General features: G+C 39.3%; 1 protein-coding gene and 1 pseudogene across 9 annotated transcripts; both read left to right on the forward strand.

The window, feature by feature from the left end:
- Nucleotides 1-26,141: 26,141 nt before the first annotated feature.
- Nucleotides 26,142-101,372, forward strand: fam131bb (family with sequence similarity 131 member Bb). 9 transcript variants are annotated; one of them, XM_067449126.1, is made up of 11 exons: nucleotides 26,190-26,280; nucleotides 67,088-67,125; nucleotides 67,745-67,825; nucleotides 71,780-71,815; nucleotides 72,242-72,347; nucleotides 75,996-76,220; nucleotides 82,354-82,494; nucleotides 87,654-87,964; nucleotides 91,824-92,081; nucleotides 98,076-98,147; nucleotides 100,178-101,372. In XM_067449126.1, exons 5-11 carry the CDS (start codon nucleotides 72,248-72,250, stop codon nucleotides 100,406-100,408), a joined length of 1,338 nt encoding a protein of 445 aa, XP_067305227.1. In that variant the 5' UTR covers nucleotides 26,190-26,280; nucleotides 67,088-67,125; nucleotides 67,745-67,825; nucleotides 71,780-71,815; nucleotides 72,242-72,247; the 3' UTR covers nucleotides 100,409-101,372. The 9 variants fall into 9 exon arrangements, with proteins under 9 accessions (XP_067305219.1, XP_067305221.1, XP_067305220.1 ...); XM_067449118.1 differs by lacking the exon at nucleotides 67,745-67,825 and having other exon boundaries at nucleotides 26,142-26,280; XM_067449120.1 differs by lacking the exon at nucleotides 67,745-67,825 and having other exon boundaries at nucleotides 26,142-26,280; nucleotides 72,242-72,338.
- On the forward strand, nucleotides 29,242-29,358 carry LOC137083991 (5S ribosomal RNA; annotated as a pseudogene).
- Nucleotides 101,373-103,671: the final 2,299 nt, after the last annotated feature.

Below are 103,671 nucleotides of genomic sequence, written 5' to 3' on the forward strand. Positions count from 1 at the left end.
CTGTTTAGATTATTATTTTTTTGTTTGTTTCAAATCTTGTTTCTTTCGGAATTAGACTCTGCCTCTCTGTCTGTCGTCCCCCTCCCCCCTCACTCTCCCTCTCTGAGTTTCACTCTGTTTGGGTTGTTTGTGTGTGTGTGTGTGTGTGTGTGTGTGTGTGTGTGTGTGTGTGTGTGTGTGTGTATCACCTTGTCTCTTGATTGTCATAATTTAAACCTTCATATCACAAATAACTATCACTTTAGTGTGTAAAATAAGTTTAAAAAAAACAAAAATATACTATATCTTTAATTAAATACTGGCCTTTTGAACTTACAACATTTTGAGCTGCAAAATATACATTTGCACATAATTGAAAGTGACCCATTATATCCTAATAAATTAAAAAAAAAAAATCTATATTTAAATTTCATAATAGGTGTGGCTTGTGGTCATAGGGGTACCAGCTGCTGTGATACATGTGGCATATTAGAGCAATTTTCAAATATTCTCCTGTTTAAATGCATATTGCCTGTCGTGCACATTCTCAGCGGTATAAAAACATGCTGCATGTTTTAGAGAGGTCGACTTTGACCAGTAAATATGGCATATTCAAATGACTTTGATATCGTTATTTTAAATTTAATTACATTTAAAAGTGGCTGTTTATAATACACTTCCATAAAATGTATGCAGGCATATTCCTCTTACCTGACACTGATATTAAAATAATTTTTGCGGTTTCTGTGATTTGGCTTTATTTTTTATTTTTTTATTTTAAAAAAATATTGAATGCCACACATATTGAAATAAAAACAAGCATGCTTTTTGCTGCATACAATTGGTGAACAATCACAAGCTACGGTAGGTCAAAAACACATAAAGAGAAGTGTAAGGATAATACAACATCAGCATTTGGACAGTATTCTGCACTCATTTTGAAATTGACATTTGACATCATCTGACATAAAATTAATGAATAAAATGTAATTGATCTCAGAGATGTGACTTGTGGTTCCTGGTCATAGCAGCACCAGTTGCTGCAGTTAATGAGGTGAATTCAAATGACTTTGACATAGTCCCTTTATTTATTTTTTCCCATATTAAATGCCTATTGCCTGCTGTGCACAGTTAAGCTGATGCCACCGGGGTGGCGGTGCCCCCGGCTTGGGCCCGTCATCGCTGCTCGCAGCTTTAATTATTATTATTATCTTTTCGCCTTTTGGGCATTTTTGGGGCCTTTCCCATGCTCGAAAACTCTTGAAACTTTGCACACGCATCGGAATGCGCGGCCAACAGGGTCGGGCAGAGGCCTTTGCCCCGGGCGTGGCAGGGGGGCTCAACAGCGCCCCCTTGAAAAACTGGGTCTATATATTAAACACACTTGCACGTACATGTATGAAACTCGGTACACTTATAGATCTCATCGGGCCAAACAACTTCCGCACTCATAGTCATAAGCTTCGCCCAACAGGAAGTGAGCTATTATGGGTTGTTCGGAAAACGCATGCTCTGGAATTTGCGATACTCCTCCTAGACGATTCACCCGATCAGCACCAAACTCGGTCAGCATGAAGTCAAGACACTGAGGATGCCAAATTGCGAGCAACTTTTTGATACCTCGAACGGTTTGGCCGTGGCGAAGAGACAAATTTATGGCGAGAAAAGGGAAACAGGAAGTGTGTTATAACTTTTGCATACATTAATTCATTTTGATGAAACTTCAGCTGTGTGTTCGTTGTAAGAGGCCGATCACATGGATATGACTTTTGTGAGTCAAAGTTATAGCGCCACCAACTGGCAGTAGGAAGTGTGTCACTTTTGTCCAAAGTGGGGGGGTTAGTTTTATCTACATTCACCAAACTCGGTATATATATTGTACATTTTGAGCCGGACAACTTTCTAATTTACAGTCATTAGCTCTGACCAACAGGAAGTCAGATAATTTGGTTGGAAGATAACAAGAAGTGGCAAAGCGAGCTCTGAGTTTTTACCTTCTCCTCAAAAGCGATTCATTCAATCTCCTCCAAACTCGGACAACATGAAGTAAATATACAGAAGATGCTAAAATGCGAACGGTTATTGGATATCTCAAACGGTGTTCCCGTAGCAAAAGCCTAAAAAACACAAAATAAGAACACAAGTGCCTGGTTCATAAATAAGGCTATACTCCCACCTGCTGGTTATTCTATATAGCACACTGTTTATTTTTTTTTTTTTTTTTTTTTTTTTTTCAACACTTATGCTCTCCCTTAAATGTCCAATAGAGGGCAATATTGTATAAGTTTTCAAGCAAAAAACCTTACCTCTGTGTGTGTGTGTGAATGGTTTTCTAGCCTGGTGGGGACTTAAACCTGAATGCACACAGACTCATGGGGACTTCCCAATGGGTACAAAAGCTAATAAATCAGACAGAATGAGTTCTTTTGAAGAAAGTTTTGTGTGATGGGTAGGTTTTGGGGCAGGGGCAGTGTAGGATGACAGAATATGGTTTGTACAGCATAAAAACCATTACGTCTATGAGTCCCCAGAAAGATAGTGAACCAGACCTGACTGTGTGTGTATGTGTGTGTGCTTGTGGGTGGGTGTGTGTGTTGTGGATGGGGGATGGTGGATGGGCTTAACTGATAAGAGTTGCCTGCAGCATACTTCAGCATTACTACTGTGTGTGTGTGTGCGTGTGTGTGTGTGTTCTTTTTGCTAGCCTGGTGGGGACTTCAACCTGAATGCACACAGACTCATGGGGACACGTGTCACTGATTTCTACAGTGTGTGTGTGTGTGTGTGTGTGTGTGTGTGTGTCAGCCACTCTTCTGTCTAAAAAGATTACCTCTCAATGCTGTGCTTTGGCCTGCATTAAAGGATAAAACATTTTGTTCTGGGTTTGAATAAAAAAATCAATGTTTAAAACCAGTTTATTTGTAGGGCATTGACAATATTGTTTTATATAATTAGTTAAATAATTGTGTTAATACAAATAATTATTAATAAAAAAACATAAATATAAAAAAACATTACTAACAAAAGAAAAAAACACATTTAATTGTCTTAAAAAAAAAGTAGATTAATGCCTTTTGTTTAAATATAAATATAGAATAACTAAATATAGAATAACCAGAAGGTGGAAGTGTAGCCTTATTCAGTAACCAGGTTGGATATGTCCTAGGGAACACTGTTTTGAAGATAAAACTATTGTTGTTATTGCCCCTTCCCCCTCCCTCTCTCAGGATCACTCTGTGTGTGTGTGTGTGTGTGTGTGTGTGTGGAGGGGGTCTCTCTCACTCTCTGTGTGTGTGTGTGTGTGTGTGTGTGTGTGTGTGTGTGTGTGTGTGTGTGTGTGTGTGTGTGTGTGTGGAGGGGGTCTCTCTCACTCTGTGTGTGTCGCCTTGTCTCTTGTTTTTTCATAATTTAACCCTTTCATATCATAATTGCTATCAGCAATATCTATCACTTTATTGTGAAAAATAAGTTTAAAAAAATGTATTATATATATATATATAAATACTGGTCTTCTGAACTTACAATATTTTGAGCTGCAAAAAATACATTTGCACATAATTGAAAGTGATATCCTAATACTTTTAATTGTTTTCTTTAACATTGGCTTTAAAGAAGGTCATGTGCTGTGTTTGCAAAGATCATGTATGACACCTCTTTAAACTAATTATTTATTGATATAATTCAAATGGATTAAAAAATTAAATTTCACATGATCTTATAAAAGTGGCTGTTTATTATAAACTTCCATAAATTATATGCACGCATATTACTCTTACCTGACACTGATATTAAAATCATTGTTACGGTCTCTGTGATTTGGCTTAATTTATTTTTAAGAGAAGTGTAAGGATAATACAACTTCAGCATTTGGACAGTATTCTGCACTCATTTTGAAATTGACATTTGACATCATCTGACATAAAATTAAAGGGGGGGTGAAACACTCAGTTTCAGTCAGTGTCATGTCAATCTTGAGTACCTATAGAGTAGCATTGCATCCTGCATATCTCCGAAAAGTCTTTATTTTTTTTATAATTATATAAGAAAGATGCGCTGTTCCGAGTCTTTCCGAAAAAAGCCGAGCGGGTGGGGGCGTGTCGTGTGAGCGGAGCTAAATAATGACGTGTGCAGCAGCGCGCTGCAGTGAGGAAAGTGATTCGCTCTGTGAGGAAAGTGATTCGCTCTGTGAGGAAAGTGATTCGCTCAGTGAGGAAAGTGATTCGCCCGCCGCGTGAGGAAAGTGATTCGCTCTGTGAGGAAAGTGATTCGCTCAGTGAGGAAAGTGATTCGCCCGCCGCGTGAGGAAAGTGAGTCGCTCAGTGAGGAAAGTGATTCGCTCAGTGAGGAAAGTGATTCGCCCGCCGCGTGAGGAAAGTGATTCGCCCGCCGCGTGAGGAAAGTGAGTCGCTCTGTGAGGAAAGTGATTCGCTCAGTGAGGAAAGTGATTCGCCTGCCGCGTGAGGAAAGTGAGTCGCTCTGTGAGGAAAGTGATTCGCCCGTCGCGTGAGGAAAGTGCTAATACAGATCGACCGCCGGCCTATCAGTGGGTAAGTCAGTAGCTACTGGTTATATCACCTGTCCAGCATCCTACAAGCCAGCGCTTTGATGGGCGTAGCCTGTTGCTTTCGCTCTCTCCCTCTCTCTCTCTCCCTCGCTCTCTCTCACGCGCTTCCGGTAGAATTGTCCGTAAGGCCCATACAAGGAAATTCCGCCCCCGTTAACGTCAAAGGGGACGCATGATCTCAAAAAACTTGCCGAAACTTATGACTAACCGGAAGTAGTATTTTTGACAAAGAAATACTCCCATCAAACGTCCACCTTAACTTTTGAAACTTTGTCTATGTTTAGTATGGGATTCCAAGTCTTTAACAGTGTAAAAAGATCAGTATGCATGAAACAGCATTTCACCCCCCCTTTTAATGAATAAAATGTAATTGATCTCAGAGATGTGAGTGTTGTGGTTCCTGGTCATAGCAGCACCAGTTGCTGCAGTTAATGAGGTGAATTCAAATGACTTAGACAAAGTCCCATTATTTATTTTTCCCATATTAAATGCCTATTGGCCTGCTGCGCACAGTTAAGCTGATGCCACCGGGGTGGCGGTGCCACCGGCTTGGGCCCGTCATCGCTGCTCGCAGCTTTAATTATTATTATTATTATTATTATCTTTTCGCCTTTTGGGCATTTTTGGGGCATTTAACGTGCTCGAAAACTCTTGAAACTTTGCACACGCATCGGAATGCGCGGCCAACAGGGTCTGGCAGATGCCTTTGACCCGGGCGTGGCAGGGGGGCTCAACAGCGCCCCCTTGAAAAACTGGGTCTATATATTAAACACACTTGCACGTACATGTATGAAACTCGGTACACTTATAGATCTCATCGGGCCAAACAACTTCCGCACTCATAGTCATAAGCTTCGCCCAACAGGAAGTGAGCTATTATGGGTTGTTCGGAAAAAGCATGCTGTGGAATTTGCGATACTCCTCCTAGACGATTCACCCGATAAGCACCAAACTCGGTCATCATGAAGTCAAGACACTGAGGATGCTAAATTGCGAGCAACTTTTTGATATCTCAAACGGTTTGGCCGTGGCGAAGAGACAAATTTATGGCGAGAATAGGGAAACAGGAAGTGTGTTATAACTTTTGCATACATTCATTCATTTTGATGAAACTTCAGCTGTGTGTTCGTTGTAAGAAGCCGATCACATGGATATGACTTTTGTGAGTCAAAGTTATAGCGCCACCAACTGGCAGCAGGTAGTGTGTCACTTTTGTCCAAAATGGGGGGGTTAGTTTTATCTGCAGTCACCAAACTCGGTATATATATTGTACATTTCGAGCCGGACAACTTTCTAATTTACAGTCATTAGCTCTGACCAACAGGAAGTCAGATAATTTGGTTGGAAGATAACAAAAAGTTGAAAACGAGCTCTGAGTTTTTACCTTCTCCTCAAAAGGGGATTCATTCAATCTCCTTCAAACTCGGGCGACATGAAGTAAATATACAGAAGATGCTAAAATGCGAACGGTTATTGGATATCTCAAACGGTGTTCCCGTAGCAAAAGCTTAAAAAATACAAAAGAGAGACACAAGTAACTGGTTCATAAATAAGGCTATACTCCCACCTGCTGGTTATTCTATACATCACACAGTTTTTTTTTGTTTTTTTTTCAACACTTATGCTCTCCCTTAAATGACCAGTAGAGGGCAATATTGTATAAGTTTTCAAGCAAAAAACCTTGCCTCTGTGTGTGTGTGTGAATGGTTTTCTAACCTGGTGGGGACTTAAACCTGAATGCACACAGACTCATGGGGACTTCCCAATGGGTACAAAAGCTTATAAATCAGACAGAATGAGTTCTTTTGAAAATGTAAAAATGCAGAAAGTTTTGTGTGATGGGTTGGTTTAGGGGTAGGAGCTGTGTAGGAGGACAGAATATGGTTTGTACTGCATAAAAACCATTATGTCTATGGTGAGTCCCCAAAAAGATAGTGAACCAGACATGAGTGTGTGTGTATGTGTGTGTGTGTGTGTGAGGGGCAGGGGTGGGGGGGTGAAGGGGGGTGTTGTGGATGGGGGGATGGGCTGAGCTGATTTGAGTTGCCTGCAGCATACTTTAGCATTACTACTGTTTGTGTGTGTGTGTGTGTGTGTGTGTGTGTGTGTGTGTGCGTGCGTGCGTGCGTGTGCGTGCGTGTGCGTGCGTGTGCGTGTGTGTGCGTGTGTGTGTGTGTGTTGTTCTAGCCTGGTGGGGACTTCAACCTGAATGCACACAGACTCATGGGGACACATTTCACTGTAGGGGCCTAAATTGAGGTCCCAATGGGTACAAAAGCTTATAAATCATACAGAATGAGTTCTTTTGAAAATGTAAAAATGCAGAAAGTTTTGTGAAATGGGTAGGTTTAGGGGTAGGGGCAGGAGGACATAATATATGGTTTGTACAGCATAAAAAACATTAAGTCTATGAGTCCCCAGAAAGATAGTGAACCAGACATGAGTGTGTGTGTGTGTGTGTGTGTGTGTGTGTGTGTGTGTGTGTGTGTGTGTGTGTGTGTGTGTGTGTGTGTGTGTGTGTGTGTGTGTGTGTGTGTGTGTGTGTGAGTGCGCTAAAAAGATTACCTCTCAATGCTGTGCTTTGGCCTGCATTAAAGGATAAAACATATTCTGGGTTCGAATAAAAAAATAAATGTATAAAACCAGTTTATTTGTAGGGCATTGACAATATTGTTTTATATAATTAGTTAAATAATTGTGTTAATACAAATAATTATTAATAAAACATATAAATATTTAAAAAAAAATACTAACAAAGGAAAAAACACATTTAATTGTCTTTTTCAACAAAAAGTAATTGGTGTGTGTAACTTAAAAATGAGAAGATTAATGTTTAAGGACAAAAATGATAACCAATGAGCTACCGGTATATAGAATAACCAGAAGTTGGAAGTGTAGCCTTATTTAGTAACCAGGTTGGATATGTCCTAGGGAACACTGTTTTGAAGATAAAATTATTGTTGTTATTGCAAAACAGTGTTTTCAGACAGTGAAATAAAAACAATGTTCTCTCACTGTTTAGATTTTGTGTCTGTCATTCCCCCTCCCCCCTCACTCTCCCTCTCTTAGGATCACTGTGTGTGTGTGTGTGTGTGTGTGTGTGTGTGTGTGTGTGGAGGGGGTCTCTCTCACTCTGTGTGTGTGTCACCTTTTCTCTTGTGTTTTCATAATTTAACCCTTTCATATCATAGGCTATCACAAATATCTATCACTTTACTGTGAAAAATAAGTAAAAAACAAAAACATATATTATATCTTTAATTAAATACTGGTCTTCTGAACTTACAAAATTTTGAGCTGCAAAAAATACATTTGCACATAATTGAAAGTGATGTCCCAATACTTTTAATTGTTTTCTATAACACGGGCTTTAAAGAAGGTCATGTGCTGTGTTTGCAAAGATCACGTATGACACCTCTTTAAACTAATTATTTATTGATAGAATTCAAATGGATAAAAAAAAAATTTCACATGATCTTATAAAAGTGCCTGTTTATAATAAACTTCCATAAATTATATGCATGCATATTACTCTTCCCTGACACTGCTATTAAAATCATTGTTGCGGTCTCTGTGATTTGGCTTAATTTATTTTTAAGAGAAGTGTAAGGATAATACAACTTCAGCATTTGGACAGTATTCTGCACTCATTTTGAAATTGACATTTGACATCATCTGACATAAAATTAATGAATAAAATGTAATTGATCTCAGAGATGTGAGTGTTGTGGTTCCTGGTCATAGCAGCACCAGTTGCTGCAGTTAATGAGGTGAATTCAAATGACTTTGACATAGTCCCTTTTTTTATTTTTTCCCATATTAAACGCCTATTGGCCTGCTGTGCACATTTAAGCTGATGCCACCGGGGTGGCGGTGCCACCGGCTTGGGCCCGTCATCGCTGCTCGCAGCTTTAATTATTATATATTATTATTTTTTTTACCGACTATTTGGGCATTTTTGGGGCCTTTCCCATGCTCGAAAACTCTTGAAACTTTGCACACGCATCAGAATGCGCGGCCATCAGGGCCGGGCTGAGGCTGGGACCCGGGCGTGGCAGGGGGGCTCGACAGCGCCCCCTAAAGTGGGGTCTGAAAACGGGCTCTATAAATCAAACACACTTGCACGTACATATATGAAACTCGGTACACATATAGAGCTCATCGGGCTGAACAACTTTCGTGCTCTAAGTTATGCGTCAGCCCAACAGGAAGTGAGCTATTATGGGTTGTTCGGAAAACGCATGCTCTGGAATTTGCGATACTCCTCCTAGACGATTCACCCGATCAGCACCAAACTCGGTCAGCATGAAGTCAAGACACTGAGGATGCTAAATTGCGAGCAACTTTTTGATATCTCAAACGGTTTGGCCGTGGCAAAGAGATGAATTTATGGCGAGAAAAGGGAAACAGGAAGTGTGTTATAACTTCTGCATACATTAATTCATTTTGATGAAACTTCAGCTGTGTGTTCGTTGTAAGAGGCCGATCACATGGATATGACTTTTGTGAGACAAAGTTATAGCGCCACCAACTGGCAGCAGGAAGTGTGGCTTTTGTCCAAAGTGGGGGGGTTAGTTTTATGTACATTCATCAAACTCGGTATATATATTGTACACTTCGAGCCGGACAACTTTCTAATTTAAAGTCATTAGCTCTGACCAACAGGAAGTCAGATAATTTGGTTGGAAGATAACAAGAAGTGGAAAGCGAGCTCTGAGTTTTTACCCTCTCCTCAAAAGCGATTCATTCAATCTCCTCCAAACTCGGACAACATAAAGTAAATATACAGAAGATGCTAAAATGCGAACGATTATTGGATATCTCAAACGGTGCTCCCATAGCAAAAGCTTAAAAAACACAAAATAAGCACACAAGTGCCTGGTTCATAAATAAGGCTATACTCCCACCTGCTGGTTATTCTTTATATCACACTGGCTGTTTTTTTGTTTGTTTTTTCAACACTTATGCTCTCACTTAAATGACCAGTAGAGGGCAATATTGTATAAGTTTTCAAGGAAAAAAACTTGCCTCTGTGTGTGTGTGTGAATGTTTTTCTAGCCTGCTGGGGACTTAAACCTGAATGCACACAGACTCATGGGGACTCAATGGGTACAAAAGCTTATAAATCATACAGAATGAGTTCTTTTGAAAAGGTGAAAATGCAGAAAGTTGTGTGATGGGTAGGTTTAGGGCAGAGGCAGTTTAGGAGGACAGAATATGGTTTGTACAGCATAAAAACCATAATGTCTATGGTGAGTCCCCAAACAGATAGTGAACCAGACATGTGTGTGTGTGTGTGTGTGTGTGTGTGTGTGTGTGTGTGCGGGGGGGGGGGGGGGGGGATGGGCTGAACTGATAAGAGTTGCCTGCAGCACAGCATACTTTAGCATTACTAGTGTGTGTGTGTGTGTGTGTTCTTTTTTCTAGCCTGGTGGGGACTTCAACCTGAATGCACACAGACTCATGGGGACATGTGTCACTGATTTCTACAGTGTGTGTGTGTGTGTGTGTGTGTGTGTGTGTGTGTGTGTGTGTGTGTGTGTGTGTGTGTGTGTGTGTGTGTGTGTGTGTGTGTGTGTGTGTGTGTGTGTTCTTTTTTCTAGCCTGGTGGGGACTTCAACCTGAATGCACACAGACTCATGGGGACACGTGTCACTGATTTCTACAGTGTGTGTGTGTGTGTGTGTGTGTGTGTGTGTGTGTGTGTGTGTGTGTGTGTGTGAGAGCCACTCTTCTGTCTAAAAAGATTACCTCTCAATGCTGTGCTTTGGCCTGCATTAAAGGATTATTAAACATTTTATTCTGGGTTTGAATAAAAAAAATAATGTATAAAACCAGTTTATTTGTAGGGCATTGACAATATTGTTTTATATAATTAGTTAAATAATTGTGTTAATACAAATAATTATTAATAAAAATATATAAATATAAAAAAACATTACTAACAAAAGAAAAAACACATTTAATTGTCTTTAAAAAGAAAAGGAAAAAAAAGTAGTGTGTGTAACTTAAAAAAATGAGAAGATTAATGCCTTTTGTTTAAGGACAAAAATGAGAACCAATGAGCTACCGGCATATAGAATAACCAGAAGGTGGAAGTGTAGCCTTATTTAGTAACCAGGTTGGATATGTCCTAGGGAACACTGTTTTGAAGATTAAACTATTGCTGTTATTGCAAAACAGTGTTTTCAGACAGTGAAATAAAAACAATGTTCTCTCACTGTTTAGATTTTGTGTCTGTCATTCCCCTCCCCCCTCACTCTCCCTCTCTCAGGATCACTCTGTGTGTGTGTGTGTGTGTGTGTGTGTGTGTGTGTGTGTGTGTGTGTGTGTGTGTGTGTGTGTGTGTGTGTGTGTGTGTGTGTGTGTGTGTGTGTGTGTGTGTGTGTGTGTGTGTGGAGGGGGTCTCTCTCACTCTGTGTATGTCGCCTTGTTTCTTGTTTTTCATGATTTAACCATTTCATATCATAGGCTATCAGCAATATCTATCACTTTATTGTGAAAAATAAGTTTAAAAAATGTATCATATATATGATATATGTATCATATATCATAAAAATGTATCATATATATATATATATATATATATATATATATATATATATATATATATATATATATATATATATATATATATATATAACACTGGTCTTCTGAACTTACAATATTTTGAGCTGCAAAAAATACATTTGCACATAATTGAAAGTGATATCCTAATACTTTTAATTGTTTTCTATAACATGGGCTTTAAAGAAGGTCATGTGCTGTGTTTGCAAAGATCACGTATGACACCTCTTTAAACTAATTATTTATTGATAGAATTCAAATGGATTAAAAAAAATTAATTTCACATTAATTTATAAAAGTGGCTGTTTATAATAAACTTCCATAAATTATATGCACGCATATTACTCTTACCTGACACTGATATTATAATCATTGTTACGGTCTCTGTGATTTGGCTTAATTTATTTTTAAGAGAAGTGTAAGGATAATACAACTTCAGCATTTGGACAGTATTCTGCACTCAGTTTGAAATTGACATTTGACATCATCTGACATAAAATTAATGAATAAAATGTAATTGATCTCAGAGATGTGAGTGTTGTGGTTAATGGTCATAGCAGCACCAGTTGCTGCAGTTAATGAGGTGAATTCAAATGACTTTGACATAGTCCCTTTATTTATTTTTTCCCATATTAAATGCCTATTGGCCTGCTGTGCACAGTTAAGCTGATGCCACCGGGGTGGCGGTGCCCCCGGCTTGGGCCCGTCATCGCTGCTCGCAGCTTTAATTTCAAATTGGTTTCTTGAACATGATAATGAGTTCACTGTACTAAAATGTCCCCCACAGTCACCAGATCTCAACCCAATAGAGCATTTTTGGGATGTGGTGGAACGGGAGCTTCGTGCCCTGGTTGTGCATCCCACAAATCTCCATCAACTGCAAGATGCTATCCTATCAAATATGGGCCAACATTTCTAAAGAATGCTTTCAGCACCTTGTCAATGCCACGTTGAACTAAGGCAGTTCTGAAGGCGAAAAGGGGTCAAACACAGTATTAGTATGGTGTTCCTAATAATCCTGTTGCTAGAACTATGTTCAACTAGTTAAATTACATGAAAAGTAATTTGAAGTCAATTGGAGTCATAATTGTCATCAGATGATAATAATAACATAAATTGAGAGACATACCCATTACCAGTGGGTTCAAAGTGTTTTATAGCACGATGCAATGTTGCTAAGGTGCCCTATAAGTGGTGTATTATATTGTGTTGGATATGACTTGGGCTTAAATTGAGAGATACCCAAGTCATATCTACCACAATATAATATACCACTTATAGGGCACCTTAGCAACATTGCATCGTGCTATAAAACACTTTGAGCCCACTGGTAAATGGAATTTTACCAAGTGCAACACATTCCTGGATAAAAATCTTTGTTGATCCTGGAACAACATTGCAATTAACCAATCAGATTTGACGGACAAGTTTACAGTTTATGTCAATTTTAGGCTTAAAACCATGCGTAGGTGCTTCTACATCAGTGTTATTCACATGTCATTTATCTCTGATGTGAAGGATAGGTTATGGGTAGGGTCAGGGGTACATTTTTTTTCTGGGATCAACAAAATATGTTGGTCCAGGAACATTCTGGTAAAATCATGCTGACCTAACAACCACCTACATTGCCCTACCATTGTGGCAACACTCAGAAAACATTAAAACAAAAGACAGGTTGAGGGATAGATAGTTTCAGCCTGCTGCCATAATAAAACCATTATGCTGGTAAAATGCTGGTTTCTCCATTGACAACCAATCAAAAGTATATGTGTATACCTATTTTGCATGTTTGTTTGTTTTTTAAATGTTGAATGCAAATTGCAAAATGGAAATATTACTTTACAATATAATTGATGTTTTAGAGCTTGAGTATGTTCTTCTTGTGTTTCCACCAGCCAACCAGCATCAGAATGTCATGTTCTTTCAGTTCCAGTGTCAATAGTCACATGGCATTTAAGATTCCGCTGACGGATAACAGATCCGGATAGCTCTGTATGGTAGAATAGACATCCTTGTGTTGAGCTATTCCTGACCGATTTAAATCATAATTAAACATGGCTGTGTTACCATTACTCTCCACCAGATGCCAGCACAGAGTCTCTGCTTAAAGTTCAGGGGTTTTTTTTTTTACTAGGAGAAACAGAAAAGAAAGATGTAAAGTGGTTTTGCCATAGGGGTGGTTGATGTTCAGTTAAAACAGATACACCACAGAAAACGTTTGATGGGCAACAACGTTTTGAGTATGGACAGTTGACACGTCTTATACATGAAGTAGTTCGGACAGATACATGGAAGAGATGATGATGAACAGATAGACAGGAGACTAGACAAGATGGAAGTGAATGTAGGTTAACTTGAGAGAGGAAACATCTAAATTATAGAGGAGAAATGGGAGCTCCTTGAGCCTTCCAAGTGACAGAGACATCAATTTAAAAGAGGTTTCAAAAAGACTACCTTTGAATAAGTCATCACAATTAGGTCAAATAATGAGTCGAAATTCATCTGTACGGTGCATGTACCAGTTGGGGTCCTGAATCCTGCTCAATCTTGTTTCAAACTCAAGATCTTACCTTTTGATTGCTTTGCATACACGTGCATTTAAATGTTTGCATGTGCATGTGTTTGATAGTCATATACATCATGCTAATTGCAGCTGTCTATGGCCACATTTACACATATCCGGGTATTTAGATAAACAAATAGAAAAAAATATCCCCCCACTCCCCCCGTTTTCAAAAATAACATTGTGCACACAACATTGCGTTTTCCAAAAAGTTGTCGTTTACATCAACCCGCATAAATACGCCGTCGAGCTCCATTCTAACTATGCCAGACCTATGGGCGGTAGTGTAGGGAGAAGGTTAAAGCCATGCAAGCCAATCATAATCCTCAAAATCGACAGCAACGAATAGCACGAGTGACTTCCTGTTCCTTTAATAACAGCAGACATTACGCAAGGTTTGTTTGTGTGGACAGACAGCGAAGTGGAGTTAAAAGCGTTTGCACAAAAGTAAAAATGAGTACCACCATAACACCATCCATGATCAAACAAACTCTAAACATAGGGCGCTCACATGACGGAAGCATTTTCTGGCGCATAATGTGACGTTTGAGAACCTAAAACCCCATTTCTCCCAGTTCACACGGCAGGCGTTTTCAGAAATCTCCACTTGGCCAGATTTTTTTGAAATAATCGTTTTCCGAGATAAAAAGGGCGTTTTCGTGTAAATGACAGGGAAATATCTGCATTTTCTCATAGTGTAAACAGGGCCTAAATCTAGCACACACCTTGTGCTACAGAAGGGCGTGTAATCCACAGCTGTGTGCTTGTGTGTAAGGATCAATAAGGCCACTGCTAAATATATAAATCAGTGGCATAATTGTCTATGTATCAAACTTGCTCAATTTCAAAATAAGTAGAATTGAATGAGCACTGTCAGAGAGAGCCTTCAACAAAATAACAAATGCGTATTGATACAGCAACCCCTTTCCAATTGCCTTTGTGTGTGCACATGTGCATGAGAAAGAAAATTGAGGTTATAGGGTTCAAAGTCCTACATTATTACCGGCAAAGGTGTGTGTACATGTGAGAAGGATGACAGGTTGTCCTAATTATCTCAGTCTCATTATCCAACCACATTTGTGTTTAGACCCGAGTGCAGCAGAGTTCACAGAAAGATCTTTCACAGGGCAGCAACACTCCGTGCTGAGGTAATGACCACCCCGTTGTGTATTCCACATCCTGGCCTAATTAAGGGACATTCAGTTTGTTATACAATTGCTTGTCATATTCAAGAGCTCGGAATACTCAACCATGCGGTTTGTTTTCGATCTTAGAATGTCCTGAACTGAACACACACAGTGAACGCTGCATGTTAGAGTATTATCCTGGCTCTATTTTTCAGTTGTGACTGAATAAATGGGATTATTAAAGTTGTCATGAAATTAAAATTGTTTTGTAAATGCATGTTATAGATCCTATTGTGAATGATTCATGCATGTTTGCATCTTCATTTGTTTAGCTCAATAACTCTACATTCCCATGAAACAAAAGGTCTCTCTTTGGTAACGTATGCCAGACTTAATTTAGTACACAATAAACCCGCCCCTATATCAACTGCAAGTTCGCATTAAGATCATCTTGAATGACCATTTAGATTTGGATTGCGTGTCAAACTGCTGAAATCACGTGACATTGGCAATGGCGATCCAAATCATGAATCAATCCGCTGATTCATAACCGTTTGAATCTTTATTTGAGGTTATACAATGCTGAATAAAGTCGTAGTTTTGGCTATTTTTAGACCAAAATGTATTTTCAATGCTTCAAGAGATTCTAATTAACTAACTAATGTCACAGATGGATTACTTTGATGATGTTTTATTCCCTTTCTGGACATGGACAGTATAGTGTGCATACACTCGCTCTCTGAGGTTTACGGGTGTGAAATGACATTAGGGTGAGTCATTAATGACGTAAATTTCATTTTTGGGTGAACTAACCCTTTAAGGCAGTTCTGAAGGCGAAAAGGGGTCAAACACTATTAGTATGGTGTTCTTAATAATTCTTTAGGGGAGTGTATAAAAGCTGCAGTCCATAAGTTTTGCCTCTGTGTCACCATCTCTGTTTGAAACCTGCAATTGCAGTTATCATCTGTGCGAGTTAAGCATCAGCTCAGCTCCTCAGCACGGATTAATCTAATGTTTTGGTGAGTATGTGTGGCTTGCTGTCATTCACCGCACCGGTCTGGAGACTGTACTTCAGACTCACAGATTCTACGTCTTGGAGTATAACCTAAATAAGATTTTTCACCCAGGAAAACTGCCACTTTTGGGAACAAAACATTACTTTAAATTGTGGTTAAATCTACCGATCGTTCATCAAATAACATCAAATCTTGCAAATTCGTTATACTTTGTTCTTCTCACATTGTTAATGTTAACAGCATTAGCATTGAATGACTGCCTGTTTTTAGTTTTTATTAGCATTACATTCCTGTACAGTCTAATATTTATCTTTTACGGGCTAATCTCCTGTTGTCACTGATGATTATCATTTGGAGCTTTTTGATTACAATCCGTCTTCAAAATAATAAGTTTACTTCCAGATACTGTGAGCCGCTGAAGATGCTCCTACTACTAACCCACCGAACACTTTCTTTATGTATTCAGACATGACGCAAAGACATGGTTGAATTTCCCGTAGAAATCCACCATACCACTCTAATTATAACACATTATTACAAGCTTATGTTGTAAACGGAGCTAAGGTAAGGTGATAGTTTTGAATACTGGCTTGTTGTGTACCTGTTCAAAAATTGATTTTGGATCATTTTTAACCAAAAAAGCTTTACGGGAATATACACTTACATGCACACTCCATTCAAATTCAAGACCTGACATAAATAAAGGTAAGTGAGGACTATGTTACAAACCAACTTGAGCAAAAGTGGTGGTTGACTGTTTTTTGTGTGTGCCATTTTTGGGATGAGAAGATGGAATCAAACTTGGGTTGCACATACACAAGCACTTCCATTTCCATTTCCATTGGCAGGTGCTTTTATCCAAAGTGACTTGAGACAGCATACAGTAAGTGATTCATCCAAAAGAGGAAGTAACATGAGATGTGCTGTTATACAAATTCCTAGATAAGTCAGAGACTAGAGTAGAGATGAAAGTGAGACATTAAAATGAAAGAGGCTCTTTAAGGGTTTAAAGCAAGACAAAGAGAGGTGTAACATGCACTCTTGTTGGCTCATTGAAGACCAATTGCCCTTCTATGCTCTGCATCACTTGAGCCCCTTTCACACTGCGATTCCGGCAAATACACGGATAATGTGACCCGGCATTTGTTCCCGGGCCGCTAGATTTTGTCCATTCACACTGCCAGCGAAATGCCGTAATATGTGCGCTTTCACACACAACGCTTAACGTCCCGGGTCGAGTTGACACATGACATCCTGATGTGACGTATAATGGCGAGCGATCTCAGGTTCAGCGCGGATAGTAAGGAGCTCCGTGGTCTCGACTTGTGTCCAGTTTGCGCACATAATTTCTGCTTGTTTAATTTTAGTTTCTTTTGTATACGAACACTCTCTGCGTTTAAAACACTGACTAGCTCTTCTGGCACTGCAGGTTTGTATTATTGAAAAAACTAGCTCTAGGAGTCGCACGATAACTACGTACACGTTGCGGGATTAGTTTCGGCTTTTGTTCACACAGCGCTCGTCCCGGGTCGAATCCCGCAATATTACTAGGTCCCCGACCCGGGTTGAATTCGGTAATCAATCTCGGGACGTGGTTGCTTTCACACAGAAGGCGACCCGGCAATGTTCCAGGAATATTGCGGGTCCGACGTGCAGTGTGAAAGGGGCTTTGCTGAGGTTTGATTGTGCATGAAGGAAGGCTAAACGCGGTATCCTGTTTTCTTTTATCGGAGTAAGGTCATGAATGGCATAAGCATACACCGGTTGGAGCAGGTAGTTTTTTGCTTTTTACCTTGATTTCACATGGCATTTAAACGCATTTACTTTCTGTCAACTTATTAAAGTGTGCATGTGATAGGTGACAAAAACGAGCAGGTTTAAATGCATCCAGACTGAGTGAGCTAGCGTTTTGCATGAAATAAGGACATATATCACAAACACAGACTCTTTTAAGATGTGTTTTCATCTCATGCAGCAGAAGTAGAAGAGGTTCAGTCAAAACTGCATGCAGCATGAGGTATAATATAAGCCGTAAATCTCCCGCTGACACAGTGCATGCTTTATTTAACATCACAACTGACATAACATTTGGAGTACTCTGAGTCAGATACAGACATTATTATTTTTCACTACAAGGAAATAACCTGGTTTATTAATAAAGTCATGTAAACGTGGTTTACTTGCGTTGTCAGTTTAATAGGGAAAACTTGTTATTTCAATAAGCTGATATTTGTGAGTTATCAGCTTACTGGTGTGCATGTAAATGCACTCATTGACTAATTGAATGGATTGGTTTGCTACTTTGCTTGTGCTCATCCTTCAAATGGGCCCGAAGTTAGACTCACAACAAGGAAGATATGAATAAAACAGTTTTATTAACCGCAGTAATGTATGCAGACTGAATGGTGAGTATATCTGAAGAGTGTCAGGGTTCTGTCACTTCGGTCTAGCTTTCTCTTGGTTTGGTGACAGAGTCCTGACACTCCTGTATTTTGTCCTGTCTTGTGTGAGCACGCAGCTTTGAGCATGCTCGAGCTGCGTGCTCTTCTGTCCCTGTCATTTTCTGTGTGGGGCGTGGTGTTCGGGTCCCAGCACTTCTGTCTAGTTGGATTTCGGTTTTGTGTTGGGATTCGGACATTCATGCTCCTTGTGTTTTGTCTTCTGTGTTGTTGTGTGTGTGCGCTGTCCTGTCCTGTCTGTTTTGTGTTGTGTAGCATGCAGCTGGTGTTTTACTTGCTGCATGCTTGTTGTCATGTTTCGTGTGAACATGCAGTTTATGAGTTTTCATTAACTGCATGTTCATGTCATGTTTGGTGTGAGCACATGTTCATGGGTTTCTTTGTCCCATGTGCTCTCATGTCAATTGTCTAACCCCACCCACCTTGTTTCCTGATTATTGGTTCATTTGCCCCACCTGTCTTCTCCCATTACCCTCGTTTGTTTGCTCCCCATTTAATCTCCTTGTGTTTGCAGTCCTGGGCTGGATCGTTGTCAAACCTTCCTCGTCAAACCTTCCTCATGTTTCCCTGCTCCTGAAGTCAAGTCGAGTCAAGTCAAGTCAAGTCAAGCCAAGCCAAGCCAAGCCAAGCCAAGCCAAGAAAAGTCAAGTCTTGTTTTTCCCCCTCGGGGTTGTTTTTGTTTGTCTTGTTTTGTTTGATTTTTATAATAAAGAGCCCATTCTTCCTGCAATTGAGTCCTCGCTCCTTTTCCACTCTACAAACCTTGACAGAACGATCCAGCCAAAAAGAGGACTCAGCAGAGGATGGGCATCTTCCTTTTCCCATCTCCATTCAAAGGGGCCTCGGTGAAGGATCAGATGGTCCAGGTCATCAGGCATGTCTCTCTTCGCCAGGAAGGTCGCAACATCAAGGACTTTGCCTTTGACTTTCTGGCTGTAGTGCATGGCCTGGACTACAGTGATGATGCTGATTTAAAAGAGGTTTTTAACACCTGCCTCACAGAGCCCCTCAGCCCTTGGGAGATGGGAAGGTTGGGGCACCTGCCGTTTTGGAAATTCATCTGCCATTTACACCAGCGTGTGAAGTCCAATCGCAGCAGTTTCCGTGGAAGCCCCAGCCCTCCGATGACCCGCAGACAGAGGAGGAGGAAGAAGGTGTCAGCCTCATCAGACACCTCTACTGCGGTAGATGCTGCAGCTCTCGGAGAGTTGGCCGTGAATGCTGCAGCTGTCCCAGAGGCAGCTGAAGACGCTTCAGCTCCCCCAGAGGCAACCGAAGATGCTGCAGCTCCCCTAGAGGAGGTAAGCACCACACCGCCGCTTCGTTCTCGTAAAAGGAGGAGGAAGAAGGCTTCCTTCGTCCTAAATGGCCTGGAGGCCATCCCAGAGCCTGCTACCGGCCCAGAGGTGCCAGCCCCGCCGCCCAGGCTCCTTGCCCTGCCCGCGCCGCCCAGGCTCCTTGCCCTGCCCGCGCCGCCCAGGCTCCTTGCCCTGCCCGCGCCGCCCAGGCTCCTTGCCCTGCCCTCTGCCTGCCCGGAGGCCGTCCCAGAGCCCTCTGCCTGCCCGGAGGCCGTCCCAGAGCCCTCTGCCTGCCCGGAGGCCGTCCCAGAGCCCTCTGCCTGCCCGGAGGCCGTCCCAGAGCCCTCTGCCTGCCCGGAGGCCGTCCCAGAGCCCTCTGCCTGCCCGGAGGCCGTCCCAGAGCCCTCTGCCTGCCCGGAGGCCGTCCCAGAGCCCTCTGCCTGCCCGGAGGCCGTCCCAGAGCCCTCTGCCTGCCCGGAGGCCGTCCCAGAGCCCTCTGCCTGCCCGGAGGCCGTCCCAGAGCCCTCTGCCTGCCCGGAGGCCGTCCCAGAGCCCTCTGCCTGCCCGGAGGCCGTCCCAGAGCCCTCTGCCTGCCCGGAGGCCGTCCCAGAGCCCTCTGCCTGCCCGGAGGCCGTCCCAGAGCCCTCTGCCTGCCCGGAGGCCGTCCCAGAGCCCTCTGCCTGCCCGGAGGCCGCCCCAGAGCCCGCTCTCACCCTGATTCCAGTCTTGTCTGACCTGCTTGTCCTGCCGACCCCACTCAAGTCCCATGCTCTGCCGGTCCCGCTCAGGCCTCCTGTCCAGCCAGCCTCAGTCAAGCGTCCAGACCCACCTGATCCTCCCTGGCCCTCAGCAAGGGCTCCCGATCCACCAGAACCTGCCTGGTCCATCCCTCCCTGGCCCTCTGCCAGGACTCCAGATCCACTGGAGCCTGCCTGGACTGTCCCTCCAGCACCACCCTGGTCGTCTGACGGTGTCCCTGATTGGCCAGTTTCACCCTGGTGTGTCCCTCTGGCTCTGCCCTGGCCTTCTGCTGGGACTCCAGACCTGCCTGAGCCTCCCTGGCTCAACCCTCCCGTCCCTCCCTGGTCCCTTCTAGAGATGTTCAGGGCTGTCCTGCTGGCTCTGACTTGGCTCCCCTCCCTCCCTCCCCTCTTTGTCTCTGTGTTTTGATTTTCCTGTCTTGTGTTGTCTGTGTCGGTCTTATGTTCCTGTCTTGTTTTGGTGTCCCTCTTTGGGGACGCCAGGTGGCGTCCCTTTAGATGGGGGGTAGTGTCAGGGTTCTGTCACTTCGGTCTAGCTTTCTCTTGGTTTGGTGACAGAGTCCTGACACTCCTGTATTTTGTCCTGTCTTGTGTGAGCACGCAGCTTTGAGCATGCTCGAGCTGCGTGCTCTTCTGTCCCTGTCATTTTCTGTGTGGGGCGTGGTGTTCGGGTCCCAGCACTTCTGTCTAGTTGGATTTCGGTTTTGTGTTGGGATTCGGACATTCATGCTCCTTGTGTTTTGTCTTCTGTGTTGTTGTGTGTGTGCGCTGTCCTGTCCTGTCTGTTTTGTGTTGTGTAGCATGCAGCTGGTGTTTTACTTGCTGCATGCTTGTTGTCATGTTTCGTGTGAACATGCAGTTTATGAGTTTTCATTAACTGCATGTTCATGTCATGTTTGGTGTGAGCACATGTTCATGGGTTTCTTTGTCCCATGTGCTCTCATGTCAATTGTCTAACCCCACCCACCTTGTTTCCTGATTATTGGTTCATTTGCCCCACCTGTCTTCTCCCATTACCCTCGTTTGTTTGCTCCCCATTTAATCTCCTTGTGTTTGCAGTCCTGGGCTGGATCGTTGTCAAACCTTCCTCGTCAAACCTTCCTCATGTTTCCCTGCTCCTGAAGTCAAGTCGAGTCAAGTCAAGTCAAGTCAAGTCAAGCCAAGCCAAGCCAAGCCAAGCCAAGCCAAGCCAAGAAAAGTCAAGTCTTGTTTTTCCCCCTCGGGGTTGTTTTTGTTTGTCTTGTTTTGTTTGATTTTTATAATAAAGAGCCCATTCTTCCTGCAATTGAGTCCTCGCTCCTTTTCCACTCTACAAACCCTGACAAAGAGATGTGAGTAGAAGAATAATGAATAGGAATTCTCTGACAGTCTTCATCGTTGAAGATGGGTGAGGAGGTCGTGGATGCTGGAGAAGCTGGAAGCTGGAGCACACACCTCGGTGAAGGGACTCTGAATGGAGGGAGACTTGGAGATAAATACAAACTGCAGACACGGAGGACCAGGATGAGAGACAACGGAGACAAGTAACATTCGCTGGGATCAGGTAAGTAACACAAGGTAAGTGAGTCCTTCCTTAAACAAGACCAGACAAAGTGACAGGCTGCGTCTGAAAACCTAGGCAGCTGACTCGTTGCCTCGCTGCCTTATCAGACAATGACTTGTAAGGCAGTGTTTTGTGCACGACGGCACCTCACGAAACTAATTTCGGACAGACTTCTAAGGCAGTGTAACAGTTCAAGGATCAACAGCAAAATAGAGCGAGCTTTGGTGAGAACTAAACACATATTTAATTACTACATTAGAAATGATACTCGCTAGAAATGATATCTGAAGTGGAAAATATTGGTGCAAAACATACATTTACACAAACTGACTAACAAACGCAACTTCCGGACACCATCTTATTTTCCCAGCTCAACTGTCACTGAATGGAAAGCACAGGATTTTGGGATATCAAAGGAAGCGAAAGATACATGTAAGCTGCCTTCAACAATCCATCAGATGAAGGTATCTCAGGAGACAGGAAGTGAAGCAAACATCAGATTCGGACGCAGCTTGATGCCTTCCTGTCTTCAAATGTGTCCTCCAAAGGCAGCATTTTTCAGGTTTCGGACGCAGCATATGTGAGGTGTGTGCTTATATGCTGCCTGCAGTGATGAGGAGATGAGGTGCAGATGATAACAAAGTTCATACAGTTGAGAATCAAGGAGGGTGCTGGAAAGTGTAGTGCAGACATGATGGATCTGTAACAGTACTCCCCCCTCCTGGTAGATGCGTACTCGAGGAGTCTTTTGAGGAAAGTGAGCGGGTTGTGTAGGCAGGTTATGAAGCCTCCACGATGGCTCTGGAAGCAGCTGAGGGGACCATGGCAGCTCAGGGAGTTCAGGAAGCCATAGAGACATCTAGGCCACGGCTACACAGGGGTGGGGGTGGTGGGGTGAAAAAGTCGACGCTCTACATTGACTTTGTATTGTGTGAAGCGGTTGCATTGTCCTTTCTGACTTATAACAAAAAAAACAGAACAATGTCTAAAAGCTGATATGACAAGGTTTACAGCAAACAAGCTAAAAAAACACAGAACTAAGTTCTTATAAGCTGTAGACCCCCCCCCCCACACACACACACACACAAAAACGAGCGTGGGACAGGAGGCAGAGTCTTCTCTGGACTCGGGACGGAAGTAGACGGGCAACCAGTCTTGAGCTACAGCGTGATATAGCTGAGGCCACATCAAGATTACACAAAGTGTGGGTCTCCTGCTCTCTGCCCTGAGCTCCTTCCTTTTCTGTGCTCTGACAAAGAACAGACATTAATCATAGCGCACTGAGAGATTGTGTGTGTTAAGGTGTTGACATATTGTATGTTGCTACTGTAAGAGGGGCACTAGGAAATTTGTAAAGAACACTAGCAGAAAACAAAATGGGGGGGAGGGGGGGCATAAGAGGGTTTGTGTGTATGTGAAAGAGAGAGAGTGAGAGAGATTTGAAATCCATTTCTCCTGCTGTATCTCTATCTCCATGATTCTTTAATAGTGATACATGGTATTACACATTCTAAGCATATAAATACAGAGCTATTTTTTTAAAACACAACCTAATGCTTGCAGAAACCCTTATACATTATCATTAAGCCATTATTCCTAATGTGGACTGCTGGATGGATCCCACAGTGCAGGTCATTTTTTGCTATCCTTGTAGGTTGATCTATCCTTCAAGGTCAGTGTGCACTCTGTGGTGAAGGTTGTAAATCGTAGTGTGAACATTTCCCTTTTTATGAGTGTCTGCACTACAAAGAAAAACACGTTTGTGGTTCTGTCTTGGTAGTGACTTCCCATTGACTTGGTTATCTATTTACACTTTTTCCCCCATGATCATTTTCTAGTTATTAATCATAGTTAAAATTACTGTTAATGTGTTAATGGCATTATGAACCATAAATTAACAATACTTTTACAGCATTTATTATTCTTTAATTCATACATTTCATGCTGCATAAATTAGTACATACTGTGAACAAAAACAAATTAACAATAAAAACAATATTTATTTGTATTTATTAATTGCATTTATCATTATCTAGGCCTAGTTAATATTGTTTTGTAATATTAATTACCATTTACCTAGAATGAAAATGCTGTAAAAATGTGTTTATTGTTAGTTTAATACTAATGTTAGCAATTTGAAGCTATACTGTAAAATATTACCTAGATTTTCATTGAGAAACTTTATAGCCACTTTATATTAAGTGGCCTTAACTACTATGCACTAATATATTTATTAATTATTTGATAGATGCACTTATTATGTACATACATGTTTTTACATTGTACTTAAACATAACCATACCACCATGTCCCTAAATTTACCAGTATCCCACCTCAATATCCGAAAAAGTGTTTTGGAATACAATATGAACATAATACGTACATTGTACTTATTTATTTTTATGTAAGTACATAGTAGTTAAGGCCACATAATATGATATATGTATTATTTTAGATTTTAAAATATGTTTATAAATTTGTTTTCTTATTCTCAAGGTGGCATTTGGTCCTCACAATAGAGAGAGAGAGAGAGAGAGAGAGAGAGAGAGAGAGAGAGAGAGAGAGAGAGAGAGAGAGAGAGAGAGAGAGAGAGAGAGAGAGAGAGAGAGATCCTGCTTTCACAGTCTAGCAATTTACATACATTATTATCTACAGATCAAAATTCTAATTAATTCGATCAGGACAAATTCATTGTCTCATATGATAGGGCATGCCACTTTACAAAGCCATACTGAATCACATTAGAACACAAACACACACAAACACACACACACACACACTCGCACACACACACACACACACACACACACACACACACACACACACACACACACACACACACACACACACACACACACACACACACACACACACACACACACACAGATCTGAGAGATGATAATCTATAAATAGCCCGGGCACAGTAGCCTACAACTCTCCAGGATTGGGTAGATTACAGCTGGACTGCTGCGTCTAGCCATCTTTTTGTGTACATACAGAATTAACCATCCCCCTCCCTTCATCTCTCTCTCTCTCTCTCTCTCTCTCTCTCTCTCTCTCTCTCTCTCTCTCTCTCTCTGCCTAAATTTCATTTTGTGTACCTCTTCCCACCCGCACCTCTCATTCTCTCCTCTCATTGCCCCTTTCTTTTACTCTCTTCCACTTTCAATCTTATTGTTTCACTTTAAATACTTAATCATCTCATCGTTAAACAGTTCTGTTTGAAAACCTCAATCCCTCCATCTCTCCCTGGCTGAACTCAAGGAGAAACGGATTGACCCTCCCTCTTTTATACTCAGTCTGCATCACTGAGCTTATGACAAATACATAGAGAAACAGCCCAGTGCATGTATTATACATGCGAAAGAGAGAAAAGCAAAGATAAAGACATCACCTCATGGTAATTAAACGAATGGTCAGGATGGAAAGAAGGGCAGGAAAAAGCAGAGAGAAACAGATAGAGTGGGCAGAAATGATCTCCAGATAACAAAGCCACTCCTCCTGTGTGTGTTTTTACCACCAAGACAGAGGGAGGGACCAGGGTGAACACATTGACAGGAGCTTTCGAGTTTTGAGAGCCTAACAGGAATATCCCGTGGCGAGATCTCATGATTTTCCAGTATTGCGGTAATGAATGTTTGTGTGAGTTTGGTTCAGTGGTCAGGGCAGAGAAAGAGAAAGAGAGAGAGACATCTGTACTGCATTGTGAGAGCTCTAGTGGTACGGGCCGAGAGAATCCCAGCCACGCAGGCAATAACAGTGCAACCTGTGCGACACACACACGTTTGTTTTTGTGAAATGTGGGGACTGCCCCTAAACCTACCCATCACAGGAAACATTCTGCATTTTTACTTTCTTAAAAAAATCATCCTGTATGATTTGCTAAGCATTTTAAAAAGTGTAGAGATTTTGGCAATGTCCTCATATTTCACACTCTTATTGTAATACCTCCTAGCCTATGTCATACTCATGTTATTATACACACTTGTGTCCTGATATTACACACACAGTGATCTTTGTCTCTTCAATGATGCTTTGTAGGATTAATTGTAAAACACTAGCCTTTTCTAAGTGGACAAAATACATCTAAATAATTATATTTTATATATTAAATAATCTTTCCCCAAACCTAATTCATTGCTTAAAATGAGTATGATAACAACTGTGTTATAATGTTAATTTCCGACACCTTGAGAGAGAGAGAGAGAGAGAGAGAGAGAGAGAGAGAGAGAGAGAGAGAGAGAGAGAGAGGGAGGGAGCAGCATGAGTGGAGAGAATCAGCAGCCAGAAAAGAGAAAGGAGAGAGAGGAGGAGAGAATGTATGGTGAAAGGCTTGCGCTTCCTTACTTGTATCCAGGGCCTTTGTGAATAAACCATGGGATGTATCGGCTCCCGAACCCTCAGTAAGACCCTCTTCTTTTCTTCTACTTTCTGTCAGGGTGCACGTGAACGTGTGTATTAAGTGTGAGGGGTAATTATCGTGCCGGGAAGGGGGTTGCTGGTGTGTGGCTGGCGATTTTCGCTGCACGTTTGAGATGTGTGAAACGAATTTGGCTGGTGGAGGGAAACGTTGAACATCCGAGCTGTCACATTGTGCGTTCGCTGGCGTGGTCGGGCTTGTGTGTGTGTGTGTGTGAGGAAGAGAGAGGATTCCAACCCACGTCTCATGATTTATGCTACTGCAAGGTCTCTATGAGTGGGAGGCAGAGATGATGGAGCGATGAAACGCAGTGATAGGGCTTGTTTACGGCGATTACAATACAGAGAGTGAACATTTCTATTGTTGGAGATGCTCTCATGGTATCGTGTTGCACATTGAAATCAGAAGGAAAGTGAGATGGAGAGACAGGAAACATGCTGAATTTCATTGCAGTGAGAGGGAGATGGAGAGCGGGATGGAGGGAGGGGTGATACATGCAGGAGAACTGAGAGAAATGTGTGAGGGAGAAGAGGAAATCAGGTTGGGACCATCCTGAATCTACACACTTGAGAAAATCGGAAGTAGCTGGATCGGTGGGGTCGTTTACAATGAAATTAAAATGCTGTCATCATTTATTAACCCTTTTGTCGTTCCATAACATAAAAAAAGGTATTTTGAGAAATATCTTAAATAGTCTATATAGAAGTTGTTCACTCAAGTGTAACCAAAACTGGCTTAAAAATATATTATTTTATGTTCTGCAGAAGAAAGCAAGTCAAAAAGGTTTTGAATAACATGAATGTGAGTAAATTATGTCAAAATAATCATTTTTGGGTGAATTACCACTTTAAATACACTTTAAAATCAAGTATCTGATTTAGAATTACTTTAAAAATGCATTAGGGCATTCCTGAGGAGAATGGTTGGTAAATGGAGGCTTGACATTAATAGAATCATTTATTTTTCACTTAGTATTTCATACAGACTGCAATATTTATATGCTTTTAAACCAGATCACATCATTGATTTGGTGCCTTTCCTTAAAAGGTTTGTGGCATCAGATTCTATTGGTCTGATAGACAATATTTCAACAGCAACTATTCTTGCTGTTCTAGAAACATTATCTAATATATGCTTATGCTTATTTATCTAATATATGCTTATGTATGGCTTTTACTAATACTTTTACCTGGTCAGATTTATTGATAAAAGACAGTAAGCAATATAGACAGCTAAATTCTTCCTAATTTGTCCAAAGCTAACATTCGAGAAGATTAGACAAAACATAAAATATATATAAATAAATATATATTAATTATAACTTTTTAAAAATGTATTATTATTTATTATATATTTTATTGTAATAATTACTTTCCCGGTTCCTTTTAATGTGGGTACAGGCAAGAAGATATCTCATAACTATGTTGTTTATTAATAAATTGAGTATGAATATTATTGTATAACATTTACTTTATAATATTTTAGAATAGTGTGTAATAATATTATTGGTTATTAAGGATAATAATTAATGATATCCATATAAGAGGACAACTGCAACATATTTCTTATTAAGTGTTGATAAAGGAGTACCTTATTGATGGAGCTGTGGTTGGGAAACACTGCATTAGATGCTTTTTGACACCGTTTAAGTTTTAGATGCATTGTATCATGGGAAGTGGTGCAGAACAAACTGACTTTGTCCCAGAACAGTCACGCAAACGTTCAACATCAGCACTACAGTACATTAAACCTCAGATGCAGAAACTGTGTCAAACTTCTCTTGCTGGGCCACCTGCCTCACATCCACACGAGAGAAGGAAAGAGAGCGAGAGAGAGGCACGGGGGGGGGGGGGGGGGGGGGGATGGAAAAGAGAGGAGGGAGGGTTTGATAAATAGTGTTTGTAACACAGCGCAGCACTAAAATGGAGGTCAACACGCTGTGCGGGAACGGTACACATTCTGTTTTGAGGTACATAATCAAGAGCCGGAATCAATTCAGTCAAATTATTCATGGCATACTGTGAACCTAATTTTTTTAAGTAAGTGGTTCTGTACTTTTACATAAAAGTCCTTCTATATGCACAAGCAAATAGAGGCTTCTCCATTCAACTTCACTAAAAAAAGTCTGTGATCATCATACAAATATTACACACACACAGTCATGCCACAATGCCTTAGCAGTGGTTTTCAATCCTGGTCCTGGGGACCCACCACTCTCCACATTTTGTATGTCTCCCTTATTTAACACACCTGATTCAGATCATCAGCTCATTAGTAAAGAGCTTCATCAACCGAACTAAGAGAAACACAAAATGTGTTTTGTCTGGTGGGTCCCCAGGACCTGCAGAATTGAAAACCACTGCCTTAGTGAGAATTCAAATAAACTTAAATAGTTAGGAGAAAAACAGATGTGCATCAATATATTGGATCCATGGGTCTTAAAGGGTTACTTCAGCGATTAGCATATGGCTTTCTATCAGCCAGACTGAAAATGCGGCAGACTGAACACGCGCTGAGAACTACTGCCGTGAGCATGGGCGCGTTTACCTCAGCTCTCATCAACGAGAGCTCATTCAGCTCATCAGGATGCGTGTAATCTGACTCCTGCTGCGTTTGTGCTGACACTTCCTCAGCGGCTAAATCACAATATATTGAACACACACGTTTAGTTTTTTATTGTAGTATCTGTTCTCTAACTGAACTGATTTTATGAAGATGAACGCGGTGGTGGGAAAGTAAAAGTGATTCAGTAGCGGTGGCTTTCGGAGTGGCCTCACAGGGCAGCGAAGCATTCTGGGAATTGTAGTCTTTCGTCTTTTCTTAGTCTAAGAAAGCACCGAATTCAAAAATAATTTCACATTCCTACTACATTAATGACCCAGTTTAAATACAGATTAATCTTCCCAGCACTGAAGTACCCTTTTAAATGACAGCAGCTTATATAGCCAGCAGCCATATCGCCCTGCAGCCCAAGACTGGTTTCCCACTGAAGCTAAGCAGGGCTGAGCCTGGTCAGTACCTGGATGGGAGACCAAATGGGAAAACCAGGTAGCTGCTGGTAGAGGTGTTAGTGAGGCCAGCAGGGGGTGCTCACCCTGTGGTCTGTGTGGGTCCTAACACCCCAGTATAGTGATGGGGACACTATACTGTCAAAGAGCACCGTCCTTCAGATGAGACGTTAAACCGAGGTCCGGACTCTCTGTGGTCGTTAAAAATCCCAGGATGTCCTTTCGATAAAGAGTAGGGGTGTAACCCCGGCATCCTGGCCAAATTTGCCCATTGGCCTCTGTCCATCATGGCCTCCTAACAATCCCCATATCCTGATTGGCTTAATCACTCTGTCTCCTCTCCACCAATCAGCTGGTGTGCGGTGAGCGTTCTGGCGCAAAATGGCTGCCGTCGCATCATCCAGGTGGATGCTGCACATTGGTGGTGGTTGAGGAGATTCCCCCCTTCTATATGTAAAGCGCTTTGGGTGTCTAGAAAAGTGCTATATAAATGTAATGAATTATTATTATTATTATTATTATTATTATATACCTGCTGTTGAAAGAGAAATTGATAACAAAGAGAAATTCACTTGGTTTTGACTGAAAAACTATTGCAGCTTTTTAAAAAAAGATCAATGTATTGTAATTCATACAGTGAAGTGTTTTATTTTTCTTTATAAAACGTTTAATTGATTCTGATTGGTCAATAGCTGTGTTTTAAAGAGGTTATACGGGACTTCACTGTCAGTCGGTGGCAGAGGGGGGGGGGGGGGGGGGTCGGGGAGTCTTTCCAACGTGTTTTCGCTTCGGTGAGTAATGTAGCCAATCACAGAGATGTTTGTTGATTTCTTGAACGCAATGGCCAATCTTGAAGTTAGAAACCACTCACCGCTCGAGTTTTTGTCCAGCTGAGTTCTGCATATGCGCAAATCCTCTCTAACTAAATATAGACATTATGTAAATAAGAGATTAATTAAGTCGTCAGCTTCACTGATTAATATAACGGAACTTTGTGAGATCGCGATCATTAAATGAGTGACAGCTTTTAGTGATTATAAAGGGAGCGCTTTTTGATCCTGTCACGTCACCAAACTAAGAATCAAGACCAACCAAAGTGACAGGATTACAATAAATAGTAAACATCCTTGAGTGGTAAAAACTAATGTGTTTATTATTATTCTTTTTTGGAAACTATGAATGTTAGTTTTTGTACAGGATTGGATCTTCATACAGAGGCATTGAGTACAATTTTAAGATACCTACATGAATGTTTACACAGGTACTTTAGTAATAATGTAAGTAAAATCTGAACAGAGTCAAAAGAGTGGCTCTTCATACACTATTTCTGGGTAGAGTAAAGCAGACAGTATAGTATGAGACAATCATCATCAGTATCAGTGTCTGCAGTGTAGGATTCTGGGTGTTTACCACTTTCTCTGCCCAGCTCTGTAGCCCAATATCGATTTGTAAAGTGAAGCCATGTGATATGAAGCCAGTGGACGCCATAAAAGACTGGACACACTCTCATCCTGGATCCTGCTGAGATCAATGTAGTAAATGATTCAAAACAAACAAAGCACATACAGCTTAGTACTGCTATACTGCAAATAAAGCTTTATAATTTTTTTGCAATAAGCGATTTGTTGCAGAAATGTGTGGGCTTATGAGATGCATTTTTTTTTTGCACCCATTATCACAGTCTCACCACAAATACTTAAAAGCAGCATTTACTATTCATCATAGTATCAATAAATTAGATTTGTGTGCATTTATAAGATACGTGATCACCAAAAAAATGCTGTCCTGGGTACATATTGATTTCATAATTTAATGGTGCAGCATTTCAAACATGCAATTTATCCTTTTAACAGAGAGCAATAACTTTGAATTACTTTGAAAGCTTGTTGTTTGAAAGCTGCTTGTTGGTCTTTTTTCATTATCTTTGGCTCTAGTTTATTATTATGCCTAAAATCACTTGACAGTATGTCTGTCACGGTTACATTAGTTTCTGAATGTTTTAGTTTGGCTTTCCCCATTTCTGTTTGCCTGAGTTCTTCCTTGTTTTCCTTGTCTGTTTCTGATTATGTTATGCACAACAAAAATTCAAATGTACTTGCCAGCAGTCCACCTGCTCTTTTCCCAAGTTCACCACTAGATGGCAGCGCGCTAGCCAAACTGACCCGAAACAACCGGCAAATGTGACAACAACATAGACGAACAAAATGGATAAAGCAGTTGAATCTCACTCAAGATGCCCAAAACGAATTAATAAAGAGAGGAGTAGAAGTGAAATTTGTAATTACTTTGCTTATAAAACTGATGAAGAACCATCAAAGCTAACGTTAGCCAAGAAACATCTGTCACTATTCTGACTTTAAAGCCCATTTTTCAAGTTGAAGATCACTGTGAATGAACGTGTAGATAAATAGTATAGGAACTCGACGTGCGTGAAGAAATTAATCATAAATGTGCATTAAAACAGTTTTTTAAAAGAAATTGTGAGTAAAATTACTTCCGTTGTGAAAAACGCTTTGATCGGAAGTGACGCAACGGCCGGTAAACATCGTCTCTTTGTAATGGAGTCAGACAGCGAAGAGGTTGCAGTTGGGATAAATGTCAACTCTTACGATGGGCTATTGCCGTATATTTACGAGCCGCCTAGGCGAGAGAGGGGTCAGGGAGAGTTAAGGGGAAGGATAAATGGACAGAGGAGAGAGATAGAGTTGTGGTGTGAGGAGAATCGGTTGAGAATTGGGCAGGTGTCACACAGCGTTTCCGGCAAATACACGGATAATGCTACGTACACGTTGCGGCATTAGTTTCGGCTTTTGTTCACACAGCGCTCGTCCCGGTAATCAATCCCGGGACGTGGTTGCTTTCACACAGAAGGCGACCCGGCAATGTTCCGGGAATATTGCGGGTCCGACGCTTGGTGAGTGGCCACAGGGTATAGGTAATTGTGGCTTACGTTGTTGTCTCCATGTTTATCACATTGCAGTATCTTTAATAAATCATATTTAGCAATATTGTTGTCGACTTTGTTGTTTTTCAAGCATCCATGTAGATTGTCACCATCTATGCCAGCAATATGTGTCTTAAAATAATTAATTTAGATCCCAGATTTTAAATGAATGTTGTAGGATGTAGGCTATAGCTTACATCTGTGACGGTCAGATAGGGGGGATAGACATTCTGTGCATTTCTACACAACATAGTTTATCGTGAAATTTTGTAGAAATTGCTAGCTGATGTTTAATCAGTAACTGCTTTTAGACCTAGGTGTCCGCATGTTCTCCTTCTGCAGTTGGTTATTATTGCATTTAGGCCGTAAGTTATATCTGAACAACATAACCGGACAGCTGGAATTCCGAGCTTAGTCGGCTGTTATACTACTACACCTCTTAGTATTTCCGACGGACATAAGTTACTGCAAATGAGCTCACAATGTACTGTGGAGTACGTGTATGAAAGCAGTTAGTCTTTCGGCTAGGACGGGAATATGCTGTTCATGTAAATACAGTCATTGTAACAAGGATCTTTTATTGATTCACCATTGCGACAACAGAATTCACCATTGTGACAACTCAAACCTACTATAACTATAATTACGATAACGACAATCTCTATTTTCTGTTTCCATCTCTCAAGACTATAAACCCACAATGAGAGCCAGGGCTGCAGCGCCTATGTTTGCCTGTCGTTACATCATATGACGCGTTCTCTGGGAAAAGGCGGGTTTTTGGAGCGTAGCTTAGAACAGGCACTTTTTTTCTTAATTTCTGCGCGTGGGTGTTGTAAAACATATGTATTCTTATGTATGTCTTTTTAAATTGACATTTTCATACAATATTCTGTATAAAATTAGTTATAAAATTAAATTGAAAGATGGCCTTTAAGACTTCTTAAGAGATCGACAGGTCAGTGGATCATTCAAACCATCTCATTTAGACATTTATTTTCTTTTTACACTGATCAACGCACATACATAGCCTAACATAAGATCGAATATCACAAAATCTCCAGCTTTAATTTCAACTAATGACATTTAGATCTCAAAATATTTGCATGCGTACTATTGCACTATTTACATTCACTTTAGACACAACCGACTGTGTTTATGTGAATACTCACTAAAGACGGACATTTTTACATAATTCTGTGTATTTGACTGTTTAAGGAAACTTAATTTGTAATGTGCGAGCTCTAAGTTACAGGTGTGTGTGTCGTTGGTATTCAAGCTCCTATCCTATGTAAGTTATTACGAAATGCTATAAAATCACTTGCATGTTCAAATGATTTCCGTTCTCCATCCCGAGACGAACGTGAAGATGTTGAATCGGACCGCGCAGATTGCTTAAGTGTAGGTGCGCTGTCTTTTGAAACCAGAAGCAATTTGCTAATTTTGAGAGATTTTTGCTGCAATTATTTCTCACAAGAAAGTTTTCCAATTTCTTATTTGATGTGATTAGCTTTGCTGATTAATTTGCTAATAAACATTTCCCACTTTATAAACTCAAAACTTGCATAATTGTACTCATTCGCGTGCAATACACCCGCGCTAATATCAGACCGTGTGGTATCGATTTAATATCGGTACTTTGGTATTAGATAGTACCGTACCGAAGCCAAAATTGTGGTATCGAGCCATCCCTACGATAGAGTGTCCAAAGTTCTGAAGTAGAGCAAGTAAATGAGAAACATCATACAGAAGCAATTTTACTTCTGTAATGTGGAGTGAAATTAGGTATTTAGCCAGGTTTTATTCGTGATGAATTGATTCAGAATCTGCTCAGAGTTGGAATGTGGGTTTGAAAAAGCAGTGATTTGGCTAATGGTTCAGTCAAAAATACAAATTCTGTCATCCTTTACATACCCTCAGGTCATTACAAACCTGGAATATTCTTTTAATAAATAAAAAAAGATACTTTGAACAAACATGATTGGAACCCAGTGACTTTTATTATATGGACAAACATTTTTAAAAAGTATTTTGTGTGTGACAGAAGAAAGTCATAAAAGTTTAGAACAACATGAGGGTGAGTAAATGTATTTTTGGTGGGTGAACTATCATTTTAACACAGGAAAGGGAAAGTTATTTCAGAGGAAGATGCATCAATGAATCACACAATAATATTTGAAAGGAAAAAAAAAGAAATAGTGATTTTTTTTTGTTTCATGTTATCCATGTCAAACATGTATGAAACATGGAAACAATACATGAACAAAAATACCTTTATACATTTCCAGTTTAAACAACAGAAGCCTGCACAGAACTAATACGCTTGAACCACATTATACCTGAGATTTGAATGTATGGATGAGCAGGGCTGAATGAGTGAGGGCTGTTGTGCATCTGGCATGTACGCTCAGCAGTTTCTGAACTAGAGCAGCATGCTGTGGGCTTTGGCACGAGTCCGCAGCGAGAGCTTCATAATGATCCCCTTGCTGCTGTGTCTCCAGCTGCCTGACTCAGCAAATAATAAAGCAAATAACACACGCACACATTCAGAATCCAGACTGGGAATACGCTTTGTATTAAAATGTTCACTATAGTAAATAAGTGAATGAGTGTGCCTTGGGCATGGAGCTTAAGTTACTGGTCATGTAGTAATGTCATACTCAACATGCAAAGTGTGGTTTATTCCAAGGACTAAACTCTCTGCAAGAGTTTTATTGTTCTTTAGGGAAGGTTATGACTCCTAACTGGGTTTGAATGTATGTGGGTAGAGCAGATTTTCATATCAACCTTATGAAGTCAGCCAGTAGATAGAAAAGTCAGAGTGGTCAAATCTTTTATAATATAAATAATTAATAATATTAATTAATAATTCATTAATATATATATATATGTGTGTGTGTGTATATATATATATATATATATATATATATATATATATATATATATATATATATATATATAAATTATTTATATTATAAAATATTTGCTTTTATAATGTACATATGGCTCATAGTGTGATATGGAGCTCATTCTCAGGTAGGAAAAAACTGCTCAATTTTATCCAGAGGACCAAACTGAGCAAAAATATGCAGTTTGGTGCAATTGATGATATGTATATGTCCACAAAATAAGACAAAATCGATGAGAACTTTATAAGAGCTAGCTAATTTTTTTACTGTATGTTTTCCAATAATATGTCTTAGTAAGATGATATTTAAATGCTTAGTGAAAGCTCTGTAGTTTTTATTGTGGGGGCAAAACTTATAATGCAATGCAATACAATGGTAGATGTACAAATAAATTATCCTCAAAATCCTGATGTATTATATTTGACACTCATATTTTAAAAGGAATAAATATTTTAAAAAATGTATGCTTAGTTGCTTTATTCCAGTAAGTTTTCATCTTGAAATACTATTAACAATATAAAAGTTAATCTTATGTCAAACTTTAGGTGGACATTTTTACAATTATACTAAAAGGCCTTTTACTTGAAAAAAAAAAACAGAAGGCATGTAAAGTAATAGATTGTTTCAGCAAAGTTTGGAACATATTGATTTATTGAATCTAGAGACCTTAGAATTTTTTGTTCCAAATATGATAAAGTAGGCTGTATAGGGTTAATTAGTTTTTGGAAGCTTTCTAAGCCATTCATTATTAATTAAATATATTTTACGTGTTTTTGATATTGCTGACTTCTTCACTTTATGGTAGCATATACCTTAGAGGCATTCAGTTGTGAGTGCACTTCAAGAAATTAAATCATTTTTGTCACGTCCAAATGAAGCCATGAAAAGTTAACATGAGACGCCCTTCACAGCCCAATTAGTTTATGCCAAATATGCCATGTGGATTTTCAACTAGAAAAAAACAACATTGGGCAGAACTTTATCCATTAAGAATTGATGGGATAATTGATGGGACTATGAAAAGTTAACAATGCATGAACAGAGCCAGGTGGCTGGAGGAGAAGGGGTGGAAAATAAGAGGGATCTTAAGGTAATCTGAACTTGTTGTTATATTTGTAATCCCTCCTTTTCAAACCACCCGCTCCAAGCGGGACTCAAACCCGGGTCTGCCAGCATTAGTCCGACGCTCTAACAAGGAGGCTAAAGGCTGCAACCTCTAGTTTCAGTCTCTAGAGCATCTCTTGAGTTCAGAAGAGTGAAGTTTGCTTGCACAGCAACTACTAGCTGGCCTCTGTTCCACCCACCCTCCTAAACCTCACTCCCATCCGGGTCACGGCACCAATGTAAAACCGCCTGCTCCAAGCGGAACTCGAACCCAGGTCTGCCGGCATGAGAGATGTTCTAACAAGGAGGCTAAATGTATATTTGAATAAATCAATGATTCTAAAGGTTTTATTTGTCATCTCATTCACAGTGCTGATTGCCTGCACAACGCTGAAACAAATACGAACCCTTAACCCTGACTTACACCATAACCTTGACCTTAGTAGAGTTGGTTGCATATCCTGATAAATAGTTTAATAATTTTTCACATTTATGATCCATCCATAATTTTCCTGAACTCAATCCATGAAGTCTGACCTTTCCTTGACAGATGACTGCTTGATTTAGTTGACCTATAAAATCGGCTTGTGGGGGGTAACGTTATACGCTTAACTGGGGAAGCAATAAGACTTGTGAAGCTGTGGTTTACAATGAATTTGGAACATTGTTAGACACGACTTGGAGTGGAGCTGTTAAAAATTCAACATAAATCACGGCTTCATGAGGCGTACTGCTTTTAGAAAATGGTTATTCCACATACCTGGCAAGATATTAAAAAAAAAAAAAAATTGTAATGCTATTAAAAAAATGTCCCCCTGCCAAGCAATGTAGTTCTTCAGAAGCGGAATGGTTGCCAAGAAACACACAGAAGCAGTGGCGCAGAAATCCTGATGTAATGTAGTCACAGGTGTGTGTTTATAGAGTAACTTACAATGTCTTTGAATGCGGCTCAACCAATCATAATCAAAGTCATTGAAGGATATAAATCTATCAGTTATAAATCGATTAGAACTAGGGATGCACCGATACGATTTTTTGGGGCCGAGACCGTTTTTAACGAACAATTATTGGCCGGTATCAATACCGATATTTGTCACGTGCCCTCTTATTTGAAAATTTGTCATTAAAATAGAGTGTTTTGATCATGTTTTAAAATCAGCAAAGTAAAAAAAAAAAAAAAAAAACATTACACATGAACTTATAGCCTATTTTATTGCTGCATTAGCAAATCATTTAAAAGACTGGATCCACTATTAGTATATATCATGATTTGATTTAATGTACTGACCAACGTTTTATTTATTCATCAAAACCAATTTCGTGCCATTCCGCATTATGCAGTAAATTCTGTTTTTATGACTGGATTCTGTCTGCGTGTCCGCATCGCGGAAATTAATCCTTATGAAAGTTTAGTCCAAGAGTAGTGAGCGATTTTTGTTGTTGTTGTTGTTGTTGATCTTTTGTAGTTTGATAAACATTAAAACACAGACAGTAGCACAGCAGGAATATTACAGTATGACCTTGGATTATGCAGCAGACATTATACATCTCAGTGCCTTCAGGCAGTTCATTACTAAACCATCGATTTGTTATATCGGCCTTTTTCAAGCTATAGCCGATATGCAGATGGTTGTAAATTGATCAAAAATGGCCGATAAATATCATCGGCCGATATCGTATCCCTAATTAAAACTAAAATGACATACATCTGAATTGTTTGGAGGCACAATAGATGTTATTAAAGTCATCGTCTCCCAAAAGAAAGAACCAATTCTGAAGTTTGTGTTGGAGTTCGGGTTTGTGTTTTAGGCATGTTGAGCATGTTGTTTTCTGCACTTTCAAAGAATAAGGACTGAGGCTCGAATTGATACAGCAAAAAATGTTCGTATCAGTGCTGAGGAAACCTCTGGAGCTGAAATTCAGATATGTTAATAGGGGGGCCACCTGACCAATCAGAGAAGAATATGACAGAAAAGAGGGGTTTGGAGAGACCAATATTAACCAAGCTGTATATTATAAAATCAGTGTTTTTTGATCTTGAATGCATTTAAACCTATTGTAGGAGACCTCAAACCAAATTTTGAACCTTTAAAATAGCATAATAGGGACACTTTAAGACTAATTGTTTTAAATAGTTACTTAAATCATAATATAAAAGAAAAATGTTTGTTATGCTTGTTTGAACTAACTTGAGCAATCATTTTACATTAAGAAAAATACTAGGCAGGAGTGAGTGGACTTTAACACATCTCTCGCCTGCATTTGGTCTGAATGTATGGCATCTGGATATTATGTTATGGGACACCCACTTAATGATAGCCTATATTATATAACTAAGAGCACTATCTCTCATAGACACACAAAACTAGCTTTGAATAACAATGGCCTTACAAAGGAAGCTTAACTTAAACCGTGATCCTCAGTGCTGCTGATTGAAGCAATACATGAGTTCCTCAAAAATAATTCATCATTGAGAGCTGCAGTCCTCTTCTGCAGTCGCACATGCATCGAGCAAATGACTGCAATATGTTTAAAGAAATAGATTAATCGCTGTGCTGGTATGCTGCAGAAATAGAGCCTGCCGCAGACAGACGGACGGACATTAATTACACTGGGTCACACCCCTCAGATGGGGAAGCCGATAATCATCATCATCAGCAGCATCCAGTGAATGAGCACAGCATACAGTGGTTTGGCATCTTCTCTCCCAAACACGCGTTTTAATGTTGAAATGAGCTGACAGTCACCGAATCATCCCATGTTGAAGGAATTCCCCTCAGTCTTCCTTCCGTTAAGGGACATTCATAGACAGGCAGAGGCTGATAGCGTCTTTCTTTGCGGCGGTTGTCATAATAACTACAGCTGCAGGAGACACGATGTGGCTGATGCGGGTCCTTCGTTCCGCACGGCCGGGCTTCTCTCTCTCTCTCTCTCTCTCTCTCTCTCTCTCTCTCTCTCTCTCTCTCTCTCTCTCTCTCTCTCTCTCTCTCTCTCTCTCTCTTTCTCTCGTCCCTTCATCTCCTCTTCAGCTTTGTGTTGTTACTAGCAGAGCTGCTCCATGGTTTGGCCGCAGGGGAGGTATCAGAGAAAAGAGAAGCGCTGGGGAAAACGAGTCGGCTCATCGTACAGGATCATGTTCTCGCATGTTATTGCTCCATATGCAGCAACTTTCATTGACAGATTTAAATAATCCCAAATTGTATCTTAGGCTGCACCAAAAGCAAAGAAATAGAGGGAAAAGAATGTGTTCTGGATGTCAGTTAATGCATATGTGGGAGTTTGTTGCAGTAATGATGTGGGGAATGTTTTAGATTGGATATCATTAGCAATGGGAAACCTCAAGCAATGGTGTTGTTAATACTGGGAATCCCAGTGGGAGGTTTGTAAAATGAGAATATAGAAAGCATATTACTAGTTTAATTGATTTGTTTAAGGTCTGGCTATGGTTGTTATGGAAGAAAAGGATCCTGTAAAGCGGTCATGAGAGTGCATTCACTTCCTTTCTAATGCAGAAGAGCGGAAAATGCAAGTGCATGTGAAGCTACATCGTTTGCTGTGTGTACGAAAGTTATGGGTGAACTTTGAGAAGTATTGTAAAGCCTACTGTTGCGGAAAAGTCGAGCATATTTAACATTTAGAATTATTTCAAGTCGTCAAAATTATTTGTATGGCACAGGTGTGGTTGATATGATCAAAATCTTATTTCAAGATAAGAATATAACAATATGACAAATACATTAGAACAAAACAAATGATTTTTCTGGAGTTAGTTTTATTTAACCTGTAGTTTAGTGAAAAATAGGCTATAAGAAATAAAACTGAATAGCCCTCACTCCTATGAATAAAATATAGAATAATTATTATTAAAGATACAAAATATGTTGATTCAAAAGCAGTGAGTGTTTTATTCTTTTGTTGTTTGATTAGTGCTGCATTCCCGCCATGTTGTCATTATTGTAATTACAAGATAACAGCCCGTGATGATCTCTGAGCTGTTCGCATTCTTAGACTCAGAATTATGCCTTTCTGTAGCAACATTATCAAAGCCAAAATGAATCTGCAGTGGCCACTTGGTACGGAGATCCAAGAAAATGTCAAGTTTACATGTTCTTATTAGTTCTATTAGATTTAAATGTTTTTTACAAGTCCGAACCTGTAAGGACAGAGACGGAGGGAATCTTATGCAAGTAAAAGTTTATTAAAATAAATAGCGAGAAAGAGAGAGAAAGAGTCAAAATCCACAATGGGTCTCAGGAACTGTGATGTTGATGCTCAATCCAGATGGATCTCAGGAACACAGATGATGCTCAATCCAGAACGGATCTCAGATGTTGATGCTCAGTAAGAACAAATCTCAGGAACTCAGATGTAGATGCTCAGTCAGAACAAATCTCAGGAACTCAGATGTTCCTGCTCAGTCAGAACGAATCTCAGGAACTCAGATGTTCATGCTCAGTCAGAACAAATCTCAGGAACTCAGATGTTGATACATAATCCAGAACAGGTCTCAGGAATTCAGATGTTGATGAACAGTCCAGAACGGTGAGGAGCACCGTAAATCGCCCAAACGGATCTTGTCTAAAAACGAGACACACCGAAGAGCAGAGGAAAAACATCAATAGTTCACAGATGAGTACAGTACCAAGTTCAAGGTGTAGTCAGCCCCAGTCTAAAAACGAGACTCGTTGACAGTAGAAGAATCCGACTAGTCCACAAGGAAATAATCCACAAGAAAGCGTTGCACAGTGTACTCACAAAAATACCGGGAGAGGGAGCAGAAGCCAAAGGAATTAACAAATTCCCACCGAGTCCTGGAGGAAAAACACAGTGGAAAACAAGAAAACCCGATCAAAGACCAACAATAGTCACACACAGCATGGCAGCAAACACCCAGGAGAAACACAACGAACGCGCACAGAACACAGCACACCTGGACCTTAAATAGAGGGAAACACACAACAGCTGTGGAAAACAATCAGGGATAACGAGAAGGGAGGAGACAGAGTGCACACAGGAACACAAAAGGTAAACACACAAAAAGAACAACCAATCACACTGGGATCCTGACAGTACCCCCCTCCCCACGGCCGGCACTGGACGGGCCAGGGAGGGACTCACCCTGTCGTCGACGGAGATCCTCGATCAAACCGGGGTCCAGAATGTCCCGAGCCGGTACCCAACACCTCTCCTCCGGACCGTACCCCTCCCAGTCCACAAGATACTGAAAACCTCTACCCCTGCGGCGAACATCTAGTAATCTCCTGACTGAGTAGGCAGGAGAACCATCCACTAGTTGGGGGGCGGGGGGTTTGGGGGTAGAGACAGGGGGATTAATGGAGGCAAAAATCACTGGTTTAACCCTGGATACATGAAAAACAGGGTGAACCCGACCAAGAGAAAGAGGTAACTTAAGCTTAACTGCCACTGGGCTGACGACCTTGACAATACTGAATGGCCCAAGGAATCTCGGAGCCAGCTTACGAGATGACTCGCGAAGAGGCAGATCCCTGGAAGAAAGCCAAACCTTTTGTCCACAGATATAACGAGGAGGAGGTCGCCGGTGACGGTCAGCCGCAGCCTTGGTTCGTCTGGAGCTTTGTAATAATAGGGTTCTAGCTCTTTTCCAAGTGCGTTTGCACCTTCGGACAAAAGCTAAAGCAGACGGAACCGCTGCATCGGGTTCTTGTGAGGGAAATAAGGGAGGTTGAAAACCGGTAGCGGCTTCAAACGGAGACAGATTGGTCGAGGAAACGGGAAGAGAATTATGGGAGTACTCGACCCAGGGGAGCTGTTGGCACCAGGAGTTCGGATAGCGAGACGACAGACAGCGGAGCGTACGACCGAGATCCTGATTAGCCCGTTCACATTGACCGTTGGTCTGCGGATGATAACCAGAAGACAAGCTGGCGGTGGCGCCGATCTGTCTACAAAACTCCTGCCAGAAACGGGAGATGAACTGAGGACCCCTATCTGAAACCACGTCAGTAGGAAGACCATGTAACCTAAAAACGTGGTTAATCAGAACCTGAGCCATCTCTTTGGCAGAAGGGAGTTTGGGCAGGGGAATGAAATGGACCGCTTTAGAAAAGCGATCCACCACCGTCAGTATAACAGTGTTACCATCAGACGCCGGTAAGCCAGTGACAAAATCAAGAGCTATATGTGACCAGGGGCGGGAGGGCACGGGCAAAGGTTTAAGCAGACCAACGGGTGGTTGATGAGAGGCCTTATTACAAGCACAAACCTGACAGGCTAATACAAACTGTCTGACGTCAGGACCCATAGCGGGCCACCAAAAACGTTGACGGACGGCTGCCAACGTTCTCCGAACACCAGGATGGCCGACAAACTTAGATTCATGACACCACCGGATGACATCAGAACGCAATGCCTCAGGAACCCACAGACGACCCACCGGGCACCCCTCTGGGACCTCCACCCCTCGTCCGGCCTCCCTCACCCGCTGCTCGATGCCCCAGGTGACCGCCCCGACCACCGTCCCTTCCGGGAGAACGGTCTCGGGCCGATCGGGTTCCGAGCCACCGAACAGACGGGAGAGAGCATCTGGCTTAACGTTCTTAGAACCCGGCCGGTACGAAAGGGTGAAGTTAAAACGGTCAAAGAAGAGCGCCCAGCGAGCCTGCCTGGATGTTAACCTCCTAGCCGAACGGATGTACTCTAAGTTTTTGTGATCCGTCCAGACCAGGAAGGGCTCCGAGGCTCCCTCCAACCAGTGACGCCACTCACCCAAAGCAAGTCTAACCGCCAGCAACTCCCGGTTACCTATGTCGTAATTACGTTCTGCTGGGTTTAACCGGTGAGAAAAAAAGGCGCACGGATGCACTTTCCCGTCAATGGGTGACCGCTGGGACAAAACAGCGCCTACCCCGACATCAGAAGCATCTACCTCAACTATAAACTGGTAAGCCGGATCAGGAATAGAAAGAACAGGTGCAGAGATGAAACGGGACTTTAATTCATCAAAGGCTTTCTGAGCTTCGTTATTCCAAAGGAAACCTACTTTAGTGGAGGTAAGAGCAGTAAGAGGTTTAGCGATTTGTCCAAAATTTCTGATAAAACGCCGATAAAAATTGGCGAATCCCAGAAAACGCTGTAACTCCTTACGTGTGTCGGGTACTGGCCAATCAGCGACCGCTCTGATCTTAGCGGAATCGGGGCAAATCTTCCCAGCGGCTATAACAAAACCCAAGAACGTAACCGACTGTTTGTGGAATTCGCACTTCTCCGCCTTGACAAATAACTGATTCTCTAATAGCCGTTGTAAGACTAGGCGAACATGCTGGGTGTGTATCTGCATAGAAGGGGAGAAGATGAGAATGTCATCTAGATACACAAAGACAAATTTGTTGATCATGTCTCCCAACACTTCATTAACCATAGTCTGGAAGACAGCGGGTGCGTTCGCAAGACCGAACGGTAGAACGGAATATTCCCAGTGCCCCGAAGGTGTATTAAATGCTGTCTTCCACTCATCGCCCTCCCTTATGCGAACCAAGTGATAAGCGTTGCGCAGATCTAACTTGGTGAAGACACAAGCTCCCTGTAATAATTCAAAGGCAGTCGACATTAAAGGTAAGGGGTATTTATTTTTAACAGTAATGTCGTTTAAACCTCTATAATCAATACACGGGCGGAGGGAGCCGTCTTTCTTCTTGACAAAGAAAAAACCTGCCCCAGCAGGGGAGGTGGAGCGGCGAATGAGACCGGCGGCAAGGGCTTCGTTAATGTATTTGTCCATGGCCTCTCTTTCTGGACCCGAAAGGGAAAAAACGCGACCCTTCGGCGGAAAAGTACCTGGGAGGAGATCGATGGCACAATCATACGACCGGTGAGGAGGCAGGGACGTAGCTCGAGCCTTACTGAACACCCGATCCAGATCAGAATACTCCGCCGGGACCCCCGAGAGATCGGCCGCAGGAATCTGTAAAACAGAACAAACGGGATCAGAAGGAGCAGGACCAAGACAAAACACATGACAAGACGGTGACCAAGACAATACGAGACTATTCTGCCAATCAACGTGAGGATTATGTTTAATCAACCAGTCATGCCCTAAAATGATGGGTGACTGGGAAGAATGTAACAAGAAAAATTTAAAATCCTCACGATGATTGCCAGAAACAAAAAGACTTACAGAGGGTGTGCAATGAGTGATCTCTGCCATGTGTTGCCCTTTTAAAGTTAAAGCAGACAGATAGTCAGTTAGGGTTACCGCAGGAATTCCCCAAGACTCAGCAAGAGAAGCGTCCATAAAACTCGCCTCAGCACCGGAGTCCAACAAGGCCTGAGAGTGGAATACAGAGTCATTATAGCTGATAGAGACCATCAACATGGTACGAGACCCAGGAGAAGAGCCAAGATGAGAAACGCCCACCGATACTCCCGGGATCACCGGCGGGCGGAACCTTTTGCTGGGCAGGTGAGAGCCTTATGCCCCAGCTTACCACAGTACAGACAGAGACCATTGGTGAAACGATGCTGTTTCTCCTCTGCGGTCAGTCGGAGCCGACCCAGTTGCATAGGGTCCACCGAGGAGGAAGATGGAGAAATATTGTCGCTCACCCTCAGTGACGGATCGGAGAAAGGATGGTGAAACGAGCGGCGAACCCTCCGCTGTCTGTGGCGAGCCTCGACTCTGAGAGCCAAATCGATAACTCCTTCTAGAGATGTGGGAAGATCATGTGACGCAATCTCATCTTGAATGCTTTCATTGAGACCCCTTAAGAACTGTGCTTTCTGGGCTGTATCGTTCCACTCACTGGATACGGCGAGGGTCCTGAACTCAATCGCATAATCAGTAACAGTAGACTTATCTTGAGTGAGACGGGTCAATGCGGCAGCAGCTAGGTCTCCTTGAACACTGCGATCAAAAAGCTTGGTCATCTTGGAGCGCAAGGTCTCAAATGTAACACAACAAGGGTCCTTGGCTCCCCAGACTGCCATTCCCCAGTCTCGCGCTCTGCCTGTTAGCAGTGTAAGGACATAAGCAACCTTTGACACCTCAGACGCGAACCTCCGAGGCTGGAGTGCAAAGACTAGTGAGCATTGGTCAAGAAAAGCCTTACAAGACTTAATATCCCCGTCGTAGGTGGGTGGATTAATCACTTGGGGTTCTGGTCCAGAGCTGCTCAGAATCTCAGCTGGTGGTATATGAGCTTCTCTTTCTCCGACTGCCTGTGCCACCTGTTCCAACCTGTTGTGGATCTCAGTGAGACGGCCTGAAAGTAACTGAAAGTCATGTGAAGCTGAGTTGAGTAGGGAAGAGTGCTGGTCTAATCTCGCCCCCTGCTGGGCCAAGGCCGCTTGGAAAGAGTCTCCACTCGCCTGACTTGCAGACTCCATTTCTGGCGCGTTCGTCCTGTAAGGACAGAGACGGAGGGAATCTTATGCAAGTAAAAGTTTATTAAAATAAATAGCGAGAAAGAGAGAGAAAGAGTCAAAATCCACAATGGGTCTCAGGAACTGTGATGTTGATGCTCAATCCAGATGGATCTCAGGAACACAGATGATGATGCTCAATCCAGAACGGATCTCAGATGTTGATGCTCAGTAAGAACAAATCTCAGGAACTCAGATGTAGATGCTCAGTCAGAACAAATCTCAGGAACTCAGATGTTCCTGCTCAGTCAGAACGAATCTCAGGAACTCAGATGTTCATGCTCAGTCAGAACAAATCTCAGGAACTCAGATGTTGATACATAATCCAGAACAGGTCTCAGGAATTCAGATGTTGATGAACAGTCCAGAACGGTGAGGAGCACCGTAAATCGCCCAAACGGATCTTGTCTAAAAACGAGACACACCGAAGAGCAGAGGAAAAACATCAATAGTTCACAGATGAGTACAGTACCAAGTTCAAGGTGTAGTCAGCCCCAGTCTAAAAACGAGACTCGTTGACAGTAGAAGAATCCGACTAGTCCACAAGGAAATAATCCACAAGAAAGCGTTGCACAGTGTACTCACAAAAATACCGGGAGAGGGAGCAGAAGCCAAAGGAATTAACAAATTCCCACCGAGTCCTGGAGGAAAAACACAGTGGAAAACAAGAAAACCCGATCAAAGACCAACAATAGTCACACACAGCATGGCAGCAAACACCCAGGAGAAACACAACGAACGCGCACAGAACACAGCACACCTGGACCTTAAATAGAGGGAAACACACAACAGCTGTGGAAAACAATCAGGGATAACGAGAAGGGAGGAGACAGAGTGCACACAGGAACACAAAAGGTAAACACACAAAAAGAACAACCAATCACACTGGGATCCTGACAGAACCCTGTAATTACAGTGATTCTAGCATGGCATGAAGGCATTAACATTAATGCCCCAGACAGTGTTTAGGCCGCTTTCATATGATCTGATCAACAGATCCAATAAACTAATACACATCCGATTTTCACATCTGACTCTTTACGCGAATACTTCACACTATGGGAAATGACATAATTGGTTGTCAGCATTGAGTTCTTTTGTGCTTAATAACTCTTTTTGACATCATGCATGTCCTGCTATTTATTTATTCATGCATGTTTCTTTATCTCTCTAACATGTCAATAACCTTAAAGGGGGGGGGGGGGGGTGAAACACTCAGTTTCAGTCAATCTCATGTCAATCTTGAGTACCTATAGAGTAGTATTGCATCCTTCATATCTCCGAAAAGTCTTTAGTTTTATTATATTTAAAAAAGAAATATAGGCTGTACCGAGTCTTTCCGGAAAAAAACGAGCGCCTGGAGGCGTATCGTGTGGGCGGAGCTAAAGAATGACAAGCGTGCGCAAAGCGGTGACGTCCTCAAGCGTGGAGAAACCCATGGCTATCGATCTCAGCTAATAGATATATGATCCAGAATCACATTCTGAGGCTGAAATAAATTGAACAGGAGAAACAGCAACAGCAGGACGTCCGTCTCTGTGGTATGTACTGTATTTAGTGGCCTGTCAACATTTGTGTCTGTTTACTCGCAGTTTATGAGGACATGATTCGGTTTATGGACTATTGTATGCGACTAAACCTTAGCAGTAGCAAGCAAAACGGTTTTGCACGTCAGACTAGTGTAATGTTATACATAGAACAACAATGGAGTAACCTTTAGCGCATTTGAATGACGAAGCACGCGATCGTGTCGTTTACTGATGTTTACTCACACAACGATAGCCAACAGCATAGACATTTGAAGCAGTTTTACTCACCGGCTAGGGATGCGCGATATACCGGTACTGGAAAAATACCGGTATATTTTTTATTTAAAACGGTACGATATCATGATTTGGCACATTTCGGTATATGCTGCTGTTCCGAAGTTCACCGCTAGATGGCAGCGCGCTACCCAAACTGACCCGAAACAACCGGCAACTGTGACAACAACATAGACGGACAAAATGGATAAAGCAGTTGAATCTCACTCAAGATGCCCAAAACGAATTAATAAAGAGAGGAGTAGAAGTGACATTTGTAATGACTTTGCTTATAAAACTGATGAAGAACCATCAGACCTAGCCAAGAAGCATCTGTCACTATCCTGACTTTAAGACTTCTGAAGAGATCGACAGGTCAGTGGATCATTCAAACCATCTCATTTAGACATTTATTTTCTTTTTACACTGATCAACACACACACAAGTAAGTACTCTCAGAAGTGCTGTTACGCTTTACATTATAGTTCTCCTTTTTAATCTGCTTAGAAAAGCACCCGTTTTTATTTAATGCCCCCATACTCGATCGTTCAACTATTCGTGTAACTGTATTTAAATAGGGAAAACGTGGAGGTGTTTGGTAGCTTCTAACTTGATCTCTGTTTGGTACCTTAGAGCTTAGAGCTCCGTACCAAGTGGCCACTGCAGATTCATTTTGTCTTTGATAATGTTGTTATTAAGAAAGGCATAATTCCGAGTCTAAGAATGTGAACAGCTCAGAGATTATCAAGGGCTGTTATCTTGTATTTTGAACTGGGCTTAGTGGGCTAAGCTAAATGCTATCAGAATGCCACCGCACGTCAAAGCGATTAAGTGCACGCACTGAGACGAGAGAGGTATGTATCAACTCAAAGGAATAACATAGTTTAATATGAAAATCGGTGAAGTATCCCTTTAAAAGCTTGTCAAAGTCTTGTAAAATGACCTTGTAAACATGACCTCAGAGGTTGCATAAAGTCAGCCAATCAGATTAGAGCTTGCCAGATCAAGAAACTGCTTTCCAGTTTTGGGTGCAATTTAGCAGACAGCTTACTTTTCACCAGGTTAATGATACACTATGCAAAAAAAGATCCCATAGTCTTATATTGAACATTGAATCGACCTAGCAACCACTCAGAACTCATCAACAAACACTGACCACACACAAAAAATCCCTTCAGAAAACCTTAGGAAGCACCACTCAGGGTTCATTTCCATAAAGGTTCATTTAATAAGATGGAATTTGATTTGAACCGTTTTAGCCATACATATAAAACAGAGTAGAGGCATGTTTCTCTAAAGTACTGTTTATGTGATTGTATAATTTGTACCTTTGTTATCCTATTTCAGGATTCTCCATCCAGTGCAGACATTCGGTAAAGCAGCTTACTAAAATACACATTGTGCCAGGAAACCTGAAAATTGCTCAGTAAGCTGCAAGTTCCAACTCTGTTTGGCATGATTAAAAAATCTAACACGGAAGCTTAGAGAGATTTACAAAACCTCAACCTGAACGCAGCGAAAACAAAAAAAGAACGTTTCTTGCAACCAATGGATGTGATCACAGAGGCAATGTAAATCCACAACAAATGTATGGCATATGGCTGATATTATTGTGAGTTATTCAAATCTCAGTTTGCAAAGCTCGCATACAAAAGCATGAATGCTGAGTGACACTATGAGGTGTGCAGTCACTTTTGTTTAGTCTTTATCCGGATAGCTGAGCTTTAGGGCCATTAACGTGTGTGAGAAAGATGCGTATAAAGTGTTAATTCTGGCTAAATGAATCCCAAATGTGTGTGTGTGTGTGTCAGTGCTTGTATTGTTATCCAGGGCGCACACTGCCTTGGGCAACTTAAGATTTACATCAAGGGAATATGTTTTATCTGAAAGAAGTGATTAATTCAATGGACAGGTGAAAGGTCAAAGGTCAAAAGTCAAGGACGAACCAGAAAATCCCAATCGCCATGTAACAAGGAAGAGATTAATAGAGATTAAGTGCTGATAGGAGAAGAAAGAGGGCTACTGTATAGACAGCCCTGCAGTCAACAGGCTCATAATGAATATGCTTACATATCTGTGGTTTTGGTAAATGATAAATAGTCATCTTTTTTTTTTTTTTTTTTTTTTTTTTTTTTTTTTTATTGACATACAGACATACAAACCACAATAGTGCAGTAATTGACAATCGAGTAATTACATAGTTCTAGAAGTGAAATAAAAGTGTGTTAATGTATAAGGTGTGTGGGTGAGTGTAGGTGTGGGTGTGTATTCAAAAGCAAAATTACACATTTATTATTTATTATATTATCACTACCACTTATCATCATCATACCATCATCATCATCATTGTAATAATCAGTGTCCCTTTTTTTATTTTATTTTTTATTTTCCTATGTAATATTTATCATTGTCACCACTTTCAATGGGTCAATAAGTTTCACATAGTATAATAATAATATAAGATAATCCTCCCCCCACATCTTTTCAGTCCCTATACTTTTTATTTTATTTTTTATTTTATTTTTATGTTGTGTGTAGTGTCTAAGGTGCATTAAAAGAAGGGGGACATTGTGCGAGTGTCTCAACTTAGGACAGAGATGCTGTCCTAGAGAAACCATTTCTCGCCTGTCCTACCTGCCTTAGTGTTTATGAGGTTTTCCAATTTAAATATACATACAAACACACATTTCTCTTCTACATTGTGGTGCATTAAAAACACATGAAAAGATTAGGGGGAAAATTAGAAATAATCAATCGATTTTACTATAGTAGTAGTGGTGACAATGAAAACCAGGTTTGAAATTCCAAAACAGCAATAATAATAGTTGATGATAATGATGATGATGATGATGATGATGATGATGACGACAATGATGAAAGCAAAGACAACAATGGAAACAGCAACAATAATAAAAATAATAATAATAAATAATAGCAATCATAACAATAACAATAATGAAACAATGAAACAATATTGACAATAATTGGAATTATGCAGTAATGCCTGTGGATTGATTAAGAGATGGGAGGAGACGGAGTTACGGAGAGAGAGAGGATTCAGAGTTGTAAGAGGTCAGAAAGTGTTGGATGGCAGAGGTCGCTTTCAGGTGAGGGATTATAGGGGAGAGATGTGTATTCCATTGTAATAAAGTCGGTGAGAAGATTTTTCCAGTGGTTAATGTGTATTTTGTTACGAGTTTTCCAGTTCATGAGGATAGTTTTCTTGGCAATGGTTAGGGCTATGAGGAGAGTTTTAAAGTTTATAGTTTTATCTGTAATTATTGTGAGGTCCCCAAGCAAGCAAAGAGAGGGCGATAGTGGGATGTGGCAGCCCACTATAGTGGATAGTGACTGTGTGACCTCTTCCCAGAAGTGTTTGATTGGAGTGCAGTGCCAGGTTGCATGGATGTATGTATCTGTAGATTTCTGACTGCAATGTGTGCAAATTTCTGATGTGAAACCCATTTTAGCTAATCTATTGGCCGTGTAGTGTGTTCTGTGAAGTGTTTTGTATTGTATCAATTGAAGATTAGCATTTTTGGACATGAAATAGATGTTTTTACAGATTTGGGTCCAGAAGTTGGCATCAGGAGCTATTGAGAGATCGTTTTCCCATTTTATTGTTGGTAAGTATATGGTCTGAAATTGATTTGAAATGATTTTGTATATTTTGGAGAGAAGTTTCTTTGGAGATGAAATGTTAACCAAGTCTGATATTGCTGGTGGAAGTTCTAAATTTGTGGCTCGGATGTTTATTTTTGCCAGAACAGAAGATTTGAGTTGCAGGTATTTTAAAAATTCATTGCTCCTGATGCCAAACTCCTGGGCCAAATGCGGAAATGTTGTTAATGTGTTGGATTTGAAAATATGGTTAATATGAGTGATACCCTTTTCAGCCCATGTGTGAAAGTTCAGTATTTTTTTATTGCTAATGAAGTCACGGTTGTTCCACAATGGGGTGCGGATAGATGGAGCTAGTACAGAATTTGTGATTTGGTGAAATTTCCACCAGGCTGTCAGAGTGGAGGCTATAGTTACAGCCTTAAAACATGTGTGTTGTTTGATTGTTTTTGTGAGGAATGGTATGTCAGCTATATTTAATTCTTTGCAGAGTGATTGTTCTATATCTAGCCATATAATATCGGATTGGGTGGGGTGGGTCCATTTGTATATGTATTGCAGTTGGTTAGCTATCGAGTAATAATAAAAATTTGGTGCTTCTAGTCCTCCTTGAGCCTTGTTTTTTTGTAGTGTGGTGAGTTTTATCCTTGGTGTTTTATTTTTCCAGTAAAAGCGAGTGATAATGGAGTCTAATGATTTAAACCAGGTGAGTGTGGGGTGGCTTGGAATCATTGAGAATAGATAGTTGATTTTTGGTAAAATTGTCATCTTAATTGCTGCTATTCTGCCAATTATGGAGATTGGAAGGTTGAGCCATCGAAGCAAGTCATCTTCTATTTTTTTTAGTAGTGGTGTGAAGTTAAGTGTTACCAACTCTGACAGTCTGGAGGAAATCTTGATGCCTAAGTAAGTGATGTGATCATGACATATAGGTATGGGTGATTGGTGGGGTGCCACATCCCATTTGGTTTTATGTAAAGGGAGGATGGATGATTTGTTCCAATTTATTGCGTAATCTGAGATTTTTGAAAAAGACTGGATTGTTTTAATTATTTCTTGTGAAGACACTAGAGGTTCTTGTATAAATAGTAGAATATCATCTGCATAAAGTGAGATTTTATGTGTTTGTTGTGGTGTTTCAATGCCTTTGATTGATGGGTTTTGGCGGATGGCTGCTGCTAGAGGTTCAATAAAAATGGTGAATAGAGATGGAGAGAGTGGACATCCTTGCCTCGTCCCCCTGTGCAGTGCAAAGCTTTGTGATGTTAGTCCATTTGTTGTGACTGTGGCAGACGGTGATGTGTATAAAATCTTGATCCAGTTAATAAATGACTCTCCAAAGCCAAATTTATGTAGTGTGGTGAATAAAAATTTCCAGTTGACCCTATCAAAAGCTTTTTCTGCATCTAAGGTGGCAATGAGAGTATCTTTCTGTTGTACTGATGAGTAATGCATTAAATTGTATAATCTGCGAGTATTGTTGGATGCGTGTCTACCCTTTATAAAGCCGGTCTGATCAGGATGGATGATATGTGGTATTATTTTTTCAATTCTATAGGATAATGCTTTGCTGATAATTTTTATGTCAACATTTATAAGTGATATAGGACGGTAGTTAGATGTGAGGGTGTGGTCTTTGTTAGGTTTAGGGATGAGTGATATAAGCGCTGTGTTCATGTGGGATGGGAATTTAGCATTTTGTTTTATTTCTGTTATTGTTCTACTGAATAGTGGGAATAAGGTTGACCAAAAATGAATGTAGAACTCAGCAGGGAAGCCATCCGGTCCTGGTGCTTTATTATTTTGCATGTGATTGAGCGCAGAGTGGAGTTCTTTTTCAGTGATTGGTAATTCGAGAGAGTTCATTTGTTCCGGGTTGAGTTTTGGTAGAAGGGTGTTATCAAGGAATTGGTTTATGTCTTCTTGGTTTGGGTCCAGATCCGATGAGTATAATTGTGTGTAGTATTCTTCAAATATTTTGTTTATCTCAACTGGTGAGTTGGTTAGCTTCCCTGCTGAGTTTCTAATAGAGGTTATAGCTGTTTTTTCTTTATTTCTTTTGATTTGACTGGCTAGATATTTACCGGATTTGTTGCCATGGTGAAAAGTCTCATGACGAAGTCTGTGAATAAGAAACTGGTTTCTTTTGTTTATTATTTCATTAAGCAAATATTTATTTTCTCTTAATTCTTTATGGATGGTTTCTGATGGGTTGTTTGCATGTAAAATTTCTAATTTTTTAATTTTTTCTTCTAGTTGGACTTCTTTTTCTTTTTCCTTCTTTTTTTTATGGACTGAATATGATATAATTTTCCCCCGTAATACTACTTTCCATGTTTCCCAGAGAAGTGATGCTGATGACTTTGGAGAGTCATTTATTTCAAGGAAGGATGTCCACTCTTTCTTGAAGTAGCTGTCAAATTTTGGATCTTTCAAGAGTGATGTATTAAAACGCCATCTGGTGGGGTGCTTCTGTATTGCAGGTGGGTTCCATGTGAGAGTTACCGGAGCATGGTCACTGATACTGATGGGATGAATTTTAGTTTCTACAATATTTGGTATGATTGAATTACTGATTAGAAATAGATCAATGCGGGAGTAAGTTTGGTGGACATTGGAATAAAAAGTATATTCTCTGGCGAGTGGGTGTTGTAGCCTCCAACCATCGCCAAGACCAAAATCACTCATGAACTGTTTTATTGTTTTGGAGGATTGCCAGGATTTTCCTGTATGTTTTGACCTGTCCAATGGTGGATTGATTACAGTGTTATAGTCTCCCCCTATAATTATTGGGCAGCTGGAAAGGTTTGAAAGAGAGGAAAAGAAATTTGAAAAGAAGGAGGGGTCATCAGAATTTGGTCCATAAATGTTGCCAATTGTGATTGGATTATTGTCGATTGAAATGTTAATAATGATAAAACGGCCTTCAGGATCTGAAATGGTTGTATGGTGGTTAAATTGTATTTTTTTGTTAATTAAGATGCATACTCCTCTTTGTTTTGAGTTATAGTAGGAGGAAAAACAGTGGTTAAAGTATGTAGTTTTTAAGCAGTTTTGTGTTGATTGTGAGAAGTGAGTTTCCTGTAATAAACATATATCAGCTTGCATATTTTTTAGGTAATTTAGGACTTTGTTTTTTTTTGCTTGTGAGGCAACTCCACGAATATTCCAAGTTAAAAAATTTAATTGCATGGCCCTATAGTGTGTACCTCATAATTATGCTGTGTGAGTATAAGTCTGTGTGTGTCTGTGTGTGTGTGTGTGTGTGTGTGTGTGTGTGTGTGTGTGTGTGGATCTACAATACCAAATGATATACAGAACAGAACAAACATAAAAACCTGTAACCGACAACGAAACATATAAACAGTGAGCAAGAAGACTAATTTGGTGCATTTAATGTGTGTGTGCGTGGTGCAGGTAGTTTAATGTGAGAATATACATTGATAAGGAGAGGGGGAGAGGGAGGGAGGGGGAGAGGGAGAGAGAAAGAAAGAAAGAAAGAAAGAAAGAAAGAAAGAAAGAAAGAAAGAAAGAAAGAAAGAAATGTGAGGATGATACAGTTAGAATGAGAGAGGAGCATGGGTGGGTCTATTGTCTATACATCTTTTACAGTTTCTAGAATTAGTAAAGCCATGGAGTAGTGTCCTTGTCTCTGAATAGTTGTCCATCAATATATAGTTTGTCTACTGTAATGATTGCTTTTTTACCTTGACTGATCATTGTCTTGCGGATGGGGAAGAGTAGCTTACGTCTGCGGATGATCTCTTGTGGAAATTGGTCGTTGAGTCCGTAATGAGTCCCTTTTAGCTGCCGGCCTTGTCGCTGAACCAGTACTTTCTGTTTGAAATGTTCAAATTTGACGATGATGGGCCGGGGTCGGGAGTTGTGGAGTTTCTGTCCTAAACGATGTACGCGGTGGAATGTGATGTGCTCGACAGTCCCTGGTGTAAGTTTGAGCTGGTTAACCATGAAGTCCTTAACAGATTTTTCGGGGTCTTCGGTGGATGATTCGGGAATGCCGGAGAAGATTAGATTGTCTCTCATACTGCGTGACTGTAGATCCAGGATGGTTTCTTGCATAGCTTTGTTTTCGGCGGTGACGGAGGTGAGTTGAGTGGTTACAGTCGAAAGTTTAGCGGTGAGTGAGTCCACGGAGCTTTTAAATGATTTGTTTTCTTCTGTAAGTGAATCGACTTGTTGTTGACTGTATTCCAGGCTATGGCGAAGATTTTGGAATTCCTTGTGAAGAACTTCGATTAGTGAGAGTCTGGAATCCAGGTTTGATAAGCGCTCGTTGATTGATAAAAGTATTTCGGAACAGCAGTTTGTTTTGGTAGGAGTGGATGTTGGTGAAGATGAATCGGTTAAACTGGGAGAGTCCGAACTGCGCGGTTTTTTGGCTTTGCGTGATGGGCTCATTGTACATAGTCTATTGAAGCATTTGTCAATGTAGTCCTCCAGGTGGTCCAGGTCTGAGTCGTAATCCAGGTTTTAATCGGGTGATGTCGTAGCGGGGAAGAAGAAGAAGAGAGAGAGAGGAAAAAAAAAAAAAAAAAAAAAAAAAAAAAAAAAAAAAAAACTAACAGAAAGAAAACAGTCGAGAAAAAAGCCGAGAAAAGTTTGTAGTGTTTCTAGCAGCGCGCTGCCATGTTAGATCACGCACCCCTCACAACACGCCCATCACCAAGTCACATGATCATCACGTCCTCCTCCCGACTATGATAAATAGTCATCAGGACTGCATGTACTATGGGAGTTTAGTTATTTGACATCCAGGTTACAAAACAATGGGGCACAAACTGATAGAATCGTCAGCCTGGATCAGTGAAGGTTAGCTGAGTTCCTCCAAGGTCATTAAGGGCATCAGCCACATTCACAGCTTGCACTGAATTGCCTGCTGTATTCTAGGATATTGAGTGAATGGAGGACATTAGATGCTGCAGTACCCTATTATCAGTGACATTTAATAATAATTGCCAGTCATTATCAAATCAGTCATACAGTCAGTAGGAGTTGTTTAGTGTTTACCTCCAAATAGCATCTGAGTTAGATAAATGAATGGCATATCATCAGGTTTAAAGTATATTAAAAAACAAAACTAAACAAAACAAAAAATCAATTTCATTGTTAATTTATTCAATTGTTCTGTATGCTTGAGTCTCTCTGTTTGATCCAGTTCACAAATTTTATCTCCATTTTGATGGAAGTCTATTCTGCCTTAGAGTTTAAAAAAGGAATGGTGACAATATTTCTCACATATCTTCCAGTGTGCATGCTCTCTCACAATGCAGCTTTAAAGTTTACAAATGCAACTCTGTTTTCTAATTGTATCTTTGTTTTTTACAATGTGACTATCTCACAATTTTGACTTGTGATGTCACACACTTGCAAACTAATCTCTCACAATCTACTTTTATTTTTTATTTTAAACTATCTCACCATGATAGTTTTTTCCTCTGAGGCAGAAACATTAATTCATATCATATATAGTGTTGTCAAAAGTGTTTTAAAAATGTGACGATACCAGAATTTCCGTATTCTTAAACACCTCTGATTGGCTGTTGTGTTCACGCACTCAACATATATGTCTGTGATTGGCTACAATGATCAACGCTTCAAAAAGACGTCTCAAAACCTAATAAAAACTCACTGAGATGATGACAGAAGAGACAGAATTCATTTATATTGCTATTTTTCTGGCAGGAGGATTTTATTTAGCAAAATATCTCACCATTCACTAATGCATCCAAGTTGCACTCACCATTATGTTGTCTAAAAAGCAACTGCCCTCATGTTACCTGCTACTATTTTCATCTTTGCAGGAATGTGAAATGAAGAGTGCATAGTAGCATATCTTTAGCAACAGTGTGAAAGTGAATAGCACATAATACAAACATGCATATATATCAAATCATTATGTGTCAAATGACTAAGCATGCATCATCGTTGACAAATACCTCTGTTTTTTACAGTCCACACTAGAGCAGGAAAAACTGCATTTGTAATTTTATTTCCAACTGGGAAAGCGTTTTGAAAAAGTTCTGTTTTTACAGCACAAAAACTACATTTTCAAACTAAAATGTATTAGTGTGGACTAGGCCTTAGATGTGTGCTCCACGTTACTTTGCAGTCAAATTTCATTCCAGTCACAAAATACATGTAATATCTTGCCTAGGTCTCCTAAGCCACAACCAGATTTTAAAGGGGTGGTAAAACACATTCTTTCAAAGGCTTGATTGTGTTTGTGGGGTGCAATGTAACATGTTTTCATGCTTCGTTTTTAAAAAATTGCATTGTTTTTCATATTTTTACCTTTATTCTACACTGCTCTGTCCCTTCTTTTAAAAACTGTCTGATGGTTTCCGGGTTCTATGAAGCCAGTCCCTCAAAAATATGTGGGCTCAGATTGGTTAGCTGGCCCAGCTGTGTTCTGATTCGCTAACCACCTAGTGCACGTGTTTGTTGATCGGTAAGTTATCACGAGCTGTGGGCGGGGAGCCACCATCACATGTTTTCAACACTGACAGGGAGTCAGAGCCTGCTGGATTTACAACACAAGATCATCCACTTCACCTGATATATGTTATGTGACATTACATGAGGGAACAGGGTCGAAAATGGTTGTGTTAGTTGATCAAGGGGTTTTTACGGGCTGTGGGTGTCTGCGCCTCCATTATATTACAACACTGACGGAGCCTGCTGGATTTACAACAGAAGAACATCCACTTCTCCTGATATTGGGTTGAATTCAAGGTGAATGGGACGCTTTCTGGTATTGAGATGACTTAGGAAAAGTGTCCCAATCACCCTGAATTTACCTTATGTGACATTACGTGAGGGAACAGGCTATATCACTCACGCGCCATATCAATGTGCTAAAGCAGAAGCTTTACATTTTTTAATTTGGCAGTTGATCACTGAACATTTTAATCATATATGTGATCGTACGCTGCAGGGACCAGCACAGAATGTGATCGGACATGTCAAAGGGTTAACAAACTGGCTTGCAGAGGCAAACAGCGTTGTCATTTGTTTAACATTTGTTCAACGTACAATTAACAATACGAACTATTATAGGAATACACATCGACGAAAAATAAATTATACTTACGGGTTATGGACCGTAAACAGCTTCTGTTTTTAGAGTTGGAACTGCTCCATTTTTCAGGACAAGCAGTTGTGTGAATCCTGTATTGAACTCGCAACGATTGTGAGCTTTCCTCCGTAAAATGTGCAGCACAGAGAGCGAGGTTTAAATTTTAACCACTGATCCAAAACTCCCCCATCCCTAGGAAGGCTGAACCAATGGACCTGCAAACCGGATGAAAATAAAAGCGCTTCGTCAGCATTGGACGACCGATGGCACTCCAGCCTACTGTTCCACAGCAATAAAAAAAGGCCTTGTCCCCCTTATTTAATATTCTCAGAGGAGGGGTTTATGTAAATATTGGTGCTGCTGATGTAAGCAACCCTGGAGGAAAAAGCTGAGAAACTGTTCGGCCCAATGAAATTGTCAGGGTAGGCTTTAGACAATGACGGACAGATTTAAACAGTAACGTAATCATGCACGTCATCAAAGGCGATTGGATTGTTCAAATCCTAAACAGAGAGCTTGTTTGGATATGCATTCACCTTCACCATTTATCTCTGAAATGATGATCATGATGCTAAGTAACTGTATCCTTAAATTCGTTTTTTTACAACACCGGCTAAGATTGTTTATTCCAGGTTCTCCGGGAAAAAATGGCTTTTGGGGGGTAAAATGTGTGTTATTTTAACAAGGTTGCCTCCTAAAATTCACATTCCAGGGTCAATATATCACATTATTGTAGTTGCTTCAACCCGCGTTTATGGGAAAACAACCTGCAGAAAAAAACACAGATTTGGCAACACGGTGGAGTTGAGTTCTGTTGACATTTGACAACTAACGTTATGCGTCGCTTTGTTGCTCTGATTGGTTGTAGTTCTATCCAGTTGAGGTCTTTCCTGGTTCGGTTTAAAAACGCCCCACAATTACAGCCCAATGGAGCAGTTTCAGACTCATATTCTGACTAGAATTGAGTATGACCATGTCAGGCATTACACACTAGCTAAAGTTAGAAAAGTGAAATTGTGTTTTACCACCCCTTTAAGACCTCCAAAATCTCTGTGTAAACTGCATATCCTCATTAGTAATACATATATGCTTAATAGCCACACATATGCCTTTTAAAAGATATATATCGTAATAATGTCTGGCTCCTGATCTTGATAAAGACAGTGAGTACACTCTAAAAACTTATACTATGATTTACTCAATTTTTTTGGTGAAACATTTTTACACTAAAAAAATTTTAAAGCAGTGAAATCAATTATAGACACCATATGATCTGAGTAAATGTAAGTAAAAAAATTAAGTAGATCTGAGTAACGGCATTTGTTACATTAACAAATTCAATTGAGTAGAAAAAATTGGGTAAAAAGCATTTAAAAACCAATATTTATGACTAATATGAACTGTTTTTATTTATGAGTATTACTAACTTGTATAGTATAACTTTAATTTCCTCTAAACCTTTGTAAAATACTCCACAGTCCACACAAACACACTTATACATGACATGGCCTTTATTGTCGACGAGTACAGCAATAACGTTACAGCATATATTACTGTTTTGACATATTAAGAATAACAGTTATTTAAAATCATGTAACAAACATTTTAGTAAAAATTAAACATTTAAAAGTAATTCAAGTGTAATCAACCGGTCTGTTATCCCATTTCCACCGTATCAGCGCTGTTTCTCAAACCTGAGATGGACTAACGTTAGCGGTCTGCGGGTGGACTTTGAACTTGAGGCCGCTGTCCTGCGTTTCATTCGTAGCTGAAAGATGCTGCGAGGAGGCGGCAGACTCCATAACCTGAAAATAAACAAACAGTGCCCAGTTTTAATAAGATTTTATCATCCAAAATCATTATATTCATTATCTTTACGAATAAAGTTGTGTGTTTTGAGCAACACAGCAGGCGTTTCAAAGACCAACGTCAACTTAAGATGACTCACACTGCGTCCCTAGATGTTGTTTTGAATTAAATAAAATGCCTTTTAGCACAGTAATGATTATATAGATAAAAAAAAAACATACAAACCTGAATTTCACCGAGGAAATGCCCCAATTCTGCGACGCTGAGAAGAAGAAACTGCTCTGGTGACTGAGGAGAATTCAAATATCCGCACTCACTCAACCGTCGAGCTGTCGTCGCGTCAGAGGGTGGGGGAGGGGTGTATTGTTTTAATCGAGTAAATTTACTCAATTTCTTCAGTGTGTGTTAAATATTAATAATCTTGATTTTAATTAAGTAATATTTGTGGTTCTTGAAACAGATCGGTTTAATTCTCCATTCTCAAATATTTTGAAATAAATTTCGCAAATGTATTAAGTATATTTAAAATAAATAATTGGTTATTTGAATACTAAATTATTTTAGTGAAAAAAACTTAAATATAACTATAAATTTTAGACAAAATTAACTGTTGGATTTTTAGTCAATTATTTTGGTATGTTTAACTTAATAAATCTCTCAATATAATTTACTTGATGGTTTTAGTTAATAAAGTTAATTATTACTGTGATATTTACTAAGCCACTGAATTATTTTTTAGAGTGTAATGTCTGAAGGGACAGAATAAAATGTCTGACGTTAGTGTATCAGTAGGTCAGTGTGTCACAATGTTAGCCATCACTCCAGAGACCACAGAGCTACTCTGTCATCCAGACATAGAGATCAACTAACAGTTCCCCTCTCAAATTTCTAACTGCACTGCTTTCTATTTCTTCATTCTCTGTATAACACAAAAATCAGGCATATATTTGGTTGCACTGATTATTCTAGTAATGCATGATAACTTCATATACAAATGAATGTAATTACTTATAAAAATGCAGGATATTATTATAAAAAGAAGTTTTATTTATTTTGTTGGCATTTTTTTCCATTGGAAGATGGGACGGGACATATCGAAAGGCTCATCACTTTTTTAAATAGCAAATAATCTTTAATTTTACATCACAGCCATGAAACATAATTTGCTACTTGCTAAGTTAAAATGGTCTATGCTTTTTTACTATTTCAACTTTCTTAAAGAGATAGTTCACCCAAAAATGTTAATTATGTCATTAAATACTCACCCTCATGTCGTTCCAAACCCGTAACACTGACAGCCTATGCAACTACCCAGCCGACCAATCAAAGAACACTGCTCTTTTCAAAACGAGGGACTTCATAGAGACCGTAACCAAAGAATGTTTCAGACAAAAAGTGAAGAGAGGTGCTGCAATAATTTATGTATGTGTAATTTAAATATGTGACAAAAAATGTATTTTTGGTAACACTTTAGTATCGAACACAATCACTGTTACTTGGATTCCCAAGTTAAAGGGGTGGTTCTGTGGGTTTTTTTCTAGGCTTGGTTTGGGTTTTTAAACACTGTATTTTTCTTATATTTTACCTTTATTCCACACCGCTGTCTCCACTGTCCTTTGAACGGCTCAATTGCTTCCTGCTTCTATGAAGCCCATCCCTCCGAATAATGCAATGGTCTTAGATTGGTTAGATGGCCAAATGTAGTTTCATCATGTTTTTTTGCATAATGTTTGATTGACAGTTGTGTTAGGCAATAGGTTGCCTCATGTATTTTACGAGGATCCCGCCTGTGACTTCATGAATTGCGTTTATCTATTCACTTAGCCTGTAATTTGCAGTTGTGTGATAGAGAAACAGCATCGTTTTAAAATTCTATAAAAAGGACTTTTTAAAAAAAAAATCGCATTGACGCAGGAGAGAACCCATCCAAGACTTTTCAATTGCAAACGCAGGTTCATTCTGTAAGACTAGGAAGACACCAGGTGATTTTGTCAATTGTGATAGTGTAGGGGTTTGCTGCACTAAGTTTTGACACAATTCAAGCCACGATTCGAATCCGGCTTTTGCCGAAATCGATGTACTTCCTTTTTCTCATCACATATCCAATCGGAAAGGTGTTTATCGTCAATAAAGACGAAGAATATATTTGAAAAGTGGAAATAAAGCATTTGTTGTAACCGTTGCTCATATTTTGTATATGTGGACAGGTTGTGGACAGGTTCGCCCCTTCATGGTTGTTTGTTGGAGAAGTATAAAACAATTTAGTTAACTGCCTAGCATAGCCAAACCGCGTTGATCTTGATGCAACTAAAACACACAGAAAACATATCGTCACATACACATCAGTAAACAACACGATCGTGCATAGTTAATTTATCAATGGAGCATGCGATGTATGGTGTGTGTTTAAATATTTGTTTAGCTGACCACTATAGGTGTTGAACGCCATTCACACAAAGTGCTCTTTTTCATTCAAATGTGCTACTATTCCATTGTTGTTCTATGTAAACACTAGTCTGACATGCAAACCCGTTCCGCTTGCTACTGCTAAGGTTTAGTCACATACAATAGTCCATAAACTAAATAATGTCCTCATAAACTATGAGTAAACACACAAATGTTGACAAGCAGAATGAGATGTCGTCACGATACTGCATCCTACCCCCAGGCCTACTCCCCCTTCCGCCATTTTGGGAGGATTGTCCGCTAGGTATAGAGGGAATGCATCAATGTCACTTTCCCGCCGGAACACGCCCCCTCAGCCGGGGCTGAGTGGCAGAAGTGCTGCTGCCTGACCGGAGTATATAAAGGAAAACACGAGTTGAGCAAACAATGTAAGTTTAAACTAAAGTTTGGGTTTCATATAGTGTTCCCTACAATTTACCACAGATTAAGTGATCCATGGATAATGACATGCAGCAAGGAATCATGTTTCCCTGACATTTTTATGAGCCTGATTTCGACATGATTACTTATAACTGATCAGTCATCAATCATTTGACGAGTGCAAATACAGATACACACTGGATCATTTGCTAGCTCCTTTTCGCAAAAATATGCTATTATTACAAATTCTTACGGAGGATTACAGATCCTAGACAAGCAGTTATGGGCAGCGTTTCCCTCTTAAAACAGACGCAGCAGCAAGTTGGCAGTGGTTTGAGTGAAAAAAAATTACACGCTATTATCAAGTCCATCTCAAGCTCGGAACATGGGGTTCATGGACAAGCCTCCCCCTACCCCTCCTCTGGCGCCGGGCCTGGTTTTGTGTGTTTTTGCTGCATTCACGCTAAACCAGTGCTGCCTCTCAGTCTTTTTGCCACTCAGTAGGGTGTAATTGCAGTCGCTCCACCTGATGGTGACGTCACGTGCATTCCCTCTATTGGATTCGAACAGAGACTGGAGAAGAGATATTCTGATGATTACCATGTACATCATTTTGTACATGGCTGACAACTGTGTCCCGTCATAATAAAAGTCCCGCTGTTCGTGAGGTGTGTGTTGCTTAACAATTGCTCCAGCAGCCTTGTTCAGCTCCTCAACACTCTGTCCTGCTCTGCATCATACTACAGTAATGTTAATAACGCATCCATGAACGTGATTTCTGTCCGAGTCCTATCCCGATTCTTTTCCACCGGCTGTGAAGTCAAACCTGCCGTCATCAAACTACGCCTTTGTTTTAAATAGGCGACCTCAAGCGGACGAAAAAGTGACATAGTGTAGCTTTAATCTGCTCTGAAATCAGTTTAACAACACTTGTTTTCAATCTCATCTATATCCATATTGTCTAATTAATTAAAACAGTGCATCTGGTGCAAGAAGTTTATCTATAATCATTACACCATCTCTAAAAAAAGAAAGGACACCAACACCAAAATCCTTTCTAAATATCCCTCATAATTAGCACAGTTTAAGGTTACACATCCCAGCCCGTGTCAGGGCCGACTATGAAAGAATATTACTCATTTAATAATGTGAGAATCACCCTGAGACCATAACTGTATTTAAGCTTAATTAGCACAGGGCCTTCTGTAATTGAGTTTTTGCAGAATCAGGATTAGTCTGTGTAAGGAAGGAGCAAAATAAATAAATAAAAGGATAGGATTCGTTAATCATTCAGAAAGAGGCCTGAATACAGGTGACCTGTTTTCCACTGTATCTGTTTTATCCCACCATTTTTTATGTGATGGACTGCATAACTATTTAATTATGTTATTAGGGCACTTATGAAGTGGGCCAATGCATGAGAACTAATGGAATCTATAACAATTTTATGCTACAGTTGCTGGGGGCTAGAAAAATTAGTTTGTCACTCTCTTTTCTGTTTACTTGAATTCCTGTTTAACTCTGCCTTGCCACCTCCACATGTAGTCTTCCTTTCTCTCTTTCTCTATTGTTGTAGTGTTTTATCAGTAGGTCAAGCTGTGCTTATAATGAAAGAACAGCATGAACGTAGGCAGGTGAATGGTGTTGAGATCTGATTCAATTATGCATTCAGTGCAATCATTTTCTATTGTTAATGGCCCTAACCATTTGCTCTCATTACTAGAGATTCCATAAGGTGCCTTTCGCTTAAAATAATATTCACAGTGAACAATAGCAGGAAATGGCTATGATGGAGCATAAGGTCTTGTTTATGTACAGATTAACTGTAATAAGTTGATGTCCAGTGATGTGTTTAGGTGTTTTTTTTTGTTTTTGTTTTTACTATTTGCTGGTTTATTTTGCTGTTGCATGTATACAATCACCGGCCCCTTTATTGTACACCTTGCTAGTAATGGGTTTTGCCTTCAGAACTGCCTTAATTCTTCATAGATAACAAGGTGCTGGAAACATTCCACAGAGATTTTGGTCCATATTGACATGATAGCATCCATGTCACCACCAAAGGTGATCTATTGGATTGAGAACTGACTGTGAAAGCCACTTGAGTATTAATGAACTCATTGGCATGCTCAAAAAACCGTTTGAGATGATTTGTGACATGGCATGTTATGGTACACTGTGGTCATAAAGGACATGGACAGCAACAATACTCAGGCTTTGGCATTTAAACGATACTCAATTGGTACTAGGGGACTCAAAGTGTGCCAAGAAAATGTCCCTCACACCATTACACCACCTAAACCGTTGATACAAAGCAGGGTGGATCCAAGCTTTTATGTTGTGTATGCCAAATTCTTATCCTACAATCTGAATGTCGCAGCAGAAATCAAGACTCATCTGACCAGGCAACGTTTTTTCCAATCATCTATTTTCCAATTTTGGCAAGCCACCTTGAATTGTAACCTCCGTTTCCTGTTCTTAGTTGTCAGGACTGGCACCTGGTGTGTTTTCTGCTGCTGTAGCTCATCTGCTTCAAGGTTTGGCGTGTTGTGCATTCAGAGATGCTTTTTTCATATCTTAGTTGTAATGAGTTACTGTTGTCTTTCTAAAAAAAACCGGGACAATGTACAAATTGTGAATAAAAACAGAATGCAATGATGTGGAAGTTTCAAATTTCAATATTTTATTCAGAATACAACATAGATGACATATCAAAGGTTTAAACTGAGAAAATGTATCATTTTAAGGGGAAAATAAGTTGATTTTAAATTTCAACACATCTAAAAATAATTGGGACATGGCCATGTTTACCACTGTGTGGCATCCCCTATTCTTTTTATAACAAACATCTGCAAACATCTGGGGACTGAGGAGACAAGCCAACTGTCTTAGGTCTTCTTTGTCGCATCTTCCTCTTTATGATGCACCAAATGTTTTCTATGGGTGAAAGATCTGAACTGCAGGCTGGCCATTTTCAGTATCCGGAGCCTTCTTTTACACAGCCATGAACTTGTAATTGATGCAGTATGCAGTAACAAAAATAATTTCCCCCACAGAACTGCCACTCACTGGATATTTTCTCTTTTTTTGGCTCATTTTATGTAAACTCTAGAGATGGTTATGTGTGAAAATCCTGGTAGATCAGCAGTTTCTGAAATACTCAGACCTTTTTAGATATTAATGTTAACAAGCAGTTGAACAGGTATACCTAATAAAGTGGCTGGTGGGTGTATATTAGATGTTGCAACTAGACAACTGCTATAGATAAAGGTTATGAATCAATTAAAATATTTTAACTAATATTTAAACTTATTGCACCGAATGATAAAATTATCATAAATGTTTACATTGAACTACATTTTTACCTTCTGTGAATAATTATAGCCATTCAACATTTTATTTAAAATTGAATATGCCTAAACTGCAAATTATGCTATTAATGTATCATTTATTAACACATATTACAGAATAATTAATCTTACAACAACTTATATAACTTAAACTTCCAACAACCTATTATAATATTGGCTGTATTCATGTTTGCTATGAATACGTCTAATGTGAAATAATTCTAGAAGATGCTTCTGTTTTTGTCATTACTCTATTTGCTCTCTTTGTTGTGAATGAGAGTTGTCTGTCTTTTCTTACATCAAATCTTACTTTATGGATTCATTTTCAAGCTGCATATTTTATAGCATTACACACTTCTCTATATGCAACATGAGAATTGAAAGTTTTGTTACCTATTTCTGCATTCTTTTTAATTGGCTTCACAGTGCCAGCTGTGAGCATTTACACTTGCTTGCCCATAACTGTGAATAAAATATTATATTATTTCCCTACTATCACATATATATTGTGAAAGTGACAGTGATATGATTTCAAGGCCAAGTATGGTAACCTATTGTAAATCCTCTGCATTTAACCATTTACGTTATTGCACACACATTTCCAGCCTGTCTGTCAAACCATTAGGCCATGACTGTCCCATATTGTCACATGTAGTGTAGATTACAATTTATGATCATCTTTAGTCAATCTAATGCTTCGCTTAGTTTCTTCTTGTAACACAGTGCGACCAATTAGATGACATTGATTAAATTGGTAAATTCGTCATATCATTTTTAGATTTTTTTTTAAATATATAGACTTTTTTTAAATATATTGTAGCCACATACTCTTCCAATAACAACATATATGAACTGCTATTACTTTTTCTCTTTGAGTCTCAAAGCACCCTGCTATAATTTCCTTGCGTCTCTTTTCTCTCTCCAGCAGCAGATGGAGTTCCTGTGCAGAAAGATGGGGAACAGGTAAGGGAGCTGCCGATTGCACCAACATTCATTTTAAATGAACCAAATCTCTTAACAGAGCTGACATGCTATGACACACCACACCACAAATTCCTCATTAGGGAAAAATAGCATCCTGCTCCAAGATGGGGGCTAAGGTGTCCAGAACAGGAAGAGATTATCTCCGTTATGGAAGTGAGCCAGCTCTCCTCCATAAACGCAGAAAAACATTGCTAGCACATTAGCCTAGTTAACAGCATGTAGCTGGAGCTTACCAGAACGGGCTTGTAGTTTTGCTGTTCTAGTCGTTAGCATTTATTTTTGGTTAAGTTTGTGTGCTCCAAACTTCCAACGCCTCACATTCTTAAGAACTGACCCAGAAAGTAGGCTTACAGTATTTGCCTTCAGCTGCAGTGACACTGACTGATTCTGAGTCTGTACTTAAGGGTAAGATGATGATTTTGCTCAATGGATGCTCAGTATCACAAATGACACGTCACATTGCTTGCTTTTATTTCTTCGTCTTCTCTTGTCTCTGTCTTCCTACATACTGTTGCTAAATCTGAACGAGTAAGCACATTCATTTTTATCTCACACAAAGCATACATATGAGATTTCCTCCCTCTCTCTTTTTTCTAAGCTTTGAAGCTGATTCCATTATCAGACACGAGGTTTGCTACATGAAGACAGAAAATATGAAATTCAAAAGGTCTCTTCATGAGTATGTTCTTATTAATAAAATACATACACCTCTGTCATCTTTGTCACCCCTTTATGGTTCTGAAGTAACTGACTGAATATAAAAAATAAGAAAGCAAGTTATATTCAGTGTGACAAGATTTGAGGTCATTTTACATAGAGCCATAATGACAAAAAAACAAATGACTTTAGATATGTAAAGTGACTTATTTCTGAAAGAAACAGGATATTCATTTTATATATGATTATACGGAGTCCCACACATGACATGCAGGCGAAAAATAGGCTAAATCGTGCGCGTGATTTACTAATCCGTTCCCCCGATTTATAGATTGTGTGTGCGGTTTATTGAACAGGTAACAAATTAGTAAATTGTGTGGACGGTTTAGTAAGTTGAGGGAACGAAGTAGTAAATCGTGCGCACAATTAACTTTTTTTATTTCACGTCATGTGCAGGATTATGCACGTCATGTACAATTATAATTAAATACATGACCTTCTAATATTGAAAAAAGACCTCGCGCTCGCAGGACAGTACTGGCGACATTTGTAAACTAAAGTAGCTGAAGTTTGTCCAAAAAGTCACTAGATTTGTCGCTAGTCGCTTTTTTGAAAATAAGTCGCTAGAGGGGTCTGAAAAGCCGCTAAATATAGCGACAAAATCGCCAAGTTGGCAACACTGCTACAGAGGTTTTGAACTGAAACAGGATGCTTTTATACCAGGGGCGTGGTGAGCTGCGCCAGGGGCGTTGTGAGTTCCCGCCAGGGGCGTGGTAGTGAGCCGTTGGAAGTACAAACCTATGTAACGAAGTACCATAACGTCCAATAGGAAAATTCAACTGCAGTAGCCGTTCAACCTTAAGAGGGCAGCACTAAGACGTTTTTACACCATATATTATAGAATTTAAACACTTTAAACCCAACTGTCAAAACATTTACTCGACTCAATGAACAATAATAATAAAGCTCCATTCTTGCAGATCATTAACTAAAAAAAGTTGTTCTAGGGTTTAGTTACCCTTTAATCGCTCTCGCGGTACATTGTTGGCATACGATCGCGCAAGCTGCTTCAAGTCGAATACACTTATTGGTGCATATGACTCCCTTATGAAGATGATCACGCGTCACCCCCTACTGGTGTAACTATTTACTGCCTCCTTCGGAGGTCCCATTTGTAAGCTGCTTACATCATCGAGGATGCCTTATTTAAGAAAAGTTGGCATAACAAAATTTACTGTTAGTGTTTCTGTATTATTTTGCAATCTAAGAGTTACCTCGATGGCGTATGCAGCCGACAAATGTGACCTTTGGAGAACGCAGGGCTCAAAATGAGACGCCACTTATGTAACCTACAAAAAGCATCATTCAAAAGTTTGCTACACCGGAAAGTGTTTTCATATCACAGATAGGCTCTTCTTATCATTTTGAAAAAAGCAACAAAAAATATCCCTTTGCTGATCTGTTGAAAGTAAATAGTGTTCATTTTGATTTGGGGTTTTAAATTTGTGTTCTTCAGGAGGTTCTCAAATAGTTTTAACATTACTTTGATTTAATTTTAGGCTACTCATCATCTAATTCAATCCACAAATACTGAGAGCAAATCACCTTCTAAGCACCTGTGGAAAAAAATGCATATCCAGAAGCTTTTGTGCTAGAAATACAAAGCAAGTTAGCACTGATCTCAGCCCTTGAACCTCCCTGCCTAGTGTATCTCTTTACTATTGACACTGGTAAAAATAGTAAGTGTACTGTACTCGACAGTCTATTACAGCATTCACTAAATGCCCAACCATGTCTACAACACAGAGTGACTACAAGTGTTTGCTTTATTACTGTGGCAGTGCTGTTATAAAACAATCATACTACAGATTCTATTTTAAAGGCTATAGGAATTGTCTTGCTATAAGTTTAAGCTTTGCACATCGCTTTTATCTGTCAATCAGTCTGTCTAGGGTGTGAGGTCCTAGATTTTCATGTAGAATTTAGTAGTAGTCTGTCTGTCTGTCTGTCTGTCTGCCAAAGCAAACTTCACAATCATACTTTATCATACTATTGCTCATACTTAAGATTAGGGATTTGAACAAAACCTAAACCTTAAGTATTAAACTTCGGAATATCACTCATCCTGCACCGTTTCTGCTACAGACATGAGTGATACGTCAAATCTTGCGGCTTGTTGAGGAGGGATGTGCTATTACTTTTCTAAACAATTGTGTGATTTTCACCAGACAGACAATGAAACTGATCAAACTTTCATAGACTAATTGAGGACCTGAGCCATGGGTACCAGGATGTCATCTTTAAGATAGGCTCTTCTGACTTGAACCACCTAACAACCACCCAGAACATGCTACTAACGCCATAGTAATTTTATGAAACAATTCAGAATAACTTTGCAACCACCTTTGTGGCTGTGATTTTTAAGCACCTCTCATATTTTGTTTTGCAAATATTAAATTCTAGATATTTTCTTGCCACTATCAAACTGTCATTGATAGTACATAAGAACAAAACAAAGTTAAATGAATTCACCCAAAAATAGAAATTCTATAATTATTTACTCACCCTTTTTTCAATAGCCCTTTTTAAAACAAAACGAGAAATTTAAAATAATCTTCTGGCTGCTCTTTTCCATTCTATGACAGTAAACATGGACTGAAGCTTTCAATTATTTATCATCTTTATGTGAACAGACCAGAATTTGCTGGGGGAAAAAGTTATTATTTACTGAAAATCTTGACATATGCACTAGCTTTCTTTTGCGCCCTTAAGAAAGATCATGAGAGGATTTAGTAATGTCCAATTTACATTTCTTTAGAGTCTGATGTTTTCAATGAATCAATTGACTCAGTTCACAAAACCATTTTGAATGAGGCTGATCCGGTTCTTATTCATCTCGGTGATCTGGTCACCGGAAAGGCATTGTGGTTAGTTCATCACACAGAGCTTTCACGCAGAAGGCATTTTAGACAGAAGTATTGACAGTTTTTATGATACTTTTGTGGTAATTGAAAGCTTCAGTTTCAGTTCATTGTAACTGCAGCGACCAGTACATTCTTCTGAATTTCTTCTTTTGTACTTGAAAGAACAAAGGCCCTGTTTACACAGGTATTAAGATGCGTTTTGGTCGATCGGATTACAAGTAGACGAGGGAGACAAATACCCATTTATACCTGGTGTTTTAATCCATCTCTTTTGTCCACTTTCAACCACTTCTGTCCCGATTTCTTCGAGGGGAGGGTCTATGGGCAGAGAAGACAAAAAAATCAAAAACATACGAATAGCAGAAGTTTTAGTTTCTGTTCTAAAAGCCACAAGACCACGCTAAACAGGGTGAGTGCGTGTTAGAAATCAGGAATGGTGAGAGAATATTGTGTTTTGTATGTTTTTCGTCTTCAAACCAAACTTGGGTCTTCAGCCAAATAAGTTTAAATCCCACTAGCCGCTTCCCATAATTTTTATCCATTAGGTCAGGTGGAGAGTAGGTTGTCTTTTGTTGCTGTTGAACACATTCGACCACATGTGCATTTACACTATACGAAAGCAATTCGGTCTAAGGAAGTGGTCGAAATTGGACAAGCTCAAAACGTTTTAGACCCTGTTTACACCTGTATTTAGAGTTGTCCACTTGTGATCCGATCGACCAAAACAAATCTTAATACCAGGTGAAAACAAGGCCAAAGAAAGGAATGTACCTGAAGATGAGCAAATAATGACTGAATTTCATATTTAACTGTACTATTTCTTTATTTCACCTCTCCTTTAGTCCAGCCAAGAATTGGCTCCTCAGAATTAGGTTTTATTTTTTTTATTTCTCTACTTCTTCAACTTCACATGTTTTTAAAAATGCCTTGTTCTGTCACGATCTCCCTCTCCCTCCTCCTTTCTCTGTGGCCGTCTCTCTTGCTATTTTCTCCTCTTTCTCTCTGTCTATCCCCATCCCTTTCTTTCCCCATCCCTCCTTCCTCTCTCTCAGCATGGCCGAACAGACTTTTCATGGGATGGAATCAATGTAAGTGTTGTGAATATCATTCTCCCATTCCTTTCCTTTCGTTATTTCCTCTAAATCACAGATGTCCTCTATCTCACACCCCATTCCCTTGTTTGATCTGCCTCTCTTTTGCGATGACTTGTTGGTGTGCTGTAGTAGCTAGACTTTATTGCGGGCTTAAATGGCAAAATACTACACTTCCCATCATGCAAATGGACAAAGATTAAGGCTGTTGGGAAATGTAGTTCCACAACCTCTAGCAACCACTGTGCTAACTTTTTACCTAACTTCTCTCGTCACCTCTTTCCTTTCCATAAAATGCCATACTCCAAATTTTGCATTTCATTTCTGCTCTGGGCGCCTCACGCTCCACACAAACCATCTATTTCTCCATCTTTCCTGTTTTCTGTCCCATTTTTCTCTCTTGAATGCCTTCCTTCATTTCAGTTGTCCATGGAGGACACAACCTCAATCCTCCCTCGGCTGAAGAAGCGGAACTCCAATGCCTATGGAATCGGCGCTCTGGCTAAGTCCTCTCTGACAGGTGTGTCAGGTGTGTGTCTGTCCTGTCAAATGGTAAACTGACCCCATGTTGACTCCAGACTGAGATGGAGCCAACATGGACCCTTGTGGGTTTCCCTTTTCACCACCCGTTTCCATTTACAATGCTCTCCAATGGCTCGTGCCATTGGTGAATTCCAATATCCAAATAAGAATAGATCCCTGACAAGTAAGCGATATGCTTTCCACAATGCATTGTCATATGACTTTCCATTTTATCCTAAGAGGTGGTTGATGGGAGAGGCAGGTTTGTGTATGTAAAATGCCCATGGAGTGAAGTGCGGAGATTTAATCAGTGTGTTGTCTTTTAATATTGTTGTTTCTCAGACTCCTGTTTTTTTTCGTGTTTTCGTACTGTTACATGCAGTGCGGTGTGTTAGCCCTAAATGAAAGATCCTCTTCTTGAACTTTAATTAATTCATATAATCATCATTCCATAAGAACTTGAGAAATCTCTGATATAGCTCTGTATGTAATGCACTGGTTGAAATATTGACTATTTAAGTAGCAAAGAGCAATTCATTATTTCCTTCTCAGTATTTTATATAAGGGCTCCACACAGAATTCATGGTTATCAAACAGATCGTTACAGCCAAGGTTTAGTCTATTACAGATGTAGCTTCATTGAATAAGCTAAAACTAGTAAAAGAGAAACTGCTAAAACTAGTAAAAGAGACTGTTAGCTATTATGGTGTGTAGATCTGCATTAGTGTGGAAAGATGTCATTTCAAATTTCCATTGTCACTAAAACTTGATTATTTATTTTTCCATACCATAACCATCTCATTATGGAGGTAATTTTCATTTACTTATCTCACCAGCACAATCATTTTACACTGAAAATTTGGGTTAGACAAAAATATTTAAAACATTAAATACATTAATAAAAAAAGAATCTAGTTGATTTTTTATTTTACAATAGCATAGTTACATAGCCTTCTTAATTTCACTTTTAGAAAGTGCTTATAAATGAATACAATCTTAAAGTGCCATGGGCATGGCAAAAATAAAAATATTGGTGGTAAAAATTAAGAATGAAAACGTAATTTGACATTCTTATATTTAAGGCCTGTTCACACCAAGAACAATAAAGATAACTATATGTGTCCACACTAGAGGACGATATCGTTTTATTTCTTCTAAGCTCATGCTTGTCTGTCACTTTAATGCTCAAGCTCATTACTGCAGGATTGATTTTGATTGGCTGAATGTTTCTATTGTTTATCAGCTGGATAAAATCCAACGATATCGTAGAGAACTATATCTTTGTTATCAATATAGTTATCGTCCTTGATGTTGGACCTTGCTATCGTCCTTAAATCCTTATCCAGTAAATTACAAGAGTGTAAAAACTCATAGGTTAAAAAAGGGGCATACATGATAAATGGTCTTTGCCATGTATCCCATCGCTCTACACATTTTGTTTGTCTCTCTTATTGAACACACCTGATTCAGATCATCAGTTCATTAGACAAGAGCTTTGTGAACTGAACTAAGGGCAAGTTTACATGACAACAATGTACTTATAACTGTTTTTCGCGTAAAAACGACTACAGTATCACCAAGACCACCCGGATCCACAAAAAACAATTCTGTAATATGCTTTTAGGCCAGTAGTTGGCGACATCACTTTGTAAAGAAACTACACGCCTATAGAACACGAAATGCACGACATCATGGTTTCACACATTATTATTTTTGCAGTTTGCAAGGAGATGATATATACGATATCGTTTTCAAAAACGTGCACTTTGAAAAAACCTTTAAAGTTTGCATTTTCAGGCCCCAAAACACTGTTGTGTAAATGAACAGCAAAAAGCACATTAAAAAGTTTTTTCATTTTTAGTAGAAAACTGTGTAAACAACCTTGAGTGTTTCAGATAAGAGAGACAGAAAATGTGCAGAGCAGAGTGTCTCTAGAATTAAAAACCACTGGGACAGTGGATGACACTTCTATATAATAATTAGCAAAACTAAATTATGACAGACAAAAATAAATTATGATGAGCACTTTTTAACTCAGGCCTTAAGAGCTAACAGTTCATGATTGTTTGTAGTGCAACCTCTGAGCATGCTAATCTATTCCTATTTTCCATGTTACACCATCCCACAACCCTGTGCTGCGTCCGAATATGCCTACTTCCATACTATATAGTAGGAGAAAAACTGTATGTGAGCTGAGCGAAGTGTGCATATGATAGACAATTTACTATCCCATGAGACCACGGGAGAGGATTAATGAATGGAGGTGCGACTATAGGTCACATGACAATGACAACATGGTGGATGTAGTACATGCAAATTTTATTTATACCTCACACATTCATACTACACTCACCTAAAGGATTATTAGGAACACCTGTTCAATTTCTCATTAATGCAATTATCTAATCAACCAATCACATGACAGTTGCTTCAATGCCTCTAGGGTTGTGGTCCTGGTCAAGACAATCTCCTGAACTCTAAACTGAATGTCAGAATAGGAAAGAAAGGTGATTTAAGCAATTTTGAGCATGGCATGGTTGTTGGTGCCAGACGGGCCGGTCTGAGTATTTCACAATCTGCTCAGTTACTGGGATTTTCACACACAACCATTTCTAGGGTTTACAAAGAAAGGGAAAAACATCCATCTCGTTACATCCGAGGAATGCAGCAAAGCATTAGTGAATCCACAACACGCACAACCTGGCGGATGGGCTACAACAGCAGAAGACCCCAACAGGTACCACTCATCTCCACTACAAATAGGAAAAAGAGGCTACAATTTGCACAAGCTCACCAAAATTGGACAGTTGAAGACTGGAAAAATGTTGCCTGGTCTGATGATTCTCGATTTCTGTTGAAGCATTCAGATGGTAGAGTCAGAATTTGACATAAACAGAGTGAGAACATGGATCCATCATGCCTTGTTACCACTGTGCAGGCTGGTGGTGGTGTAATGGTGTGGGGGATGTTTTCTTAGCACACTTTAGGCCCCTTAGTGCCAATTGGGCACTGTTTAAATGCCACGGCCTGCCTGAGCATTGTTTCGGACCATGTGCATCCCTTTATGACCACCATGTACCCATCCTCTGATGGCTACTTCCAGGAGGATGATGCACCATGTCACAAAGCTTGAATCATTTCAAATTGGTTTCTTGAACAAGACAATGTCTTCAACTCTACTAAAATGGCTCCCAAAGTCACCAGATCTCAACCCAATAGAGCATTTTTGGGATGTGGTGGAACGGGAGCTTCGTGCATCCCACAAATCTCCATCAACTGTAAGATGCTATCTTATCAATATGGGCCGACATTTCTAAAGAATGCTTTCAGCACCTTGTTAAATCAATGCCACGTAGAATTAATGCAGTTCTGAAGGTGAAAGGGGGTCAAACACAGTATTAGTATGGTGTTCCTAATAATCCTTTAGGTGAGTGTGTATAGAAAGTACTTTTTAATGTCTGCGAAGTAGCTTTTAAACCAAATGTAGTACCTACTATACAGTCTGCAATTTCGGATGCGGCACTAGTTTCTGACCAGGTGCGACCTTGGACTGTAAAGATATTTTACTTAATTTTCTTGTTTTTTCCCCCCTCTCTCTCCCTAATCTAAAACACTTCTTCTCGCTGTCCACCCCCTGTCTATTCTTCCACTTCAGGGGTGTCTCGCTCTATGAAGGACAAGGTGACAAAGCCAACATTGATGGCCCAGGGGCGCGTGGCGCACATGATTGAGTGGCAGAGCTGGGGCATGCAGACGGTGGGCGCGGGGGGCACAGTAGGGGGACGCACCTCCAGTCTGCACCTTCAACAAGAGCGCAAGCTGGAAAATGACGCATACAGCGACCTCAGTGATGGAGAGAAGGAGGCTCGCTTTGCTGCAGGTGAGAGAAACATACAAACAGTTCAATAGAGAGTAAGAGAAAGGCCCACACAGAATCTAGAGCTCAAAAGTAAGCTAAACCTAACCCTATACCTAATGCATTTTTACATAGTGAGTAGTACTAGTGACTAGATTTTACATCAGTACTAGTAAAGAAACAACACTTTTGAGAGTTGTTGTGAGACAACGCTTCCCTGGTGGAATTTTCTGGTGATCCGTGTTTTCACTTTTATATGGTAGGGGGCACTATAACGCATCTTCTGAAAAAATACAGAATCTCCTGATCAAAACACATGCGAATAAGAAGCAAAAACATGCAATATCATATGTAAGCAGATGAATATCTAAAATAACTAATGTAATGTAACGTAAAAAACTGCCTAACGTTACTGAATGAAATGTCGACCCAGGAGCTAGAAGCTTTGAGGGTGTTGATGGACTTGATCTACTCAATCTATGTTTTGATTATCATTCTGAATCCGATCTGGATGTACTCTTTGAAGAAATGAAAAAACAGAAAAAAAACAGAGTCTATTATTTGTATATTGCATATTCAGATATTCATATAACAAAATATTCTGGGGGCCATGAAACTTTTGTGAAAATTATCAAAAATGCTGGTGGGGAAAGAGTTAATCATTCCTTTTTTAACCTTTATTAAACGCCTTTAAAATAACTATAGTTATTATTTTCATTATTACAGTAATAATTTAAATGTGTTAAACACATGATTGTCTTTCGTTTGTGGAACATAAAATAATATATTTTGATTGTTGGTAACCAAACATTTTCAGTTCCCATTGACTTCCATTGTACAAAAAAATACAATGGAAGTCAATGGGAACTGAAAAGGTTTTGTTGTGTTCTTTAAAATGTATGTTTAACAGACACAAGAAAATCATACATATTTGGTCAGACATGAGAGTGAGTAAATGATAAAAAATAATTTTAAGGGGGTTTGATCAATATATATTCTAGTATATTGCAAGTAATTTAGATGGATGCAATCCATTCCTTTATTCAGCTTCTAAAAATGTTTATTATTTTTTTATTTCCACTCAACATGGAAAAGAACTTTAAAAAAATATAAATTTGTGTATATTTACCTATAATCAAAATATTATTATTTTTTTTAATATAATTTACCATTATTTGTCTCAAAACTGCTTAAAGGTGCACTATGTAGTATTTTTGCAGTAAAATATCCAAAAACCACTAGGCCAGTGTTATATATTTTGTTCAGTTGAGTTCTTACAATAGCCCAAATGTTTCCAACTATTTGTAAATTGTGAGAAAATTGCTATTTTAAAAAAGGACCGGGATGTTTCAGCATAGCGTTTGAGCGAGTCGCTTGTCAATCGCGTCATATCTGCCTTACCCTCAGTTTTATGTGCTTTACTCTTAGCAGTGTGAACATGTCACAGCAGCGCCGAGCGAAAGCAGCGCACAGAGTAACGTTATAACAAAATTTTAAACACACTTAAATGTATCTAATATGATAAACAGAGCTGCTTTACCTAATCATGTCCGGAAAAAGTGGAAGTGCAGGCGCCCGGCGACTGTGTCCCGTCCCGTCATAATAAAAGTCCCGGTACACACATTGGTGTGTTTGTGTAACAATCGCTCCAGGGCCCGTACTCAGCTCCACATCACTCTGCTCTGCTTTACACTATAGTAACGTTAATAACCGCATTTTCCACCGGCTGTGAGGTGAAGACCACATATCCCAAGATACTGCGCTCACACTGCATCATCAAACTATGCCTTTGTTTAGAATAGGCGCCCTCCAGTGGACGGAAAGTTGCATAGTGCACCTTTAACACTAATACAATTGTAGAAAAGATTCCTGAGATTCAATTTATTTCTGACAAAATGTACTCACATCACTATTCAAATTGAACCTTACTCACTACATGAATACATATCACTAATTGTTTTGAAGCGAACTTACTGGGAATAGAGCATTGTGACAACTGTTGCTGATGCTGCTTTCACACCAATATAAGTCCCCGACAAACCATATCGGCTATCAACATAGTATACAAAAATACTGAGTGCACCTTTCATGAATCTTCTGTTGTGAACCTTTATGCTTTAGGATGATGTAGGCTACTGTATTGAATATGCAGTCTTGTTATTTCGTACAGCATCAGGTGTGAGAAATAGCACTATCCACATTAAATTCACCTGCTCCTGCATGGCTGCCGCTGAATGCAGTGAATCAGCCTGGATGCATCATCATACCTTATTTATGACACTGAGAATGCCGGGCATGTGTCTGGGATGTTTGCTGCTATCTCTTATTCATAACACCATATCCGAGATGACAAATACTTTATAGTATTTCAACAGTCAGGTGATGTTTAGGTGGGAGAGTAACTGATGGAATCCGAATTTGTTTGTGTCCACAAATTTGTCCATTACAGTCTTTTAAATTCTTGGACATGTTAAAGTTTCTACACAACTGACAAAAATGAAAGTTTTAAATATCAATAAATAATTTCAGATAATCTATTAGACATGTTAAGATGTATTCACCAATTGTAGGATATAGTAGTAATAATATTTAAGAAATTGAAATGTATATTTATTTTTTTATTTTTAATGTAAAAGTTTGGGGTTGATAAGATTGGAAGATCAGAAATCTCTTATGCTTAAAGGGTTAGTTCACCCAAAAATGAAAATTATGTCATTAATTACTTACTCTCATGTCGTCCAACACCCGTAAGACCGCCGTTCATCTTCAGAACGTGACCTCATCTTCGGTCCTCCATTGGCCACAATGTCAGTTCCTCTCTCAAGACCAATAAAAGGCAACCCAGGCCAATCTCACTGCAGTGATTCTACAATAGTTTTTATGCGCAAAAAAAACCCCTAAACAATGACTTGTATAGTGATGGGCCGATTTCAAAACACAGCTTCTTAAAGCCTCAAAGCCTTATTAATCAGTGTATCGAATCATGATTTGGATCACGTGTCAAACTGCTAAAATCAAGTGACTCTGGCAAACCGCTGATTCGATACACTGATTCATTAAGCTCTGAGGCTTTACGAAGCAGTGTTTTGGGGGGGGGGTAATGCTTTTGATCTTGATTCAGTATCAGTTTATATCTAGTATATATACTGTACATAATAATATGTTTGTTTTGGCACTAGTTTAAACATTTCTTGGGTCAAATTATATGTGCCATTCCTTAATATTCACTTGTGACTGCTTATATAAGTATCATTATTCATTAAAAAGATTAGGATGCAAGTTATTTAAGCTTTGAAATTTCACATTTAAAGAAATCTAGTGTTTGATCATCATATCTAAATATTTATTAGAATGCAAAGACTGCAATATATTTTTGAGCAACTAGATTAGATACATGTATATTTATTAAAGAGCCATAAGGCACCTAATGGCATTACAAATAAACATTAATATTTTTTAGCCACAAAATGACTCTAATTTGCCTCTTTGAATTGGAATTCTCTATTTTAATAATAATTACTACACTAATTGTAATATAAATTTTAGAAGAAATACAAATATTAGAAGAAAAATATTTTAAGTGGTCATTTATTGAAAATAATTGTTGCACAAATAGTATTTAGTACCAAAAGATCTCCTCAAAATATTCAATAAATATAATTTAATGAGTATGAGTGTGACCTATTAGTAAGGAATACCTGAGGGCTAAATGCAAGAATAACATTAATGTTAACAATGTTGAATCTCTATCACTCTCCATAATAAAAACGATCCTGTAAATATGGCTGACTTAATAATCAATAAACACTAACACTATGCTGTAAGTTTACCAAAACTTGCAGCAAACATCTATATGGTGAAACTGTTGTGTATCCGCTTAAGCCATTTAAATTCATTGGCACGGCGCTAGAAGTATTGAGCGCTCATGGGCCACGTGACCAGCACGCACCGCAGGGAGACGAGAGCTTTTGCGCTTTTCAACGCCTCTGGCTTTAACATTATGCCACATTAGCGCCAAAACGCTATTTATTGTTTGAATTTCATTAAAACACATTTAAAAAAATTAAAGCTTATAGCTTTGTTTAATATCAAAAGCAGGTTTGGCAATTTGGCGTGAGATTGAGTTGGGCGGAGTGAGAGCGTGACACAGAGCCTGAAAGCGTGAGTATCACGCCAGATGCGTGAGAGTTGGCAACCCTGTTCTAGTCACTTCATAAAATGATTGTAGAGCCACTGTAGTGAGATGGGCTTTGTAACGACGTCTTTAGTGCCTTTATGGTTCTTGAGAGAGGAAATGACATTGGTGTCAATGAAGGCCTTTCTGAATGACACGAACGACATTAGGGTAAGTAATTAATGACAGAATTTTCATTTTTGGGTGAACTAAACTTTAAAATTTTAATTGCAATAAAATCAGTAATATTGTGAAATAATACAACAATTTTAAATAACTATTTTAATATATTTTAAAATGTATTCCTGTGATGGCAAAGCTGAATTTTCATTTTCATCATCGTTACTCCTGTCTTCAGAGTTACATGATCCTTCAAAAATCATTCTAATATGTTGTTGTTGTTTTTTTTTTAATCAATATTTTTTTTTTATTGTTATCAAAGTTGAAAAAAATTGTGCTTCTTAATATTTTGCTTTGTGAAAACACTTTTTCTCAGGATTCTTGGCTGGATGGATAGTTCAAATGAACATTTGTTATTTGAAATAGAATTATGATGTTACAATGTAAAAGTCATTACTGTAACTTTTGATCAATTTAATGTGTCCTTGCTGAATAAAAGTACATTCAGCAAGTAATACAAATGAATGACCCCAAACTTTTGAACAGTTGTGTATTTTTTTAACTCTATAAATTACTAAATTATATCTTAAGTACAGGTAGTTTTAGGGGTTAAAGGGTTAGTTCACCCAAAAGTGTTTTTTTTATTAATAACTTTTGAACCCAAATTAAAGGTCCCGTTCTTTGCGATTCCATCTTTCAAACTTTAGTTAGTGTGAAATGTTGCTGTTAGAGCATAAATAATACCTGTAAAATGATAAAGCTCAAAGTTCAATGCCAAGCGAGACATTTTATTTAACAGAAGTTCCCTGTCAAAGCCTACAGTGAACGGCCGGTTTGGACTACAGCAGGAAGTGCAGGGATGTAATGACGTCACTAGAACCGTTTGTTGACTAACCCTCCGCCCACAAGAACACGCAAAATAGGGGGCGTGGTCTTGTTGCTCTCCCACGTGGAGAAGAGCGCGCATTCAGCGCTTGCATCTCCCCGTTATGGTAAGAGGCGAGACCTTTCCGGGAAAAGTGCGCTAAGCTGCTGTCCAATCACAACACGGGAAGCGCTGGTCCAATCAGAGCTCGTTACGTGTTTCTGAAGGAGGGACTTCATAGAACAAGGAAATCTTCAGGCCGTTTTTAGGACAGAGAAAACAGCGCTGTACAGATAAGTAAATTGTTATGTGAAAAATACTGTTTTTTTACACGCAAAACATGAACTCATGTTATATTGCACACTGTAAACATAATCAAAGCTTCGAAAACACGCGAAGAACGGGACCTTTAAGATATTTTTGGTGAAATCCGAGAGCTTTCTGACCGTCCCATAGACTGCAATGATATACTACTTTTAAGGCCCAGAAAGGTAGTAAAGACGTTGTTAAAATAGTCCATGTGACTCAAGTGGTCCAACCTTAAAGGAACACTCTAAAAGTAATACTAAAAGAGCTACCGCCAGATACAGAGATCGGCTGAATGGATTCAGAAACGGTAAAACTCCGCTATTTAACTCTAAGGGACTTGGAGAATGAGCCTATTTTCATAAAAAGGTGAAGTGTTCTTTTAATGTTATAAAGTGATGAGAATACTTTTTGTGCGCAAAAAACAACTTTATTCAACAATTTCTTCTCATCTGTGTCAGCCTCCTACGATGTCTTTACTACCTTTCTGGGCAGTAAACCACCTTGAAAGTTACTAAGTAATAGTCAGAAAATGTAATTATAATATTACAATTAGCCCAAAATTCCCTGAACAATCAGTAGCTGCACAGCAGTAGCATTTGCAAAACACAAACAACAAGTATCAATACATCGTATGTATTCAAAAATGTAACTGTCGTGTTCTCACTTATTCTTACTTTAAAACCTGGCAGGTGTGCTTCAGCAGTTTGCAATCTCTGAGGCGACACTGCTGGCCTGGAGCTCTATGGATGGGGAGAGCACAAGCGTCGGATCTAATCAGGGGAGCGTAGCCCACCTGAGCGAGGCCAACCAGGAAAGCATCACCAGCCGAGGTACTCACTACCTTTCCCAGCATGCACTGTAAGCTCAGAGAATAATTGTACCTTTCCCTACTGTGCTTTAGGCTGGAAACTTGGCAATAAAATCTATTTAGTAGCAACTTCCATGTCACGTTGTGAGCCCTGATGAGGTTTTTAATGATTCAGGCAACGTGCTGTCAGAATCTGCAATTAAACACTTTCTTTCAACAACTTTTCCCATATTTCCATCTCAACTCAAATAATATGTGTAGAGGATTTGGTTGAAATCCATGTCTAATTCCTCAACGACTAAAAAATTAGACCTTTTCTTTTGTTTTCTTTTATTTAGGCCTATGCTAAAATGTTTCTCTAAGAAGAAAACTTTCCATTGAAAGCCCCCTAGAGTGAGGGTGGGATTATTATATTGCAGCTTATTTGGAATGCAGTGAACATTGGGTTTTGAATAAATGAATAACTAAAGGTCAGGGACCCGTGACTCTCAAGAGAACAAGAACTAATCCACTGAAGAGTTCAGTACAGCTTTACAGACTCACATGAGAGCTCAGAACAATGAAAGCCATCTGCATGCCAAATGACAACATGTTACAGACAGATAATGTGATAATTATGTCATATGATAAGGCAGAGGTGTATCAAAACTGTAACTATTTCATTGCCCCAGAGGTTTTTGTAAATCCAGATGGTAGTTTCTCTTTAACACATGGAATATATCTAAAAATAATAATAATGCATGTTTTAAATGCGCCTTTAATGTCACCCATTTTCACCCTTACAAGCAAAAATAATACAAAAGTAAATAACAATAAACAAGTAAATAAAAACACAGATGCAGATTACAAATACATTAAAATACAAGCTCAATAAAGGACAGGCGTGGCTCGCAGTCTCCGCTCTAATTCATCCCAAAGGTGTTTTATCGAGATGAGCTCAGGTCTCTGTGCAGGCCAGCCAAGTTCCTCCACACCAAACTAGCTCATCCATGTTTATGGACCTTGCTTTGTGCACTGGTGTGCAGTCATGTTGGAACAGGAAGGGGCCATTCCCACACTGTTCCAAAAAAGTTAGGCGCATGAAATTGTCCAAAATGTATTGGTATGCTGAAGCATTAAGAGTTAATTTCACTGTAACTAAGGGGCCAAGCCCAACCCCTGAAAAACAACCCCACACCATAATCCCCTCTCCACCAAACATTACACTTGGCACAATGCAGTCAAGTAATTACTGTTCTGCTGGCAACAGCCAAACCCAGACTCATCCAGAACACGTTTCTGCTGCTCTAGAATCCAGTTGTGACGTGCTTTACTCCACTGCATCCGATGCTCTGCCTTGCACTTGGTGACGTAAGGCTTAGATGCAGCTGCACGGCCATGGAAACACATTCCATTGAGCTCTCTATGAAGTTCTTGAGATAATCTGAACGCCCCATGAAGTTTGGAGGTCTGTAGCTTTTGACACTGCAGAACGTTGCAGACTTCCGCACACTGTGCGCCATACCCCAACATACGCTGACCCCACTCTGTGATTTTACGTGGCCTACTACTTCGTGGCTGAAATGCTGTTGTTCCCAATTGCTTCTATTTTATTATAATACCACAAACAGTTGCCCGTGAAATATTAAGTAGTGAAGAAATTTCATGAATGGACTTATTGCACAGGTGGCAACCTATCGGTACCACGCTTAAATTCACTGAGCTCTTGAGAGCGACCCATTCTTTCACAAATGTTTGTCTGGCTGAAGCAGTCTGACTGCCTAGGTGCTTAATTTTATACACCTATGGCCATGGAAGTGATTGGAACACCTGAATTCAATGATTTGGAAGGGTTTCCCAATACTTTTGGCAATATAGTGTATATCTTAAATTCTAGCTCCCATGATAAGGCCATTACATAGTAATTTAAGAGAAATGTAGAGTGAAGATCTGAGAGCGTGCATAGAGGTGTAGATGCGAAGAAGATCAGTAAGGTACAAAAGAGCGAGATTATTGTATAATAATCTCGAGAGCCTTGTGAAGCTGAATAGATAGAACCTGAGCTGCAGAGTTCTGTACCAATGGAAGTTTATAGAGGAGTTTGGAAGGGAGACTAGTGAGGAGAGAATTACAGTAATTAATACGTGTAGTAACCAGGGCATGAATTAGGATTGAGTGCTATTCATTGTGAGAGAGAGAGATATTAATCTTACATAGAGGAAATTATGCAGGATGCGTGATGTTATTAACACAAGCTTTGAAAGAGTGCTATCGAGGATGAAACTCAGACTCTTAACCTGCGGAATTATTATTATTATTTTTTAAGTTTTCAGTAGCCACAGAAAGCAATCAGTGATAGTCATTGTCACCTTGTAACGTGCATACGGCATACAATGGATATTTACAATATCGACTAGGTAGCACAATTCTCCGAAACACTATAGATAGATTTCCAAATAACCTGCCTGATCTGTCTCAGCTGCTCAGTGTATCCATACACACAAATGAACAAGAGGAAATGACTAGCAGTATGGGCACCATACAACTACTTTTCTAGTTCATTAGAAACGGTGAGATTTAAAAAGGTTAGAGAGAAAAATACTGCACCAACAGTATTACTCAAGCTATCAAGAGAGAAACTCGTAATCTAGAGCGCATATGGAAACAAACTAATGTAGAGGTCTTTAAAATCACGTGAAAAGACAACACTTCCCATTATAAAAAGGCTCTAAAAGCAACCAGGGCCAAGCATCTCCGCAAACACCTAAAAAATAACCAAAACAATCCAAGGTTTTAGTTAGTACAGTGGCTGGATTAACAAATAAACACTAATCATCTGAATTAACTATTGCATCACAGTTTAGTAGTTATGACTTAATTAATTTCTTCACTGATAAAATCAAAAGCATCAGAAATACAATTTTAAAAAATGTGTTTTATGATTCAGCCTCAATTACCGCCTCTCAAGAACAATTGTTTTTGTGGAGTATTGCTGAACCCCCTCCCTATCCAGTGGCACAGGGTTTACACACAAAGACATACCCTGGAGGAACAGACTGGTTAAAATGCAGGAAATTAGCAGGTTTCTGCCAGGTCTCATTTAGACAGATGAAATCAAACTCGCCGTCAGACAGCAGATCATACACCAGAGGCCCTTTTGATGGAGAGTGATGGAATATTGAGGAATCCAAAAGAGAGGTTGTTTTACCAGCACTGTTGCCAGCAGATCTGGTATAAATCAAAAAAATATATGAGAAACTGATTTCTAGCACCAGTTAAAGAGTAAAACAAAAGAGTAAAACTTCTCTATAAAACATTATGTATTATATTCAAATATTTTGGGTCTGTAAAACTATTATAATCATTTATTTAAGAAATCTCTTATTTTAAACAAGGCATGCTTATTTGAATTTATTTAAACAGTTTTTACTACATATTGTTGAAGAGTAAAAATTTGAGAAATATTATTACAATTCAAAATAACAGTTTTCTAGTTTAATATATTTTTCATGTAATTTATTCCTGTGATGCCAAAGCTGAATTTTCAGCATCAAAATATAACCAACTAAAAATATAACCAAGAGGAAGTAAATAATAAATAGAAGAGGGCCCAAGACCCCTGAGGAACACCTATGGTGACTTTAGGAGAATCATGATAGGAAATGTTTAATTTGGACCAGAGATATATGATCTAAACCAAGGGATGCCAGTATTCCCAACGGAAGCTAGCATGTCAGGGAGTATATTATATCAGGTGTTGTGCTATGGTGGGGATGAATACTAGATTGAAATAGTTTGAACAATTTATTGTCCTAGAGATGATTATCGACCTGAGAAATAAATGGCAAATTTAGTTCAAAATGAAAATATTTTATAAAATTATAAATTAATTAAATTAATTTAAATTATTTAAAATTTAAATAATTTTTAATTATTTAAAAATGTAATTTATTTTTTATTTAAAAAAATGTTTAATGCCCTAAAACTTTTGAATATTATATAAATTATATTATCAATAAAAAATTTAAATTGTAAAAAAAAATTATTCAAATTATTTGAATTTATGCTTATTTGTTTATAGTATTGCATCGTTTCATTTGTTGCTGTTGAGCACAAAACACTCATTTATGAGGTTCCATTTCATTTAGTAAACTGTCATAGCAGGTCTATAGAGAGGAAAAGGGCAAGAGGAGAATACACTCAGTGGGAAGTCTGTGTACGACTGAGTATTGCTATGCTACATAAAAAAGCCATTTCCTCAGTAAATAAAGAATCTAATTTTTACCCTGCCAGAGGGGTCAAGCTAGTGAACACTCATTTTAATTTCACAGTGATGGCCATGGGATATGCTAAAGTCAGAGATTTCAATGCCAAAAATAGAATGTGCAGTTATTATTGTTCAACATTGTTCTATAATCAGATATAATGTAACAAATATATTTCTATTGCATGCAGATGAGGCTGAAAAGTCACAGAATTTGACTCAAAGGAAGATTAATGGAAATATCAATGCTTTGTATGGATGTGGGCTCAAATATATTAACATCTGCTCATCGTGTCCAATCAAATCATCATAAAAGTCTGGACTACAAGAGCTTTGACTATAATATTGAAGTGAATTTTACAGCAGCCAAATGATGTACTTTGGTGATCTCTGGTGTATTTTGACAGAACTTTTAATACTGAAGAATATATAATTTCCTTTGAAGATGTTCATGACTTATCTATTTGTTAAACTCATCAATAATATTGATTATAACATGGCTGTCTGGACTGGAATACTTGATTCTGATTGGTCAGTTGTGACGTTCTGACCATTAAACCTCTGCAACTCATTTCCTTCATACTCTAGCTGTGCGACAGTGTCATTTCTCTCATGTCAGTCTGGGTACTGTTTCTTCTAACATAATAAAAGAATGTCAACTCAGATCAATATTTCATGTCCGTTTATTTATTTTTAAGTACCCGTGTAATAATCAACAGACGACAACTCAGATCAGCACAAACTATGTGAAAAATGATCAGATCTGAGGGAAAAATATACAGAATGTCACCCATAAAGTTTTCAATTGTAATGTTTTTTTTCTCTCACTCACTCTCTCTCTCTCTCTCTCTCTCTCTCTCTCTCTCTCTCTCTCTCTCTCTCTCTCTCTCTCTCTCTCTCTCTCTCTCTCTCTCTCTTTCTTTTATATGCTCTTACAGACCAGATAGTGCACCATTCCTCTACAGAGGTTTGGCCCCACAACTACGTCTCCCAAGGTCTTTACTGCCTTTCTTCCTCTGATGCTTGGGAGCCAATTAGTAATGAACAGTCAGGTGTGGCCTCTCCTGCCACTGGATCATATATCATGGGAGTCGGGACTGAGGGTGGGTATGACCCGAATACAGCAGCTCACTTCCTGTCCCAACAGCAACAGCAACAGTATCAGAACCAGATACATCAGATCCAGCACCTGCAGCAGATGCAGCAATACCAGCAGCAGCAACTCCTGCAGTATCAACAACAGCAACAGGTAGGCCTGTCACGATAACACATTTTGCTGGACAAGAAATTGGCCAAGAAATTATTGCAATAATCGATAATATTTGTCTTTCTGAGAACATCTAAATGAATGATAATGGCATAATAATGCAGGTACACCTTTTCAAAGATCAATACACTTTTATTTCTAAAGACTATTTGACACTAAAAATGTAAAACATTTTAAATATCCACAATAAATAAGCAAAACAACCAAAAACAATAAAAGCAACGGACTCAGTCTGTTTAAAAAATGCACTTGAATAAATACCTAACACAATAAATAAAATTGCAACGGATGATTGTGTTCGGTTCGTATCACGGTTTTCGCCTCTGTATGGATCTTGTTTTTTTTCTTTTAATCGTTAACACTCCAGAAATTTACTTCAGCATATAATATAGCTTAAAGGGATACTTTACTGCTTTTTCATATCAAACTATGTTATTCCCTTAACTAAGACGAGTTGATACATACCTCTCGGCGCAGTAAAAAGTCCTGCCTGAAACATTCTCCCTCACATCTCCCCCTCCCTCTCTCATTTCTGTTAATAGGGGGGAGGGGGAGATGTGAGGGAGGATGTTTCAGCCGGGACTTTTTACTGCGCCGAGTCGAAGTACTCTCAGAAGTGCTATTCCGCCATACATTATAGTTCTCCTTTTTAATCCGATTAGAGAAGTGCCACGTTTTATTTTGACACCATACTTGATTGTTCAACTATTCGTGTAACTGTATTTAAAATAGGGAAAACGTGGAGGTGTTTGGTCACTTCTAACTTGATCTCTGTTTGGTACCATAGTGAATGAACTGGGCTTAGTGGGCTAAGCTAAATGCTATCAGATCGTCACTGCGTGTCAGAGGGACCATTTTTTTGGGAATTCCGCCTGGATTCGGCCTACCCAAATTGAAAAGCTTCCCATTCACACATACAGTGGTCTAGGTTCAACATTTTGGTGTCATTTTACAGGAAACCCTTTGAAGTTACATAAAACACTGCTAAAAGTGATAAACATGTAAGTATATGTTGTCTAAGCTATAATAACCCCCCAAAAAAGTAGGCGCTTTTTGATTTTTTTTTCTCCCATAAATTCATTTTTGAAAGTGTGTAACTCAGGCCCTGTGTGCTCTAGGAACCTGCAGACAGTTTTGGCATTTACACTAAATTACAGAAATTAGTGGGAAAAAAGAAATGTTTGTGTCATGTTGTATGCCAGATTTATTCAAATGGGTCTGTAGGGATGACCCCCCTTTTTTCCCCCTTTTTGCCCCTCCCCAGACCCTGCTACCCCCCCCCCCCACCACCACCATATACAGTGATATAAATGCAATATTCCAGTGTCATTAAATTAATTATACATGCTGGAAGCAGCCCAAAGTGTCTGCAGGGTCCTAGAGCACACAGGGCCTGAGTTACACACTTTCAAAAATAAATGTATATAAAAAAATCTAAAAGCGCCTAATTTTTGGGGGGGTTATAACAGCTTACACAACATATACTTACATGTTAAGCAGTGTTTTATGTAACTCCAAAGGGTTTCCTGTAAAATGACAACAACATTTTGAACCTAGACCACTGTATGTGTGTATGGGAGGCTTTTCAATTTGGGTAGGCCAAATCCAGGCGGAAATTACATCAGAGTAATTTAGTGTAAACACATTACTTTGTGTAAAACAAATGCCAAAGTGATGCATATCTCCAGAAAGTAGAGACATGACGATGTCATCCCGGACCCTGTACAGGGTCCACAGAGTTTAAGAGGAGACGAGAGAGGTATGTATCAGCTCGTTTTAGTTAAGGGAATAACATAGTTTAATATGAAAAAGCGGTGAAGTATCCCTTTAATTATCCACAAATTAGTATACATTACTAAAAAAAATTGTTATATCATGTTATCATGGACAAACTGAACTTGACTTGACCATCTCTGAGGAAAGCTAGGTGAGATTTTGATACAGCAAGAGAAGACATTGATTGCCCATTTTTAGCACACAAAGATTGAACTGAAGAATAACCTTGCATTTATCAAACTGCCAACGTCAGTGTAGCTTTAAGCCTCATTTATACTCGACATGTCTGCACGAGCGTGAGGGTGCGCACGGGAAAAATGACATTAACTTGTATAAGAAATGAAGCTGGGTGTACTTCCAGTCAAGCTATTTAATGGGATGAAGTTTTTTTTTTTTTTTGGGTGATTTAAGAGATATAATTATTGACTACAGATGTTTCTGTTGTGACAACTTTAACAGATACAACTTTAGATATTATTAATGTATTAATAAATAAAACAAAAATTAATAAATGCTTTAGTAGTCTGTTAGTTCATGTTAACAAATGGGACCTTATAAAATGTTACTGATTTAAAAAATAAATAATGTATCCTTCCCTAAAAAATATGTGAGCCTTCATCTTCATCATTTACACATAAAAGAAGGAATTAAATAAGTCTCTGCACCATCATCTCCTGTATTAGTAACAGAAGAGTCGTAAAATGTATCATAACAAGTATCCATTTCCAAACAGTTCTTGGCACATTAATAAGTCTCCCATAAGGCTGTGCTGCAACAAATCTTATATTAGTATCAACAGGTGAGTTACAAAATTACCATTCCAATTAGCTTGTTAGCTCTCGCTCTGCTGGCTACAGCTTCATTTGGTGTTGAAATAGTACAGGTCCCAGTGGTCAGTTCAATAACAGCTTCAGTATCAGCAGAAAGAGCTATAAAAACGTAATCATGTTCCATCATCCAGCCATTAACCAGAAGCCATTGATCGTCACAGTAATTGGGGTCTCACTGGAACAAATGGGGAATATAATACTACAAATCCCATCAGTCATTGCAAAAAGGGCAGGGGGTGTTGTTATTGTTTTTTCAATCACAATAAGATCACAAGTCTGGTTCTTAAAGTAAAAAAACTCCCATTCCCCTTTCTACGTATACACTTTTCAAGACAGGCCTAGCAAAAGCTCTTTGAATGCTAAATATTGATACATGCTGCCGTAGAAGCCATTGGTCACTGTGTTTTTAGCTTCCAGGATGTTCACTTAAAAAAATGAAAATGTACTGATAAATTAAATTACTCCCCCCCATCTCATCCAAGACGTTCACGTATGTTTTTCTTCAGTCGAAAAGAAATAACGTTTTTTTGAGGAAAACATTCTAGGATTTCAATGGCATCCAAAATGATGAAGGTCAAAATGAAGGGCTTCAGATTGCGTAATCACGCCAGAACGGTCATGCTAGATGTAGGTGGTGGTACTATGTTTTCATTTGGAAGTGAACTAATCCTTATGGAAACGTAAATCATGCCAAAAGGCATTAAAGGCACATTAAAGGCACATTATTTGTTGTTCTTTTTAAATGTATGACAAACTAAAAACTAAAATATATATATATATATATACACTAAACTATATTTTCCTAAATAAATATTGATGAAACTATTGACTTATAATAATTATTAGTCAATATTTTCATCAATAATTTCTTATACAATTGTCATTGTTGTTTTAAGAAATGCATAATTAATTCCTTATTATATTTTTAATAAAACAAATAAAACATACCTTTTTAACATTTTTTTTATAAATTAAAAAAAGTTATAAAAAACATTATTATAATAATAATAATTACAGACAAGAACTGTAAGTAGTATTACTTAAATTGTAAAGGGAAAAAAGTTTTTGTTTTGTTTTGCTGTAATCAAAGTTTGTAATTTTGGTTGCTGTTTGCTTTGGTTCTTGGCTTAGAATTCATAATGCATTTTTTGAAATGGAGAAAGGAAAGTTGAAAGAGTGGGCTTTCTGTTACTTTAATGGAAACTTGAGCTTTTTTCTCTATTTTCTATTTGCAGATGTTGGAGCAAAGACTACATAGTGCCACTCATTCTTTACAAGCTACTCCCAACAGCACCATCCACAGCCTGCCATCCCGCACTCACCCCCCATTAGTGGATCTGTGGGGGACAGTGGGGACAGAGACCTATCAGGCAGACATGATGGGCTACATGGGAATGCCTGTAGCAGTAGATGGAAATCTAACAGTCCCCACAGAGGAGGTGACTACAGATCACTCACCTTTACTGGAGGCCCAGGAGGAGGAAGAGATCAAAGTGAGTGGGAAAGAAGTGAAGTGGCCTTTAACTGACACGCATGCCACACTTAAATATAGCTGAATGTCACTGAGCTAAAAGTAAAATAGCAAGTGATATCTTCAAACAGTTGATGTTTGACCTTTTTTCCAAACCAAATTCATTTTTTAAGTTATTTGGAAATTACTTTTAACGTATGAAGTCAGTTCCCACAAGTTCAAACAGGAGCCACAGCAGAGTAACATCCGGTGTAGTTCATCACATTATCTATGAACATGATCCACATACAACTGACAATCACACAGTGTCTGAGGGTATGTTTGCCCTACATTGAAGTACTAAAAATTGAAAAGGTTTTCCTTTCTGTTTTTCGCATGAAGACAAAAACAATCAATTATGTCAATTATAATCCCAGATCACACAGATCCACGAAATTACTAAAAACACTGTATTATTCGTACTAGGTCAGTAGTTGGCAATGGCACTTTGTTAAGAAACACTACAAATCTATAGACTGAACACATAATGCACGTGCATATCTTCAACAACAACCGACTCAGTCTGTTAACAAAAAATGCATAATAACAGCATCCTTTTCAAAAACGCGCACTTTGAACCCTGTTAGAGTTTTCAGGCCCCCAAAATGCTGTTGTCATTTCTGCCCCTAAATCAGTGGTTATTGTTAGATAAAGCTAAAACGATTAAAATTGCTTCTGTTAATTGAAATATAACTGAAATAAAATACAACAGAAATATTAGATGGAAAAACTGTTGAACTAACGGAAATAAAATAACATTTTAAATACTTAAAATACTAAAACTTAATAAATAATTTATAACAATTATAATAATAATTTGTTACATTTATATAGCACTTTTCTAGGCACTCAAAGAGCTTTATATATTGAAGGGGGGAATCTCCTCAACAACCACCAATGTGCAGCATCCACCTGGAAGATGCGACGGCAGCCATATTACACCAGAATGCTCACCACACACCAGCTGATTGGTGGAGAGGAGACAGAGTGATGAAGCCAATCGTGTGTGTGTATATATATATATATATATATATATATATGGGGATGATTAGGAGGCCATGATGGACAGGAGCCAATGGGCAAATTTGGCCAGGATGCCGGGGTTACACCTCTACTCTTGGACATCAAGGACATCCTGGGATTTTTAATGACCAAAGAAAGTCAGGACCTCGGTTTAAGGTCTCGTCCAAAGGACTGTGTGACTTGTTACAGTATAGTGTCCTCATCACTGTACTGGGGTGTTAGGACCCACACAGACCACAGGATGAGCACCCCCTACTGGCCTCTTTAACAGCAGTAACCTGGTTTTCCCAGTTGATCTCCCATCCAGGTTCTGACCAGGCTCAGCCCTGCTTAGCTTTAGTGGGAAACCAGTCTTGGGCTACAGGGTGAACTTAAAGCTGCAGTCCTTTAGTTTTGCCTCTGTCGCCATCTCTGTTTAAAACCTTTAACTGCAGTGGATTCTCCCCTGGAAAGGCCTCCTTCCCATCCCCTTCTTTACAGATAAAAACACATACGCACAAATACGTATTCAAATGCACTTGCCAATAGACTAAACATGTAATGCTTGCGTACATGCCTTCACAGTTTTCACAGATTTGCCTTGTTTGGGGTTTGCCCGTGGATCATGATGGTATAGTATAAAAACTATTTCAAGGTTTGTGTTCTCCGGCCACTAAGCGCTGTTGCCGTATGGATGTGCTTCTGGAACACATTGGGGGTTTTCTATTTTAGTTGCTGATGGTGTTGTTTAAGTGGCACCAAATTAAATAACTAATCAGTTTTTACAACAGAAATGAATTGATCAAAAACCTACTTTAGCTTAAGCTTAATTGTTTTCCTATTATCACTGTAAAGCTGCTTTAAAACAATCTGTGTTTTAAAAGTGCTCTATAAATGGAGACAACTTAATGGAAAAACTAGAAAAATAAAAGTTAATTCAAAATATGAATAAATACTATGATAGTATATAAGTTATTATAAAATAACATTATACAAATCTTTTTTTTAACAGTATACAGAATCTATTGCTTTATCATTTAAAACCTAACAAACATCTATTTCTGTCAGCAGCTAGAAAAGTATGAATCCTGACTACATTTTCTGTAACTCCTGAGTCAGGTATGAGCTGCTGTGTATACATTTTCCAGCATTAAAGCTGAAGTAATTTCTGTGCCAATAGGAAACTGCAAAAATAATGACTTTTCAAACAGGTTTTTCAAACACTCCACCCATCTACTTTTGGTCAGGCAAAAGCATAGTCCCACCCCCAAACTAAACAGACTATTGGTTGAATCAATGTTTGTTTGTCAAATATAGTCACAAGTTCCGTCATCATCAACATAGTTTCTGCTCTCGGACTGTACATTATACATATGACTTTCATTCAATTTAAATGTATACATTTCAATCTATATATTTTAGCATATAAAACAGCACCATTTTTGAAGAGAGTGCATAAATGCGCAAGGAAAACCTTGAGTTTGAGGTATCAAATATCAAATAAAGAAAAATGATGGGGATGAAAAAAAATAGTGAAATAGCCTAATCTTCACCACATTCATATGGGAGTCGACTCCAAATACATACTGCTTATTAACATAAAAAAAATGAACATGTAAATTAGAATAATCTGACACTAATTGTGACCTTGAATCGATTTATTAGCAGAAGTTATTTGTCCAACACCTTCGAATGACATCATTAATAACAGTCCTGTATTGGCACTGCAGACGATCGTCTTTGGTTTCACCAAGTACGAAGAGCTGAACATTCGGCAGTACACACCACCCAATCTTTACCCAGTTTATGATTATTTGGACATTTTGCTGGACATTGTAGTTGGAGGGGCAGTGGTGCTGCTGAAGCACTAAGTCCTTGTTTACGTTTGCCTAGCTCCGCACCTCGAGCTTCCACTGACTGTGCACACACCTCTCCAAACGGACGAGGCCTTTATACTCGAAGCTCTTGCCGTTGTATTATTCTTTGAAGAGACGGGGTGGCTTGGAGTAATTGTCCTCTAATCCATCAGGAAAGAGTGGTGAGAAGTAGTAAGGTACACTACACACGTGGTGATGTTTGTTTTTATTACACTTCAACAAACCCACACTACAAAAGAACCAAAGAATTCCGTAAAACCCAGTAAACCTTGAGATTATCACTTGTGACACTAGAACAAAATATATGGATATGAGAACACAAGTATAAAACTAAATTAAACAACAATCTCTTAAATATTTTTTAATTCAATTAAACTTTAAATTTCATGAACATTTATCAAACATGGACCTTTATTTTCATTAAAAGGGCTTATTTCTGCTAGTGTTGGCTCATTTTAAGACAATTAATTTAGACAAGCACAAATTGGGTGCTGGTAAGATGCAGGTACAGAATAACCTGCTCGGTCATAATCGCCTCGACGTCATGCATCTTCAGAAATAAAGCAACGTGGAAAATTTTTAAAAAAGTGAAAAGGGTTTGAAAGTGTGCACTTATCAAGCTCTGGCACTGCGGCTTTCGAATCGTGTTGCTTAGCATCCATCTGGCAAACCTCTGCTCTCACCCCAACAAATTTCTTCTCCTTCTCTTCTCCGTGTTTCACGTAAACCTGACTAAATGAAGCCATTCCAGACAGCGCATTACATCTGCCGGCTTCCAGCTGTTCAGAGTGGATCGCGACAGAATGAATGGGGAAGTCGCAAGGTGGTGGGACATGTTTCTACATCAATAAAAGGTGGTTTACAGATGTAACAGTTTTGAAGAAGTTGTGTTGTCCCGATATAGAAGCTCATCAACTGTAGGCCCTTCTACCTACCGCAGGATTTTTCCTTGTTCATTCTCGCAAGTGTTTACATTTCTCCACAAGCCAAAATACAGACAACACGTTACATGTCCTACTAGTAATATACTGGACCACTGCTACACCACAAAAAAAGTTGCACATAATTTTGGTTCATCTTATGCTGACCTACAGAAATGTAAATCCTCTTAACCTATAGTAAAGACTGTAAAGAGATGGACATTGGATGGAGTGGGTATAAAAAGCCTGTGTACTGTGCACTGATTGGAGTATTTTTGAAGCTGCTGCTACTGATCTAGACGAGCTCACAGAATACTGTGACATTATATATCAGTTTCTGTGAGGATATGTGCATTCTTACCTGAACTCATTTAACATACAACAATGAAAAACCATGGTTCACAGCAAAACTCATACAGCTTCATCAGGACAAAGGATGAAGGCAGCGGGTGGGACAGGGTTTTGCATAATCACGCCAAAAACACACTGGCAAAGGAGATCAGGGAGAAACTACACTGAAAAGCAAAAAAAAAAATGTTTCAGCCAACGACCCTGCGTCAGTGTGGAAAGGCCTGAAAGACATCACCAATTACAAGACACTATCCTCCACAACTGTGTTGAATCAACAACTGGCTGAGGACCTGAATGAGTTTTATTACAGAAAAACCGGGTCTCACACCCCACACCTGTTCTGACCTTCTCTCCATGTATTCATTAACACCTCCAGCAAACCCCCCTTTCCTCCCTCCAACACTTACGATCTGTGAAGAGGATATGTGCCGTAAAACAGAAGACAAAGAAAGCACTAGGCCCAGATGGTGTTTCACTAGCCTGTCTGAAATCCTGTGCTGACCATCTGGCCCCTGTCTCCACAAAAGATCTGCAACAGATCACTAGAGCTATGCAAAAGACCTTTCCTGCTTTAATTGCTCCATCATCATCATCTCCATCCCAAGGAAACTCAAAATCAGTGGACTGAATGACTACAGACCTGTTGCTTTAACATCTGTGGTCATGAATTCATTTGAAAGACTGCTGCTGGCCCACCTGAAGTACATCACTGGACCCTTGCTGGATGCCTTGCAATTTGCTTTCCAGGCAAACAAGTCTGAATATGATGCAGTCAACATGAGACTGCGCTACATCCTGGAACATCTCGACAGACCAGTGACTTATGAGAAGATCCTGTTTGTGGACTTTAGCTCGCTTTCAACAACAACATATAACAAACTAACCCAGCTCTCTGTTCCTAGCTCCATCTGTCAATGGATTGCCAGCTTTCTGACAGCTAGGCAACAGCTAGTGAGACTGGGAAAATTCACATCTTATATCAGCACTGGCATGCCCCGGGGATGTGTACTCTCCCCACTGCTCTTCTCCTTCTACACCTTCAACATTACTGCAAAAGTCACCTCCGTCAAGATCCTGAAGTTTGCAGATGACCTTACACTCACTGGACTCTCAAGACGGTGACTAGCCTGTTTATAGAGAGGAGGTTAAAGAGCTGGCTGTCTGGTGTAATCACGACAATCTGGAGCTGAACACACTTAAACCAGTGGGATGATTGATGACTTTAGGAAAAACACTCCAGCACTCCCCTTACTCACCATCATGGACAGCACTGTGGCAACAGTGGAATCATTCAGGTTCCTGGACACTGTCTCATTTCAGGTCCTGAGAGATGGTACTCACATATAGGCTCCATTTTGAAAAAGGCCCAGCAGAGGATGTATTTCCTTCACTAGCTGAGGAAGTTCAAACTGCTACAGGAGCTGCTTCTGCCGTTCTACACTGCAGTCATAGAGTCTGTCTTCTGCAACTGTCTGGTTCGGCTTGGCTACCAAACCAGACCTCAGATAACTACAGTCGTTGGGGCAGTCATGGCCTTAGGGTTAGAGAGTCAGACTGGTAACCCGAGGGTTAAGGGTTTGATTGTCAATACTGGCAGGAAATGACTGAGGTGCCCTTAAGCAAGGCACCTAACCCCGAATCGCTTCCCAGGCGCTACAGCAAAAATGGCTTCCCACTACTCCGGTGTGTGTCCACGGTTTGCAGTTTGTGTTCACCCCTCACTACTCTTTAATGTGTGTGCACTAACTTGGATGGGTTAAATGCAGAGGACAAATTCTGAGTATGGGATACTTGCCGTTCACATGTCACTTTCACTTTCACTTACAGCGGATAGTCCGGACTGCTGGGAGAATCATTGGTACACCTCTTCCCACTCTCCAAGATCTGTACTCATCCAAAGTGAGTAAAAGGGCTGGCAAAATCACTCTGGACCCCTCTTTGAACAGTTTCTGTCTGGTCAGCGCTACAGAGCACTGAGAACCAGAGCAGCCAGACAAAAGAAAAGTTTCTTTCCTCAGGCCATCTACTTCATGAAAAACAATATTTATACTCATATTTATTTAGCATACCATACCTCGTATTCACAATCCCTTGCGATGTATATAACATACCTGTACATACTACATATATTGTCTATTGTCTATTTTGTATAGTGTGTATTTTTATACATTTATTTTTATTCACTTATTTTACTTTTTATTACTTATCTGTCTTGTCGTTGTCATTCTCTCTGTGCACTGGAAGCTTCTGTCACCAAGACAAATTCCTTGTATGTGTAAGCATAATTGGCAATAAAGCTCATTCTGATTCTGATTTATTCTGATTCTGATTGTTAAACAATGCAGTTCAAACCAGAGGTCTGCATTCCCGATCAGTTTTCTTGCGGCGCTGGAGTAAATTTCCGAATCGAAGACGGTAGCGGTCGGTAACTCTGGTGTACTTTGGGCGGGAGAGGGCGGTCTGACTACAGCCCGTATGCTCCCGACATCCTTTGACAACAGTGTATCCGCAATTGAACTTGAAATGAACAAAACTTTCTGCAGTGGTGGCATTCACACAGCTCCTAGTTCCCTGCCCTGAACCTGGCAATAGGCTATATGTTCTTTGTATCCCGTCCATCTTCAGAGAGAACATTTAGCCTTTGTGGTCGGATTTTGCAAGGGAGACGGCCGGTACTGAAACCATCGTCATGCAGCAACACTCTTGCATGGATGTTAATAAAAAAATAAGATTTCATTTGGCAAGAGGCTATAGCTAGTAAGCGACAGTTGTCGTTTATTTGCATTTGGCATATTTGGCATATTTTGAGTGACAGATGTCGTATTTGATTTAGCCTGTTTTTCCTCTGTGACATTGACAGTATCTTGATTATATATTTTTTATCCCTAGTTACTCTCTTTGAGTAGGTAGAAACAAGATCTAAATTTAGTTGCAAGTGGACAGGTCAGGAAGAAAATCATTCCAAGCGGAAAGCAGGTTGAATTTTAAGCAGGAGAGGCTGGGTGCGGAATAGAACCTAGCGGGAGCGGGATGGGAAAAAAAGTATTTCGCAGACCTCTAGTTCAAACGACAAAGGTATAACCATGTTACTATGTTTTCAGGAACCAGTCGCTCGTTAATTTGATCACTAGAGTAGTTAAACATGTAGTTCGGGAAACGCAACCCTAGTTGGGTTGATCACATAAAGAAAAACTTGATAGCGCCACAGTGTTTACATTTTTCATGGGAAGCAACTTAAAGGGTTAGTTCACCCCAAAAATGAAAATTCTGTCATTATTACTCACCCTCATGTCGTTCCTTACCTGTAAGAACTTCATTCATCTTCGGAACACAAATTAAGATACTTTTGATAAAATCCGAGAAGTTTCTAAACCACCCATAGGTAGCAACGTCATTGTAACTTTCAAGGCACAGGAAGGTAGTAAAGACATTGTTAAATTAAACTGTGACTACAGTGGTTCAACCTTAAAGTTAGTGACATTAATACTTTTGTGCGCAAAACCCTCGCTTCCAGGTTCTACATCAGAGCGCAGGCTCATTATTGGCTAGCTCCTGTGTCAGCATCACACGCATATGTCGCGATGCTCACATGAACAGCGGTGGCCAATAATGAGCTGGTGTTCTGCCGCAGAACCTGGAAGCTCTACACTGAGTTTACTACATGACTAGCGTAGGAGAATGGCGTGAAAGAGAAGAGATTTTTCATTATTATGAAATTTATTTTAGGGGTTTTTTGCTCACAAAAGTATTTTTTGGGTTAACTAACCCTTTATGACTTAACTGAACTACTACAAGTAATAATAAAACATCTTGAGCTGTTTATTTGAGTGTCCCCAATCAAAACCTGTTTGGAAACGTACAAAACATTTGTTTTGCAATTTCGTTTAGTGAAATGACATACCCAGACTAATGTCCAGCCTCTTTTCCAGGAGGAAGATATAACGTTATGTATGGAACCAGAACCAGTGACATTAATTCCATCTCCAGTGACGCAGAGAGAGGAAGTGAACTCAATGGGAGGAAGCAGTCCAGGTCAAGCCCCTGGAGAATTTATTACAGAGCGAAAGGCATCCGATGTCTCACCGTCCGTCATTGAAGAGCTTGAAGAAAAGGAGGAGGAGTCAGAATCCTTGCCTGTAAACGTTACAGCAACCAACTAAAGTGGCCGGCGAGACACTTGAGCTGGTTTTGACAGACATTTCAATCAGCACAATCAAACAATATCAACTCCTATTTCAGGAATCAAACACTTGTGATGGAATTCAAGTGACTGCTCGAACGCAAAATGGAAAAGCAGAAATTAAAGTTACTGCATTGCGTACGTGAACACTTATGATTTAAGCCTTATATTATGGATGTCTGAAAAAGGAAGGCACAGAATGGAGTTGGGACTTGGAATAGAAAGAATTCGAAAAACTCTCCAAGTTTGGAATGGAGCGATATAGAGAGATGGAGGTATGTAATTCAGGATGATGAATATGAAGAACATTCGGTTAAATATGTGCATGCTTTTACAACGAGTGATGGCACTCGTTATTCTAAATAAAGACAATAAACTATAGTTAATACACCATAATGATGATAATAATACAATTATTTTCTAAGAAAACAACAAAAAAACTAAATATGTAATTGTAAAATTGACTAACACAAGCTTTTTTATGCCCTCCAGAACTTCAGTTTCCCTCAGACACTTACCATAAGATATCAAATAAGTGTGATTTGACAACACACATTCTCTTTTCCTCTTCAAATAGATTTGGCCTTTTTTGAAAATGTTCAGATTAGGATGCTGTTAGGAGGAACACAAGTTCAATGTTTCTGTGCTGTGGAATGTGAAAATCATTCAACTGAAACAAACCACTGCACAATCTACACAAATCTGTCTGCTGTTTATAATATGTAAGTTATTCAAGCCCTCATAGAATCAAATGCACAGTTCAAAAGCCTGGGGTCGGTAAGTTTTTTAATATTTTTTGAAAGAACACTCTTTGTCACCAAGGCTGCATTTATTTGATAAAAAGAAAATACAAAACAGATTTTTTTTTGTGGAATATTATACAGTGGGAATCGAAAGTTTGGGAATTTTTAATTTTTTGGGGGATACAAAAATATTTGTATTAATGTGCATTACAGATTAGACATTCTTATAATATGTCCCCCAAAAAAATTACACTTTCAAAATAACAGAAAACAAAAAAATGGCATCTGCAAAAGTTTGGGCACCCTGCAGAGTTAATACCTTGTACTGCCCACTTTGGCAAGTATCACAGCTTGTAAATGCTTTTTGTAGCTAGCCAAGAGTCTTTCAATTCTTGTTTGAGGTATCTTCGCCCATTCTTCCTTACAAAAGTCTTCCAGTTCTTTGTGATTTGTGGACTGTCTGTCACACTGGTCTTTTAAGGTCTATCCATAGATTTTCAGTTATGTTGAGGTCAGGAGATTGTGAAGGCCATGGCAAAACCTTCAGTTTACGCCTCTTGATGTAATCCACCGTGGATTTTGAGGTGTGTTTAGGATCATTATCCATTTGTAGAAGCCATCCTCTCTTTAACTTCAGCTTTTTCACAGATAGCATCAAGTTAGCATCCAAAATTTGCTGAAATTTAGTTTAATCCATTTTTCCTTCTACTTGTGAAAAATTCCCTGTATCACTGGCTGCAATACATCCCCAAAACATGATCGATTCACCCGAATGCTTAACAGTTGGACAGAGGTTCTTTTTATAAAATGATGTGCCCTTTCTTTTCCAAGCATAACTTTGCTTATTCCGCCCAAAAAGTTATTTCAACCTCATCGGCCCACAGAACGTGTTTCCAAAATGCATCAGGCTTGTCTATATATTCATTTGTAAACTTCAAACGCTGATTTTTGTAGTGAGGACGCAGATAAGTTTTCTTCTGATGACTTCCATGAAGACCATATTTGTACAAGTATCTCTTTATGGTGGAATAGTGTACCACAACTCTAGTGTCTGCCAGATCTTTCTGGAGGGATCGTGCAGTCAAACGTGGGTTTTGACTTGCTTTTCTCACAATCCTGCGAGTCGTTCTGTCTGATATTTTTCTTGGTCTTCCAGATCTTGCTTTAACTTCCACTGTTCCTGATAACTGCCATTTCTTAATAACATTCTGAACAGAGGATATTGGCATCTGAAAACGCTTTGCTATCTTCATATAGCCTTTTTTCAGTTTCAGTTTTCTTGACAACTGCTTAGAAGAACTCATGGTGCTGATTGTTGGGGCAAGGTCGGATGAGTCTGGGCATTTAAAACATTTGAGATTGACATCACCTGTTCTTTCCAGACGATGACTGAAAACAATCCATAACACTGTCAGGTCTCAGCTTGCCAAAGTGGGCAGTACAAGGTATTAACTCTGCAGGGTGCCCAAACTTTTGCAGATGCCATTTTTTTGTTTTCTGTTATTTTGAAAGTGTAAATGATGAAAAAAAAAAAAAAAAAAGAATGTCTAATCTGTAATTTAATGCATTTTGGAGATTTTTTCTTTTCTTGGCTTCTTTATGCATATTAATACACATTTTTACCTGGGGTTCCCAAACTTTTGATACCCACTGTAATTTAAAATAGCCTTTTCTATGTTTGTATATTTTTTATGTAATTTATTCCTGTGATCAAAGATAAATTTTTAGCATCATTACTCCATACTTCAGTGTGACATGATCCTTCAGAAATCATTTTAATATGTTGATTTGCTGCTAAAGAAACATTTCTTATCATTATTATCAACTGCTGAGAAGCGTTTTTGTGGAAACGGTAATAGATTATTTTCAGGATTCTTTGATGAATACAAAGTTAAAAAACATAATTTATTTAAAATATAGTGCACAATATAGTACCTTATACAAAGAAAGGAACCAATGACACACACAAAAGAGAAGAGAAGAAAAGATAAAAGGCAGCACATATATATATATATATATATATATATATATATATATATATATATATATACATATACATGGATATATATGTGATAGATAGTTATCAATCCAATTTAAGGTAATATACTTACATGTACTTAAATTATATATACTTTTGATCAGTTAATGTGTAACCCTAACTGTTGCTGAATAAAAGTGTTAATTTATTTCCAACACACATCTTGTTGACCCCAAACTTTTGAACAGTAGTACGTACACAAATATATACACCAACACTGAAACCGAGAAAAATTAAACTGACCGATTGATTTGCTGTTTTGTTCTATCGTTCTAACTGTAATTATTAAATCACATCCCAACCCCATTTTGAATCAAGTAGTACAAACTGTCACAAGTTGGTTTTATTTATTTTTGCCCTCACAAGTGTAATGAAACAAACTTTTCATCTGCTTACGTGCACAGATATATTTCATACTGGATTGTAACATAGCGTGCTTCCTCTCTGTGTGTCGTTTGGCAT

This window comes from Pseudorasbora parva, chromosome 7 (genome assembly GCF_024679245.1).
Source record: "Pseudorasbora parva isolate DD20220531a chromosome 7, ASM2467924v1, whole genome shotgun sequence".
Classification (NCBI taxonomy): Eukaryota; Metazoa; Chordata; class Actinopteri; order Cypriniformes; family Gobionidae; genus Pseudorasbora; species Pseudorasbora parva.

Excerpts from the sequence above, each read along its gene's own strand:
- fam131bb (XM_067449118.1), top strand. The coding sequence starts at position 26,253 with ATGGGATGTATCGGCTCCCGAACCCTCA. Across the intron at positions 72,348-75,995 it reads CTCTCTGACAGGTGTGTCAG|GGGTGTCTCGCTCTATGAAG; the intron begins GTGTGTGTCTGT and ends CTTCCACTTCAG. Across the intron at positions 87,965-91,823 it reads AGTATCAACAACAGCAACAG|ATGTTGGAGCAAAGACTACA; the intron begins GTAGGCCTGTCA and ends TTCTATTTGCAG.